This window comes from Balaenoptera physalus (assembly GCF_965194825.1).
Source record: "Balaenoptera physalus genome assembly, chromosome: 15".
NCBI classification, from domain to species: domain Eukaryota; kingdom Metazoa; phylum Chordata; class Mammalia; order Artiodactyla; family Balaenopteridae; genus Balaenoptera; species Balaenoptera physalus.
Window position 1 is genome coordinate 38,318,387 of NC_138894.1, and position 141,440 is coordinate 38,459,826.

At 41.8% G+C, this 141,440-nt stretch overlaps 4 protein-coding genes, 1 long non-coding RNA gene and 1 pseudogene across 9 annotated transcripts; 1 reads left to right on the forward strand and 5 right to left on the reverse strand.

Annotated features, from left to right (window-relative positions):
- Nucleotides 1-14,745: 14,745 nt before the first annotated feature.
- Nucleotides 14,746-23,110, forward strand: ASPRV1 (aspartic peptidase retroviral like 1). Its single transcript, XM_082427218.1, has one exon. It carries the CDS (start codon nucleotides 16,028-16,030, stop codon nucleotides 16,805-16,807), a length of 780 nt encoding a protein of 259 aa, XP_082283344.1. The 5' UTR covers nucleotides 14,746-16,027; the 3' UTR covers nucleotides 16,808-23,110.
- Nucleotides 23,111-25,776: 2,666 nt separating this feature from the next.
- On the reverse strand, nucleotides 25,777-28,414 carry LOC309643360 (STARD3 N-terminal-like protein pseudogene; annotated as a pseudogene). Its single transcript, XR_014268623.1, has 2 exons — nucleotides 27,580-28,414; nucleotides 25,777-27,037 (listed from the first exon to the last, which is right to left on the reverse strand). The product of XR_014268623.1 is annotated as an STARD3 N-terminal-like protein pseudogene (transcript).
- Nucleotides 28,415-33,658: 5,244 nt separating this feature from the next.
- MXD1 (MAX dimerization protein 1) lies at nucleotides 33,659-61,167 on the reverse strand. Its single transcript, XM_082426110.1, has 6 exons — nucleotides 60,124-61,167; nucleotides 59,277-59,376; nucleotides 54,380-54,409; nucleotides 40,831-40,945; nucleotides 38,913-39,072; nucleotides 33,659-38,671 (listed from the first exon to the last, which is right to left on the reverse strand). The coding sequence occupies exons 1-6, from the start codon at nucleotides 60,194-60,196 to the stop codon at nucleotides 38,484-38,486; spliced, it is 666 nt and encodes a 221-aa protein (XP_082282236.1). The 5' UTR covers nucleotides 60,197-61,167; the 3' UTR covers nucleotides 33,659-38,483.
- Nucleotides 61,168-61,711: 544 nt separating this feature from the next.
- SNRNP27 (small nuclear ribonucleoprotein U4/U6.U5 subunit 27) lies at nucleotides 61,712-78,630 on the reverse strand. 3 transcript variants are annotated; one of them, XM_082426118.1, is made up of 6 exons: nucleotides 78,472-78,630; nucleotides 77,352-77,472; nucleotides 76,263-76,375; nucleotides 75,073-75,152; nucleotides 71,611-71,675; nucleotides 70,244-70,643 (listed from the first exon to the last, which is right to left on the reverse strand). In XM_082426118.1, the coding sequence occupies exons 1-6, from the start codon at nucleotides 78,503-78,505 to the stop codon at nucleotides 70,589-70,591; spliced, it is 468 nt and encodes a 155-aa protein (XP_082282244.1). In that variant the 5' UTR covers nucleotides 78,506-78,630; the 3' UTR covers nucleotides 70,244-70,588. The 3 variants fall into 3 exon arrangements, with proteins under 3 accessions (XP_082282245.1, XP_082282244.1, XP_082282243.1); XM_082426117.1 differs by lacking the exon at nucleotides 70,244-70,643 and adding an exon at nucleotides 70,663-71,184; XM_082426119.1 differs by lacking the exons at nucleotides 70,244-70,643; nucleotides 71,611-71,675 and adding an exon at nucleotides 61,712-62,047.
- On the reverse strand, nucleotides 62,082-62,874 carry LOC309643408. The gene is made up of 2 exons (XR_014253722.1): nucleotides 62,544-62,874; nucleotides 62,082-62,443 (listed from the first exon to the last, which is right to left on the reverse strand). It is a non-coding gene; the product is annotated as an uncharacterized lncRNA (long non-coding RNA).
- Nucleotides 78,631-82,453: 3,823 nt separating the features above from the next.
- Nucleotides 82,454-140,663, reverse strand: GMCL1 (germ cell-less 1, spermatogenesis associated). 2 transcript variants are annotated; one of them, XM_082426041.1, is made up of 14 exons: nucleotides 140,146-140,663; nucleotides 134,541-134,664; nucleotides 132,642-132,738; nucleotides 131,450-131,547; nucleotides 128,985-129,097; nucleotides 127,953-128,018; nucleotides 125,938-126,022; nucleotides 117,634-117,724; nucleotides 114,687-114,824; nucleotides 103,325-103,394; nucleotides 97,964-98,039; nucleotides 92,669-92,814; nucleotides 90,496-90,583; nucleotides 82,454-84,556 (listed from the first exon to the last, which is right to left on the reverse strand). In XM_082426041.1, exons 1-14 carry the CDS (start codon nucleotides 140,403-140,405, stop codon nucleotides 84,431-84,433), a joined length of 1,578 nt encoding a protein of 525 aa, XP_082282167.1. In that variant the 5' UTR covers nucleotides 140,406-140,663; the 3' UTR covers nucleotides 82,454-84,430. The 2 variants fall into 2 exon arrangements, with proteins under 2 accessions (XP_082282167.1, XP_082282168.1); XM_082426042.1 differs by lacking the exon at nucleotides 90,496-90,583.
- Between the last annotated feature and the right edge of the window lie 777 nt (nucleotides 140,664-141,440).

Genomic DNA, 141,440 nt, shown 5'->3' on the forward strand with positions numbered 1-141,440 from the left:
TGGTCACAGCTTTCTCCCTTACAGAGTTTTCATCTGCGACTCCCATCACTCCCATCCTCAACCTCACAGAGTTCCCCAGCACCTGCCCCAGCCCATCCTCACCTCCCGCTCCCGAAGGCCCAGACCCTTTCCATCATGTCACACCCCTCTTCCCCAAACCCGCCACGCCCTGCTCGTCGGTCCTTCCGCTGCCCATGGCTGGGCTAGACATCCTGGCTCTGGGTCAGATCAGCCTCCTGCTGCCCTCATCTCCTCCATGGGGGGACTGGAGCCACTACAAACTCGAGGCCTCCAGCGTTAGTCTTCTTCTCCCCAGGATGGTTCCAAGCCTCCCCCGCAGCCCTCCACCCATCACCTCCCCACCCCACTGCTGGGGAACAGCCCCAATCCCACGTCTCTGAGAGATCTGAGGTCACCGGGTGGGGAGCCCCTGCTGTCGCGGAGGCATGCTGCTCAGTCCTCGGGGGGAAGCCGGGGGGTTGGGGGGAGCGGCCCCCGCAGCAGCCAGTGCTGAGTGCCGCAGGGCTGCGAGGGCCTCGCCACCGCTGCCCCGAGTGTGTGGCTCTGCCGGCCCGTCGTCCCGCCGGCTCTCAGCCTCCTCCCCGCCCCCCTCCTGCTCCCTCTCTCTCACAGGCATTACTCCCCACTGAATCTCTTCGCTCCTAATGCCACTTTGCACCTGCTTCCCAGGGAATCTGGACGGACACATCACCTGCCTGGCTCGCCATCTGCGTGTTTACCTGCCTTGGCTCCACCCTGCACACCTCCTGAGACGCAGCTCCTTGCCTGCCCAAGGCTAACCCTGCCAGCGGGGCGGTGGGCCCCCTCCCTCGTTTGTCCCTCTCAGGCCCCACGTTCCTGGGAGCCAGCATCCCCTCTTCCCAGCCTTCTCCTTCCCTCTACTGCCCTGCACTTGTCCTCGCCAGCTGGCCTTCCTTCCCTCAAAGCCACCAGGGCCACCAAGTTGCTAAAATCCTCAGCTACATCTCCATCTTTCCCACCCTTGGCCTGTGCTAAGCCCTCTCTCTTCCCTGAGCCACCTCAGCTCTTGTCTCCCGGGACCCCACTCTACTCTCGGCCTTCTGACTCTCTCACCTCGTCTCCTGGCCCGTGGCTGACCCTTCAGTGCCTGTGTCCCCAGGCCTGGGGTGGGATCCTCTTCTCAGTCAGCTCCCTCCCTCCATGGGGAGCTGGTACCCAAATGCTGATTTGCTGACCACTCCCAAATTCCATCTTTCAATCAGGACTTCTTCCTGAAGTCCAGATTCCACCATCCAGCTGACAAGGGGATTTTTCCACTTGGTTGTACCATGTGTACCTCAAACCCAGCACGTCGCAGGATGAATTCATAGTCACCCCATAAAGCCATTCCTTTGGGATCTCCAGAGAGTGCCACCACCATCCTCCAAGTCACCCAGGCCACGAATCGGGGCAGCCCCCTCAGTCCTCCCTTCCAGGTTGTCACTAGACACTACCAGTTCTACTCCTACACTCCCTCCCAACCTGTCCTCTCCTCTCCTCAGCGCTGCCACCGAACGCGGCCTTCATCATTTCCAATTGCACTGCCATTGCCATCACTTAACCCTATACTCTGTATCTCTCCATTAGATTTCTCGAAATGATCCTTCTGAAAGGCCTGTAATTCTGGATGGGGAAGACTTCCATGGCTCCCCATTGCTTCATCACCATTTATCAGCATCATCATTTATCAAACTTCCTCCATGTGTCGATTAAAATCTCTCTGGATCTGGTCTTGCCCTCCTCTGTGGGCTTCTCTTGACCCTCGAGGGTAGCCAAACTGAATCACAAATAGCTCCCAACACATCCTGCATTCTCATGCCTCAGGGCCTTTGTACCTGCCCCCTTTTTTCTGGAGCGCTTTCCCCCGTTCCTCACCTAACTCCTACCCATCAAAGCTCAGATCAAGGGCTATAATCCCCAGGAGGCTTAGCAATGGCGTTCCTCTTCTGCTTTTCCCCAGCACCCTCTGCAGAGCCCTGTCTACCAGCGAGCTGATTGCCCTAGTCCTGTTTCCCCTATAAGACTGAGTGCTTTCGGAGAGTCTGGCTCATTTTTGCGTCCCCAGCACCTAGCATAGAACTGGCACATAGCACTAAAGAAACATTAGTAATGACGGAATGCGTGAGTGAACAAACGAATGAATTCTGCTTGGAGTAGGGGATGCTCATTACGGAGAAAATATTTGAGGTGTGTCCAAAAGAAGGACTAAGATTTTGTCAAACGGGAATCTGATTGGAGGAAGGCATTCCGGGGACAGGGAATGCATGCGAGAGGCATGGAGGTTTGGGGGGGGTGGGATACCTTAGGGGAACTGCGGCTACTTCTGCAGCTGGAGGCAGCTGGAGCAGAGGTTGAGTGCGCAGGACATGCCAGAGACGGATCTGGAGCGACAGGATGAGGGACAATGAATAGTGTGCTCTGGGAAGCCTGACTTTGCCCAGTACAGAGCAGGGCAGGACATAATGAGTGGTCTGATGCCATGAGGAAGGTGGGCAGTGCCAGGCCACTGGGGGGTCCGGGGAGGAGGTGACGGCACTGTGGTCCCGCGCAAGCCGGAGAACAGAGAGCAGGGCCAGACTTGAGAGGGGTTTAGATGGCAGTGACCTGGTGCCAGAGGAGGTGTGAGGGCTGTGGGATGGTGATAAGGTGGTTTCTGGCTTGGGTTCTTGGGTGGGTGGAGAAGCCCTTCACCAAGATGGTAGCCCTGGAGACAAGCAGGTTTGAGAGCAAGAAAATGAGTTCAGTTTTGCTTATAAGATAGGGCCTGAAATGTATACATTGGAAGGGGCCATCGGGCTGGGAGAACTTTTTGAAGGTCCCATTCAAGGCAGAGCTGGGGGGAGGGGGTCATATCCAGGTGTGTTCAGATCAGACCAGCTCCAAAGAGCTGATTGTTAAATTTTCAGGAATTATGTGAGACAAAAAAACCTAGCTACTATTAAACCTAGCTATTATTTAAAAATTAAACCTAGCTATTATTAAAAAATTAAACTATAATAAAATTACAATTAAATAAACTATATTAGGGCTTCCCTGGTGGTGCAGTGGTTGAGAATCTGCCTGCCAATGCAGGGGACACGGGTTCGAGCCCTGGTCTGGGAAGATCCCACATGCCGTGGAGCAACTGGGCCCGTGAGCCACAACTACTGAGCCTGCGCGTCTGTAGCCTGTGCTCCGCAACAAGAGAGGCCGCGATAGTGAGAGGCCCGCGCACCGCAATGAAGAGTGGCCCCCGCTCGCCGCAACTAGAGAAAGCCCTCTCACAGAAACGAAGACCCAACACAGCCAAAAATAAAAAATTAATTAATTTAAAAAAATTTTAAAATTAAAAAATAAATTATATTAAAAACAAAGATAAATACTCAAAACTCATCACTTCCTAAGAATTTTACAATGTTTTACTATTTATGCCTTTAAGATTCTTTACATCTCTTATGTCTGTGGAAATACTATATAATGTTGTGTTGCTGTGCTTTTCTTCCCAGCTCTGCATACAGTGACATCACATCGGTAGCTTGAAATCGGCCATGGTGGGAATATGTATACCATGGAAATTGGCAAACACCACAAATCAGGGCTTGATTTATTGTTTTGTTGACTATCTAGACTTAAGAAATTTATAGAGGAAATGTTAACAAGGCACATTAAATTAAATCTAAATGTACGTTGTGCCAGTGGCCAGTACATTGTGAATGGCACAGAAAAATCGAGCACATGTTCTTCCAGTATTCAAAAACCATTATCTGATTCAGTAAGGAAGTTGCTTACGCCACAGACAAATGAGTGAAATTCCAACATATATCTTTATTGTTTCACTTTTTCCTTGCTAGTTGGCACAAAAATATGTACCACCATTCATGTTGGAACTACACTCATTTTTCAATTATAATTATAGGTTGGTTATGGAATCAGTGGGTTGGTAAAAAACAATGAAAGCATTCTGTAAGACTCGAGTTGCTATACGCAATTGACAATAAAGAGTACTGTATATATATATATATATTTTTTTTAATTAATTAATTAATTTATTTTTGGCTGTGTTGGGTCTTCGTTGCTGTGCGCAGGCTTTCTCTAGTTGCGACGCACGGCCTTCTCATTGCTGTGGCTTCTCTTGTTGCGGAGCACGGCCTCTAGGCTCGTGGGCTTCAATAGTTGCGGCGCAGGAGCTTCAGTGGTTGTGGCTCGCGGGCTCTAGAGCGCAGGCTCAGTAGTTGTGGCGCACAGGCTTAGTTGCTCCGCAGCATGTGGGATCTTCCCGGATCAGGGCTTGAACCTGTGTCCCCTGCATTGGCAGGCGTATTCTTAACCACTGCGGCACCAGGGGAGTCCCAAGAGTACTGTATATTTTATTATTATTTGTAAATTGCTAAACATCCTTTATGTCAATAACATTTATAATAAACTCACATATGTGTATGTATGCATACATTTTTTTCTCCAGCGGGTCTGTTGTTTAACATTTGCATACCACAGGGCTGATTTCCTTAGGCTGAGGAGTGACCAGAGACTTGACTCTTTGAAAGGATGCCCAGAAGAGGGAGGGAATCATCGGTGGAAAGAAGCTTCCATCAATGCAGAGAGGAGTGGTGGGTAAGTGAGACTCAGGTGGAGGGATTAGCCTGGATGAGTGAAGAAGAGTCCCCGAGAAAGGAGTGGAAGTGGACAGAACCTGGGGCTCACTATTTTCTCTGCCGTGTAGGATGCGACCCATCTTCTGGGAGCGTGAGGCAGAGACGAAGTGAGGAACTGAGGCGGTTTGATCACGCTGGTCGGTGAGGGGCAGAGGAGGGACCTGTGAGGATGAGGCTGACTCAGAAAGACAGGAGACCAGGACAGCAAAATCCTAACCGTGAGCACCAGAAGGTGGGGTGTCAACCAGGTTCCCCTCCTGGGCCCCACCCTGCAGGATGGATTGTTTTATTAATCTCCCAGGATGATCCTAAGAGGAAATGGAAGCTGGGAGAGGTCAAGTCCTTTGTCCACGGCACACAGCTGTTTACTGGCTGAGTCAGGATTCGAACACGGGCAGGGCGGCTCCGTCGATAAGGAGCTTGCACAGCACTGCCTTTCTCCTTAGCAAAGCACCTCAGACTGTACAAACTGGAACTCCTCCAGGACAGAGGTTGGCAGTGCAGGTGTTGCACGTGTCAAGGGCTTGAAGGCATCAAAAGGCCTGGCAAAGCCACCTCACGCCTCTGGCCCCAGTCTGGCGTCCGTCTCCCAGCGTGCTCGTGACACCACTCCACAGTGTCTACGGAGGCTCATAATAACAAATACGGGCTTGCATTATTTTCTATATCTTTGTTATTTTCTTTTCTAATAATTCATCTTTATTGCATTTTTAAAAATAAAGTACATGACAGATTGGAAATGTACAAAATTAGGCCTTCACCTTCAAACACTTGAGAAGCACTGTCTTAACCCACCCTTCTTCTTCTTTTTTTTTTTTTTAATATTTATTTATTTAGGCTGCATCTGGTCTTAGTTGTGGCAAGTGGGATCTTCGTTGGGGCATGCAGGATCTTTTAGTTGCAGCACGCAGACTCTTAGTTGCCGCATGCAAACTCTTAGTTGCGGCATGCGTGTGGGATCTAGTTCCCTGACCAGGGATCGAACCCAGGCCCCTTGCATTGGGAGTGCTGGACCACCAAGGAAGTCTCCTAACCCACCTTCCTAATCACATTGCTCCCCTGCTGGAAGCCCTTAGTGATTCCCACTGGCTACAGCAGAGGTTTCAAATGGTGGGTGGGGACCAATTCATGGGTTGGGAGCTTAATTAACTGTGTCATTACCAGCATTAAAAAAAGAAAAAAGCGGAGTAAAATAGAAAATACGAAGGTTTCACATGTGGTAAATGCACTTTGCTTTATACACACACACACACACACACACACACACACACATGCGTATATACATATATAGAGTATACACACATATGTATATATATATTTCATATAATGCATATGTGTGCTGGAGTATGATGAAAAATGTCTTTCTACCTATGATCACTGTAAAAAAAATTTGAATACAGTGGTCTACCAGATAAAGACAGCACTGCCAGCCTGACGTGCAAAGCCACAGAGGAGAGGCAATTGCTGAGGGAGAGCAGGCAGTGCTTCCTGGGAAAAGGGTGAAGGTGAGCAGGGTTTAGAGGATAGATGAGCAGAGGGAATGACATGAGCGAAGACCCCAAAAGACCACGACCTTCATGCCTAGATTGTGCTGGTGCTCCAACTAGGAATGGGTCTGGATCTGGCCTCCAGGAGCTTGCAGGTGGCATGAGGACTGCAGTCCCTGTGATGGGAGCTTAGAGGAGGGAACCCTTAAGTCTGTCAGGGAAATCAAGGGAGACTTCCTGGAGGTGGCAATACCGTAGCTGACTTCTGAGGAAAGAGCTGGAGTTCACCAGGGGAACAGGCGTGTGGGGAAGGCTTGCCTGACCAAGTGAGTGACTTGTGAAAAGGCATGAACAACTCCTCATGCTTGGGGATACAAGTCATCTGATGTAAGTGGAGCGTGAGCTAGGGAGGGGCCTCATGTACCATGTTGAGAGTCAGGATTTTGTTTTGGCGTGAGGAGCTATGGAGGAATTTTGGGCAGAAGAGTGACTTGAGTATACTTCCATCTCAGGACTCTGGCAGCCCTAGGAGAGTGGATTACCGGGGAGGGGACAGCAGGGTGGGGACCTGTGGGCCTGAGGTAGGGCAGTCGGGGTGCAGAGGGTGGGCAGGATGGGGGGACTCAGGAGGAGCCAGCAGAACAAGGCCACCCATCAGCTGACTGAATGGGCAGCGAGACGAGGGGGGAGGCGAGGATGACTCCAGCGTGGCTGACTCGGGAAACTGGCTGGATGGTGGTGCCTTTTGCTCAGATAACACATGAGGCAGAGCAGGTCTAGGCAGGAGACAGTGCATTTAGTGTTGAAAGTGGCACTTGTAGGTGGGTGTGGCATGTAGCAAGGGGGCTAGGTTAGGCCAGGGGTACAGGCTGGGGAGAGTGAGAGAGAAAGGGCCGTAGAGCGAGCCTCAGGGAGAAAGGCGCCATGGAAGACTGAGGGGAATGGTCTTTGAGGCACAAGGTCAAAAAACTTGGGTCCTGGGGCTTCCCTGGTGGTGCAGTGGTTGAGAATCTGCCTGCCAATGCAGGGGACACGGGTTCGAGCCCTGGTCTGGGAAGATCCCACATGCCGCGGAGCAACTAGGCCCGTGAGCCACAAATACTGAGCCTGCACGTCTGGAGCCTGTGCTCTGCAACAAGAGAGGCCGCGATAGTGAGAGGCCCGCGCACCGCGATGAGGAGTGGCCCCCGCTTGCCACAACTACAGAAAGCCCTCGCACAGAGACAAAGACCCAGCACAGCCATAAATAAATAAATAAAAATTTAAACAAACAAACAAACAAACAAAAAAACTTGGGTCCCAGGAGCCAATGGGGCAGAAAAGACCTAGGAAGAAAAGCAGCAAGGCAAACGCTTAGGAAAATCAGATCTCCCCAGGGGCTCCTGCGATGCGGCCATTGGGAAGCCACTGACACCCTTGGCAAGGGCGTAGCTCAGGGTGGAGGGGCAGAAGCCAGCGGCTTGGGAAGTGAGTGGAGCGGACACGGAGGGGCAGAGGGAAGCGGGGCTGCTCTAGACCACATGGAGCCTTTGTGCGAGTTGGAAGGGGCCCCTCCTTCCTCCAGGCAGATCTGGAGCACACGGGCTTGGCGGGGGAGGGACGTGGGTGGCCTTCAGCCCCATGTGCCCCGCAGTGGGGAATCTGCATGCCGGGGCCCTGCGAGTGTGGACCAGCCCTGCTAGAAACTGACTGGGCAGGAAGGAGAAAGATAGTCATTGACCAAGGGGGATGCCGGATCACGTGAGGGAGTATTTTTTAGGATGTGAGAGCCTAGTGCACGCTGGCTGGCTCGGATGAGGGAGGGGAGCCCGTGAAGAAACAGAGTACAGGACCGGGGCCTGCAACAGGAAGCTAGGTGGGAGCCTGGGCAGGAGGAGGCAAGCCTGGCGTCCCTGCCGGGGGTCTGGGGAGCCGGTCGCTGAAGGGGAGCAGGGCTGTGCGCCTGGGGCGCGGTGTGCCGGCGGGTGCTGCAGGCAACACTGAGCTGAGAACCTCGGCTCTGGGGCTTGGGAGGGGACGCCCAGCAGGGACACTGAACTTACCTGTCCTGAGTGACCAGCGGCTCTGGGCACCGAGACCGGGCGACATGCAGACTGCCGGACAGCGGGCCTAGAACGGGCCAGGCTGTGGAGGGTCTTGGCACAGAGCTTTTGTATACTTAGTATTTTACTTTCTATTATGGAACATTTTCGAACACACCCAAAAGTTGTGGGAAACTCAGATGAACCCTCTTACACCTACCATTTAGTTTCAACAGTTATTACTGTTGTCAGTGTTATTTTATGACCCCTCCTTTAAGTACCTTTTTAAAAATTTAAAAAAAAAATTTATTAGACTTTATTTTTTAGAGCAGTTTTAGGTTCACAGCCAAATTGATCTGAAGGTACAGCGATTTCCCATCTATCCCCGGTTAAAATCTTTTGTACTTGAAAATAATTTTAAACTTACAGAACTTGCAAGAAGTTGTTTCTTTATTTTTAAATAGTGTTTTTCTTATTAGAGAATATATTATCAGAATGGATATAGAAGAAAACTGAGGGCTTCCCTGGTGGCGCAGTGGTTGAGAATCTGCCTGCCAATGCAGGGGATGCGGGTTCGAGCCCTGGTCTGGGAAGCTCCCACATGCCGCGGAGCAACAATTACTGGCCCGTGAGCCACAATTACTGAGCCTGCGCGTCTGGAGCCTGTGCTCTGCAACAAGAGAGGCCGCGATAGTGAGAGGCCCGTGCACCGCGATGAAGAGTGGCCCCCGCTTGCCACAACTAGAGAAAGCCCTCGCACAGAAATGAAGACCCAACACAGCCATAAATAAATTAATTAATTAAAAAAAAAAAAGAAGAAAACTGAGATCGTCATGATCCTACCACCCAGAAAAAAGTACTGTCATTATTTTGTTGTCTTTCCTTCCAGTCTTTTTTCTATGCTTATATTTGTATTTTCAGTTGGACTGTTGTATCCAGAGACTAACTGGCTTCCTGTCTGGTGTGTCCAAATGAGCTGGCTCAGTCCCAGGGCCTTCCCCCCCAAATCCCTCCAGAGAGCCTGCTGAGAGCAACAACAAATCAATCTGAGTTTGTGATCTGTGGCTGCCCTCATTCCCCGGGCTCCTCTCTAGCACTCCTTTAATTTTGGTTTTTCTTGGGTAATATTGGCTGGTTTCTGGTGGGATGAGGTACCCAATGTTCCTTGGACCACCCTCTTGCCCACCTCCCACGCTCATCTCTCTGGAATTGGGACATCTGTGTCTGAGTCTTCTCCCCCGCTCACCTGAGAACTCTGTGAGTGGAGGGCTCAGATCTGATTCATCGCTCAATGTGAAGCAGAGTTGGCCTCAAGAAATAAGTCTAGAATTGAATCAACCTGTCCTTTGGCATTGCCCAAAGAACTGCAGACTCAGAGTGCCTTACACTAATTTACAGCCACAGCACGGTGTCTGGCACAGAGTAGGTGCTCAATAAATGTGTTACTGCTGCTACCAATAACCTAGAGATTTCCATCCGTGTCAGGGTTCCGCTGGCTTTTCCTCCTTCCCTTTCCCACCTTCCCCTGCTTCCCCCGGATGGTAGAGAGACCACTTTGACATGCCAGAGGGAAGGTGCCACCCTTGGTCCCCCCATTGTCTGTAAGTTAGGAGCAAAGCTGAGTTGGCAATGGATCCAAAAGAAACAGCTCCTGTGCTGTGGCTATTTTATATGTTTGCATGGCTCAAGATACCAGTTATCATTAGCAGCAGTTAAAACTATTTCAGGATCAGTTCAAAGCTGCCTTTGAGGTATTTTAAGTTGGACAAAAGTCCTCCATGTGTCTAGCTTTGAGCCAAGTTTCCTGGTGTCATTAGAAGCCCCCTTGTATTTGGAGACTGCAGTCTGTATGTTTTGATTGCCTGAATATTTCATAAATTTCAAGGGTGTTTGTCAAAAGTGGGTTAACATCTCCAAAGCGGTTTGGACTACATTATGAGTCCCACTCCCAGCCTCAGTTAAATGGAGGGAACCGTGGAGATGGGAGAGGAGGGGGATCTGCCTGGGGTCTTTCCTTAGAGCCAGTCCCTCTGGTCAGGCAGAACCCCTGGGCTTCTGTGGCCCAGAGAGAGGGTGGCAGAAGTCAGAGCAGGAAGGGATGAGGGCTTGATCTTCTAGGGCTGGGGCATCAGGAATTGGGAAGAAGGCGGGAACCCAGTTTGGAGGGCTGGGCTGTGAGGAGGGGTGTGGAGAGGCCTTCCGAACACCTTAAGAAGTCTTCATATTTGACTGAAAGCTAAGAACAGGGAAAGAACCGGTTTTGGCATGTTGAACTTCTAGGGAGTTAGTCAGCAACTTGTTCTGACCAACTGTTGGTTGGCCCTGGTCTTGACCCTGGGCCTGGAGGACTGCAAGTGGCACTGGGGCCTGGGATCACTGTTCCCTAAACATCTCCGGGGCCCTCCAGGGTGACGATGGGCACCAGGCATCTTGCTGCCTGCTGACAGAGTGGGTTCAGCTGGTGGGCTGAGTGGGGCGGCTTCTGGCTGGAAGGCTTTCAAACCAGGTGGTAAAGGAGTTGAAGGGCGACCCAAGTGGGAGGAAGAGGTTCTGGAACAGTGGAGAACTGGAGCAGGGAACGCTGGGCAGGCATTCTTTGTCCCTGAGCTGTGCCCAGGACCCAGGAGGGGGACCAGGAAAGGAAAAGCTGTCCTGCGCCGTAACCTCTGGCTACAGTTGTTGTGAGTGCTGGGCAGTTCCCACTCAGCAACAGCGGGGCTGGGAGTTGAGGGTTTGTGGTTTGGAAATAAGGAACCCGCTGGTGCCTTGGGTTTCCCCACAGGCTTTGCTTTGGTCAGAGCCCACCCAGACTCCCTTGGGCTCTGCTCCAAATCCCTAACTGGATTTTTATGCAGAATTCACCTCTTTGCCCCTCTTTGCTGCTTGAGGACCTGATGCCACGACCCACTGAAGGGGAACACTGGAAGCATCTGGGGCCCCGCTTCCGGGAGCTGTGCCATCACCCCTCCCCAGCCCCGCAGTCACACCAACCTTGAGATGGGGCCTCGGGAGGGACGAGCCAGGGCGGGAGCTACGTGGAGTGGGGCAGGCCGAGGGGAGCTTGCTCGTGGTGGCAGAGCCGAGAGGTAGGAAGGATGGAGGGCGTCGTGTCCTGGGCTCCGCACAGTGGAGGAAGGGCAGAAGGCGGGGTGACCCACGCTCAAAGCGGCATGGCCGGGACTGGGTTTGCTTCAGGGGGTCAGCCTGCATACACACGTCGGCCTTAAACTCTTCGAAACTGGGCTGTTAAACATCTGCATCCTGGTTTCATTCGCTTGTCAGCCATGGTGATGGGACCTGCCTAGTTTTCTGGGCCAGTAAGTGTGCCCAGGGGCTCATAAACGTCAGGTGCCTCCAGTAAATGTGATATTAATACTCAGTGTAAATGTGTATGCAAAGAAATCTGTGAAATGAAAGGTGGGAGCTGAATTCTGTAGGCATGCTATGCAATTTCTTAGTGGTTTTGAACCGAGAACGGTAGTGTGACTGTGTGTTTGGGGTGGGTTTTACGTGTGCAGGATGTGTGCACAGCGTGTGTGGGGAGTGCATTTCTGTGGACATGTATGTGTGTGTGAGGTGGGGTAAGGAGGGCGTGTGTGTGTGTGTGTGTGTGTGTGTGTGTGTGTGTGTGTGTGAAGAGAAGTCCCAACAGATTGGATGGAGACAACACCAGCTACATAATTTACGGGGCCTGGTGCAAAATGAGCATTTGGCCTCTTGTTCCAAACTATTGGGAATTTCAAGACAGTGACAGCAGAGCCTCCGAACAAGCTCGGGCCTTGCTGAATGCAGAGCCCCTGTGACTCCCCAGATCGAATGCCCATGAAGCGGCCCCGGTTAGAGAAAGTACACCTTCTGTCTCCCCTCAGCCTTCTTTCGCTGCCTTGAACAATCCTTAAACCCCTGTCTGCTCTCTCCCCATCCAGCTCCCAGGGTGACCTTGACCTTGGGAGTGTGAGGCGCCCACCAGAGGCCACGGGGCGAGGAGCTGCAGAGCCCGCGTGCCCAGCAAGGGCTAGTGGTACCTTTCCTGCCCTCCTGGTGTTGCAGTTTGGGCCTCACAGGGGGCCCCAGACTCCATAAAGTGTCTCCAGGCTCTTTGCTCAAAATGATCTCCTGAGAATGTGCGGGTGCCTTCCCAGGCCCCCCTCGCCCCCCCTGCACCCCGGGGCCCTGCCCACCACCCTGGGGACTTGAGGGCTCAGCCTCCTTCCCGGGCCCCCAGTGTGGCCCCAGCACTTGTCAGGCAGAGGAAACAGGGAAGAGAAGGAGGCACACAGTTTCTGGGGTGTCCCCAGTGCCCACCAAGCACGTCAATTCTCAGGGGGCCCCGACGGGCCCTGCCATGGGCTTGCGCCGCTTCACACGACTGTCCTGGGGTTGGGGGCAGACACGGCAATGGGGGCCAGGGAGCTGGGCCAGCAGAGCTCACAGCCCCGAAATCTCAGTGAGGGGCTGTAGAGGGTGGGGACACCCTAAGTCCTTCCCGTTTATTATCCTGATTCGCCTCTTCTCGGGTTAAATGCGGTGTGCCTGCTTCAGAGCACGCTCGGGAGATGCCAACGGGTAATAATGAGGGTGTTCCCACCCCAATACCTATATTTGTCAATAACTAACCACGATTTCCTAGGTCCTGGGAAGAGGCAGTGGCACCTGACCTGCCCCAGCTGGGTTAGCGCGTCACTGCACCATTAACATAGCAGTTCCAAGGTTCCTGAGTGGCTTCTGGGGTGTTCCAGGGGTGGGCATCTCCCAAGGCTTAAGGGAGCTGGAGAACTTGTGTCACCATTTTCCTGATCTTCACCAGAGACCCGTCCCTAAACTCAACCCTTTCCAGCTCTCCTAGTAACCATGAGACCCCCTGTGTGCTTCTGTCTTGGGGACCCCAAATGGGACTGTGTGGAGAGCCAGCCTGGAGGGCCTCCCTGAAGAGGGCCACCTGCCTCAAGTCCAAGAACCCAGAAGTATAAGGGTTGTGGGGAAGCATGGGGCCAGGTGGGCTAGAGAGGGAATGTGGGTGCAAGTGGTTGGGCAGGAGTGGGGATGCTATAAACTTGTTAATCACTGGCTGTGGGGCTTTGCCTGCCCCAGAGCGAGAGTGACCGAGGCCCTCAGGTGGGGGCTTTCTTCTGGCTTTTCAGAAAAAAAAAAAAAGGTGGCTTGATTTAGAATTTGCCAATTTCTGTGGGGTAAGTGCTCCCACCAAGTCTGATTTCAAGCTACCAGTTGGTTTAAGACTGGCTCACAAAATTCTCAAGTATTTAGCAATCAGCTCTCACCCACTGCCCATTGGATCACTGTCTCCATCAGAGGCCGTCAACAGAACAAGCCCCAGGACCTAGCCGTACACCTCTCTGAGCCCAGCACCCCTGCCCCCTGCCTTTATTTGCAAAATGCCCCTACATGCACTGGACAGCTTGGGCCTGAGACAAGACATTTAGCCCTTCAAGCTCCTTGTGTTTTAGAGTCCCGGAGCATGGCGGCTGGTCTGCCCTGCAGGTCGTCACGACGCTCTCTGAGGGGATGGATGTGAAATGACTTGGCCAAAGTGAACACCAAACCCAATCAAGTGAGCACCACGACCCGAGTCCCAGGGACCTCCTATCTCTAGTCCAGGGCAACGGGGAGACCTGACCTCACCGTCCACCATGTTGGTCTGAAAAGCCACAGCAGGGACATGTAGCAGTCCTAGTTAGCTAGCTGGCAAGCCACCTTGCCTCTTACTTCCCTCGGTCACATGCCAGCCTCCTCACTCCTTCCCACTTCCAGGGGACCAGGTGTTCGGGGTGACGAATAGCAGGGAGCCACAGAGCCGCTAGGTCAGTTCCCTGGGCCACAGAACAACACCCATCCCAGGGACCGGGAGTCTGTCCACTTGCAGAAGGGGCTTCCTGGTCTTGTGGGCGCAGGGCCATTCCTCTGGGTGCAGGTTTTGCGTTATGCAATCTTCTCGGAGACCCACCTGCCCTTGACACCTTCCCACTGACTCCACTTCCCCCTCCTCTGGGCTGCTGGAATGGCATGATGGCCCCACCTCAGCCAGGCAGCTGTGACGAGAGGTGTTGACCCAGCTGCCTCTGTGCTGGCTCACTGTGTCAGGTGGAAGAGACTGACACAGCCGCAGGGACGAAGGGTCTTTCGGCATGGTCAGGGACCCTGGGACCGTCCATAGGCAGGACTGGAGCCAGGGTCCTCTGGAATTGAGCCAGGCACTGGGTGATCGATGGTACAGGCGGCTGGTGAGAAACAGGCTCTGGGCAAGGAAAAACAGCCCAGAGCCACAGGTGTGCCGCTGGTTCTCGCTCCTCTCCTGTGTTCATCTCTCCTGTTTGGTGACGGCACTCAGCCAGGCCTGGAGCCCAGCAAAGAGCACCTGCTGGCCCCGGAGTAAGTTTCTACGAGGCCTGGAGACAGACGGGCACGCGCAGGAGACAGACTTGTGAATGAACCAGCACAGCCACGCTTGCTCAACTGGGAGCGGACACACCAGTGAGGGCCAGAGTAGAGAGCTCCATGGAGGGGCGACATTTGAACGGGGTCATAAATGTGGGCCCCCCAACAGCTCCGGTCACCCTGCACAGGTCCGAGTCAGGCTCCAGCCCTAGGACTCCCAGATCTGCCTTCTGGGCATCCATGGGGTGGCCCGGGGTGGCCCTCCACCCTCCCACCCCCTCCCCCAGCAAGAGGTCCCACGGCCAGCCTCCTCCATCCAAGCCTTCCAGACTCTCACCACTGGCTTTGCCAACATGGCGGACGTTTCCCCCTCTTGGAACACAAAGGAGTGGAATTTCCCAGCTGCTCTTTCCATGAATGACTGGATGAGGGGATGGACTACAGCACCTGGGGAAGGGGCTTTTGGAAGGTTCCTGGAAGGTGAGAGAGGAGGAGCCGTTGGTGGGGCCCACCCAGAGCTAGAGCAGGAGCCCGATTCCGGATTCTGGCACCCACTCCCATAAGTGCAAGATCCGCACCAGCCCACTTCAGGGCCCTAATGTGGGTGCACGGGCCAAGGCTTAGCCCACAAACATGCTGACTCTGAATTAGGTGTGATCAACGAGGGAAAATTACTCTAACAATGGCGTTCATGGAAAATGTGTGTGTCCCCTCATTTGTAAATCTATTTATTTCTGGACATTCTTGATTCTGAGACTCTCTTCCATCTCCCTCTCCAGAGAATCTTACGGGATTCTCTACTTGGTTCAGAACGCATGAGAAACACCTAGCCCTCGCCACACGGAGCAGAAGCGCATAAATGTAAGCTCCTTTCCCTTAACCACTCAGAGGGGTCACTCGAGGTTGATGCAAAGGGGGCTTCTCCAGTCTAGAAGCTGATGCGCCTCTGGTCCCTGCCTCCCCCTTCCTTCTCCAGCTGATGACAAACACCTGGATATCGTAACCTCCTCCTTGTCCTCATCTGTTATTCTGGGACGTAGGCTGGGGAGGGTACCTGAGTAGGCCCCCTCTGACCCAGGCTGGCCTTTCTTGCAATGTGGGTGGCAGGTGCCCGTCCCGATGATGAATGCAGGAGGGTGAGGTACTGATTCTGCTCGATGGACAGGATGCTGGCAGGAGGGTAGGAGGAGCTGGGCGGAGCTTCCAGAACAAAGGCAAATGGGGAGCCCTGGGGGCCCAGGCTAGGCATCAAAAAGGCTCTGCAGAGTGAGCACGCTACAGCAGCTGTCCGTCTCTGCGCCCAGCGGTCGGTCAGACAACCCTCATCTGGTCCCTTCTGCCTGCCCATGGCAAATACCGAGCAACACTTTGCTTAAAGAGGCCTTAGTTCTCCAGCGTGATTGCACCAACGCTGCTCTGTGGCTTTCTCTACCTGGTGTGGGTTGCTGCTGCAGTTCCAGAGGAAAGCAGAGGGATGGCCGGGAGTGGAGCCAGGAGCCGGGAGGGCCGCCGGGAGCATGCCTTTGTCCTGGAGCCTTTTGATGGAGCCGATGTGGCCCCGCACCTCTGGCTATACCGCTTTGAGGTCATCAGTGACCTCAACCATTGGGACCACGCCACCAAGCTGAGGTTCCTGAAAGAGTCCCTCAGGGGAGACGCCCTGGAGGTCTACAGTGGACTCAATACTGAGGACCAGGGGGAATACGGGGCTGTGAAAGAGACCCTCCTGAAGACCTTTGGGGGACCCGGGGCGGCCCACAGCTACCAGCCCAAGGAGATCCTCTTTGCCAACAGCATGGGTAAGGGCTACTACCTCAAGGGGAAAATTGGCGAAGTGCCCGTGAGTTTCCTGGTGGACTCTGGGGCCCAGGTCTCCGTGGTCCACCCGAGCTTGTGGGAGGAGGTCACCGATGGCGACCTGGATACCCTGCGACCCTTTGAGAATGTGGTGAAAGTGGCCAACGGGGCTGAATTGAAGATCCTGGGTGTCTGGGATACAGTGGTGTCCCTGGGCAAGCTGAAGCTGAAGGCAGCTTTCCTAGTGGCCAACGCAAGTGCGGAAGATGCCATCATTGGGACTGACATGCTCCAGGACCACAATGCCATCCTGGACTTCGAGCATCACACGTGCACACTGAAAGGGAAGAAGTTCCGCCTTCTGCCTGTAGGAGGGTCCCTGGAAGACGAGTTCGACCTGGAGCTCATAGAGGAGGAGCCCTACTCAGAGGAGGGGCGGCAGCAGCTCTCCTATTGAGAAGCCCCCTTTGCCTCACCCCCCCAGATATTGGCGGGAGGACCCACCACGGTGGAGGGGAAGGGCACATATCCTCAGGGGGTCACTCGGCTTGGCCAGCCCTCTTAAACCAACCCTCGCCCTCCTGCTCCTCCTCCCTCTGCAGGGGCCTTAATCTGCCCCTGATGGGGGAGGCTTCCATTGGAAAAGGAACAGGTGAGGGAGAGCAGGCTGGCTTTCTTGGGGAGGGGGGTGGGTCCTTGTGGTTGTCAAGCTGCTGTTGGTGGCAAAGACTCAGAGGCTAGAAGAAGGTTCCAAGAAGGCTAGAAATGATTATCTTTGGGAGAGGACTGGGGGACGCCTTCAGGTTCCCTGAGATGTGGCTCAATCACCTTTGGGCCCAGGTAGCCTGTCTCGGCTGGGTTGGGTCCTGGCTGCAGGGTCCTTACAAGCAAGACCCAGCCCTCATGGTGTGGGTCACAGCTGCCCTGGGATTCTTCACTGTTGGGTCTTCCCACCTGCACAATGTGTGTTTCCTTCTGTTATTTGCTTCGAAACCCATTGAGCCTTGTGCCAATAATTCATTACTTCAAAAACGAATAAAGGTTGACTCATGGGAAAACCATGTAATGTGCTGATTGGGGATGAATGGAATGGATGTGAGAGGGTGGGGAAAACAGGGAGTGAATGGAGAAGAGAAGGAAGGTTCAAGTATTTACAGAGGGTCTCGCTTGGAGATATAAGAGAATACATACACAGTGACGATATATCTTGGATTTTCCAAGACAGCCTCAATTTCAAATATCTTGACTTATTCCCTCCATAATTCTTGTCATTTCTAATCTAATCATGATTCCTCTAATCATTACAAACTACAATATTTTAGTATCCAAATCGCCTCTTATAGCCAAGAGTGACCCTATAGTTGTGGTCTTGATTGGGGGTTGGAAAATTATGGTTATTGTAAACAACTGAGAAAGTATCTGCCTGCGAAATAGGTTCTTACAGCCACCTGGGATCCGGGACTTGGAGGCAGAAAGCAAGGCTGGGGGCCAGGTGTTAATCTGCATGGGGTGCCCAAGGGCATCTGGAGGGTAGAGGGGGCGGGGCAGCGGGAGGACATTCCAGATCCAGAAAATGGGGTCATCCCTCTTAAGGGCCTACCTCATATTTGCTTCCAAGTTCCTGCCCCTCTCTCTAGAACTCAGCAAGGCTGGGAATCTGAAGACTCCCTGGTCCGAAGGGAGACGAAGGGTGCAAAGCTTCAAGACCTTTTGATGGGAGGCAGGAAGGGCACCTTCCCTTCATGAGGGTGGAATGAGCTTCTCCTGGGAGTTTCCACCTGGACATCCCTGAGGGAGAGAGAAACAGCCTGAGTGGGAACCAGAGGTGGGGACGAACCTTCTTCTAAGAAGCCTCTGGGGACTTGACCTTGAACCTATCTGAGCCGAGAGTGGCTGCTTGTCCCTCGGATTCCAGCTATGATTCTCCTGGGAACGGAGGCAACGCTCAGCCCCTAATCCCTTTGATTACTGAAGCCCCTTCCCTGGGCAGCCCAACATCTTAACGGGAATTAGCTCCATCAGCCCCAGGGCACGTGGGGCCACAGGCATTCCTGGATCAGGAGGAAGTCTTTCCCCAGGAACTCGAGGACTGGAGAAGGGGCAGCCCAGCCAGAGGCCTCGGCTTGCAGGGGAGAAGGAGAAGTGGAGAAGGGGGTGGTCTCGTGGCATCCAGGTCCCCCATGCCCCTTCTCAAATTTGGTTTTCAACCCCTAACAAATGCAGCTTCTCTCCTAGGCCAAACTCTCCCCCCAGGGGACAACGTAGGTGGCACCTCCCTGTGACCTGGCTAGGTCCTTCAGATCCTAGCCTCCTGCTGGGCTGAAGGAGGGAGGGGAAAGAGTGGGTGGGAGGTGGACAGGGGAACGGGGTGCCAGGCCAGAATTTCAGGGCAACACCCAAGTTGTCCCCTCCCTGCAATTCCCCACGCAGACAGGGTGCCGAGCCCTGTCCTGGGTGAACAGGATCAGGGTGACCTGTGTCCCAGCCACAGAGACCCTCCCTGCCCTGCTCTGAGTGAAGAGAGTGTCTGACCACCAGGCTCTCAGCCAGCTCTCTCTCCTGGAGTTAAGTGAGCGCCTGGTGTGAGCCCAGCCAGACTGACACATCATGGCACAGGCCCCCGGGGAAGAAGGTACTAAAGTGGCGGTTCTTACCTGGAGACCAGAGTGAGACAAGACAGGTGCTGCGTGTGTGTGTCGGGGGGCGGTTCCCAACGCAACTGTGTGCAGGGAACCCGAGGTGCAGGATGGGGACGCTGCTCTCCTGGGAGCAGAGTGTCAAGGGGGAGGGGGAGGCTGGCGAGCAGCCAGGTAAAGCGGGCTTTGGCCACAAGTCACAGAGGGCTGGACCCCTGGGTGGGGAGTTCGCACCTGACTCGCACACAAGTGTTTGAACAGTAAAGGAGCGGGAAGATTCACCTGGCTTCTGGGTATAGGATAGAGTAAGGCAGCAGCAAAGAAGGCAGCTTGGAAGCCATGGCAGTATTCAGACTGAGGGTCTGAATTTGAGATGACAGATAGGAGGAGACAGATGGCTAGCAATGATGTGAAGGTCTAATCCCGCTGCCCATTCGAATCACCTGGGAAGATCAATTAGAGATGCCTCTTCTGGTGGTCCTGAAGTGCAGCCAGGCTCGAGAACACCTGGTCTTAATCCCAGCTGTATCCACCCCCTTGTGACCCAAAGTGTGATCCCTGGACCAGCAGAGAGGCAGCGACAGCATGACCTGGGAGCTTGTTAGAAATGCAGGATCTCATCCCCACCCAGACATGCAGCAGGACCTGTACTGAACAAAATCTCCAGGTGATTCTTACTCACACAAATGTTTGAAAATCCCTGGCCTAGAACATTCTGATACCTCTAGTTAAGGGGCAACTCATGGTCCCCACCAGACATACTCTTTAATAATGACCACCTTACACTAAATGACTACTAATTCCGCCAACTGTGCTAGATAATTCTTCATGCTTTTATCCAGCAAACATTTATTTATTTTTAAGCTTTTGTTTTGCTGTAACTCCAGACTTACTGAAAAACTGCAAGAGTAGTACGAAGAATTTCCATATATGGTTCACCTACTTTCTCCAAATATTAACATTTTACCAATTAACTTTATCATTCTCTCTCACATTCTCCATATCTAGATGTATATGAACTGTTTGAAAATTGCAAATATGATATACCTGTACCTCTAAATACTTTAGTGTTTATTGCCTAATAAACAAGGAATTCTCTTATATAACCACAACACAAGGATCAAAATCAGGAAATTAACATTGACATAATATTACTATTATCTAATCTACAGACCTTATTACGTCTTCCCGATTATACCAATAATGAGCTTTATAGTGAAAGAAAACAATTGTTTTCTGATCCAGGATCCCATTCAGCCACGTAGCATTTAGTGGTCATGTCTCTTTAGCAACCTCTAATCTGAACAAGTCCTCAGTCTGTCTGTGTCTTTCATAACCTTGACATTTATGAAGAGGCCTGGTCAGTTATTTTGTAGAATGAGAATCTACATTTGGGTGACTCTGATATTTTCTCAGGATTAGATTCAGGTTATGTGTTTTGGGCAGGAATACCCAAAAGTGATATTGTGTCCTTCTCAGTGGATCATATCAGGAGGCATGGGATACCTATTTGTTCCATTACTGGTGGTGTTAACTTTAATTAGTTGGTCAAAGTGGTGCCTGCCAGGTTTCCCCCTGTAAACTGCATGTATTTTCCTGGTATAATTTTTTTATTAATTAATTAATTTATTTATTTTTGGCTGTGTTGGGTCTTCGTTGCCAAGCACTGGCTTCTTCTAGTTGCGGCGAGCGGGGGCTGCTCTTCGTTGCGGTACACGGGCTTCTCACTGCAGTGGCTTCTCTTGTTGCGGAGCTTGGGATCTAGGTGTGCGGGCGTCAGTAGTTGTGGTGCGCAGGCTTCAGTAGTTGTGGCGTGCGGGCTTCAGTTATCTGTGGCATGTGGGCTCAGTAGTTGTGGCTTGCGGGCTCTAGAGCGCAGGCTCAGTAGTTGTGGCGCACGGGCTTAGTTGCTCCGCGGCATGTGAGACCTTCCTGGACCAGGGCTCGAACCCGTGTCCCTTGCATTGGCAGGCAGATTCTTAACTAGTGCGCCACCAGGGAAGTCCCCTTCCCTGTGTAATTAATGAGTATCTTCTGGGTTGATGCTCTGAAACTATATAAGTAGCCTTTCTCATCAGTCACCCACTAGATCTGTTGATGATCCTTGCCTGCCCATGGTGATTTTGTAATTCTACCCTTCTACATTTGTTAGCTGGCACTCAACTCTAAAGAAGAGTTTTCCCTTCCTGTTTGTTTATTATTTATTTATATAATTGTAGACTCACAGACTCTTGTTTTATTCACTGAGTTATACTCTGTTACTATCATTATTTATTTTGATGCTCAAATTGTTTTAAATTTGGCCTTGGGAAACCCTTCAAACTAGTTTCTGTCTTCTTGGGACATGTCCCCACCATCATCTGAACCCTTCTTTATTTTCTGTCACAAGATGTTCTAGGTTCATCTTGTACCTTCCCTGTACCACCCCTGAAATTGGCCATTTCTCCAAGGAGCCCTGGTTCCTTTTGGTGGAGTCTGGTATTTAGAAACTGGGATCTGGGGGTTGGGTGTGCTTATTACTACTAGGGTGTCATTACTCCTAGATCCTCTCAGTGGTCAGAAAAAAATATAGTACATCTATGTATGTTTCTGTATCTATCTGTATACATACTCTCTCCATATATTTGTATTTCTATATATTTAACATATGAGTTCATACTGAATCTCCAATTCCAACGCAGCATCACAGGGTTTATTCTAATCTTCCCCCTTTCCGTATTTGCAACTTCTTTCTCCAGTGAGAAACCTGACTCCAGGTTACTTATTTGCTCTACCCTCAATACCCAGAAAGTCGTTTCAGCATTGCTAACTCATAGCCTATGAAAAACCAACCCAGAAGCAACCAGTTATTAATCACCTACCCAGTGCCAGGTGTGGGTGGGCCTTGGCAGCAAATGAACTTTCATAAACTATGAAATCAGACTGAAGTTATCATAAGGAGAGCTAAGGCTCCCAGGTATGCTTAGGTGCCAGTCTATTGTTATTACTTTACCTTGAGGACACAGTGTGTCCATCAGGAGGGCAGCTGGAGTCAGAGACCAAAGGCCACAAGTCCGTCTCTTGTGGCATGCTGAGGGAGTGGCCAGCCTCAACGTCCCAGACAGGTGACCTGGCCTGCCCACCTGATCCTCAGTCCCCGAGGAGACACTGAGGCAGCTGTCAGAGCTGATGCCGCCACAAGTTCCAGTCCCGTCCGGCACTGTCCTGGCCAGAGCCCACTGTTGCCAAGCAACCCTGCGTAATGAATGTGGCTTCCTTGGCTGGGCCACAAAGAGGGTGAACCCTGGTCTGGCCACTCTAGCCACCCACTCCACCCAGCTGTTGTTTCTCACTGTGGGCTCATAAATCGGTTCTCAAGTTCTGACTGCTCAGATTCTGTGGGCCAGCCTCCCCCAAGCCTGGATGGGGGTGAATTCTCCACCTGTCGCCTGTGGGGCTCGCCTGGGGCTGGCCTTGCCCTGCCCCTTCTCTCTGAGCTCCCGTTAGAGCGTCTTCCAGTCCTGGGAAGTGTGTGAAGTGAGCCTTGCCTCTAGGGGTTTACAGTCTGAAGAGGGAGGCCGCCAGGCAAAGGAACCCTGGATCTTACAGTGGCCCGGTGTCACGTCCCCTCCTCACTCCCATCTGTGCAGGGGCAGAGGGAGGGTCACGTGGTGGGGCTGAGGGCCAGGAAGGGTTCCACAGAGGAGGTCTTTAAGCTGAGTCTCAAAAGACAAATGGTTGCTTCCCAAGAGGATGCAGTGCAGAGGGAGAAATGTGAAGGGAGGGAGGGAGGCAAGCCGGGCTGGTGCCGGCTAACGGGGTGACTGGGGCAGGGGAGACGGAGGGCCAGGTGGGAGGGGCCTGCACGGCCTTGGAGGAAACTCCAGAAGGCCAGGGATAGCCAACGCCGGATTTCTTCACCTCTAAGAGGCAATCAGTTCAAAAGTGCATTATAAATGTAATACTTTTTGGAGAAAGAAAAAAATCAACCCTGTTAGCATTAATGTATGCACCAACGGTATATCCTGACTTAAAAAGCAGTAAAACGTGTTTGTGGCGGATTGGGGGGGGGGGAGGGGTGGCTGTGGGTCCTTAAGTAGAGAAAACACGTGACTTCATCTCAAGTACCAACTCAGACCCATGCAGCTGCCTGATGGGACGTGCTGCACAGTATCCTGGGACTGTGTTCAGACACGGCCAGGGAGGTGCTGTGATCGATTAGTGCTGTCTGCCCTGGGAGCAAGTGTGGAGAATAAGCACCTGCCTCCTCTGCTGTGTGCAACCAGGGGCTCTTCAACCTTAGGTAATGGGAAGGCAGGGAGGTGACACGATGACATCTGTATTTGTAACACACCTGAGCCTCTCCACAAACTCAGAGATGTGCGAGAAATGTCATTAAAAAAATTTTTTTTTCCAAAATTAAAGCTAATTATGTCTAACTCTGAGCTCCCATTCAGCCAGGCTCTTAAGACAGTCACTCTCAGTCATTTTGGGGGCATTTCCTGCTCTGGATTGGGGAAAGGTCCCAGGACCTTATGTGGCACTGAAGCATGGAGGGGAGGGAGGCTGCGGGTCATAGATGCCCATGTCTCCGTCCACAGGATCCCTCTAGGCCACGTGACTGTACTGCTGGTCACGCAGTGACCGTCACGCAGTGTACGGTCGTACAAGGGGCCTGGGGTCCTGCCTTCCTAGGGACACCAGGCAGCCGCTCCCTGTGATGTCTTATCACTTCTCAGGATGAGGCTGCTGAGTGGTGTGTGGTGTCTCTCCTCTCCAGGACTGGCTACTGTCTGGCCCCTGTCCAGTGAGATCTGTCCTCTTCATCTCCTCTCACTCACCCTGAGGCCACCCCACACCTCCCATCCTGGGCCCTCCAACGAACATATCATCCTCGTGGGTTTGGGCAGGTACAGAAGACGGGAGGGGAAAGTATCTTCCGTCTTACAGGCAACACTGGCTTTTGGCCCAGGGACGTAAGAGAGCCCTAAAAGCCCCGGCTACTTGACTGAGACGGAAGAATCAGGAGCAAAAGCACACGTTGGTATTTTCCTGTTCCACAGCCCACAGGTAGGGCGCAGGGAATAAGACAGGGTCAAGGGAGGTTGTGTGGTGGGGATTTCGTGCTGCTCGGGTGCTGGCTGACGAGGCTAAGCAGGCTCAGGAGGGAAGGGGGCCGATTCCCAAGGTAACAAGGAGGAGGAACCAGCAGGACTTGGGGACCTCAGTTATGGGGTGTGAGAGAGGGACAAGTCTAAGGCAGCAGTTCTCAGCTGGGCCCAGTTTTGCCACCAGGGCACATTTGGCAATGTCTGAAGACCAGTTCGGCTGTTACAACTTTGGGGGGTGGGGAGGTTGCTAATGGCATCCTCCAGTGCACGTGACACCTCTCACCCCACTCCCAGCACAGAATTCCCCAGCCCCAAATGTCAGCAGTGCCGAGACTGAGGGACTGGGCCTGACGTGACTCATCGGTGCTGATGTGGCCATTTCTTTCTAAATTTCACGAAACCCCTGCAATGTAGGTTTTATCCCCATTTAACCGATGGGGAAGTTGAAATTGGGAAAAATTAGTCTGCCCAGCGTTGCTCTAATGGTAAGTGATTGAACTGAGGTTGGTGTTGAAGCCTGCCTGACTTTAGAGTGTTCAATTCAGTCCACCGGAGCGGTTTGGACAAAGATTTGGCTAAAATGAGTTTAGGTTGTTTGCATTTATTATAAATAGAGCAAGGCAAAGTGGGTGAAAATGAATTTGAATAGCTGAAATGACCAACAAAGAGGTCTTCATTAACTAAACAAGTGTATAAGGTATTTGCAAAACTCATGAACATGTTAACTGTGGTTGGAAACATTCATTGTTTTTATCACATTTTTTTATGAAAAGAAATTCACAAAAATCATCAAACAAGTAGAGGAGAAATATTGGCTGAAAAAAAATTAGGAGGGGAAAAAAAACCCTAAAACCTTACCAAAATTCCATAACCATTTTTTGATTGTTGCTTATTATTGCTTGATGATTTTTTCATTGTTTAAATTCCTTTTAGTGTTTTTTTTTCTTTCCTTTACAAAAGCAGTAGTGCTCATTATAGGAAAACCAGAAAATTAGGTCAATCCAAAAAAATATAAAGAAACATCATGAAGAACCCTGCACCCACTCACCCTCCCTAGGTCAAATGTGGCATATTTTTCCAGACCTTTCTCTATAGACATTCATATGGATGTATTTTCCTTCATTCTTTCTCTTTCACTCTCTTTTCCTTTTCAAAAAGGAAATCCTCGTTTTTCCTTTTTAGCAAAAATAGGATTATGTGGTAATTTCTGTTTTGTAAATTCCCATACTGTATTTGGCCAATTCCCTATTTTTGGAGACTCAGATTATTTCCAACATTTTGCTGCTACAAACTGCACAATACAGTAATGAAAAGGAACGTACTGCGACCACACGACACACACAAACCTCACAGCCATACTGTTGAGTGAAAGAAGCCAGACCCAGACATGTACGGTGTGATTCCATTTATAAAATATTCTAAAACCAACAAGTAAAACTAAACTACAGTGGGTACAGATGTCTCCTCAGGAGGCAAAATTATAAAGACAAGAAAGAATGTGATTAGGGCAGAAGCGGGGTTGTCCTGTCCCTTTGGGTTATGAGAGTTCTGTGTCAGGAAGGGCATTTAGGGGTGCCTGGGGGCTAGCAGCGTCCTGGTTCTTGACTGGGTGGTGTTTATAATAATTTACTATGCAGCACATTTATGTTTTATGTACTTCTATCTGTATGAGTGACATTTCACAATAAATTTTTTTTCCATTTTGATATGTTGGATTTTATTACCTTTTAAAATTGTACAAATAGTGCATGTGCATGAGTTAAAAAAACACAAGGGAAATGTAAGGAGTTAAAAAAGAAAGACAAAAGGAATCCGAGACATGAAACAAAAAATTCCATTCTGCAAGTCAAAATAAAAAGATATTTTGCATACTAAAAAAGTCTTATTCCAATATATTAAGAAGTCCTTTGATCAGGAACACAGCACAAGACTTTCTGCAACTATTCATTGACAGATCAGACTCAGTCTCACTGAATACAGGATGGATCATGACATTATCTTACCAGCCACAGGCAGGTGACTAAAATGTATGTGGAGATGGTACCATGTCTGTGAGGTATTACAATCAATAAATTCTTTATTAGCCGTTCAGTAACGTCAGCAGTGGATGTCACCATTTCAACCTTCAATAGGGAGACCCCCAGTTCCGGTCCTTTTTTTCCCTCTGGTGACTTTCAGTGAAGGTTTTTCACATTTAACAGAAGTCTCACTCATAGTTCTAAAAGTGGTTTTTCACTGTCCTGCTTTTCCTCAGCTTCGTTTTCAGATCCTGCTTTGGATCCAGGAGGAGAATAAAACTGACCATCAGAAAGACCACCAGGTATCAGTGCTGCCCTCTCCGGGGCATCCTGAACTCTCAGGAGTCTGTTTTCTTCTTCTGCCTCTTGAGGTAACACCTTGAAATCCAGGAACCACGTCTCGATCCAGGCAAGGATGAAGGAAATGATGGGCAGCACGTAGCCAAAGCCCCTTGACAGAAAAGCTTTGAGAGGATCACTTTTGCTAGTAAAAGGGCACTGGTCACTGCTGTCGTCAACGCTATGGCCCACCAACGGTGCAGTCTGCACACAGCATATGCAAGTATTAACACTTTAGATCGAAAAACTGCCAAAAAAAATATATCAAAATAAGAAGAGTAGTAGTCATACTGCACCACCTCTTTCTCTAACGTGTTCTCAATACCTCCATTCACATTTAACTCTATGACCCACAGTAACGTTACAAATAAGAGGTCAAAGGTGACAAACAAACAGAAAGTCCTCCTGACGTCAGATATGCCTTTCTTTTCCCTTCCTTCATAGGACTCAATCCTGGCCATGAGTTGAGTGGGGTTGATGGAATGGACGTCTGCGCAGGGAAGCGTGCGAGCTCTGACCCCCCATGAGAGCGTTCTCCATGTCTTCTGGCAGGGGGTTCATCCTGCAGGAGGGTTAAAGGAGTCTCTCTCCAGCTCCACCATCCCTAGAGAGAAGAGATCTCATCAGGTGGTTCCGGGCCGGCTGCCCTAGGCTGCACAATAACTTTTTTTAAATGAACAGAATTAAAAGAAATAGCTAAAATATTAACTAGAAATTTAAAGCAGAGAGTAAAACTATTCTGAAATTTAAGCAAAATACTTGAAAAGGCACAAAAGGATGCACTCCACTTGCGTGCTACATCAAAATTCCAATGTTTGAAAAGTAAGGTGGAGTATATTTTTTTAGACCAAATTGTCCTTCGGGCTGAATTGTTTTCCTCTCACCTTGTTCTCAACCAAATTGTTTTCTTTCAGATTGGCTTTTGTTTTTGACCAAGTCATCTGGATTATTCTAAAGCTCAGGCATTTTCCGTGACCCTCATTATGCTGCCTTCACACAACTCTGATGGTGATGAAGTTCTTAATGTGCAGTAGAAGCCTCACTCCCTGTGTCTCACCATCTGTCCTTGGGGCATATGACATTGGAGACTACTGTCTGCCTCAGCTCTGAGCCAGAAGTTCGCCTCTTATTCATTTACTCACTCACCCATCCATCTATCCATCCGTGCTTCTATCCTTCCATCCATCAATGTGGGTCACTGAGTGCCCACTGCATGCCAGACACTGGCCTTGGTGTTGGGGCAGAGCCGCAATGGAGAGTTCAGCCTCTGCTCTTGCACAGCTGCATTTGAATACCAAACAGACAAAAAGACGATTTGTCCTGTGGTGATAAAGAGAAATGAAACAGCGTGAGGGGGATAGTGGATTGAAGTGATGGGGGATGTGCAATTTTATGCTGAGGGGGTCAGGGAGGCCTCACGGATAAGGTGATGTTTGCGCAGAGACCTGAGTGAAGGGAGGTGGCCGGGAGAGCATTCCAGGCAGGAGTAGCGAGTGCAGAGGCCCAGCCCATAGGCCAGGGCGGGTGGAGCAGAGTGAGCGAGGGGTAGGGCGGTAGGACCTGAGCTCGGGCAGGGTGGCCAGGGCCAGATCAGGTGGAGACCCGCCACTGACGAGACATAGACGTGCTGCTGAGCTGGATGGAGAGCCACAGGAGGGTTTGGGCCAGCGAGGAAGGCTGAGATCTGATGTCTCTTTTAAAAGAGTCATGGATGCGGGTTTGGGGAGAGCCTGGGGTGGGGTGAGGGCAGCAGAGCCAGGGAGGAAGCTTTGCTGGGCCCAGTGCTGTCTGGAGCCCTGAGACCCCATCCCGGGGCCCCTCCTTGCTCTGCTTTGCCCTACGGGCCTCTTCATGTAACCTAGGGCCTTTGCTCTGGGGTGGCCCCTTCACTCTGGAGACTTGGCATCGAACCTGCCTGGCGACAGCCCCTCTGTGACAGGTGCATTCATGGCCGAGTACAGGAGTCTGTACTATCTCTTAAAATGCATCTGTCCAAGGCGCCCCTCACTTCAGCCCGTCAAGAACATTTGGATCCTCATTCTGTCAGGCAGTCTGGGTGCCAGCTTGCTACCTGGGGGTCATCCCAGATGCGGAGAACATGCCAGCCACACCTGACTCCAAGTTCCCGGGGTCCTGTTGAATGGGTCAGGGCTAAGGATAGTGTTCTGTTCATGCCACCTGTCGCTGTCTTGCTGGTCGACCCACGTCCACTCATTTAACCTTGCTGTGGCCACGAGTAATTTGTTAATAAAATCCTGAAATTTGCAGGTGATTTACTTTTTAAAAATATGCACTAGAGCAGATTCCACGCTAGTCCTGTAAGAACGTTATTCTCATTTACTTTCAATCCAAGGAACTTTCTTGAGTTGGGAAGAAAGGGCGGTGTTCCTTCTGCTTCTGACAGGTGACTCAGACCCATGTCGACTCTGCCGCTGCCTCTGTGGAAACCCCCGGAAGAGGAGCCCCAGTTCCTCTAGACAAGGTGCGGTTACCTTCTGCCCTGAGGCAGCTCCCTTCTATACTTTGGCAAGTTTATTTCCGCTACTTAAAGGAAAACACACTCACCTTCCCTCTCCTCACTCTTGACCCTCATAACCTCACCCTTGCTTAGTCAACCTCACTTCCCCCCGCTTGCAAAAGAAAAGACCGGAACGTTTGTCATTATACACAGGCAGTGCTCTTATATGTCCATCCTCCTTGTTCTCTACAAGAGTGGACCTGAAATGACTTCCAAAATTACATACATTGAAATAGGATTTTTTTTTTTTTGGCCGTGTGGCTTGCAGGATCTCAGTTCCCCGACCAGGGATTGAACCTGGGCCACAGCAACGAAAGCCCGGAATCCTTACCACTAGGCCACCGGGGAGCTCCCTAAATAGGAAATTTTAAAAATAAAAATCAAGGTCAGAGAAAAGACTAGGGGGAATTTAGGACACCAATCTACAAATCACAGGGTCTCACATAATTTCTAAAGGTGAGGTGTGCATTTGGCTCTGAGCTTCCTGGCAGCCAGAGCAAGAAGAAAGATGATGTTTCATGATTCACCGTTTCCCTGAGGAAACACACACCCTTTCTTCAGGGAAAGCAATGAGATTCTTGCACTGAGTTCTGAAAGTTTGTTTTGCCCAACATTAAAGGATCTAAGTACGGTGAAGAGAGAGCAGTGTCACCCAAGTCCTGCCCTGATCATCTGTTTCCATTGATGCCTCTTCTAGGCCCCATGCTGTTCCATGCCCTGTGCTAGTCTGCACCTGACCGGCAACTACTTTGACCCAAGCTTTTAACTCCAAAGTTGCAGAGAATGTCACCATCTCTGTAGTTGCTCAGAGTTCACACTTGAAGTGTGGTGTCTTCCTTGATTGTCTGGCTAGAGCGCTAGCTACCTTTGGTCTGAATTGGCTGTTAGAAAGATACATGCAAATGCTGGGACTTGAGGATCCTGCACTCTTTTGATGAGTTCCTTGAAGGTGTAGGCATTTTAGCAAGGCCCTCTCTCAGAGCCACCCCTGCACTGCCTGCTTTCTCTTTGAGAGCTACCCTGCAGGGCTGAGGGGCTTAGGGCTAGCTTTGCCCTTCTGAGTAGCAGCAAGGTGAGGGACCACCAGGAAAACGGCCCCTCCTCCACCCTGTCACCTTCAGTCCCTGAGTCATCCTTTCTCTGCTCCTCCTTTCAGTTTAACCGCTTCCTGACCACAATGTGTTGTCTAAATAGCACAGTCAGAATGACATATCTGAACACTTCCCTACCCTCTCATGTAATTTTCCCTTCCAGGCTGATTTCTTTCTGAAGTCAGAATTTTGTTTCCTGAAAATCTAAGTTACGTTCCCAACACTCCTGCAGCTTCTCTCCTTGCTAGTGAAATAACCATAATTGCTCACAGGCATTAAATGTTTCCTGGCCGTCAGGCACTGGGCTTTCCATACTTCATCTCCCTTAATTCTCCCAAAGAGACTCAGGAAGTAAATACTCTTATTATCCTCACTTTACAGACCTGGGAAAATAGAGCCCATGACACTTGCCCCAGGTCACCCAGAGAGGAAAGGCTGGAGTTGGCTTTGGCCTGTGGCTCCATCCCACCAGAGTGTGTGTGCTTGACTGTCACCCAGGACACCCTTCTGGGGTATCTAAGGGACACAGCGCTCCCCCTAAGGATCTCTCCTTCCACTTGGCCAGCCCACTCGTCTTTGTTGATCAGAATTAGCTCCAGCGCTTCATGAAAACATCATCTCCTACCTTCTGTGCGCTGCGAATATCAGCAAGGCCAGGCAGGAGTCGGTCAGACGTTCTGTTTGTAACTAAATGAACTTTCCAGCAGACGGATGTTGGGTCTCTCATCCCACTGGCCCCTGTGCAGGGCTGGGGACTGCCTCCAGGTGTGACCCAGCCTGGCATCTGGGTGGCCAACAGGGTTGGCTGGGCTGGTGTGTTTCTCCCTTTTCTCTGTCCCCTCGGCCCTCCAGGTGTCTTCTCTCCCGGGTCACGGTTTCCCTGAAGGTAGACAGATCCCCGACACAGAGCTCCCTGCCTTGACTGTCCTCGATCATCTCTGCCCCCGGGTGAGACCAAGGGCATCCTATAAAAGGCGCCCCCTCCTCCCCCAGAGCCTCAGTGAACCTCTCCAGCCCCCGAGTCCCTCGGCCACCAGCTCTGTCATGGTTTTGGGGCCGTACCCTTTGCTCCTGCGCTGGCTCTTGCCTCAGCTGCCCACTAAATCCTGAGCCTGTCTTCACCAGAGACACTGCCTTCACTCACAAGGAGGGAGGCTCCCAGAAGCTCCAGCCAGGCGGAGCCTGCCCTCCTGTTTGCCTGAAAGGGGCTCCCCCTCTCTCTCCCAACCTGCGGCTTCCTTTGCCTCTGGGCAACCTATTCACTCCTAATCAGCAGCCCCCATCCACCTCATGTGGGCTCCACATGGACGCCCCAAGAGTCCCACATGGGACAGAGGGGGAGCAGAGATGACTTGACACCCAGCCAGTGCCAAGCCCTGAACAGTGCTTCCCATGGGGCCCTTGACCCCTGAAGGCTGAGGGTCCCAAACTGATGGGAAGGAAGGCCTAGTGGGCAATGGGAACAGGGGCTGCTATTCCAGAGTCTCTGGGCAGGGAGCCTCGGTGTGTACCTCCTTGTCTAGGTCACAGTGACATCTAAGCGGTGGACAAAGCGGCACTCGGTGACAGGGACTTGGAGGCTAAGTAGGAGGTGTATTTAGTAAATACCGGTTGAATCAACAGAGTGATGTCACGGGGTCTTCAGCCCAAAAAACGTGGTAGCGGAAGAACGCCTTCAACTCCTCTACAGGTCGCGCTCCCCCAGGAGCAGTCTGGGTTGCTGCCACAGGGCCTGCGTCAGGGTCAGGAGTGGCTGGGTCACGGCAGGCTCAGAGGGGAGTTGGGATCCGGCGGTGGGTGGGAGGTGGGAGGGAAATGACTTAGCAGTGACACTCCACAATTGTCTTGTGCCTTCCGCGTTTCTGCCCCACTAACTGGAACCGAAGGCCCCTCCGTGGAAAATAAGTAGCTGCACTCAAAGCCTTAAAAAAGGTGCTCTGCATGGAAAATAGATTAGAATCGGACACAGTTGCAATTTGCAAAAATGGAGGCAAGGGAGTGTGGGGCTCTGGAGTCAGAGCTCACCGGCTTCGTGGACTTGAGGCAAGATGCCTCAGCTCTCTCCCTGCTTCCTCACCTGTGACATGGGCACGATGAGGACCTCAACCCCAGGGCCGTGAGAGTTCCCCAGGGCACGGAGCAGAGCACTCAGCGCTCAGCACGTGCGAGCTGACCGTGATTAAGACGTGGGTCCGAACAGCATTACAAAGGGCACTTTTCATCAGGCTACTGTGAACCAACCAAGTCAGGAAACCTTGGAAATAAGATTTGTCCTCTTGCAGGGGAGGCTATCTTTATGTGAGAGCTGTCTTCATAGTTACCTGTGGTTCAGAGTCTCCTCTCCTCGGCCACAGTAAACGGGGATCCTGAGGCTGGGGCAGGACGTAGCTTTCTTCCATGTTGCTGGCAATTTAGTCTTTGGTGGGTTCAATTTGGAGCCTGACCACAGAGATGGGTTCTAGAATCACATGTCCTAGGAGGGTCCAGATGCGTCCCTCCTTTTTGGAGAAAGCAGAAGAGCTAGGCTACTTTCCCCAAGCAGAAATACCAGAAGGATCCTTTTTATCGTAAGACCCTCAGGCCATCATAGTTTACGTCTAGGGCATCATAAAGACCCTTCAAAAATTTCAGGTGGTTTTTACAATAAGAAGTCACTGGTCAAGAAAGAGAAAGATACCTCTTTCCTTCCTCTTAACTCTGAACGAGCACTCGGCTGAGGGAATGCGCTTCAGGATGGTGCGCTCGGCTCAGAAAACTCGCCTGGCCGAGGACTTGAACGCCAGTCAGCTGCACTAGAAAGGCAGCTCCAGAGGGCAGGGTTTTGTGTGTTTTGTTCATTGGTTTGTCTTCAGCTCTAAGATAGAGAGACTAGGCACTCAATCCCTATTTGTCAAATGAATGAATAAATGTGAATTAACCAAGGGGGTAATATGTAAAAACACGAATCTCTGAAATCAGGTGACTCTTCTCCTCTCAGTAACTTGTGCAACACAGGAGGTCCTTCCCCGTGTGGTGTCTCCACACCACCCATCACACACCACGGGCTCCCAGCCACGCCCCAGTCCCAGGAGCTCTCCCTTCCCCATCACCTGCCTCGTTGCACTGGCTGTTCTCTTTCCCTGCAAGGCTTCTTAACATCCAACACCCACTCTTTCTCCAGGGCCCAACTCGAATGCCACCACCTCTGATTTCTCACTGCCCGTCCCTGTAAGACTTTATTCCACCACCGACTATATTGCGTCAAACTGTGAGTGCATCTCCCTCTTTTCCACCAGACCACGGGCTGCCGGAAAGACGGGGCAGTCTCGTTTGCTGTGCGGCCCCGAACGCAGCCTGCGTGGTCAGACCGGTCGCAGGGAAGCCTATGGAAAGCTAGGTTTTCTGGGATGTTAAGAGAGCGAGCGCATGAGCAGGAGAAATGGGAGGAGAGCAGCTGGGAAGCACTTCAACCAGAGCCACACAATCAAAGCTCCCATCACAGAATCCAAGGGCTGAAAACTTTTGGCCAGCAAATTTTCCATGAAATTAAAAGGAAAAAGAAACCTGATTAACTCAGTTCTGTAAGTAAAAACCATGAAAGGCTAAACTGGGATACAAAACATCCGGAAGACCAAAATTTCTTTAATAATGAAATAATTTATTATTTGTTAACAGTTGAACAATACAGAAGTTTACATATACACAGCAAAGATTCTCTGAAACATGAGTAGTTCTCAAAATGCACGTACTAACTGTAGTAAAAAGCACCATTCTCTATGTCTTGACACAGGATTTACATTGGCATCGTATTTACATAAAGAAATAAACATCTGGAAACAGAATTTCATACTCTCTCATCTGCTGCTCCCTGTTTAGGCTGTGTTCACCGTTAGGAAGATGGCCCCCAACGCTGATGGTTCACAGCAACATTCCCAGAGCACCAATTCTAAGGACAAGGGGTCAAGGCAAGCTTGGTTCTCTGGTAAAAGCTAAAATGAAGAAAGCCCTCTCAATCCTCCACACGCCCCAGACAGAATAAGAAATCAAAATTTTAAATCTGGGTAAATCTTTGAATCTAGTGCTTTACTAATTCTCATTTTATGATTTTGAGAGAAGACAAAGATATTCAACTTCTTCAGCCATTCGATAGCTGACTCTAACAGTGCCAGGCAGTTATTTCTTCTTTCAGAAGAACACAGGGTAAGAAAATCATCCATGTAATAAATATTAATGAAAAAATCATGATAAATCACATATCGTACCCCCCAGCCCCGGCCTCATCCCCAGGTATTTTTGAAAACAAAACATCCCACAGTCTACAGAGATCTGATAGTGTAGAATGAGAAAATCCACCTCACCTAAAGGGGTCTTTGGGTTGTCTTCTGCCAGGAAGGATTTTTAAAATCAGGAGTAGCCAGCAACCTAAACATACTGCATCCAAGAGTTAAACATAGAAAAATAATAGATTGACATGTAGGAAATCGCCTTGCAGCCTTTGACTTTCTGGTGTTCAACACACAGGGCCGGTAAAGGGGAAAGACAAAGAAACTTGGGGAAACAAGTAAAGAAGAAAGAAAGGAGTGAGATTCGGGGGAATAAAGCACAATGAAAGTGGTATCCTTGCCAATACAGTATGATATAAAAACCTGAATCATGTGTATGTGTATACTTTTCAAAAATAAGTTTTTTCTTTAAAGGATGGGGGAGAGGCAAGAAGAAAGCCCACGAAATCCATTTTCAAGCCCCAATATGTTGTTAGTTATTTTGAGCATCACAATTTTACCTAGTTTACACACCCCAGGATTTGCTTTTGGCCACTTCAGGGACGGAGAAGAGAGGCCCCTAGGAAACCCCAGGTAAGGGCCCTTTGTTTCTTTTGAAAAAAGTAGAGGTTAAAGGAGAATGCCCACTTTTAAAAAAAAAAACCCTCAAAGCACTCAAGTGGCCGATTGCAGGGTCAGGGCCTTCTTAGTGCTCAATTGTGAATCGACACTGAAATTATTTTCGTTTTGGGTTGACAGGAAGAAAAATGTAGGTCCTGCTCAAAAAGGTGACACTGAATCACTAGCATTAGATCTGTGACTAGAGAAAGGAGCCACGGTCGCTATCAGCACCTTGAATTCCAGATCTCTGCTTAGCAAAAGAAAACAAATACACCCTGGGTGCCTGCCCGCCATTCTAAGACAACAGGCATGGAAAGCTAGGTTTTCTGGGATGTTAACAGAAGCACACATATATTTCCTCACTGCATGAAATTAAACTGCACTACATACTCTTTACTTTCCCATTTGCATTGCAATGGTATCAATAAGAGTGTAGACTTGTTTTTAGTTTCTTAAAACCAGTTTTCACATAAAAATATGCATGTGCTTATATTTACACACATCTATATTTACGTACAATAGTCAAAGTCTTAAAGGCTGGGGCTTGTATCTTTGCCCGTCCCCTCCCCCCAACAACCCTAATAGAAAGGTTTTTCATTTTGCTTAAAAAAACAAAACAACAACAACAACGAAACAGAACCAAAAAGACTGTATAGCTCTTAACAGTTATGCTGGTGGATCAGTGAATGACACGACAGATTGGCGCATCAGGGCGGCTGATCAGCCACGTAGGGAAGGGGGTTAGCTGCCTGGGGCTGAGTTTGCTGGTCCTGAAGGTTACAGTTTTGGTTAGAGAGAGGCCTGTCTAGTATTCGGTCTACCTCAAGATTTGAAAGTCGTGTCTAACCCTGGTGTCAGTTTATCACAAGTGCATTAAAAATATAGAGATCTATTAAGTTCCACATTTATATGGCATCAAATTGAAAAGGACCAGACAAACAGTGCAAAGGTCAAATAATTACTATTTTATATTGGGACAGTACATTTCATATTTCAACCAAAAGACAAAAATGCAGTTTAACTCAAAGGCACAACAATTAAAACACAGAAAATAATGGCATCTCTCAGATGCCTTATTTCTAAATTAAACAAACAAATACACAAGTTTTGTTCCCTTCCCTCCCCCAACGCAAGCCCACAAGCTTTTGCCAAAGTCTTGAGTTTTCGATGCCGTACAGGATCTAGCATTGTGGACTTGTGAGGCGCTTAAATGTAGCAATTAAAATGCTTGCGAGGTCTAGCGAATGGCATTCGAAAGGGACCTCAAAGTGCAGGTATATCTTTTTCAAACATGTTACAGGCTGAGCTGGCTCTTTGAACACTATCACTCTGCTTAAATTCAGGAAGCAGGCTTTAAAAATGCAAAAGGCATACAAGTTGTATTTCAGTGCAAATCTTCAGCTGGTAATTGGAAAAGATTCCAACAATAAAAAAAAAAAAAATCCTTTGTGTCACCTGCCCCTGCCCCCACCCAAAGCTGAAATGGAGAGAAAAACAGAACAAAACGAAAACAGAAGAATTACAGATGACTTTGGAATCACTTAGGAATCACTACTTCCAATTAAAAAAATTTAATACATTAAGAAATCAATAAAAAGAAAAAAATAAACACAAAAGTAATCTTTGTTTCGACTGCTCTTCACGTCTAGAATGAGCTTCCGTGGGGAGCGCGCTTGAACTTTTAGTCGTGGGCAAGGAAGAGGCGCTGAGGGCGTGAGGCTAGGGCCAGGGAGACCACAGGCCAGTGGCGGGCACAGGCGCTGCCGCTACTGGTTCAGCCAGGGAGCCCTTAAGTTGCAGTGCGGCTGTGGATTTTAGGAATGTTCTCATCACTTTGTGACACACGCTCTGTTTCAGCGTCACAGGTTTTACAAATGGTTCGAATTCAATGAAAAAGATTCACCAGAGGCTGAAAACATCGAGACCTCAAAACTATGAATGCAAAAGTATTAAGGGGAAATGAACCAATTCTGTAGATACCTACATACAAAGTTTCTAGAACATCTATAAAAGCACAGTCATAAGAATTTTTTTTCTATTACATTAGTTTATATAAAATGAATAAATAGTATTTATAGATTTAATGTGTCTTATGTACATATACATGTGCTCTGTTTTAGCTTAAATAAAAATGCTACAAAGTGGGAGACCACTTAAGGGAGAAATCATAACCAAAAAGAAAAATCAGCCTTTTAAAACTATTAACCCAAAAGCCTCCATAAAGAAGTTTCTGGGTGTGTCCAAAAATAATCAATAAGGAGAGGAATTGTAGTCACACTGTACCATCCCCTCCCGTTCACCTGCAACAGAGAGCAGAAATGTGGACTTTTCCTTTCACTGATGATGGACACTAGCTCAGCTAGTGCCAAAGCTCAGTTATTGCTGAAAGTTAAACAGGAAAATAGATTAGAATTGGACCAAATGTCACTTATTTGGGGAAAAAACAAAAACAAAAACAAAAAAAAAGAGGCATAATCAGTTTGTGTTAAGTGGGAAATGGAGATCTCATTTATCTCTGAGGTAGGAAAAAAAAATGTTCCAGAGACAAGGAGCATAGCCAACTTGGAGGGGAAATGTGCCTTGGGAGAGCAGGACACGGCACGGTCCCAAGGACAGCGCACAAAAATAGACTGTACCGTTTTGTTCGTGAGAACAAACGATGCTGGAACTTTTATAAGCTGTGCCACCCCAAAGACATGCTCGCAAGGTGTCCGTTTGAGAGTGAGAGATACTGCGGCCGTCCACACGCGGGTCAGGGGCGTTGGCGCGGGACGTGTGTGAAGGGTGTGTTTTCTGGAGGTATTCCTGCCTGCTCACGGGCGGTGAGGGCGGTTAAGCGCTCTTAAATCCCACTTTCAAAGCTTACTTTGGAGTTCTGAGATCAGGATCTCAACTTTAAAAGTTTGTTTCCTTCAGTTTCCCAAGCACAAGACACATTCGGACATTTCTGCTAGGCAAGTCACAGAGGAAGCCAGAAAACTTCAAGGAAGGTCTGGTAGACTACACGGGGACAGTAAATAAGAGGGGGAAATTGCCGAGATGTGAGTAAGTGCTTATCCCATCTAAGAATTCTTGGGTGCTTCAAAGTGATTGGAATGTACAGTCTGTCAGAGACGAATTTTTATGGAGAGAAAGAGAGAAGCCAGAGGATGCAATCAGAAACCCTCAATCCTGGTCGGCGTCCCCCAACTTCTTAGAGGGACGAGTGGCAGTCAGCCACCCCAGACTGCGCAATAAGGGGTCTGTGATGACCTCAGGTATGCAGGCTGCACTGACTCGCTCAGCGTGTGCCTACCCTACGCCAGCAGGCGCGGGGGCCCGCTCAACCCCATGCAAGATGGGGATCGGGGATCAAAAAAAAAAAAAAAGAAAAGAACAGAAAAAGAAAAAGGAAAAAAAAAAAAGAAAAAGAAACCCACACTCCTAAGCACTTCCTTGACAACTTTTGCACAGCTGCTTTTGGTGACGGTGGAACACGGAAGCTGACGTGCGAGGGAATTGTGGGCAGGTCCGACACGCTACCTAATCGGAGCCGACGGGCAGGACCATCCGGGCGGCAGCTGAGGCGACCACGCTCTCCTAGAGACCGAGATGCGTCTTGGGACTGTCCTGGAGCTTCCTCCTCTTGATGCTGGAGCTGGAGTAGCCCTCATCGCTGCCCAGGCTCTGCGTGCTTCCCCGCTCGTCCGAGTCGCTCACGCTGCTGCTGCTCCAGTCCAGGTCGCCCGTGAGATCGTCTGTGCTTTCCACGTCCACGTCGATCTCTTCTGTGGGGAGGACGAGACAGAGCGTGGTGAAGGCCTGCTTCGGAAGAGCCAAGTGACTGGGCGGCCGCGCCGCTCCTGGGCCGCGGGGCCTAACCGCTGCAGGAGGGGGCGCCTGTCCCCGCAGGCCGCGCCCCTCGACTTCTCCGAGTCACGGGGGCTCTCAGCTTCCCCTCGGCTCCGCCTCTGGCAGGCGGCAGGGGGCTGGGGAGGGGCCTGAGGATGCGGGGTCGGGGGGGCTCACCCCTGTCGGAGTCGGAGCGCTCCGAGGAGACGGAGGAGCCGGTGCTGTCCGTCCGTATCCTCTCGATGCCCAGCTGCTCCAGCTGCCTCTTCAGGTGTCGCTGCTCTCGCTGAAGCTGGTCTATTTGGTGAATGGCTTTTCTGTCACAGTCTTCAAGTTTCTGCAGGTCAAAGGGGTAGTTGTTGAAGGGCACAGGCGGATTTCAAAATTGGTAATGACCCTGCACCTCCCTGCCTTGCGGGGAAATACGGCAGTTTTCCTCAGAAGCCATTGGCTGTGTCCCTTGTCAAGCTTCTCGCAGGGACAGGGAGCTGCCTGGCCGGTGACTCCTGTCTACATCTAACTTTTTCAGCATCGACAACACTTTGGAACCTGCACTGCCGCGTGGCTTCCGGGGTGAGCTGACACTCTAGGGTCCAGCACCCCTCAACTGTGATAGTGGAAAGACTGTGGCAGGAACCCCCAACCTGGTCTCCCTTGTCTGTGGTGACGCCCCAAACACCTACTCCCTGAGCTAGAGCACTGCGTGTGACGGGCGCTTAAGAAACACGCTTTCCTTTAGAAGTATGTTTATTCAAGTACGTGTCCCAATTACATAGGCGCTTTTTTTTGCGTCATGCCAAATCTCTTTTAACTTCTGTCTGTTGGCAGGAATAATATTCCCTTTTGAAGTCCTGATTCTAAATTGTCCAAATAAGAGCTTAGAGAACACATTTCCATAGATCATTTTGTTTTTACAAATCTGTTCTCTAGCGTCTCAGATAATTCTTCAGATAATTATGAAGACTGTGTAACTGTGGTTGTTTTGCTCTAAACAGAGGTTCTTTTCCCTCCTACAATTGCCATGTATGCAGGCTATTAACCATAATTCAAGTGACACGTGTCCAATTGTGACTCTGACTATAGAAACATGCTAAACAGTGATTTTGGCTGTGGCTCTCAGGAGTTACCCTTTGCTATTCAAGCCATGTACTGAGTGCTGACTCTGTTTCAGACCCTCCGGGAGGTGCTAGAAATACAAGGTGAATACAAAGATCTGGTCCCCTCCCTTGTCCATACTCTAACAGCGTGGACAGAGACAACCAAATAGTCACACAAACCATGGTCAGGTGTCAACTGTGATAAGTGCTAAGAGAGAGAGAGAGATCCAGTAATAATAAGGACCATCTGTTGCAGGAAGGAGGTGACCTAGTCAGGGAAGGTTTCCCCACACGGTGATACCTGTGCTGAGGTCTGAAGGATGACAAGAAGTTAACTAGGTGAAGAAGGGAGGGGAAAGCGTACCAAGCAGAGGGAACAGCATGTGCAAAGGCCCTGTGGTGAGAGAGCCTGACAAGTGCAAGGGACTGAAAGAAGGGCTGAGGCAGAGAGGGGAGCCTCTGGCACAAGCTGCTGCTGCACAGGCAGGGGAGGGCTGGGTTGGGCAGGCCTGGTCATACAGTGAGTGTGTCCTGAGCCACGGAAGACTTTTAAATGTGGTGACATGTTGATTTGAGCTTTGGCAGGATTGCTCTTGGGAAGCCTGGAGATTAGCTTGCAGGAGGCCTCTGAGGAGTGTACTACAGTACGTGATGGAGTTTATGGAACGACAGCGGGCTGTGACATATGTAAGTCTTGTTGACACGTGGCTAAGGAGCAAGATGATCATCAGGAGCAAGGATGACCCTGAGTTTCTGGCTTGTACGTGAGAGGGACAGCTGGATGGACAATTTAACTTCTGGCGCACAGGGGTGAGAACTACTCAGTTGGGTTCTGGACATGTTGAGTCTGTGAGTCATCCAAGACGCTGACTTGGATGGAGTTGGAGGAGTTCAGAGGAGAGAACTGTCCTGGAGACGGACATCTGCTGTCCCTCATAACAACAAACAAACCCTCACTGGGCAGGTAAAGACAAAAAGGCATCCCAGGATGCACTTACCTTTATGTGCAATTTGGCTTTTGTTAATAAACTCAATGTAGTGTGTCGATTTGATTCTGGACCAAGTGGCACCAGCCCCTTCAACTTTTCCAGGCACAAGCGAAGGTGGGCCCGTCTACAAAAACAAGATCACAGTAGCATTTGAGACTTTCAGAGCCAGCCGGAAGGCACCCGGGAGAACAAGCTCAAACAGAGTATGCAGTCGCCCAGCCCAGTGATGGCAAATGCCACCAGTGACTTCCAGCCAAGTGGACATCTTTTGAAATTACACAACTCTGGTAAAAAACCAAGGAAAAGCAAAATCCATGGTTTTCTAAAGTTAAGTCTATAATATGCATGAAGGGGTAGAGACTAATATCTACTATTATTAAGCACATGAATCAGGTTATCTCCAGGTTTCTGGGTTATGATGTGACCTACAGAACATCCAAGTTCAGAAAGTAATGACATGCCAGTGAGAGAATCCTTTGAACCTATACTGTTCTTTCCCCTTTCAGGACCACTAAATCACTACAACTATATCTTGCTGTATATAATATTTATCCATGTGAATGACGAATGTGTATGGTTATTCATTACAACTTTATTTGTAATAGCAAAGATTAAAACAACCCAACTCATCATCAATAGGGAACTGATCAAATAAACTATGGTATAATCCATACAGTGGAGTACTATGCAGCTATGAAAGAGAATGAAAATGTACTCTATGTACTATGAGGAAAGAACGTTCAGATATACTGTTAAGTAAAGAAAAGCCAGATACCAAACTGTGCATATAACATGCTATATCTTTGGGTAAAAATGGAGGAAAAATAATTATCTAAAGGCATGTTTTCTTGTATGACATAAAGAAAGCTTGGAATGATACATAAGAAACTAGTAACAGTGGCTGGGCAGAAAGGAGTCAAGGGCTAGTCGAACAGGGACAAGGAAAGGGGGGGAGTTTTTTACTGAATAATTTGTTATACTTTTTCATCCTTCAACCATTCAAAAAGTTAGATGCATTTTTTAGAAACAAGGAAAATGCCCATCAGTGGTATTGCTATACTAACAAGCATGCTGACAGCTGGAGAGAACCACCAACAGGTCTTGCCGTGTGGCAGAATGGCCCAACGGGGCAGAGCGGGAAGACGGCGGCATGAGGCAGAAGCCGCGGAGACCCACCGGGGAGAACGCATTTAGTACAGACTGACCAGAAGCACAAGAGTCCCTAAAATTTTGGAAATTAATACTGCACTGAAACCTTGGTTTAGGCTTTATCCTAGAGGCTAGCAGATTCCATGAATGTGAGAAACAGCCAAGATTCAGAGTTTTTGCTTCAGCCCACCACCTCCTTCAAGTCTTCACAGGCCATTCCAGTCCACAGTGCTTCCTCCATTTTCTGAGTACGTATTTGTTTATCCTATTCATTGGGAAATTCACTGTTCTGCCTGAATATTTTGGTATCTGTGACTTAATCATTCATTGCCAACTCCTTAGAAAGATGGGGCCGCAACTTAACCATTGCTGGGTTGCCTTGGTGCCTTCCCCTCCCATAGGCTTAATGCACGCTTGCCGCGTGGATGGTGTCGTCTATTCCACTAGACTTCAAGCTTCTCGGGGCAGAGTCCATCTCTGCTATGTCTCTGCGCCTTCAGTAGTGCTCAGGGTCCTGGGGTTTTAGGTACCTGTCCACTGCCCGTCCCCACGGCAACCTGGAGACGAGCTCCTGGGAGCCTGGGAGGCTATCCTCCAGCTGAACTGGGAGACAACCGGAAAGCTCAGTTCGCCCTTTTTTCCCTCCTAAAAATTTCACCGTATTAGCAAAGGTTGGGATCGAAAGAAGAAAACTGCTTCAGAAAGCTCGAATACAGGTCAATATGCCTGATATTGACCAAGGCAGTCAATTCACACCCTTCACATCAAGACTTCAGGAGGTTCCCCCAAGGCAGATCCAACAAGTGGTTCTAAGCCCTCACTTCACCTGCTTCTGAGCCTCCTTTGTCTTCTGGCTCTTGAGGTTGTCCTAGACTCTCCAAGGTCCCCTAAGCCCTGGCGAGCTAGAGAAGTCCAGCATTCACTCCTGAGCTAGGAAGAGGTAGCGGTACAAGAGCCTTACTATTTTACAAGACTTCCGCTTGCTCTGAAAACCTGCCCACATGGAATGGCCACCAGCAAAGAGTCACATTAGAGGTTTGTTCCTCCAACTACTACATGAGGAGAAAAAAACAAAAACAGAATTTGTGTATAACAGGTACTTGTTCACCTTGGATAATATTCTTCACAAAGAGCCATGAAAATAGATCATGTTATTAGAAACACCATGAGAACGTATGATTAGTCACATACAGTTATTCTCACTAGAAAGTTTACAGGCTGTCAAGTTTTTAAAAAAGTTCAAAAATTAAAATTAGATTTAGACATTTTTCAGCCTGCTCATTGCAAAGACTACATGATTCAGAACAGTGTCATATTAGTCCTTTTATGATGTGGTTTATCTACAGATATATGAGTATGTAAATTTTTAAGGAAGTTTGTCTACTGATAAAAATAATAAAGTCATCTTTCCATGCATCGTCATTTCTAGTTACTCAGGGAGTCTAGCCCAGAAAGTACAATTTTCACTACCCAAATGTGGGTTTCTGAAGAACATTCCCAGTTGTGAAACTTGAAATAAGCCATTTGACTACTTCAAGTTTAGGCTTAAACATGTTCATTCAGTGTTTTCTGACCTAGTTTTATGGAAATAGGAGCACAGTGCTTTCTGGATTTTTGTAGAGATCCAAAGCCAACTTGTATCTTTGGCAGTACCTGCCTCGGCCCGCTCCAGCCCGATGCCTGCCCTGCCCGCCTGCCGCCCACCTGCAGACACACCCCCGGGCTGGTGCCTGGGCCACCCTCAGGGGAGGGATGAGGTACGTGAAGCAGGCTCAGTTCCATCATATGATAGTGAAATTCAATTCCTGAACCAGACAAAAAAGCAAACAGACCCCCCCCTCTGTAGCAGCTCCCACTGAGGGGCCTCAAGCCTGAGACACACCCCGCCCCCCTCTACCCCACGCCGGGATCCGGAACCCTTCAGCCAGCCGTGAGCACCCACGGAGTGCCCAGGTCCCAAACAAGTAGAACAAGCTCCTGTCTCAGCTCTCTGTCCTCAGTCCCGACCACGCCTGTGCCCAGGGCTCTGGCCTTCTAGAAGGAGCCTGCTGTCCCACGGTGAACCAGGCCTAACCCCTCTTTCAGGAACTAGCAGGGGTTTTTGCTACATTTCCTCAACAGGAAGCTACCTGGTACCCGCATCTGACCCCTACTTGGATCCCCTCTCATCACATATTCAGACAGAGCTCCCCCTGTTGTCAAGAGCTGCCTCCCAGCTCCCCACCGGCAGCAGAGAAGGGTAGTCAAGTCCTGGCTCCCTCCTGCCCCAACTGCCTCGTCTCTCCACGCTGATCCAATGGACTTTGACAAACCTCACCTGCTGACTCTTCAGAAATATCACTCTCCTTACTCTGAATGCGCTGATATACCTTTGGTCTCCGGTAGCACACAGAAACCAATCTTTGAGCTACAGTCAGTGATTGCTCAGAATCAAGTGTGGCCTATGATAATTAAACTAGATACAAACTAGAGCTTCTCTTCAGTAAGCTTTTTTTTGTTTTTTCTTTTTAGTATCTCAAATTTTATTTATTTTTAATTATTTTTATATTCTGAATCTGTCAGTCACTATACAACCAAATATTAGTGTAGTGATTAAGGGTAAAGGTTTGGGGTCCTGGCCCTGCCACTTATTTCCTGTGTAGCCTTGAGCAAATTACTTAACTCCATGTAGCATCCGCTTCCTTGGCAGTAGAGGGACGATGACAATGCCTCCCTGCCAGGGCTGTCGTGAGTATTAACTGAGACAGGGTATGGAAGCCCCTGACCAGGGTCTGACATGAAGTGCTCTGTATGTGGCAGCAGTCATTCTTTCAATTCTAGCTTCCTTTGAGGAAGGATAATTGCTGGGAGCAAACACAGATAATTATAACCCTATCATATTCCTTTCAAAATCAATAGGGAACTCAAGAGTATCTCACTGGGTAAATAGAGGCTATCTGGTAAAATCCAAATTCACTAAACTCTCCCTTAAAGAAAACTGACATCTTTTGTCATTAAAAGATTTAATGGAAAATCTAACCCATTTTCTATGGAAATAAAGATCTTGCTTATGCTAAAGGTATTATTTTTTTACGTTTAAAAATCAGCAAGGACTTTATAATGCTAACCCATGCTAAAGGAAAGACTCCTTTGGAGCCACCCCCATCATGTAGAGGCAGGGCTAGAAGGGACTCCAAGGTTGGGAGGGAAGCATCTGAAGCACACCGAGACCCCTGCCTACATCTCTACTGTGATGGCCAAAAGAAAACAAAAATTGGGGCAAATATGTATTGACCTTGGAAATCCAAGCACATCTCTGGATGTGTTATCCATACCCAGAGAACCTAAAACATCTCATGTACAATAGCAAGAAGAAAGGAGAGCATGTCTAAGAACAAACTTAAAAGAGTTTGGGAAGGATCTCTGGGAAGAAAACTATAAAACTTTGCAGAGAGACATAAGAAAATCTGAATAAATGGAAAAAACAGCACTTTCCTAGATATGAACCCTCAAAGTAAAAATGTCAATGTTACCCAAGTTTGTCTACAAATTTAACATAATACCAAGAGAAAAAAATCCCAACCGTAATCTTTTTAATGCTGGGAAATTAGTCTAAACCTCACCTAGAAGAATAAGTGTGTGAGAGACCTCCAAAATTTTTGAAAAAGAAGAATGAAGAGGATTGTGCGGTACCAGTTATTAAATTGTATTATAAAGCTGCAGTAATTAAAAACAGAATATACTAATACAGGAAAAGCTGGACAAGTCAAAGGAAGAGAAGAAAAAATTCCCAGGAACAGACTTTAGGAATAGATATGAATTTAGCATATAATGGAGCTAACACTGCAAATCCTTGGAGAGAGACCAGATTATTCAGAAAATGGCAGGGGAGTGGGGAGATTAACATTAAAATAAATTCCAAATATATTAAAGATTTAAATATAAAGTATATTTGGATACCTCACAGTTCTGTTGTTAGTTTTCCTTCACTCTTGTCAGCCATGAAGTACGGAAAATTAATATGCAAGTGAAGGCGGTCATCAGTGAAGTGGGCTCTGGGCTGTTGGAGGCGCCACCCCGACCCGAGCTTTGGCACTGACGGACAGCACCGGGGCTCACCAGTGCGCTCTCAGACAGTTCTGAAGGCTGCTCTTTATATCTCTGCCTCCAGACTCAAGATTTTTTTTTTTTTGCCGCGCCACCTGGCATGCGGGATCTTAGTTCTCCGACCAGGGATCAAACCCGCACCCCCTGCAGTGGAAGCATGAAGTCTTAACCACTAGACCGCCAGGGAAGTCCCCAGACTCAAGCTTCTTTGATTTTATCCATGCCTCTCTCTCAGGCCAGCAGATTTGTAAAATTGGGAGAAAGATGCAACAAAAAGAGTAAGATTACAGGTAGAGATTATGCTACCTGCAGACAGTGCTCCTGAATTTACTCTGTCGTCCCTAAAGTTCTTCCTGACTTGGATGCAGTCAAGACCAGGAATGGTATGAAATCAGGTGTGTGTCTGTCTGTCTGTCTTTGTCTGTATTGTGAGGGAGGCACTGTTATCCGATATTACTCTTCTTTATTGAAGATGTAACTGAACTCTCTCCGTCAGATTTTCACAGTGAAGCGTATGACAAAAAAGAATCAGGTTGGGGCAGAGCAAACAGTATGGCAGCCAGTTAAGAGGGTAGATAAGTAATTAGGTTTGTAGGTGGAAATCTTGAAATATACGCTTGGCTCTTTCATTCATTTATTCCTCTAGCATTTCTCAAACGATTACTACATACTGCCACCTTCCTAGGTGCTGGGGATACGATGTTGAGTAAGACCAAGTCCCTGCCTTGAAGGTACTTAAAGTTTAGCTGGAGTGATCAAACATGGAAACAAATTATTGCAGAATTATTTATATGAGCTACCTTCAGACCATGACAAATATCAGCTCCCACTGAAAGTTCTACAATGGGCTCCCCTTTGCCCTCTACCAAACATATTCTTTCTTTTCCCTCATCCACATCTTGTTTGACTTAACTTCTCCATAAAGGTTTCCAAGCTTTCATAGCCTATCAGAAGCTTTTTTTCCTTTCCAAATAGATCACATTCATTCATTCGTTCATTCACGTGCTGCAGACCTGCTATGTATTTAAATGTTCTGCTTCTTTCATTACCAAATAATAGAAATGACCAAGTCTTCTATTTCGTGTTAACCCACTGGAGCCTAGAAATAATAACGCACCTGCAGATGCTGACCTAAGAGTAGAATCTGATCTCTTTGGTAATTCATGTCCCTTCTCTTTGAGGAAAGCCCTACTTAATGAACATGATACACTGGACCTCACTGAGTACTAGTTTTCATTAAAATTGGGCCTAAGATTATTTCCAAAGAAGAAAAAAAGAGTTGCATAAACAATATCTATTTCCTCTCCTACCTTTGTGTGGACACAGATTTAGCCAATTAAATAGCTTTGTAAATCCTATAGGATAATTGGAGGTTGAATAAAAATAATTTCAGATATGGGTATGTATGAGCTGTATAGTGATTTAAAAAAAAAGATATTTAGTATAGACTAAGAAGAAACAAATCTTAAGGGGTCAAAAAATTACTCCCTAAAAGTGATTATAGGTCACAGAGATCATAACCTTCTCCAGATTTTGGGTTGAGAACAAAGCCTTACTGGGTTAAACAAAAAATCCAGGGGAAGACTACAAGTCACTCTCTGAGGAAGAAAAGTACTCTCCTTTTTCTAAAATGGACCCTTTATAAATAATTGCCAAAAGCATCATTATTACTGACTTAAGTGGAACCTTGGAAGGTTTCAAGATTTCTCATAACTGTGATCGTAATCTTTGTAAAATATACAAAGATAGTCATATGCTTACTGTATGGGAACACGGCACTCAGTGAGCAATGCGGAAACAGCAATTCATCGTGGCTACATTTTAAAGTAATAAAGTCACTTCTCTATTAAAGTATTAAATACATAAGTATATATTTAATATTTCCTTTCTACAGCCCAATTAAAAAAAACCAAAATATAGATTATAATTAGTACTTGCTAGCTCTGTCTCACCCTTTGACTATTAATGTCTATGACAAAAAGTCAGGGAGTGCCTCCAATGTTCCCTGTAGGGGATTGGAAATTGGTTGAATAACCAGCATGTCTCTTCTTCATGTTCTTCCAAGAGGTACCGTCCAGGAAAGATGGATTCTAGTAGTACAAATCAGTGTGCGCCTCCACACCGCCACCATAGACCACACTAATACCTATACTCTTCCTTCGTAATAACCAGGCCATGCCCTTAGCCCCATGTGGCAACAATGTGGATTTATTGCAACATCCTAGAGTGAAATCTGAATGTGGTCAAGGGCGTTCAGAAGCGGTAAGAGTGGTGCAATGCAGACCACAACTCAGGATCCTACCCCTTCCGATATAAGGAGTTTGGCCATTCTCTTGGGCCAAGCAAGACCCAAGAGAAACCACTCTAGGGAACTGCAATCAATTAGAATATCTTGCCAGAAGAGACCTGACTGGAATGGTTTCTCATGACAGACCAGATGCCACTGAAATACCGTTTGACCAGCTGAAAACAACAGCTTAGATCAGGCTGCTGAATCCTCCTCACAGAGCACACAAAAAAATCTTTTGTCATAGGGTCATAAGACTCTGGCAGAGGTAATCTCTCTAGACCAGCTGCCTAATTCCAGAAAGGCCTGCATATGTACCATTCCAGAAAAACGAGTGTCTATAATTAAAGGAGATACTAGAACCTTCTTTTGAAAAGGAGCCCATTCCAGCACCTGACTCCTGACCCACTGGCTGCAGTGTATATGTGTTCACTCAGCCTCCATTTGCTGAGTGGCTTATTGAAAGGCATTCAAACAAGAGGAGTTCCCAGCTAAGGAAAGGAAAGAGCAGAATTATCATCAATAAAGGGCATATAACAACAACCAAAGACTGAAAGGTTTCCCACATCCCAACAATAATTAATCAGTAATTACAATGGGAAACGAATAGCAATTTTAAAATATATACAAATAAACCCAGGAATACCTTTTACAAGAAACGTGAAAGATCTATACGGAAACACCAAAAAACTTTACTTAGAGACAGAAAAGAGATCTGAATAAATGAACACACACACCAAATCCTGGACGGAAAGCTCTAAGATGTCAACATGAACTTTTAAAGGTTAATTTATATTGGAATTATTTAATTTGGATTTTGAAAATCCCCAAAAGAATTTGGGGTACGGAGAATTGAAGGACTGACTACAGAATTCATCAGGAAAAATAAACTGGTGTTTTCACCAAAAATAAACTGGCTAAGAACATAGTAAAATAAAAAAAGGAGGAGGAGGGAAGAATAGAGATTTGCTTTACCAGATCCTGAAGTGCATAAAACCACAATTATTAAAACAGTGTACGCTGGCACAGGAAGAGCAGGTGGACGAGTGGAACAGAAGAACAAGTCTAGAAGCAGACTTAGCCATAAGCAAGAATTCAGTACACAACAGAGGCGGCAATTTCAGATAGTGAGAGAAGACTTATTCCGTAAACGTAAATGACAAACTGAACAATTATACGATACACGAAGAGGCAATCTCTTTCATATATATCCTTCATATAGTAGAATTTTTTCAAAATAAAGAAAAATATAAACTCCTCAGTAGAAAATTGGGCAAAGGTTATTTAACAGGCAATTCACATGTACACAAACTGTCAAAGATATGAAAATTGTTAAACTGTGCTAGTAGTACAAGAAATGCAAATTAAAACAAGTTTGTGTGTTTCTGTTTGCTTTTTACTTATTAAATTCATAAAAGTCTTAAGGTAAAATATAAACTTGTGAAGGTACAAGGAAAATATGACCTATAACCCACCTGGTGGGCAATCCAGCAGTCAACATCAAAAACCGTAACAATGCAGATACCATTAATTCCACAACTATACATTTACCCTAAGGAAAGAATTATGATGTTGGACAGAGAATTACCCATAAGGTAGTTTAAGCAAGCATCATTTATATTAGCAAAATACTGGGAAAGGGCTTCCCTGGTGGCGCAGTGGTTGAGAGTCCGCCTGCCAATTCAGGGGACACGGGTTTGAGCCCTGGTCCGGGAAGATCCCACATGCCGCGGAACAACTAAGCCCGTGCACCACAACTACTGAGCCTGCGCTCTAGAGCCACAAGCCACACGTGCTGCAACTTCTGAAACCCACGCGCCTAGAGCCAGTGCTCTGCAACAAGAGAGGCCACCGCAGTGAGAAGCCCGCGCACCACAAGGAAGGGTAGCCCCCACTCGCCGCAACTACAGAAAAGCCTGTGCACAGCAACAGACCCAACACAGCCAAAAATAAAAATAAATAAAACAAATAAATAAATTAAAAAAATTACTGGGAAGAACCTAAAATAGGGGATTGGTTATATGAGTTATGGCACATCCATATGATGTAATACTGGGCATTCACTAAAAGTAATGTTAGAAAAGGAGATTTAACGATATTGGAAAATGTTCATAACATAGCTTGAAAAGAAGCAAATTATTTACTATATAATCCCATATTGATTTTTAAAAAGTATGCACAAAAGTCTAGGCGGATATAGAACTTAGCGGTTGCTACTGCTGCAAGGCCTGTTACATGTAATGTTTATTTATTTTCTTTGTGCTTTTCTGAACTTTCCAATTTTCTACACTAAACTATTTTAAGTTACTTTCCAAAAAACAATTGCAAAGATACATTTCAAAGTTCCATCGGTTTCCTTGGGCTGCTAGAATTACGGATGATTTAATTTTTAGTATGACTTTCTATATTTCTCAAAATTTTCTACAAGATTAGTTTTTAAAAAAAGAAAGAATGACCACACACTCACCAAGGGTGTTTCCTTAGGAGGCTAGACCCACAAAATTACTTACAATGCAGAGAAGCACAGGTCAAGTGACAGACATATCTACAGTGAGACTAAACGGAGCCCTCCGCCCTGGGAGCTTGGTCTCTGTGGGCTCTGGATCCCCAGCCCCTAGCACCCAGCATCTTTGGTGCTCCACGAATGCCTAGTCTATTGAATGAAAAATACCGCTGCTGCCACCAACACCACCTCCCGCCTCCACCATTCTAGAAGTCTTTTCTTTTATCTTCCCACCAATGCCAAGATTATTAAATGGGTGGTGTTGAATATAGTATTCTCATATTAGAGTCCTGATGCACACCAACTCTCCAGAATCTCTAACGTGCCTCAGAAAAGGTTTCTGTGTGGGAAAACTAACACAGGTATAATTAACTTCGCAATATTAAAGAGAAAAAAAATCCAATTACTGGAAGTTCTTTTCCTCAGTTGCTTTTTTGTTTTTTGTTTTTTTGAGAGCCATGCCAATCTTTTTAAAAAATGTGATGTTAAGGTAAAAAAATGGCAAGGGTATATTAGCCTTTAGCAAAGTGGTATTGTTTTATAGGATTCAGCTACTGAAACCAAGGGGACTACAAGTGCAGCTGTTCAGCGGACCACCAAACCCTAAAATCTTAAGCAGCTACACTATACGGGAGAAGAGCCCAACAACTTTACCCTCCCTCCCCCCACCCCGGATTGCAGCAACCAGTGCTTGGTTAAATTAAGTAAATTTGAGTCCTGACTTCCTTCTCTTCGGTTCACATGCTCTAGACTAGAGAAAAAATGCTCAAGACCTTAGAAGACCAAATTCCAAAAAAGAAAGGACAATAAGGAAACTAGATAACTAACCTTTCAATAAGCAAAAGTAGACTGGTCACATGGAAGCAATCTGAATTATAAGCAGCTTGCTCAGTGATGACTTCAAATCCAATTTTCTAGAAACTTTGCCTCCACAGCCTCCTGTGCAGACTGTTTCTGTGTCTTTCTCGTTAGACGAACTACATTTCTCTAGGATAGAGACCATGCTGATTTAATACCCCAGTATGAACTTACTTAGTACCCAGTACTGAGCACAAGCTCTTAAGACACTGTAGGCAGAAAATAAACATTCTTGAACTGCTAAAATAAATGACAGGGACTAAGAGTCCACATGCTGCACCTAAGACCTGGCACAGCCAAAATAAATAAATAAATAAATAAATAAATATTAAAAAAAATAATAATAAATGATAAAATTGACATCCTGTGGTATTCCTGCAGAGGTAAAAGGCACAAAGCTGTAGTAAGCCTAAGAGCCCTTACCTGAAGGGATGAAATTTTAATAATAAAAATAAATGCCTAAAAAAAAAAAATGCCTAGGGGGAGGAGAACTAGAAGACTTTTCAGCAGAAATAGTCCCAGTTTACCCAGTTCACCCCAAAGGCAGGAAGATGGGAGAGAATTTAAAGATGAGAAAGAGAAGCCACATCTGACTACCTTTCTGTCTTCAGAAGAGATACTTCGGAGTTTCCAGTTCGTGATACGTAAATCCCTAATGCATAAAGACGCTCTGATTTCAAACATGGTCAGTCACAGTCACAGAGAAATTGAAAGGGGCGAAGAAGGATGGGGAGAAGCACATGTGCGAGGCACACTCACCTTGCATCCATCTCTCTCACACATGCTCGCGTGCACGCGTGCATGCATGCGCGCGCGCGCGCGCACACACACACACACACACACACACACACACAGTGGAGTAATGCTAGATCTTTGCCCTGTTCCAAGATTCTCCTTCCTAGTCAGGGCCTGCTCTGCCCTTTCACTGACGAAACATGTCATTCAGATCCTGACTATCAGAGTCAGGCTCCCTCTTCAAAGAGGGTTTGCATGAAATAACCACATATATTTACAGAACCATCATTACATATCATCTTCTTCACGCAGGCCACCAAGACAGCCACTCAATCTGGATGGGTAGCCTGTACTTCAAATTGATGCGAGCTCAGAGACCAGAATGAGGCTTGTTAAATGGTTTGGAGCCCTGGCTGCACATGAGAATCACCTGGGGAGTTTTTATTAAAAAATACTAGTGCAGACTCTCAACCCAAGCCAATTAAATCAGAATTGCTAGGGGTGAGGTCTGAGCATTGGTGTTTTTTGGGGTTTTTTTCCCCTAAAGCTCCACGAAGAATTATTAATTTTTTTTCAGCATGGTAAAAGCAAGTGGTTATGTCTTTTTTTTTTTAAAGATCTTTACCAGAGATAGAAGAAAATGTGCTTTAAAACACTCCACAGAGAGGGGTGGTTTTGACTAAAGAAGACTGGAAAAATATTGATAATTGTGGAAGCTGGGTGATGGATACATAAGAGTTGATTACGTTATTCACTCTACTTTTGTATATTTGAAAAGTTCTATAACAAAAAGTTATTTTATAAAATCAGCAGAGGGACTTCCCTGGTGGCGCAGTAGTTAAGAATCCGCCTGCCAATTCAGGGGACGCGGGTTCAATCCCTGGTCTGGGAAGATCCCACATGCCGCGGAGCAACTAAGCCCATGTGCCACAACTACTGAGCCTGCGCGCCACAACTACTGAGCCCACGTGCCACAACTACTGAAGCCCGCGCACCTAGAGCCCGTGCTCCACAACAAGAGAAGCCACCGCAATGAGAAGCCCGTGCACCACAACGAAGAGTAACCCCCGCTCACTGCAACTAGAGAAAGCCTGCGCACAGCAATGAAGACGCAACGCAGCCAAAAAAAAAAAAAAAAAGGCATCCGCAAGAGACAAAAAATAAATAAATAAAATAAATCAGTAGAAATAAAAATTTGTTCTCTTACCCCCAAGTATATGAGTGTATGTGTATAATGTATTTCATATAAAAAATATATTTTAAAAACATTAAAATAAAAGCTTTGCAAGTGATTCTAATGTGCAACCAGAGTTGAGAATGACTAGGCTACGTCATTTGAAAAATAAAGATTTAATTAAGCAGCAAGAGGGAATCTAGGTGAGAGACAAACTCCAGCTTGTGGCAAGATGGAGCCCGGTGAGGGTGGCCGGCCTCGTCTGAGTGCCTCACCATCTCCAATTTCTGCTATGCATACATTTGACTAACTTTTGAGAATCTTTATTCACAAGTGAACTGTGAATACACATATACACATATGTATTTGTATGTGTATCTATATATATATATAGATCTATATCTATACCTATATATCTGTGTGTGCATGATTTAAGACAGCGCTACCAATTATATTCAGTAGCATGTAATTTTTAAAAAACACTACGTGTAGAAACACTGCCTCTGACCTAAAATGCTTTGGCCTTAGAATAGTCACACAGAAACGCATTGCTCGGGAAGAGCAGGCTGCGGGGGCTGAGGATTGGGGGTGTTGTCTTTGGGTCTATCTAAGTGATTTACGGGCAGTGCTGATTAGAGGGCCCTGAGTAAACTCTTGTATCAGGTGCTAAGTGTGGGAAGTCAAGAGCCGCAACTAAGTCTCAACTTAATGAAAAAAGAATACATCAAAACTCCCCCCATCCCACCCCCAGAACCCGGCAACTCACCTATTCTTCTCCATTTCATTGTGAGTGGATCTGAAAGAGGGAACAATAAAAGTAAGATTATTCTTGTCTTAAAGGACTACTCCAACACCAACACAATTATTTTAACTGCTTTCTCTCCCAAGTTGGTAGGAGAGAAGACAGAGAAAGGGCTCTACTAAAGAAATTAGTCCCTTTGGGGAATTAGATAAATGTAAAGATCTAAAACAGAGTTCAAGGAGAAGTGACAAACTAAGAGGCATGCATTCCCTAGTGGAAAAGTAGTCCATTTTAAGAAAGGAAATAAGAGGGTTCTATTTACACAAAGAGGAGAACAGCCGCACACTGCTATGTGAATTTGGGCTGTATAACACGGCAAAGCTCTCTTCAGGCCGAGTGTGCAGCAGTGGAGATGGGGCACCCCACCCCAGCCCTGCCTCCTCTAGGTGTGCTGTACACCAAAATTGTATGCTAAGTTGTTTGACTATAGGATACAGTTTAAAATGGATAAAAATAACCCTTCTTCGCTCAATCCTTCTACTCCCTGAAGTTGTTTTATCATGTACAACCTCCTGAAAGATGCTACTGTTGAAAAGCTACCAAATTATTTCAGGAAGAGGCTTCCAAGACTCAGCTCAGCGTAAAGACGATAGGCTAGTTAAGGCAGCACTTGGGGTGGAATCTCAAGTCCAGCTTTGCCACCGACTGGTACTGTGAAAGAAATAAAATTCCTTACCATCCCGTCCTCGGTTAACCCCTCTGTAAAATGGAAATAAAAATGACTGCCAGTTGTCTACCGAACAAGCGTGGATCAATGAGGTAGCAACTGTAAAAGTGATTAGAGAGTCTTGGATGAAAGCAGAGGTGTATGTGAAATCATACTCTTAGTGTGTTTATAGCTGACCCTGAATATAAGGTCTGGTCTAAGGATTTATGGACAGGTTTCCACAGAAGTCATAAGAAATCAGTCAATGTGTCTATTGTCCTTCTCATACAACTCATGTCTAACTAGTTATAAATAAACTTGAGGAACCTCCCAGCATTACAAAGGAGCTGAATCTTGACTTTACTTATGGAAATTCTCTGGACTCTCATCAGTTCAAGAGAGATGACACCCTGCCTCAGGTCGAGAATTCTGTGGGGCCATAACTGGAACCTTACTGGGCCTAGGAGATAAATTCTCACAGTAATCATGGAGGAACACTACCTCTGTGAGCGCTGAGCCACTCATTTACATCAAGAGGCACCACCACCAAGTTCATTCACACCAGAGGCTGGGGGCGGGGTGTGTGCGGGGTAGTCTTGAATGGGAAATTTCCAACCCAGCACTAAACTTCTCTTCCACAAGGCTTCTGGGGTGCCAATTTTTATTCACGAGGAAAAACAAATAGGATAATGACAGTATTTTCAATTTTAGAATATTTGTTTTCTAGATAAAGGACATGGGAACCTTAAAACTGGTTGACTTAAAAGCTTTAAATTGATTCACTTGGTTATCCTTCAGTGTTCTTCAGTTATATTTTTCTGATGGTATACTTCCTGCAATGGCCATCAGGATATCACAGTTAACAAGAGTCTGGCCTGCAACTGCAACTGTTTGGCTTTAAAGCACGTGGCATTCTGGTTTTAACAGGGAATAACAAGTTCAAAGCCTGACAGATTTTTTAAATGGATGAAAGTATATGATGAAAGCTGGTCAAGATTTCCCTGTTTAACTGTAGACAAGGACCATTCTGGGAAGGTGGTGGAGGAGAGAAGGGTGGATATTTGAAAAGAGCATGGTCTCTGATTACAGAAAAATCGCAGCACACAGGGCACTCTTACCCAAAATTTCTGGATTCTTTGAAGATACGTATAAAAATATTCAGAATCCCCAAGATAATCTTTTTAACAAATTCCATAAGCAGCATAACTCCTTCCGAACTTTGAACAGAGCTTTGGAAACTATAGACCTTATCTGATTACTTAAGAGTGTTGAACATATGGTGATTTTTACAAGCGGACTTATACCTAATGGCTAGGGCATTACTGAAGTACATTTGGTTTAGTGAAACTGAATTTGTCTTTAATAAAAAGCAGGCCGTTCAAAAAATGACCAGTTCAGAGACTGCCTGCCAACTCTGTTGATGGGAAAACATTTATATTTTAAATTAAAGCATTATAAGAATATACAGATACTTTGTGTCAAAATCATCTTCCTTGTGTCAAAATCATTTTCCATGTGATTACTGAAAAGATTTGATAACTCTGAAATCACTGATAAAGGTCAAATGTCACCATTTAAAAATATATTCTAACAAAAAGATAACTAAGCCAAACCAGTCCTTGGTTTAAAAAAGACGCACCCTGTCAAGTCAGCTATATGGCCACTGTCTCATAAAAGAACTGGGTGGCAAGTGCTGAACTTCCTCTTTCACATTAGTGCCAATGCCTGCTTTACCAATTTAACAAAACATACTTTTAAAAACTCTGGATTGCAGTTCTAAATATTTAGTAACTGATTTCAAAAATCAGTAGGAAAGAAAAAAAAAAAAAAGATTCCATCTCCCTGTAGTTCTCTGGATGATTCTAAGACAATCAATATTCACAATTTCATTTGTTTTTGTTCTTTAAACAAGCAACTAGAGAAACTTAAGATCTGCATTTTCATTTCCCAAGAAGTTTGATATGTAGCTAAATCTTATTTTTTATTGTCCAAGGAAAAGTACCCCCCTAGACACTACAAGCAAAGAGCCCAGCATTTCAACCTGAATTAACAAGAATAAACTGTTACCAATGGTTATGTAAACCAGCAGTAATCTTTCTATAGCCCTTACCTCAGTTCAAAATCCTGACCATATATGGCCTTGGATATAAGTCTAATTCAAATCAAGGGGTCAAACTGCATTCTCTGGGGAGATGTCTCACTGCTCAGGTAAGGGTCATTCTGAACAGGTCATGAAGGAAGTGAGTACATTTAAACAAAACAACCTGCTCTTGCTTCATATGTTTGCTTGGTGCCATCTTCAGGTTTAATCATGGTCTCTCAGAAATCCTTGCACCACTTAAGTTATTGCACAAATTCATTATTAGTCAAGAGTATGGACAACGGTGATAGCCTCCGGTCTCTAACCATGGAAAGCAAACCAAACCCATTGACAGAAATAACAGAGTTTTTCCCCAAATCCGGAGTTGCAGCCATTTCCCCAGGAATAAAGCTGGATATTAAAGAGAAGAGAAAGAATCTATTTCTTGAATTGAAATTCTCAACTATCATTATTTTTCTTTCCTAATCAACTTTGGGGCCAAGCTACTTCTCTTCAACAACATCCCCTTCTTTTCCTCACCACTGAACATCCCCTCAACAACTTTCCTGTGAAACTTATAAAAAAATGAAACTCAGAAAAAAACAGAGTGCTAAGGATTAAGCTTAGAAAAAAAACAGAGTGAAAACTTTGAAAAAAAGTAGAGTGAAACTTAGAAAAAAATAGAATGCTAAGGATTAAGCCTTGACTATTAATGTGAGCAATTCCTCTCAAATCATGAGTGGACAAGGATAAAAGTAACAAATGAGCTACACTTATCCAGAAAACTAAACCAAAAGGCTTCAACCTTCTTCCAAAAAAGTTTTTAAAAATACTGTAACAAAAAGCAACACAGATAAATTGCTGTATACCATTGCGTAATACAAGTCAGCATTAACCTTCTTCTTAAAGGCTGTCAGTACTCATGCACAGTTTTACTTGTTACCACCTTCAGATAATGTTAAAGGTGGGAGGGAAATTTACAAATTTCAAGAACTACCAGGCAACTAATTAACAGATTCATCCTTCATGTGCCTTCCTATTCAAGAGCTCGGCACATACGTGCTGTTCACTCATATCCTGTGGTTCTTCCAGTGCTAAGGACAATGGGGTGAACCAAGGACAGAAGAGGCAGCAAGGACAAGGGAGTTTAAGGTTTAAGTGGGAAACCTCGGGCTTTTAGTAGTCTGTATTATGCCACAGAGGCTAACCAAATACAGTTACTCGCAGGGAATTTTCATGAGAATGGGAGACGGATAAGGATTCTAAATCAGTGTTGAATATGTCAATGTTTTTAATTCACTGGAATAAAAGGTATAATTGAATGAGTCTAATAAAAACAGATTTCCTAGCTAACTTATATATTAAGGGCAAAGAGGGGAAAAAAAGGGTGCAATAGCATGAATGGAGTACTCAACATGTACTAAGAAGTACATTCAGGGTTTTAGTATGTGATTTCATTGACCATTGACCAGTATTTACTTCCCAGTGAAATTTACAAATTTCAAGAACTACAAGGCTAACATAAAAGGGTTGTGGCATATTAATATTTTAATATTATATGTCCCTGCATCATCAAAAAGGCAGGTTTTAGCCTCAGTCGTTCCTCTTTGCCGTTATAAATAGAGTGACAAATTAGATTATCAGACACATAACTGTATTTAATTTACATGTCAAATATGAAATCCTATCACCTATGCCAAGTCAAATACTTTAACACGTTTATAAAATCTTTACTATGAAAAGTAAAAAGTGGATAATGTCCAGTATTTTCAATTATAGAAAACTTGCCCTGAATCTGCAACTTCTGAAGGCAAAATATTGTCACTGTTGCTAATCTCACTTGAAGTTTCCACAGATTTTTGTTCCAAAAGTGAAGAAAAGCAAAATTAAGTTTTAAAAAAAGTTCATAAAGAAATAGAAAACATTTCCATTTCTCTCTTCTTTTCAGTCCCCTCAACCCAAATAGAAGGGCTTCCTCCAACGCCTTAAGACCATGTGTACATTACTGAATCATGATCGCCACTTCATTTACGTGATTATAACCCTGTTATAATCACAACAGGCAACGTCCATTCTGCAGTTTGTGTCATCTACAGTATAACCTAAAAGAGAAAGGGAAATATTTACCAAATTACCTGCTACTGCTGTTATTCTTCTTGGATTTGCTCCTCCGTTTTAAGGCATCTCTGTCCTTGTTATTGTATGGTAACATGGAGGCATAACCATGTTCAGCTTCTAGAAAACCGGAGGATCCAGTTAGTGAATGAGCCCCGAACATTCAACACTCTCCCCTCCACAGTACTTCCTTTTTAAGATTGATTTATTTTTCGTTAAAAGAAGATTGTGGAAATAATTAAACGGAGCAAGGTGGAATTCTTAGAACAATGATTGGTTTTTTTTTTAATTGAGTGAATACCCTCAGTAAGGAGCAGGTGTAAGGAGCATTCCAGCTGCTCATTGTTGAGAAAGACACAGCAAGTCTCATGGAGCCTCGGTTTCCCACTGGCAACGTCCAGCAGGTTGGTGTGTATTAAGTGGGACCGGCCTCAGACGAAGGTGCGGGGCAAACACCGGGAGCCGGAGCCCGGGAGGGAGGGTGCGGGGCAGGGGAGGCGCTGCTTCTCCGTCTTCGAGACCCGGCACCAGGCCCACTTGGGGGCCGGCTGGGACGAGCCCCAGTGAGGTAAACCAAGGGCCTGGCTGAGGGGGCCCCGGGCCCCCCACTCGCGACGGGGTGCGGAGGGGGCGGCGCTCCGGACCCCGGGGCAGCGGTCCCTTTTCCACTCCCATTCATTGCCTTTGGGGCAGCGGCGGCCTCCCTTCGGACCGCGCGTGGGGAGAGCTGGAGGGGTTGGGAGCGCTCGCGGTCGCGCTCTCAGCTCCTCCAACTACCCCCGGAGCAGCTGGGCACCCGGACCTGCGGCTGGGCCCCTCAGAGCCCCCAGTCCCCGCTCGGGCCGGACTCCTCCCGTCCCCGTGCACCTCTCTCCCGCCGCTCCAGGTAGTCGGCCGCCTCCAGCAGCATCTGGATGTTCATCCGAACCGCCGCCGCCATTCTGCACCGGGGGCCGGAGGCACGGGACCAACCCCCACTGGCCACGGGCTCGCCGCCGCTGCCGCCGGACACCCACGCCCCGCTGTGGACCCCGCAGAGCAGGGCTGAGACAAGCTCTCTGGCGACCACGCTCGCTGGAAGGGGGAGGGGACCGGTGAGCCGGGCACCACCGACACCGTGACAGAACCCAAAGAAGAGCAGCAGCCGCCACCGCCGCGGAGTGTTTATCTCCGATTCACCGTCCCCCCGCCCCCAGCCCCTTCTCTTGACAGACCCGCTTCGGCTGCGTTCCTCATTGGGCACCCCAAAGAATGCCCCACCTCTGGCCCTGTCCGATTGGGGAAAGGCATTACGGCTCCGCCCTTCAGGGTCCGCTCCTCTCACTGGTTGGTCACGCTTGACAAGGCCCGGGCTCCACCCTCTCTTTCCAATTGGTGACAGGATTCGCAACTCCGCCTCGTGCTCCTTCCCTGTTTTCCATTGGTTCTATACCGACAACCGGGCCCCCTTTTGCTTTGTTAGTATTGGCCAAGAGCTACAGAAAGCAAGCCACTCTGCCTGTCTCCCATTGGTGGAGCCTTCCTACACCTCCCAGCTACGATGACGTCACCTTTCCCCAGGCCAGCGAGCCCTGAATGCCTGGTGGTCAGCGGCCCGGCTACTCCTCACGGGATCTTGCATGGGCCGTCAGGGCTGACCCGGGCGCCGAGCGGCGCTGATTCACCAGCCGCTGCCGGGCTCGGCTCCACCCGACCCCACCTCGGACCTGTTGCCGGGACCTGTCTCCGGGGAAAAGTTCCGGGGACCTGCTGGGCGTCCCTCGAGTGGAAGCTGGCACCGCGCGTCACCTGGGCGCTCTGCCCCGCTCGGGTTCGGGGCTGGATCCCTGGGCCTGCCGGCCGAGACCCGGAGGTTACAGGCTTCCCGAGGTCGAGAGCCCAGCCGCGAAATCTCTCCGAAGGGAGAGCGGCAGACAGCCCGACGGTAGGGCGGTGGGCCTGGGGCTCCGGCGAGCGCCACGTGGCTGAGGGGCTCGGGGAAAAGCCTGTCTCCTGTCCAGTGTTCGCCGCCCAGCGTTTTTTTTCTCTCCTCAGAAAGCGCTGGAACAGGGAGGCTGTATACAGCGCTGAGCTCTCCAAAGGCACTACCCCCGCCCCAAGTGCTGGCTAATTACTCCCTCATGCGACTGGGTTTTAAAAGCTCAGAAACTTCCTGTACCTACAGATTGGCGTTGAATTCTGAGATTCTTTGACATAAATCTCTTTCGGCGTCTTTCCTTCCCTTTTAATTCTAGAGGAGAACACTCAAAAAGAATCCTTCCTTTTCAAGACGGCTATGAATGGTGTTTGTGTGGTACCAATATAAATGTACATAGACAGAACTAAAAACTTCATTTAGGAATGGTTCCCTAAGCTATCGCAAGACCCAAGTTACACTGTTAATATACTGACATCTCCATTTTAAGAAACGGAAATAAAACTCTTGGTAAATTGAGAATCCTGAATATAGAAATGAGTAAAGCATGAACATATTTAACAAAGCTTTTTAGAAAAGTTTATTGTTGCCAATATGTGAAAACAATAGCCTGTCAGGTAACTTACCTACATTATTGCTAATCCTCAATATAACCCCATTAGATAGGTTAATTATCTACATTTTGCACATGAGGAAACTGATGCCCAAGAAGCTAAATGACTTTCCTAGACATCCATTCAGCCAGAAATGGAAACTGAACCTAGATCTGTTTCACTCAGAGCCCATGGTGTCAATGCTCCAGTTGGTAGCTGTTCTAAAAACATGACAACTAAGAGACGGATTTCCATATGAGTCACAAACACTGACACTCAAACACTGGGGAAAAAGAAAGAAAAACATTACGATGGTAAGTTTTAAAATGTGTCCTTTTTAATGGTTGACAAATCCATTAAAATGAAATAAACTCAACAGAATTAATACGTAGAATAAATGCAGTAAACCAGGCCTGACATACAGAACACATATTTTCTGGTTTTAATGGTTAATTGGATCTAAAAGGCGATTCTTTATGAAAACTAATAAATATTCACCTTTACCACTGAAGATAAAGGTTTTCAAGAAAGCACAAAAAAGCTAGAAGAATGGGGATATAAGTTTTAAAGAGTATGTTTTAACTGCAAGTTATCTGTAAAACAAATTTGAAAATCATAGTGAAATGAATACAATTCTAAAGTGCCCAAACTGACAGTAAAAACACTTTGATTTCATTACCTTAATTTTGGATTTTGTATACTACTATATTTTCTCTTTGATTTTATTACCTTAATTTTGGATTTTGTATACTACTATATTTTCTCTTTGATTTTATTACCTTAATTTTGGATTTTGTATACTACTATATTTTCTCTTTGATTTTATTACGAACACTCAGAATCTCTTTATTCTTTCCCTTACCCTCAACTCTTTTTTTTTAAACCCAGTCTTATTTCAAAGTCATGATCCTTCCCCTAGAATTGCCCTGATTGAAAATCACACTTATAAAAAATTTAAAAAGGAAAAAAGTTTGAAATCTGAGATATAGCAAGGAACCATTTAAACACCAACAGGTCTATCTTAAACTCCAAACAAAAATACTAAGTTATATAACAATCAGAGAATTAGACTAAAGAATGGACCCCTTTCTGTTCCTTGGCAGTGGTGGAAGACATGATCAGTAAGCCAGCAATACCAACCAGGAATTAGTATCATGAAGAACTCCAAAGGGCATTTGGTGCCATCTACTGGACATCAAGCAGTAAGTATAAAACAAAAGGTTTTTTCTTGTTTTTCTGGAAATTATTTTACACAAATACATTACAATGACCAGTTAAATAAGATAATCTGAAAGTACAGATTTTGAAAAAAGAAATGTAATCCTAAAACAAAGTAGAAGCGGTGACTCCCAGCATCTAGCACTTCAAAGGCATTGCATAAGCACTGACAGATTGATAGGCACAACCCCCAAAATAAGAATTCAAAATTCCAGAATGTTTGAACCTGAATTTTATGACCAGAATTTTTAATAAAAAGCTATCTGTAATAAGATAAACATAGGCTGACAATGGTTTATATCTTTGATCAGGCATCAAGCTAAACTAATAGAACTGGGGAGTAAAAGAAAATATTGAAAATGGGAACCACAAAAGATTATACTTGTCAGATAATCTTTACTACATATTTTAGAAAGCCCCAGTTTCCTTCCTCTGAGGGGTTTATACTCCAGGTGGGTATAGGACAGTATGTAAACGCCGGTGCTGAGGGGAAGGTTCATTAAATGCAACGGGAGCTCTGCCAGAGAGGTGCCTTTCAGTGAGTACCTCAGCGTGGCAGGGAAGACAACTGTTGGTATTATAATCCTTAACTGTCTAAAAACTTGCAAAACTGCTGAATTAAAAAACACTATTTATAACTGAGTTTGACATAGTTAACCACTATGACATTAAAATGAATTCTGTTTTATAAGTTTTTGAGGAATTGATTTTATTCTTCTAAGTGTAAAAATCAGAACTGTAATTTTCTGCTTTAATATCAGTCCCTTTCTTTGTGGCTACTTTGGACACTCCAATATCATGATACCCAATATCACAAAATTAAAATTTAAAAACCTTTAAAAACACTGCTTTGCAAAAGTTAGTTATTCCACAAATATTTGCTACTTTAAAAATAGAGCAATGGCTAGACAGGGGTACATACATTACACTGAACACTATGTAGCAGTTAAAAAAAGGTAGAGGTACATATGTTGGCATGGAAACATCCCCAAGGCAGTGCTGAGTAAATAAGTTGTAAAATGATCCCTAAAGCATATTATTTGTGTTAAAAAAAAAGAGGCCGAACTGTGTATTTTCCTCATTTCCAACACTAACTCTGTTACATACATACATGCATAAGATCTGGAAGGAAACACCACAAAGGATTCACAGTGAACCAGGGCTGTGCAAAACAGACTTAGCTGTCAATGTTTTAAAATTTTTATAGGAAAAATGTGTTCATTTATGAGTTGGGTAACTAAAGGTTAACTTAGAAACCAAGGGAAGTGGAGTGAAGTAAGTCAGACAGAGAAAGACAAATATCATATGGTATCGCTTATGTGTGGAATCAAATGAACCTATTTATAAAACAGAAATAGAGTCACAGATGTAGAAAACTAACTTATGGTTACCAAGGGGGAAAGGGGGGAGGGATAAACTGGGAGATGGGGATTGACATATACACACTACTACATATAAAACAGATAACTAATAAGAACCTACTGTATAGCCCAGGGAACTCTACTCAGTACTCTGTAATGACCTATATGGGAATAGAATCTAAAAAAGAGTGGATATATGTATATGTATAACTGATTCACTTTGCTGTACAGCAGAAACTAACACAACATTGTAAATCAACAATACTCCAATAAAAATTAATTAAAAAAAAACACCAAGGGGAGTGGTTAAGTGAAAAAAGTTTACTGAACTACATTCATGAATTCAACAGATACTTATTGAGTGCTTTACTGCGTGCCAGGCACTGTGTGGTGCTGGGGCTACAGCAGCAAACAAGACAGAAGCCCTGCTTCTGAAAGTTCAAAGTCTAGAGGAAGAACCAGACAGTAATAGATGAATATAGAGTGGGTCAGGCTGTGATAAGCTATAAGGAAAAGGAAACTTTGCAGAGCATGTGGAGAAACTGGAACCCTCATACATTGCTGGTGGGAATGTAAAATAAGGCCGTTGCTTTGGAAAACAGTTTTGACAGTGCCTCAAAAAGTTAAACATAGAGTTACTGTATGACCCAGTAGTGTCTCTCCTAGTTATATACCCAAGAGAGTTGAAAACATATGTTCATACAAAAACTTGTATATGAATGTTCATAGCAGCATTATTTGTAATAGCCAAGAAGTGGAACAACCCAAATACCCATCAACTGATGACTTATAAATAAAAATGTGGGGACTTCCCTGTGGCGCAGTGGTTAAGAATCCGCCCGCCAATGTAGGGGACACGGGTTCGAGCCCTGGTCCAGGAAGATCCCATATGCCGCGGAGCAACTAAGCCCATGTGCCACAACTACTGAGCCGGAGCGCCTAGAGCCCATGCTCCGCAACAAGAGAAGCCACCGCAACGAGAAGCCGGCGCACCACAACAAAGAGTAGCCCCCGCTCGCCACAACTAGGGAAAGCCCGCGCGCAGCAATGAAGACCCAACGCAGCCAAAATAAATAAAATAATTTTTAAAAAAGTGGTATATCCCCAGAACAGAATATTATAAGCCATAAAAAGGGATGAAGTACTGATATATGCTACAACATAAATGAACCTTGAAAACATTATGCTATCTAAAAGCAGCACAATAGGTGCTAGACACAAAAGGTCACGTATTGTGTGACTCCATCCATTTGAAATATCCATTTAAATGAAAACGTCCAGAATAGGCACACCTTTAGAGACAGAAGGTACATTTAGTGGTTTCTGGGGTGGAAGGTAGAGGTGGATGGGGAGGGATGAGGAGTGACTTTAATGAGTATGGGGTTTCTTTTGGGGATGATAAAAATATTTTAGAATTAGATAGTGGTAATAAATACTTAACTCTGTAAATATACTAAAACCACTGAAATGGTATACTTTATTTATTTATTTATTTATTTATTTTTGCCCATGCCACACGCAGCTTGCAGGATCTTAGTTCCTTGACCAGGGACTGAACCTGTGCCCCCTGCAGTGGAAGCACGGAGTCCTAATCACTGGACTGCCGGGGTATTCCCTGAAATGATATACTTCTAAAGGGTGAATTTTATCTCAAGTTTTAAAATGCTAAATAAAAAGAGTAAAACAGGGTCAAGGGATAGAGAGGGAAGGGGAAGCTACTATGTTGGACAAGGTGGTTAGGAATGAACTTATTTTGAGCAGTGACCTGAACAACATAACCATGCAAATCTACTAACCATGTAAATCCGAGAGGTAGGGGGAGGGGGAGGAGGAACATTCCGGGAAGAAAAGCAAGTTGGAAGACTCTTCAGGTAGATGCATACCTGTTCTCAAGGAACAGCAAGGAGGCTAGCAGCGTGGCTGAGTGCAATAGCAAGGGTGAGGCTGCAGGAAGCCAGGTTCCAAACTATACAGACGTGTAGACCACAGTAAGGATTGGTCTTCACTCTAAATGACAGAAAACCACCAGAGCCAGGAGCAATGTGACCAGATGTACATTTTAAAAGGTTCACTCTGCTGCTAGGTGGAGAATAAACTGAGGCAGAAGGGAAGGAAGGAAACCTATTAGGGGGTTACTGTAGTAGTCCAAGCAAGAGAGATGGCTTCTGTTAGTATAGATGGTGAAAAGTAGTCAGATTCAGTGTACATCAAATCACAACATACACTTTCAATATCTTAAAATTGTGTGTCAATTATATCACAATATATCTGGGGAAAATAGTGGTTGGATTCAAAATATACTCTGATGTTAGAGCCAAAAGGATTTCTAATGAATCAAATGTGGGGCACAGGAGAAAGAGAGGAGTCAAGGATGACCCCCTAAGGATTTTGCTCTGAGCAAAGGTGTAAATGGAGAGGCCACTTGCTGAGATGGGGAAGCCTCTGAGAAGAAGACTGGGGAGGGAAATGAGAATTCAATTCATCTTAAATTTGAGCTGCCTAATAATCCAAGTGCATATACAAGCCTGGAATTCAGTAAAATGGTCAGGCTAGAAGTATAAATTTGAGAGCCATGGCGGAAGACGTTTGAAGCTATGTGGATGGATGACTTAACAGAGGGAGATTGGAGAGTCCATGGATTGGGCTCTGGAACACTCTTAGCATTTAGATACTTAGAAGATTTGGCAAAACTTATGTCTTCTGAGAGGCAGTAGCCTGTTAGAGGAAGACAAGGATGCTCCTTTTTTCTTATTCTTACAGAATCAGATGATCTGATGGATAAAAGTTCCGTCAAACCAAGACTTCTATTAAGATCAGAGGTGTCTTATCTCTGGATCTTTAAAAATTTCCTCCTGTTCCATTTCTTTGGTGTTAGCTCACGGAGAGTGAACCTATTGACCTACCAGGTATTCTCAGATTATTTCTTTACAAAGTATGCTGCCTTGAGGATCTCAAGTCAAATCTCTACTAAAACCACACTAACATGACAATCCAAAAACCCATCATCTGATTTTGGGCATATTATTTCATCCAGAAGTTTTAGCTTCCCAGTAAGACAACAATTGGGTCTCATTTCTTTAGATGTGCAAAAATGTGGTCAGAAAGTCCTTGGGATTCTATTTAGCTTACCTGGCAAAAAGTCTAAGCAAAATAATCCACCTGCTCGGGGTAGTGACACTTGTGCAATGGGTACTACAAGTTGTGCAGCTGATGCAGCACATTTAAATATTTAAGTACTGAAGGCAGTATAAACATTAATCATTTCTGCCTCTAGGTCTGAATAGCCTCAGGTTTCTCATCTGGGAATGGAGATAATAGTACCTGCTCTATCTGAAAAGGATTAAATGAACCAAGGTGCTCTGTACACTGTATTATGCAATGCAGTCATACTACTATTATTTTCTTTACAGGGAACTAATTTGCCAGGAAAGCTTTTAGAGACCTACAATAGGTGGTCACATTTCAGATGCAGTATGGATTTAAAATCCAGCTAGACACTTGTAAAATCATGTACATATAAGAATAGTAATTACATCATTTTAAAAAAATAAATTTATTTATTCGTTTATTTTTGTCTGCATTGGGTCTTTGTTGCGGTGCACGGGCTTCTCATTGCGGTGGCTTCTCTTGGAGTGAAGCACAGGCTCTAGGCACACGGGTTTCAGTAGCTGTGGCATGCAGGCTCAGTAGTTGTGGCTTGTGGGCTCTAGAGCACAGGCGCAGTAGTTGTGGCACACGGGCTTAGTTGTTCCGCAGCATGTGGGATCCTCCAGGACCAGGGCTCGAACCCGTGTCCCCTGCACTGGCAGGCGGATTCTTAACCACTGCGCCACCAGGGAAGTCCCCACATCATTTTTTTTTTAATACCAAAAGATAAGAAACAACTTGAACATCCAATTATAGTCCATCCTACAACGAACTATAATTGCTGCCATTAAAAAAAAAAGGGGCAATATAAGAAACAATCTTAAGATGTAGTAGTAAATGAAAAAACAATAGGTGCAAAATAGTGTGTAGAGTTTGCTTAAATTTGAGTAATAAGATACATATACATATATTATATGCTTGTGTATACATGGAGTATCTCTGAAACGATACACAATTAACTCATCACTATATACCCTTTGTGCTGTCTAAATTGTGTTCCATGTGTTTATATTACTCAAAAAAAATACAACACAAAATTTAAAATCTAGCCACAAAGCCTCAAATATCACTGAGATATGAAACAGAATAGGCAATAGTCATTATCTTCAATATAAAAAGAGCTTCCTTCAAATAAGAAAAAGAAAAGCTTGTCAAAAGACAAATGGAGCCAAGGTCTGGAATTAGTATTACACAAAAGAAATATACATGGCTAACACATTCTTAAAATGTTCACCTTCCTTAGAAATTAAACAAAACCAAATGCCATTATTTTAACCTTCAGAGTGGAAACTTAAGAAAAAAATACACTCAATACTGGTACATGTATATGAAATGGAAATGCTCATACTTCACTGGTGAGGGCCACGGGGCAACTAAGCCCGTGTGCCACAACCACAGAGCCCACATGCTCTGGAGCCGGTGAGCCACAACTAGAGAGAAGCCCACGCACCACGACTAGAGAGCAGCCTGTGCACTGCAACAAAAGATCCTGCGTGCCACAACTAAGGCCAGATGCAGCCAAAAAATAAAAATAAATATTAAAAAAAAAAAGCCTTGAAACATGCACACAAAGGGTAAAACATGCACCCTTTATCTCACCCAGCAATGCCACCTCCAAGAATGAAACATGAGGAAATAAGGCAACAAGTACAGAAAGATACGTGTAACAGGGATACTACTCACAGGTGTTGTGTTTTGTTTTGGTTTGGTTTTTTTTTTGGCCGCACTGCATGGCATGGGCATGTGGGATCTTAGTTCCCCAACCAGGGATGCAACCTGCGCCCCCTGCATTGGAAGGCAGAGTCTTAACCACTGGACTGCTGGAGATGTCCTGGTGTTGTATTTTGTTTTTTTTTAACCCCTAAATAATCTACTCACAGCTTTAATTATAACAAATCATGGGAGGGAAGGCAATGTTCACCAATAAAGGATTAATTAATAAATTATGGTATCAATATAACCAAGTAGCTACTAAAAGCTAAGTTTCCAAAGAATTTATAAGAGCATTTAAAAAAATGTTCACAGTATGGGCTTCCCTGGTGGCGCAGTGGTTAAGAACCTGCCTGCCAATGCAGGGGACACGGGTTCGAGCCCTGGTCTGGGAAGATCCCACATGCCGCGGAGCAGCCAAGCCCATGCGCCACAACTACTGAGCCTGCGCTCTAGAGCCCGTGAGCCACGACTACTGAATCCCGCGTGCCTAGAGCCCATGCTCTGCAACAAGAGAAGCCACTGCAATAAGAAGCCCGCGCACTGCAACAAAGAGTAGCCCCAGCTCGCCGCAACTGGAGATAGCCCACGTGCAGCAACAAAAACCCAACACAGCCAAAAAAAATTCACAGTACATGGGAGTATGAGGATCAGTAAAAGAGAGCAGCATAAACATTCTGATCTCTTTGGGTAGGGGCAAGAAATACATACCCATAGGAGCCTGGAAACACATATACCAAAATATTAATATTCTGGTGGTAGATTATTGGCTGATTTTTGGCTATTTTCCCCTACTTTCTGATTTCTCCCAAGTTTTTTTTTTTTTTAATTTTTAAAATAATAAGCATGTATTGCTTTTCTGTTGGGGAAAAAATGGTATTTGGGGGGCAAAAAACACAGAAGATACAAAAATCCAGTTATACTTTTTCATTCTTCTAATTTTTAAACTATAAAGAATCATGATATCTAAATCTATGTATGAAAAAAGAAAATGTGTAGGGAGATTCTTTTACCTAGTAATAAAAGTATCAAATACAAAAGGGTAGAAGTATTGCTTTATTTGAGAAACTTACTTCCAAATTACTCTTATGTGTTTTAAAAAGTCATAAAGAACATCCAAGAAGACATACACAGTTTCCATAGGAATAAGGACAAAAAAATGGGGTTGATGATTGCCCCAAATGAAATTTCCTAAAGGAAAAAAATGTAATATTTAACCTTTTTTTGAGGCAGGGTAAGTGAACTACACACATCATAAATAAAACTTTCTTACTTTACAAGGAGGAGGGGCTGTGATCCTATTTTTGATGCATATTAAATACAAAATACAAAATCCACTGTTCTGATCAAGATGAGGGGAAAAAAATCATTCTTCAATATTTCAGTTCTCATGCAATAAAATCCAAAGGTCTGTTGAATCCACCTTTTCGATTCATGTACTGCCTATGATGAGAAAATTTATTGTTATTAAAAAAAATTCTGGATTCGTCTTATAAAAGAAGTAATCACTTGCTTCAGAAATTAAACCTATAAACCATTTTTAAAATGGCAAAGTCTGGGGCAAGAAGTATTCAAAGTTAAAATCCAAATAGAGGTACAGAAATATACTTTCAATATTATTTGGGAAGATTCTACAGACTTTAAAAAAATCAACTGAAAATCCATAGTTATTTTAAGTAACACTAAACACCTAGCTAGTTTAAGGAAATAGAGAAGAGTTTCAAAATACATACCCATCAAGCATATCTGATTTCACACTGTACTAGTTCTCCCCATAAGACCTTAATTGAAGGTAATTTTACAATGGACTGTTGATGATTCTGGTACTTTAACTCACAGCAGTCTCAAATCACACTATTCATATTCTAAATTAATTGGAATATTAGTCTTTTATCAGTGATAAATGTAGAGAGAAAGGCAATGTTTGAAGATGTCTTGACTTTTCCATTCATTCAGTGAGATTTCAAGTATGGATTGGTTTGTTCTGTGGTATTAATAAAATATACCTACATTTAACAGAAGGATATTTACAGTTGAAATCCTTATACAATCAATTTAGGTAAATAATTCAGGAGGAATCTATTTTAAAACCTATAATTATAATGAAATTAAAGCCTAAAGACTTGAGACTATGTTATTTTGAAGAAAGAACTACTTAGAGCCCTAAAATATTTAAGCCAACTACCCTTCTTTATAATAGTTACTAGTTCACATGTAAATGTGAAACTATTTTAACATACAAGAATACAAACAAGGAAGATTAAAACAAGGGACAATATGGAAACTATTAAAGTAAGGGACTGTTTGGAAAACTGCTACATTTCCTACAAACATCATTATCCCATAAAAAATTCTTTCCCAAGCATATAATTTATATTAGTTCAAACATAATAATGGCAGCTATGCATACCTATACTTCCTCTTCTGAGACACATTTATGGCATAGGCATTTACAGAGCCATCCACCTTTTTCCCCTGGAGAAAAGCAAGAAACAAAAACCAAAAAACAAAACACACACACAAACAAACGAGCAAACAACACACCAGAGAAAGAACATATTATACGCCTTGATCAAAGAGCTGCATCCCACAGACCCTCTTTAATGGCAAGATTCATTTAAGCATGAGGTAGTCCAATGAGTGAAAGAATTTTCAGATCCTGATGATATCCCATGATCTCCCAAGCATTATAACTCTGTTCACATTTTTTATAGTCACACATAAGCAAATAAACCAATATTCAAACCAACAAACACTCATGGTATATGTATTATGTGCAAGACATACAGGGAAATTGGGTAGCAGAGCCTCACCTTTTCTGGTCAAAGAATTCTTAAAAACCAAATACAAGTTATGGATATTTTCTCTAGAAAAATCCACTCACAAAAATTTAACTTATGACCTTAACTGATGGCATTCTCAAATCAGTCACCATTCCTATCTAAATCCCATTCCTTACATAGGCCTTGAAATTTTGATTTTTAAATCAACAATCAGAATAACAGATGCTAATGTTGTATCACTTGTATCTCGGACTTTTTTTTTTTTCAGTAATTCCTTTATGGGTCTTTTGATTCAACCTGTTCCACTTTCTGTTCCTCATGCCTGAATTGCCTTCCCAACCCCCATCCAATCTTCAACCATCAGGTTCTTATGCATCCTTCAAGGCCCAATTCAAATGATCCAGCTGCCAGCAAGCACCCTCTTCTCTAACTCCCATAGAATGTTAACTGTGCTTTCATCACAATACCCTGCATTTTCTACTCTGCATTATCATGATGTATAACATCATATACATGATGTTATTTCCCATCAGACTGCAAGCTCATATGGAGCTTGATGGAGGGATATGGGTGTGAGTGACCTTTGCAACTGTCACATCCTAGGCTACTGCACTTGCAGGTACTCAGAAAATGACTGTTAAATGTATGAACACTGCCAGTTAATGCCACCATGAGTGCATGTGCAGGCACACACACATAACCTCCCTCCCCTATTATTACTCACGGGCGTGTACCCGGTTTAGCATACTTATTAGATATCTGTGTTAGGCCAAAAAAAAGGATTCTTATCCACTGGTATGCGCAGGTGAGGTATATATTTGAAGTTGAGCTAAAACAAGTATATTTGGTCTTCCTTTTCTATTCCTGTTTTCACTGCATTTTGGGGGCTGGGGGAATACTGAGTAAATTACTGAAGGTGTATTATTTTAACCTCCCAAGAACAGGAGGTAGGCATGACTTGGAAAAAAAGTAAATGATGTTATTAACCTTTTTACTAAGTTCAATTACTAAAGGCTTTCTGATTTTTGAAAACTATTTGCACAGTTGTATATTATTAGCCCTCTTCTCATTTACATGCTGGAATAGAAATTTATCCATTAATAAGCATAACCAAACTTTGAAACTTTCTAGAATGCTAAAATGGAAGGGAAAATAAGTGACTACATTGGCATATGAAGAGGTTCCACCATAGATTAATGATGAAATATCACAAGATACACATTACTGAAAAATACAAATGAGCTGAGAGACTTTGTAACTGATAGTCATGAAGCCAACTGCATACGAATTAAATTAACATCCTTGTAGATGTCATTAAAAAAACAACTGACATCGTTTGTTCTTGTGGTACTCCATAATTTTTATGGGATCTATAAATTCTCACCTAATTTCTCCTTTATACACAAACATTTAAAAGACTACATTTAAAAGTAGTGGCTCCATCTTTACATCTGATTCTCAGGAATTTCAAACATAACGTCCGGCAACAGTAAAATCAAAAGAAAAGAATTCTAACAGTGAAGGTCCTTCACTATTCTAAAAACAATAAAATTTAGTTGTCTCATTTTGGAGATATTTTTATTCACCCAATATATGTATTAATAAACCAGTTCACTTATAAAATGCTCTTTTGAATAACAAATAAGGGTTTGGTATATTCAAGAAAAAAACCTGAGACATAAACTGCATTAAATTCTAAAATGGGGTTCACATAACCATTTGTGAGAACAAGAGTGCATTCTTAATTTTCTCACCTCAAAACAGTCATGCCTCTGGTACTCCTCTTATGTCATACACTATCATTTAAAAAAATACATGGGAACCCCACATAATCACATCAGTTAGAAGGAAACTCTTATAGCACCTGAGATTACCCCACTCCATTCACAACTCAATGGAACACAAGATTAGGGGAAGTGGATTATTTTTGACAACTCTCCTCAAAAATTCCAACTTCAATTTGCAAAATTAAAAGGACTTAAAATTCTATAAAAGAAAGTTTTAAAAATGTATTTTCTCTCTCTCCACACACACTCTCCCTGCCTATCCTTACTAGTTTCCTCTCTCTATCCTCCCTTCTCTCTTCATTCAATTTCCTCTCTCCATCTCCCCTTTGCCGTACTTCCCTATCTCTCTCCCACCTCCCTCTCTTCATCTCCCTCTCCACAATCCCTCCCGCTTTTGCCTCCCCTACTTCCTTATTCTCTCCAGTATTATGATCAGGGCTAGAGAGCATTCAAACTCCTGTCAACCCCTCTTCTGAGCTATGAGATATGCATGCAACTACGCAATGCCATCTTTATCTGGCAGCTGCGCTTCGTTCTGTTTCACAGCATTTCCCCTTCCTATAATCCTTTCTTTGGTTAACCCTATCAGCCTGACACTTCAGAGTCATCACTGACTACTCACCTCCATCCCACCACCACTAACTCTGGTTCCTGAATGGTTCTCAATATTCCAGCCCCTCTTCTCAGTTCAGGCCTTCATCATCTTTCACTGCACAACGGCAGTTCTCTCAGCCTCCCATTTGTCCTCCATGAAGCCCCAGGCCATCATTCTAAAACACACATATAATCTGTTACTCCCTTGCTTAAAAACCACTGCTTCCTCTCATCACCTGAAGAATCAACTCTAAGTTCCTCAGCATGGCTAAGGATATCACAAGCCTTCTGCGATTTGCCTCCCACCTCTATTTCTAGCCTCATTCGTAGCCACCAGCCCACCAGCATGCTTTCACTAGTCACTGAATTTGAAATTCCCACAATACTCTATGCTCTTTAATGCCTACATGGCATTGTCATGAGCTTTTCCCTCTGCTTCAAATGATCTTCCTCCTCTTCTTTGTCTGATCACCTCTACTGGCCCTTTAAGATCTAACTCAAATATCCCAGGCAAATACTCCCTGAATTCCAATGGCAGCTCACCACTTCCTTCTCTTTGCTTTCAAATCCCTTCACACAGATAGTTCCTGTCTTCTAACAAAAAACTTGTATCAGTGGAAGAAATTACAAGTGATAGTAAAAGAATATGGAAAAATGGGACAGATCAATTCAAATAAGAATACTTAACTGGCTACATGTTTTACTTACTTTTGTGGAGTCAAAGGAGGCAAATCCCATTAACTTCATCATTTCTATTTCTTCCTCTGTTTTGCCCTCCAAGTCTTCCTCTACAAAAATTAGTGATAAAATTTTAAACTCTGTATCATTCTATACATATAAAAAGAGAGGTGGGGCTTCCCTGGTGGCGCAGTGGTTGAGAGTCTGCCTGCCAGTGCAGGGGACACGGGTTCAAGCCCTGGTCTGGGAGGATCCCACATGCCGCAGAGCAGCTGGGCCCGTGAGCCACAGTTACTGAGCCTGCGCGTCTGGAGCCTGTGCTCCGCAACAAGTGAAGCCGCGGCCCGCACACTGCGATGAAGAGTGGCCCCCGCTTGCCACAACTAGAGAAAGCCCTCACACAGAGACGAGGACCCAACACAGCCATACATAAATAAATAAAATAAATTAAAAAAAAAAAAGAGAGGTGGCTTACCAGCAGAGAATATAGTAAACAATTAGCTAAAGACTTGAGTCTAATGAAAGAAACTCCTCAATTTGGATAGCATATAACTTAAGGGGCAAGGAAGGACTGCGCTCTCCATCCTCCATCGTAAGAGACTGCTTAAAAGTACATGCTTGGGGGCTTCCCTGGTGGCACAGGGGATAGGAATCTGCCTGCCAGTGCAGGGGACACAGGTTCGATCCCTGGTCCAGGAGGATCCCACATGCCGCGGAGCAACTAAGCCTGTGCACCACAACTGCTGAGCCGGTGCTCTAGAGCCCGCGAGCCACAACTACTGAAGCCCATGTGCCTGGAGCCTGTGCTCCGCAACAAGAGAGGCCACTGCAATGAGAAGCCCACACACTGCAATGAAGGGTGGCCCACACTCGGCAGTGAAGACCCAACGCAGCCAAAAATAAATAAATAAATATTTAAAAAAGGACATGCTTGGAGCCTTTAGGAAGGACCACCTTTAATATCAGACAGAACACTAGTTTTGACGATATTTCCAAAATATAATATTCTCTTGTTTTTAACTGTCCTTCTTGTATCTAGAGCACCAGATAACCAGCAACTAAGGTACAATTAAAACAACATCTCAAAACTACATGCAATGAACACTATAAAAAACTTAATAGTTAAATGTTCAAAAATTATACTTTTACAATTTTGTCATAACTGAAGTTATCTAAACATGGCTGTACTTTTCCTACAGTTATTTATCTAATAACATTACCAGTTATCTGACGTTCTTTGCTCTTTGTTTCTTTTGTTTCTTTCTTCTCCTCATCTCTTCTTTCTTTTAGTCGAGAAGGGGAAGGAGATGTGGATCTATGTCGTCTTGGGGACCTAAAATTTAATAAGTTAAGATGTCAGAAACAGAGACATACCCTGGCAACTTGTGTTGATGAGCACAGATATACATAAGTGCCTGCAAGGTAAAGGCTGAACAAAAGCCAGAAAAGCCAGGAAAGCACCAGGAATTTGTTCTCCAAAGCAGAATGAGGAAGAAGGTTCTGCCTTAGGCCCTGACTGTTAGCAAAAAATTATTTATTGTTTAATCATCAGTTACACTCAGTATAGCTAGGGCAAAAAATTTTTCTGTAAGGCAGAAAAAAGCAACGAAACAAACAAATGTGTCTGATGCTTATTAAGAATCAGAGTCCAAGGACTGCCCTGGCGGCGCAGTGGTTAAGAATCCGCCTGCCAATGCAGGGGACACGGGATCGATCCCTGGGCCAGGAAGATCCCACGTGCCATGGAGCAACTGAGCCCGTGCGCCACAACTACTGAGCCTGCACTCTAGAGGCCGTGAGCCACAACTACTGACGCCTGCGTGCCTAGAGCCGGGGCTCCGCAACAAGAGAAGCCATCACAATAAGAAGCCTGCATGCAGCAACAAAGACCAAACACGGCCAAAAATAAATAAATTAATATATAAATTTACTAAAAAAAAAAAAAAAAAAAATCAGAGTCTACTTCTAACATTCTTCCAAGATCTCGCATTCTTGATTATATACTTGAATAAATTATTATCACCAAAAGTTAATAAAAAAAAAAGACAAAAATACAAAACACTTATTTCTTACTCTTGCTAAGCTAAGTGCTTTTCATGTATTATTTCTCATTTACTCCTCATGGCAACTCTACTATGTGGAATGTTATCAACCCCATTTTATCAGTGGGAATGTTAGGTTTAGAATAAAGTGGGATAAAGTTCCCCTCATTTCATGAAATTATAAGTCCCTTTGTAAGTGATAACAACAGAGTCAAGCGCAGCGACTACGAAGCTGTGGTAAAACTTCTGGTTATTTTCTGCACTTACCTGGAACGTCTTCTGTGCGGGGATCGAGAGCGGCTTCTTCTCCGATCTCGCTCTCGGGACCGGGACCTTTCTCGGCGCCTGCGTTCTCTCTCTCGGGAGGTGGACCGGGACCGCCTACGCTCTAATATAAACACAAAATTGTAGAGCCGAAAATTACCTCCAGCATCTACTGGATGCTGCGCCGACCAATAGTAATATAACGCGTGCCATTTCTAGATGTCACATTAAAAAAGTAAAAAAGACGCATGAAATTAATTTTAACAGTATAGATTTAACCCAATATATCCAAACTATTAGCATTTCAACATGTGCTCATTATAAAAAAATGGACACTTTATTCTTTCTTTTTTCCGCATTAAATCAAGGAAATCCGGTGTGTATTCGACACTTAAACAGCAGTTCTCAATTCGGATTGAGAACATGTTAAGTGCTCAATAGCCCAATGTGGCTCGAGGGCTCATTTAACTTTTAAGATCAACCCTGATTAGCTGAAGGTGATAAGAACTAACGAGGGGGCAGAATCGAGGGACTACGTGACATCTCCCGATCCAAGTCCTGGCTTGTCTACCTCTCACTACCCCCTTCATGGGGCTGGGGCCAGAAGACATTACGAGGTAAGCTCCCTGCACGCAAACTCCTAACCATCGATTTCCCTACTATAAACTGGGACGGAAACCCTGAGCATTTAAGAACCTGGCGGTATCACATGCTGAGTGTTACGCAGTGTGGCATCAATTCTCACTTCAGTTTTTAAAGGTAAGCAATATTACCCTCAATGTCTAATTACTGGAATTCGGACGCAGGAAGGCTGAATGACTTGCAATCGGTAACCCAGAAATTAAGGGAACCGTGGCCTGACTCTACATTCCCCAGCCACACGAACAACAAAAGTTACTGTATGAGGATGACAAAGAGTCGGCGAAACCCCAACTTGGGAAAAAAAACTGCCTTCAAATCCGAGGGCTGAAGCGTGTAGGGCCCAGGTCTTCGTTCCCCATCCACCCCCTCTCTTCTCCTCCTGTGAAAAGGTCCCCCCTCTCCGCGGCCCTTGGACTGGGAACAAAAGGGGGGACGGGTCTTCGACAGAGCTCCAGACCCTCAGAACTGCTTCTGGACTCACCCCTCCGCGGGGACCGGCTGCGGCTGCGACCCATTCGGAGTCCTCCCCAACCTCGCACCACCCCGGAAACGACTGTGCAACAACTTCCGGGAGGGCGGGGAACTGAGCTTTCCCTGCAGCCTGGGAAGCGTCGAAACGAGTCGCCAGAGTTCCGGCTTCTAAGGAAGGCGGGCGGTGCTGCGCTTGCGCAGAATCACGCGGCCGCGGCCCGATGCCGCCTCTTCCGAGCTCTGAGTTTTCGTTGAGAGCAGAGTTGTCCTGTCTGCTCTTTCAACCCCCGTTTCGAGGTGGCTTCCCCATCTTCTTTGTCCACGGTGGGCGTTAAAATGTGTTGCCTGATGTTATTATAGAAAAGTCTGGAAAAAGCCATATATAAACCACCCTAACACAGTTCTCATTCCTCCACCCCCCGTTTTTCTTTCCGACTGTCTTGTCCACATGCATAAAATATTTCATACCAAACCAATTGTAAACATAGCATACGCAAATAGTTTTAAGTCCACCCGGGGAAGAACTAGGGTGGGTCAGGAGGCAGAGGGGTAAAGGGGAAAGAAAGCATGGTTGAGAGCTTTTACTGAGTTTTGTGGGAGGGAATAGCAGAGGCTGGGAAGCAGGCTAAGTAGGTTTAGCACTGACTAGTTTGAATAATTGCAGCGGGCCTTGGGATTTAGGGGCTGTCCAGAGCTGTTACCTGGCCCTGGGGTCATTATAGCAGAGGAAAAATGCCTTGGCTTGTGAGCTTGATAAAGGAGGTGGTAGGAAAGTACGGGCTTTTTCCCCTGGCTGGTTTGCATATGAAAGGCACACTCAGAAGGGGAGTCTTTTGCTATCTCTAGAAATTAGCTAGCCCTGGGAAGGGCAGTCTCAGCAAGGCCCCAGATGTCAAAACAGCAGAAAATGAAAGAAATAAAAATGGCATGATTAATACAATTATTCACACAAATGTTTATTGCACACCTATGTGCCAGAGAATTAATCAATGAATAAAACAACTCTGCTCTTGAGTAGCTTGCAGTCCAGTGAGGGATACAAACAAGTAGTGTCAAGATGCATTGAGAGGGGCAGAACAAGATATTATGAATGCACATAAAGTGGCTACCTAACTGGTTTGAGGGGAAAGCTTCTCAAGAAAAGTTTCCAGGAGGAAATGATGTCCAAACGAGACCTTAGGGATGAGTAGAAATTAACCAGGTCAAATGGGGTGACTTTTGTGGTGTGGACAGGTGGAAGAGATTGTCTGGGCAGAGGAGACTGCATATGCCAGGGCAAGAGGCAAGGGAGCAGACAGGCTAAAAGTAGAGAACTAAAGAAATGTTCTAGGCAGCAAGGAGTGAAATGTAAAGACAAGACTAGAAGCCTTGTAAGCTATGGTAGAGTTATCCTGAGGCAAAAGCAATAGCCTTTGAAGGGCTTTGAGGACCGGAGGGAATCACATTTGAGTTTATTCAGAGAACACTTTGGGTAACTGGAGACTTGACTACAGGGGGAGAACACCTAGGGAGGATGGTACAATAATCTAGATTGGAAACTCCAGTGGCCTGTACTAGAGTGGTATCAGTAGGTAAGGTGAAAAGTGGCTGAATTTGAGAAGTAATTGATAAAACTGGAAAAACTTGATTTTTGGATGCAGAGAATGAGAGAATTATAAGATTCAACAATGACATCCAGGTTTCTGGTTTGTGAAACTGGGTAGATGCTAGCATCATTTGCTAAGGCACATAATGTTAAGTTTTGGGTAAAGACCATATGTTCAGATCTTGGACATACTAATCTGAAGTGCCATTCTGAACACCCAAAAGGAGATGCCAACTAGATGTGCATCTGGAGCTTGGAAAAGAGATCTAGGCTGATTTTTTGATTCCAAAAAAAGGAATCGTCAGAACATAGATGTTCATTTGCAGCCATGAGAGTGCATGAAACCACCCTGGGGAGGCTGAGAGAAAAGGGCTTGGAGACAGCTAGAGGAAGAACCCCAAAAGGAGACTAAGGGGGAGCCAGAGAAAGAGAAGGAAAACCCATTGAGTGTGAGGTCAGAGAAGTTTTAAGAGAAGGCTGCTGTTTTTAAGGAAAACAAAGCGGTTAATTTTAAATGTTAAAAGGAATGAAAAAAAAAACCAACCCACATCTAACCTAAAGGATTTAGCAACAAAGTCTTTGCTGACTCAGTTTTAGTGGAGTTGGGTTGTGAATGGCTTTTGCAGTAGAGAGAGAACTTGCATAACCTTTTTTTTTTGGCTGCCCCACACGACTTGTGGGATCTTGGTTCTGCCACAAGGGATCGAACCCAGGTCCATGGCAGTGAAAGGCAGTGAAAGTGCAGAGTCTTAACCACTGGACCACCAGGGAATTCCCTGCATAACTCTCTTGAGAAGTTTGGCTTATGCAGGCCAAAATATGGCAGTGGGTGGAGGTAAATGTAGAAGGTTTTTCAAAGATGGGAGAAACTTAAGCATGTTTAAAATATTGGTGTGAGTATAGAGGAAAAAAAAGTAAAGTACAGAAGAGAAAGAAAAAAACCAAAGGAGTAAGTTTCCTAAAGGGACAGCCCTGAGATTAACCATAGGCAGGAAAAGAAGTGGTATATCTCTAAGTGGCTCCTCCCCCTTTAAGATGTGGGATAGAAACTGTATTCTGCTAGGGCTTCCTTATTTACTGATCAAGTTGCCTTCTCAGAATGCAGATTATCCAGCACTGTATCTGGAAGAAAAATCCTGTTTTCAATACCTGAGTTTCTCTCATTCTAATGGCCATTTTAATGGGTTTTGAGTGGAGTAGGGCTGGGGTACTGTCAACACTTGTGATCACACTTGCTTGTAAGTTCCCTCCCCAACCAGACAGCAATTTTTCAGTAAAGGCAAGCTGCAATGTATGTACTTTACATAAGAATCAACATTAACCATCTGTGATTCCGGCAAATGTACTATTTTTAGCCTTGGTTAAACTTTGTTTTACCTCTTCTAGTCCTATTTTATGTAAAATCACCAGCCTTTACAAAACAGTCCTACTTTATCATTACAAATGGATGCATGTTGTTGAGTCAGTAATTTCCCCCCTAATTAGATGCAGTCTGACCACTAGTTAACAGTGATTGATGATGTTTGAGGTTTTTTTGCTTTTGTATCCCTGTACCGTGTTTGGGAAGAACTGCAAACTCTGTGGTTGGGGTGAAACTGTACTATGACTTTTGTTTTTTAATGTAGTCAAGTGATTTAGGTCCACATTGCTTGAAATTATGATTCAACACATCATTCTAGGTGATTGACAAGTTATCTACCATTTGCACCCCTGGCTCTATTATCCTTTCTATTCTTTACATGGGTTCATCTTTAAGGGAATATAACTCCTGACATAGTTTCAGCGTTAACAGTCCAATATTCTAGATCACCTTTGTTGGACAGAACTTTCTGCAATGATGGAAATATTCTATATCTGCACTGTCCAATACAGTAGACACTAGTTACATGTGGTTAACTAAGCACTTACAATGGGTCTAGTGTGACTGAGGAAGTAAATTTTAATAAATTTTATTTAATTTTAATTAACTTAAATTTAGATAGCCACGTGACTCTTGGTAACCCTAATTTTGCATTTGATGTTGAAATCTGCTCATTAATGATGGCAATAAATCCTATTTAAAGACCTGAAATGCGATAAAATGTTGGCTGCTAAACACTTGGTTAAAAAGCTAATAATGACTACAACATTCATTTAATTTTGCCTACCTTGCTAAGTTTCAAGCCAAATTTATTTAAGAAAAAAAAAAAAAAAGGAAAGGTACACTCATATCTCTCTTTAAAAATTTAGCATGGAACTCTAGAACATTTTCTCTTAAGGACCTCTTCTTTACTGATAGCCAAGTAAAAATAATTACTAGTGGGTAAATATTGTTTTCTAGCCCTTGCAGCTTAAAAAAAGACTTGGCAAAGGTTATAAGGCAAAAGCTGACAAACACCTTCATATATAATAGTTTATATTCAGCTGACACTTTTAATACTTTATTGAAAATATTCCAATTATAAAGAATGCAAAGTATGCAAACATTAAAGTATTTGGTAAGGAAACAAAAGCAGATCTTTACTATCAATGTGAAGTACTAGCTGACAATTACCAGTTTCTCCAATGAGAACACAACCTACTTATGACTGAACAAATAATTATTTTATCTGTGAATGACATAAGCAATTTGGCCAGGAAACAAAGAACGGACAGGAACCATATGTAATTCCAATTTGATTAATTCATATAAGTGAAATGAAATAATCTTACTCACTAATATACTCAAATTTTAAGTATCTTTACTCCCAAGATTTGGAAAAATTCAATTATTCAAAGAATTCAATTTGTTTGGCATTTATATTTTTTAATATGTAAGGGTGAGGAACCTCTGATGTTACCATAAGATAGGAAAAAAACAAAAGCATCTCATGAAAGAGATATAGTTATAGCCAAATACAAAAACAAGAAATGAAGCCTCAATACAGCCAAATTATTGGATTTTTTACTACAGTTCTAGGGGTGGAGATAGGGAAGGCATTTAAAAGCTTCCTTTAAATTTACCACGAGGATGAATTTTGAAAAGACAAAAGTGATTTATGAATCTATGGACATATCACTAGGGAAGAAAAACTAGCAATAAATTCTAAAAGTTAAATCTAATTGGAAAAAATCTAACTTGGAAAAAAAATTCTGGTTTCACCTAATTTTTTGTTTTTGGTCATTTTATATAATGGCTGATTCTTTTTTCCAAATGGGTATTTATTTGTACAGATACACAAAAGTAGTTCCCATTTTTCTTAAAACATACTAAAAATATACATTAACCACAAAAAGTACTCACTCTGGCTGGAAAGACGATGAGCATGGCTATTTTCAAAATAGCAGTAAACACAAGAAACCAACATCTATAAATCATGACAAATGTACATCTCATTTTTGACAAAAATAAGTTCTATTTGTACATTAATGTTTTATTATCAGCTTCTATATGATATCCTCCGACCTTATTTACATTTACTATGAAATTTCTAATAGCATGTGTAACTCAAAGGCACTCAATTCAGAGGTTATAAAATCCTGAGCTTAAGTAGGAAATAGGATTCCCAACTAAAATTTGAACATAAATAAAAAGATCACAGAATATGAGAATGTTTAAAGTGTAATATTTGGTACATAAATAATCTGTGACCTAATAATAGACTTGTACAGAATGTCAAAGAAAAGACCATGTAAGGCAAAGGAATATTCTCAGAATCCAACTGATTTTCTCCCCCATCCAAGTTCATTTGAAAGTCTGAACCTGATTTTTTTGTTGTTAAAATCCTAGGAAAGCTAAATATCAATAAAAAGCAAAATAAAATAGCACGAAAATGCTTAAGTTAAATAAAAAGTTCCTCAGTCTTCAAAACCATGAAAAAAAATTTAATGATTAAAAACATATATAGATTGGAAGAATATTTGACTAGGAGGAGGAATCATAAAGAGCAGTTGAAAAAATTAAAGGACAGCTTTAAACACACCAACTGAAACAGCATTTATAATTGGCCATTCAAATTATTCCTTTAGCATTCTTTTAGCCAAATAAAAATAAAACTTACAGATGGATAATTGAGGTTCACTAACATTAGGTAGGATCAAAGTTCAAGCTAAAAATTAACTCTATATTTGGTTGCAGAGAAATGTGAAATTTACCTACGGCAATTTTCTACTGATGCCAAATTAAAAAGCATGAGTTGACATCTTTATAACAAACGGTTTGACAGATATTTTCTTGGCTTTAAAATGTTTTTTTATATATGCATAGAAATGTAATGAGGATAAGAATAGTCTTCTGTATTATCTGAACAGTTCATAAGGCCTTTGTCACTGTTAGTCACCTTAGATGTGAATATCTGCAGGGCCATTAAATTAAAGCTGGCCAAAAAAGTTTACGAAGTGCTACTGTTTCCAACTGATGAGATCCTCAGTTTTCTGGATTTTCTGGATGATTATTTTCAGTTCTTTTTTCTGGCGATATATACAGGAAGTTACAGCAGATATATAAAGGGAAGATCAGAAGCCTGCTGTCCAAGTTCATCACTACTTGTTCCTATAAAACAAATTTGTTGCTTTAATAATAATAGTAATATTATAAAAATAAAAAAGAGAACCAAACTGTTGACCTGAGTAAACTGAAAGTTAGTATGGTGGTTAAAAGTATGCATCTGGAGTCTGAGAGTCACTGCTCAAATCTCAAAACTCCCACCCACTAGCTGTGTGACCTTGGGCAAGTCACTGACCTTATCAACTACAGCTTCCTCACTGTAAAAGGGGACAATAAGAGTACCTACCTCATATGATTACACTAAGGATTAAATGAGACAATGCATACAGAGGGCTCACAAAGCCAGCTATATATTAAGTAATAAATAATGGTAGTAATTTTCATTACTGAAAAATTTCTATCAAGTAACTACATATTTTATGAACAGATACAGTGCACAAATACACACTTCTCATTTGGCTTCAACATCTGATGGTCTATATGTATAGCAAATACTTGGGATAAAGGTGGGGAGTCATTATTATCACCAATAAGCATGGTTCCCACTCTTGTCTAAGATTTCCCACTGTCTCTAATGCAAACATGTTATTTGTCTCTTGGAACCTAAAATACATTATCATGTAAAATCAATTTCAGGTTCAGTTACATCAATACACATGAGAATGACCTGAAATTCCACAGAGACAGGAGTTGATACTACACCTGAGAGCGACGAATGGAACCCTCACTCACTCATGCTACAGATCTCTGGAACCCTTTACCAGCAGTATTTGGTGAACACAATAAATCCTCAGAATATAAGCAGTAGCACTGACACGAGAACTCCTACTTTCTAAATACTTGGATACTGAAATAATATGCATTAGTTTCACCTTTATACATTTTGGAGAATATACTATTAAAATACTGTTTAAATCTAGAATTTAAAATTTTTTACTGCAGCATGTGCTCCTGCAATGAAGAGGGACTAAAACTGGAACATTTGAGTGACTGACAAAGGCTCAACTGGACACAGCTTCTGTGTTGGGGGAGCAGCAAGATAAATTTGGATAAATAAGGTAGGGAATAGAAATGTGACACACACACAAACACACACAATCTCTATGTTCTCCAAAATGGGCAAAGTGGTGTTTTGTTTTGTTTTTTAAAGTTAGTGAACAAAATGGATACGATGATAGGTCAGGTGAGGCAATCACCTGGGCTGATGGTGCTAACAGGGTTAAGCAGAGAGCAATCATGTCAAAGCATAGTTGATCTTTAGATGCTTGAGTCACCCTGGACTAGACAATATTTGTAGCGATAACCTGAGTGAAGGCACATTTACTAAGTTTGTTGAAGACATATGCTTTGACGATATGTGTATCTGATGACAAAAGCAAGATTCTCTACCACGACCAAACAAAGACTCCAAGGAAGATTAGTATTCTGGTATCTGAATATAGTTAAGGTTGGTGGGGGAGAGTAGATCAAAGGGCCAACTCTGGGAAAAGAAGGGATCCATGCGGACATCACTTGGGGGCTGAATGGACATACCAATTTCTGAATATTGAACTGTATTAATCCCCATTTCCCCTCCCCAAACTAGACAGATCTAATTCTAGCTTCACCAGACCTTTAACTCCACCTGAGGGCTCAATTTACACCTACATTTGCATTGAAGCACCTTTATAGAAAAGCTCCATTTTCCTTCTTCCACTATGCAAAGGAAGCAGTGAAGTCTACACATCAGAGCATCAGACAGAGTGGTGGTATCTTCCTGGGTTTTCATCTCTGTTTCCAGACCGTTATTTCTATCTTCTCTGCTTCTCTGAGGCTCATGCTACTTACCTGTACTACAGCTCTATTACTGCCCTACATTCTATTTATAGGTCTAAATTCCAGGATCCATACATCCAATTCCCTACTAGAAATCTTCACTTAGACATAAAGCAGCTCAAATTCAAATCATCAGCTATTGAATACTACCTATTCTTTCCTTTCTTTCTGTGCCATCTATACTTTCACCCTTGCAATTGGCTTTGATTCCCCATCCCAGCTCTTAAATGTCTCACCAGGTTACTTTTTTTGCCCACCCCTTAAAGACCAGTGTTCCCTAGGTTTCCCTCCTGTCATATTCTTGACATATTTTCCTGTCGCTTATCTCATCCAATCATTATTTCTAGCTCAGGCATTGCTTATAAACTCCAGACCCATTTATCCACTGGTCTATCAAATTCTCACCTCAATGCCTTCAAATTAAATATGCTTTAAACTGAATTCATCATCTCTTCACCCTCACTTTAAGTCACGTTCATTTTCCTTCCTATAATTCAAATATCAGGAATTATAGGAAGGATTATTATTACCACTATAATTAAGTTGCCCAAGTCACAAAACCAGGTACTATCTTTGACTTCTTTTTCCTCACCCTCACACATACTTAACCACCAAATTCTATCAATTGCACCCCTTTATTTCTAGAACCCATCAACATTTCTTCATCTTCATTGCTACCTTCCATAAGGTTCTCATCATTTCTGATATGGATTATAGCAATAGCTTCTAAATTGTCTTCTGCCACTATCATGTTTCTAATCCTTCTTACACATTTCTGAGAGATCCTTCTATAATGCAAATCTAGTTAGCATAGTCCTGTAGGAGGGATAGTTTTAAAATAAATATATAAAAATCACTAGCTTTCCTATAGTCATCAAAAACTATTTATAAAAGATTCATTTCATGTTAGTAATTAAAATATAAAATACCTAGCATTATACTTCCAGGAAACATATAAGAATAAATACGGGGGAAAACTAAATTTTAGAGACATAAGGGAAGACCTGATTAAATGTAGAAAATACCATATTCCAGAAGGGAAGATACCAATTTCTCACAAATTACTTTATATTTAACAGTATACAGCAAAACCCTCATAGGATTTTTTGAGAGGAAACCGGACAAAATGATTCTATACCCCATACAGAAGAATAATCACGCACAAAGAACCCAGGGATTTTTGAAAAGAGAAGGGTGAAGGTGAATTTGCATTACTGGTAATAAAATTCTTTTTAAAGTGAGTCTGATTAAAACAAAGCATTATTGTCTCCACAATAAAATCAGTAAAACAGAAATCTCAGAAATGAAACCAAGTATATAAGGACTTATAGCATATGATAAAAACGGCATTTCAAATACATTGACACATCTGATACACTTTAGATGTATCAAAATACTCCAATGAAAAAATAAAAGGAATAGGAAAAAAAACCCAGATGACTATATAATCCCAGTTAGAAGGCCTAAATAGCACATCAAAAGAAGAACTCATTAAAGGAAGAGACTGATAGATTGTTTCATGAAGGCTGAAAGATAAACTACAAAAATGGAAAAAGTATAGCATATCACAAATGTTATTATTCTTAATATATAAAAGGTGTTAAAATTAACAAGAAAACAAACACCTTAATTAAAAAAACAATATACACTGTCAATTTACACAATATGTTCAATAAGTATATAAAAAAACCAACTATATCAGAAACCAAACAAATGAAAACTAAAATAAATGATGTTTCCACTTATTATATTGGGAGAAGGACTAGAAAGAATGATACACTTTGTTGCGTATGCTCTCCTGTACTATTGGAGGGAGTGTAAGTTGACAGTATTTTTTGAGGGCAATTTGGCCATTAGAAAATATATACACCATTTATTTGACAAGAATTCCACTTTGTGGAATTCATCTTTTAAAAAATCAAAAAAACATATAAAGATACACGTACAGTTTTTATAATAGTGAAAAAACAAACAAAAAAACAAACAAAAAAATCAACTTTATCCAAAAAAGCATTATTTAAATTATGGTATATCTAAAATAACTCTTATGCAGTAATAAAAATGATGTTGTGGATATATATTTATTGACAAGAAAAGCTATCTATATACAACAAAGTGGAAAAAGAGCAGGCTACAAAATAGTTAACAGTAAGATAAAATTTTGGAAAAAAGATATAGGTGATGAAAAAATTGTCAGCGGTGTCATCTCTCAGTGGACTATGTATGATTTTTTTTTCTGTTTATTTTTATTTTCTATTTTTCTATAACAAACGTCTATAAGCTACATAAAACATATGCAACCCCCCCAACTAAAATCCTTCCATAGCTCTCTAACAGAGCTCAGGAAAGTCCAAACTCCATCCATAGCCCATCATGCCCTGGCTCTACGCCTACTGAACCCTTCCTCTTCCAAACCTCTCCATTCCTTGAATGACCCATGTGCTCCCTTGCCTCTATCTTTTAAAATTTATTTATTTATTTATTTTTGGCTGCGTTGGGTCTTTGTTGCTGCGCGCGGGCTTTCTCTAGTTGCAGTGAGTGGGAGCTAATCTTCATTGAGGTGCACGGGCTTCTCATTGCAGTGGCTTCTCTTGTTGCGGAGCACAGGCTCTAGGCGCACGGGCTTCAGTAGTTGTGGCACATGGGCTCAGTAGTTGTGGCTCGCGGGCTCTAGAGTGCAGCCTCAGTAGTTGTGGCGCGCGGGCTTAGCGGCTCCGCGGCATGTGGGATCTTCCTGGACCAGGGCTTGAACCTGTGTCCCCTGCATTGGCAGGCGGATTCTTAACCACTGCGCCACTAGGGAAGCCCCCTTGCCTCTATCTTACTCATCATCTGAGGCTTGGTTCAGGTATCCATTCACTTTTCAACTTGTCCAGAAGAGGTTTCCCCTGAACTGTGTCTCTGCCCCTCCCCCAATAACCACACCTGTCCCCAACCCCACGGTAAAGGTTAGAGATGTCTCCCTCAATGTTACACACTCTTTGAGCCCATCCCTCTCCTTCTACTTAGCTATATAAGCTCCTCTTTATTTCCTCCACTCCTAGCATAGAACCTAGCATGAAGTAGGGACACAAATGTTTGCTGAATGCACAAATCAAGGAACACTAGGAATACAACTACTATCTTGGCCTGGTGCTTTTTAATTAAGTCTCTGGCTGCTTTGAGCCATGACAGTGTTTTTTAATGAAGTTCCAGGTTGAAGGTAAAGATAGATATTGTCCATGCAGCTCCAGAGGGTGTGAGAGGGACCAACAGAGAATTCCAGTGGAGGCAGATTTGAATCTTCTTCTGTACCTACCTTCTCACTTACACCTACCACACGACAGAGTCAGCTCCCTCTCACTAAGAGTTCCAACAATGGTTGAGGAGCCTCGTAAGACTGCTGTTAAAGGAGTTCTCATACAGGGTAGGTGAGGTCAGAACTACCACTTCAAGGTTCCTCGCAGTGCTAAATTTTGACGTTTTATGAGAGTCTCTTCAGTCTGAGGAAAATTGCTAACTTCTAATAATTTATGTGAACCATAGGCTCCAAACCCTTTATTAAAACAGTATGTCCTTTGGAATGGTGGTTAGCTTTACTAGAAATAAACATCCTTGATTTTTAACAGCTCTCGTTTTACTTTTTGAAACTGGTTTACTTTTTCATCATGACATTTTGAAACTTCTACATGCATGTGATTTATGAAGAAACAAATGGCTTTAGAGATAATTTGGGGAACATTACAGATGTCTGTCATTTTAGAAACCTACTGTGCTAGAGGATAATGTTCGCTTAATATCTAGGAGCTATGGAGATATACTGGATTGTCTTTAAGATATGTTATTAATGTATAAATAAATGCACTAATGAACACAATGGAGAAAACAATTAAGATTCATAACTTTGTGAAGATCATGTTCAGGATGAATAATTATTTCCTTATTGTCAGCTCTGTCCCTCAAATCAAATTGTGTTTTCTTTTTATTATTATTGTTTTTGGTCTTAGTTACACTTCTGGTAGAATGGAGTAAATTATGCAAAAGTGAACATGGTACTTCCATCCTTACCTTCAAAAAATTCTCAAACCAATCTTTAAATCAAACATTAAATCTACTTAAGAATTTTCAAAAGAGGAGTCAAAAGACAAATACTATAATGAAAAAATTAACAGAAAAGTAATCAAACATACCTGGTCCTTTTCAAGTGTAAGTATTTGATAGCCAGTTGTTCTACTACATATTAGTTTTCCACTGCTATCAAAAGAAGCCAAACGTAATCTAGAATAAAAACACACACACACAAAAACTAATGATTTTTTAAAGCACAGATCAATTTAAATAAGCCCTACCTTACTTTAATATTTACTTTTTTCTTCCATATTCTATGTCTTTTACTTTAATTTTTTTTATTCTCTATAAGTCTTTTACTTGTTAAGAATTTAAAGTCTTTTCAAACTATAAACTGATTCCATTTAGATTTACAAGCTTGTGCTATTATACATATCTGAGATATAAAAATAATTTATAAGTATGCCTTTAAAAATTAATAAATAAATTAATTAGGTTACAGCGGGTCTCAGTTGCAGCACGTGGGCTCCTTAGTTGTGGCATGAGAACTCTCAGTTGCAGCATGCATGTGGATCTAGTTCCCTGACCAGGGATTGAACCCGAGCCCCCTGCATTGGGAGCACAGAGTCTCAGCCACTGCGCCGCCAGGGAAGTCCCCAAGTATGCCTTTTTTATTGTGATAAAATATATATAAAATTTACCATTTTAACCATTTTTAAGTGTATAGTTCTTGGCATTCAACACATTTCACACTGTTCTGTAGTCATCACCACCATCCATCTCTAGAACCTTTTCTTCTTCCCCAGCTGATACTCCGTACCCATGAATTCCCCATTTCCCCTTACCTCAGCCCCTGACAATCACCATCCTACTTTCTGTCTCTATAAACCTGTCTACTCTATGTACCTCATGTAAGTGGAATCATACAGTATTTTTGTTCTTTTGTAACTGGCTTATTTCACTTAGTGTAATGTCTTCAAGCTTCATGTTATAGCACATGTCAGAATTTCCCCCCATTTTAAGGCTGAATAATATTCCATTGTAGGTATACATCATTTTGTTTTTCAGTTCATCTGTCAATACCTGGGTTGCTTCCACCTTTTAACTGTTGTGAATAATGTTGCTATGTGTACAAATATGTTTGAGTCCTTGCTTTCAATTCTCTTGGGTAAATAACCAGAAGAGGAATTCCTAGATCATATGGTAATTCTATTTAATTTTTTGAAGAACTGCCATACCATTTTCCACAAAGTAAGCACCATTTTACATTCCTACTAGCAATGCACAAGGGTCTAATTTCTCCTCATCTGCACCAACACTTTTGTTTTGTTTTTGATATTAGCCATCCTAACGGGTGTGAGGTGGTATCTCACTGTGCTTTTGATTTGCATTTCCCTTATGATTAGTAATGTTGAGCATCTTTTCATGTGCTTATTGGTCATTTGTATATTTTCTTTGGAGAAATGTTTATTTAAGTTCTTTGCCCATTTTTGAATCAGGTTGTTTTTTTGTTGGGGAATTTTAGGAGTTCTCTATGTATTCTCATCAGATATACGGTTAGCAAATATTTTTTCCCATTCCATGGGTTGTTTTTTCACTTTATTAAGTGTCCTTTGACACACGATTTAATTTTGATGAAGTTCAACTTTTTTTGTGGTTGTTGCTGCCTGTGCTTTGGTATCATACTGAAGAAATCATTGTCAAATTCAATGTCATAAAGCTTTTCCCCTGTTTTCTTCCAAGACTTATTTTATGGTTTTAGCTCTTATGTTTAGGTCTTTGGTCCATTTTGAGTTAATTTTTGTGTATGGTGTAAGGTAAATATAAATATATGACTTTTAAATAATCCGTTCATTAAGCTATTTTCCAATTTGTCAGCATCCTCTCCAGAAAAATATTGCCAACTCAACTATTAGGCAAAGTTGGACATCTGAAACCCTACAGAAAGTTAAGGATAATATCAGACATGTTTTCCTGTAAGAATACCTTGTTGTATTTCCAGTTTGGACCTTTTATTTTCTAGGAATAGCAGAAAGGCAACAGCTTCAAGCCCAGTATCAATCCTACACCATTCATATTCCAGCCCATTCTTTCTCCCTGACATATTAGATCTGGGTCTTATAATTTTGATTATTAATACATTTTGTAGGAATGGAGCCTTATCATTTCCTTGCAGTTTCATATATATTGTATCTTACCAAAGTTCTACTATTGTTGGTGTAAATTATGGTTTTATTTCATTTCTTATAGTTCTTCTAGAGTGAAGAAGAGTGGGGTGGGAAAATCTCATCCTACCTAAATGCTATGCTCCTTCGAGGTTGTAAACTGACAGATCCACTACATGGCTGATTCAATGTATTGCGTTTGAAAATGATGTATCGATTGGTGTAAGTTACAAGCAGGTCAAAGCCGAAGTTAAAACCTGTCCACCGCCAGCAGTACTAAAATACAAAGGAGAAAGATTTACTTCAGTTTATCATATTAGTAAGTCAAAAATAAAAAGTTCAAACTGTCTTTTCTTTTTCTAATTCATTTCAAGTATTTCTGTCTTATGGGTCCCTACTTTTTGTCAGTGCCTGAAGGCTTAGCACACAGAATATATCTGTGATATATATACAAGGTTTACCACATACACATAGTATATATCAAAGCTAGCAAAAGCAGCCTTTATGATCATTATTCCTTAAGGTACTTTCCTAATATCGTCTCTTCATGATCTGTTTCATCAACTCTCCACACTGTAATTTTATCATAACTAATATGGCTTAGTTTATAGGTATAAACTATACCAACTCTAAGTAGGTATAGTTTAGGGGACTAGGAGTCTAGATAGAGGTAATAAGAATCCACTAAAATTTTTCCTGCTTTAAAAATACTCTGAAATACCTTGTGATACCTTGTGTGATCTCTCTTATATGTAAAATCTAAAAAAAATATGTATTAAAAAAAAAAACCCTAAGCTTACAGATACAGAGAACAGCTTGGTGGGTGCCAGAGGCGAGGGGTGGGGAGTGGGAGAAATGAGTGAACTGTTTTTTTTAGTTTAAATAAATTTTAAAAATACCCTAAAATACCTTAAGTAACTAACCAACAGATACACAACTGAGTTATTTTAAATACCATCATGAGGTTCACAAGTTTGTTTATTCTATCACCTAATAGTTAATGAGAGACTTAAGTAAAGTGGCGTGGTATAATGAAGTTACGACTTCAAGTGTTTGGTTGACCCTCTGAATTACAACATTAAATCAATAGTTCACTGATATTTATTGAGCACATATTTTGTGCCAGGTACTGCTCTAGGCATTCAAGAAATGGCAGTAAAGAAGTTTCTGTCCTAGTAAATGTATATTTTAATACGTGTGTGTTTGTGTGGAGGAGGAGATGAACAACAAACATGAAATGGGATGGAAGAGGACAGAACAGAATGCCAGGAGAGAGTGACAGGGTAGGGGAGGTGCGCTGGCAGCTGGGGAGCCTGCTGGTTCAGGCAGGTGGTCAGGGAACGTCTCTCTAAGGAGATGCTACGAGACTAGAGTCCTGAGTCAACTAAGGAGCGGACTGGGTAGCTATCTGGGGAAAAGTGACTTAGACAAAGAGAACAAGTACAAAGTTCTGGAGGTAAAAACATGCTTGGCATATCTGAGGAACAGCCAAAAGGCTATGTGGCTAGGGCAATAGCTGAGGGGGACGGAAGCTGGAGATGAGTTCAGAGAGTCAGTCAGGGGCCAGAAAACATATGGCCTAGAGTCCATAGTAGGAAAGAGTTTGGATTTCTTCTGTGGTAAGAGGCTAACGGAAAACTTTAGGGAAGGATGTAACATGATCTAACTTGCATTTTAAAAAGATGATTTTGGCTGCTGTGTGGAAAACAGAATGTGTAAGAACAAGAGTAAAAATAGGGAGAGCAGTTATGAAGCTACAACAGTCCAGGCAAGAGATAATGGTGGCTTGGACTTGGGTTGTAGTGGTAGACATGGTAAGAATACATTTGGGGGACTTCCCTGGTGGCACAGTGGTTAAGAATCCGCCTGCCAATGCAGGGGACATGGGTTTGATTCCTGGTCCGGGAAGATCCCACATGCCGCGGAGCAACTAAGCCCGAGCGCCATAACTACTGAGCCTGTGCTCTAGAGCCTGTGCGCCACAACTACTGAAGCCCATGCACCTATAGCCTGTGCTCCACAACAAGAGAAGCTACCGCAATGAGAAGCCCATGCACCGCAAGGAAGAGTAGCCCCCGCTCGCCGCAACTAGAGAAAGCCCATGCACGGCAATGAAGACCCAACGCAGCCAAAAAAAATAAAATAAAATAAAAAATAAAAAAGAATATATTTGGAAGATATATATTCAAAGGAACTTCTTATGGACAACAGATATGGAACAAAAGAAGAATCTGAAGTGTGGAGCTTATACAGTGGATGAACAGAGGGGTTATCTATGGGTTGGAGAATACTTGGGAAGGAGGAGTTTGGGAATGAAAATCAAAGAGTTCAGCTGGGACCATTATATTTGAGAGGCTATTAGAATTCTAAGAAAGATGTCAAGTGAGTAGCTGGATACAGGAGTTAGGAATTGGTGTAAAGTCATGGGACTATATGAGATCACTTAGGAGTCAGCATAGAGAGCACAGATATGGAAGAAGTCCAAGTACTGAGCCTCCAGTCACACCAACATTTGTTGAGAAAGAGAAGGATCTAGCAAAGACTTAGAGGGAGCAGCCAACGAAGCAGGAAGAAAACCAGTGCAGTATGCTGTCCTGGAAGTCAAATGGAGAAAATCTCCATGGAGTGAGTGAACAGATGGGTCATGTTGCCAACAACTTTCGGAAGACTAAAAACTACTCGACTTGGTAATGTAGGAATCACTGGTGACAATGGCACAGCGTTTCACTTGACTTTATCGGAGTAAATGAATTGGAGTGGATACAGGCAACTTTTTTCAATGAGTTTTGCTTAAAAAGGGTACAGAGAAATGGAGTGGAAGCTAGAGGGGAATGTGGGTCAGGGAATGGTTTAAGATGGGTGATGCTGTAGCATGTTAATATGCTAAATGAGAATGATACAGAAGAGAAAAACTGATGATGCAGGAGAGTGAGGTGATGACTGTAGGAGCAAACCTTTTGAACAAGTGAGAAGGGATGGGGTTCATTACAAGAGGAGGTGGACTAGGATAGAAGCAGACAGTTCATCCATTCTAGTAAAAGGAAAAGCACAGCACACGGCTGCAGATGCAGGGAGACTGGTAGTATTGTTGGTAGGAGGAGGCACAGATTCTCTTCCTACTGCTTTTATTTTCTGAATGAAGAAAGAAGCAAGGCCAATGGATAAGAATAAGGGTGGTAGCACTGCCCTTTTGAGAAGGTATGAGAGTTACTCCAGGAGCAGGAGGATAAATTCACTAGGGAAATGTAGGAGGATCACCATTTAGCAATAAAAACCTGCTTGAAGTTTACAGTTACAACATTCAAGTGAAACCTGCTGGGGTTTGTATGGTGTTTTTCTTTAGTCACATTCATTTGTATGGAAGCACGCATGGAATGCATGGAAAGGTGGGATTTAACAAGAACTGGGGTTTTGCCTGGTGAATTTGACTGAGTGAAAAAGGGAAAAAGGAAGTTAAGAGTATAAGCCAGGGACCAATTTTTTTTTCACCTTGTGTATTGTTTTTAATTAATTGTTATCTACAAAAGTTCCCAGCCTTAATTTTGCTCAATAACTTTTAAAAAATAAATTTATTTATGCATTTATTTATTTGTTTGTTTATGTATTTATGTATTTATTTATTTATGGCTGCATTGGGTCTTCGTTGCTGTGCACCAGCTTTCTCTAGTTGCGGCGAGCAGGGACTACTCTTCCCTGCAGTGCGTGGGCTTCTCACTGCAGTGGCTTCTCTTGTTGTGGAGCACGGGCTCTAGGTGCATGGGCTTCAGTAGTTGTGGCGCACAGGCTCTAGAGCACAGGCTCAGTAGCTGTGGCGCACGGGCTTAGTTGCATTGTGGCATGTGGGATCTTCCCGGACCAGGGCTCGAACCCATGTCCCCTGCATTGGTAGGCGGATTCTTAACCACTGTGCCATCAGGGAAGCCCTGGTCAATAACTTTTTAAAATTAATTTTTATTGGAGTATAGTTGCTTTATAGTGTTGTGTTGGTTTCTACTGCACAGCAAAGTGAGTCAGCTATACGTATATATATATCCCCTCTTTTTTGGATTTCCCTCCCATTTAGGTCAGCAAAGAGCATTCAATAGAGTTCCCTGAGCTATACAGTAGGTTCTCATTATTTATCTATTTTATACATAGTATCAATAGTGTATATATGTCAATCCCAATCTCCCAATTCATCCCACCCCAGCCAGGGACCAATTTTAAGATGGAACATAAAATATAAGTCAAGTAAAGAAAGAAGTAGGGATGTGGTGAGAGGGTAATGGGGAAAAGATAGTAAGAACAATGTACTGTACATTCTAGTGGGGTTAAAAAGTTGTTGGGAGTCCAGGTACTAGAGGGAGAGTGCTAGAAAGATAACACGAGGTGGAGTCTGCAAGTGGTATGCTTAAAATGGAGATTTTGAAGAGGGTACATGAATTAGTGATACAAAAATTGAGGATATGCTTATAGGAAATTGGTTCCTGAGGTAGGGTAGAGCACTAGATCACGGAGGGAAGGAAGGTCAGGGAACAGATGCTAAAATCACCAAGACTGATAAGAAGAGTAGGGAGAAAGAAAGCCAGCAAGCCGAGCGAGTGATGGCCACAGTCAGAGTAGTGAGTGGTGTAGAAGTATTCGCTTCAAAGGAGCTGTGATTCAATGATGATGAGGGTGGAACAATGTCTGGAAGCAACAATAAGGAGGACTAAGGAATAAATAAGATGCTATTCCTCTTTCATATTCTGCAATTATTAATGCAAACATAAAATAATGAAACTTTCAAAATTAAAGTTAAAATGAGGGAAAATCTGGGAGAAAAACAACCAAATGGTTATCTAAATTAGGCTGAATTTTTTTCAAAGATGAAAATTACAATTAGGGTAGAGTTTTTAAAAAAATGTAGTTGTCTCTTTAGTGGCTGTAAAATCAATTTAATGAGTCACAATCAGCTTTTTTAAAAAAATTAAGTAGAAATACATCTATAGGACACAAAAGCTGTAAGCATTGTTTTGTAATACTTTTGTTTCACTTATATGCATTTGTATTGGGTGCTAATGAAATACATAATTTTTAATGTGGGTAGCAATCAAAAGCGTTTGAATGTCTTTGATCTAGGGTAACTGTAACAGAAAGAACTACTTTTAAGACTATGTAACAGCTCCCATTTAACGTCTTATTTATCCTTATTTCTGGTTTGCTGAGGGATCTTCTTATATCTCGTATCTAGACCCAGAAAGTTCAACAGTCTCAGGGAAGGCTGAATAATCAATCACCACTGAGTATATATAACTCCTTGCCCAGGAGATCATGCTACAGAAACTAGTCCACAAAAAAGCTCTTCTGAGGTATAACATGTATCATGATTGTTATTGAAAGTATAGTTTGCACTAACAGTACAACAATTTGTATAAGACTATTAAGAGTCACAACCCATACTTACTTCACCATCGTTGGCAAGCTTTCTACCACACCTCATGCTATTTCCCTCTAGTTCTTCTTTATTGATTTCTTGAGGCCTAGAAATATATATAAAACATGAAATCTCATGGAAAATAAGCGACTAATATTTGAAAAATAACTGAGTTAAAACAAGAGAAAAACTTTCTACTAGATTTAAAAATAAAATTTTGTAGTACAGATAAAAATCAAAATGCAATGATTAAATCTAGCCCATTACCTTTGCTAAATAAAAAATTTTTTAAATCTTTAGTGTTTCATTTATTGCCTTGACTTCTAGAATACTTTTACTAGGGCACAGTGAAACCAGAGAAGAGGGGAAAAAAATCTATGAGAAATTCTGCTTACTGAGAAAATAAAACACTTAAAAGTCTAACTACTAAGTAAAATTAAATTAAAATCTATTATTTAAGATGTGACTTGGTATCACCTACCATTTGATATTATTGTTTCACACACAAGCCATTTTTTCAAGTAGTACAACTATACAAACTCAGTATTTAATAGAAAACAGCTGTAGAATTTTATCAATTAATCTTTATTTGGCCCTCTTACTTTAAAAACCTTGATCAACTAAGAGAAACACTGTTATTTCAAGATGTAATAATAAAATGACATTATTATTAGCTTAGAATTCCAAATGATAAAATACATTCATTCATATACAGCATTTATTAAGTACCTAGATACTGGGGCCATCATCATCATCATTATCTAATAAATATATTGAAACAAATACAATACATAAAAAATAATGAAATGTAAATAAAACTAATAAAACATATCCTTGACATCCAAGAGCTCAGTCTAGTAGGGAACTAGACATAAGTAATAATATAATAAGGTGGAGAGAACTGATGTTAAGAGCATGAAGAAGGCACAGATTTATTGCCTGGGATTAAGAGTGGGGATCATCACAGAGGAAGTATTATTTGTGCCTGAGAGGGAGTTTGTTGGGGTAGACGTCAGGGGTGAACTCTATGCAGAGGAAGGGCATTCCAGGTAGAAGGACTAGCAAAAAAGGACCGGAGCATGAAAGGGTACTAAATGTATGAAGAACTTAGTGCAGCTGGAGCCTAAAATGAGCATGAGAGGAGATAAAGCGAAAGGCATTTGGGACAGACTGTTGAAGGGCCCCACAGGCTACGTTCACAGGAGTTTCAAATTTTCCTGTAGATAAGAGCGAGTTCCCATGTATTTGTTCTGTTACTTTAAAATTTTTTCTTACGAAAACTTTCAAACATATAAAAGTAAATAGGGACTTCCTCGGTGGCACAGTGTTTAAGAATCCACCTGCCAATGCAGGGGACACAGGTTCGAGCTCTGGTCCGGGAAGATCCCACATGCTGTGGAGCAACTAATCCCGTGAGCCATAACTACTGAGCCTGCACTCTAGAGCCCGTGAGCCACAACCACTGAGCCTACGCACCACAACTACTGAAGCCCACGCACCTAAAGCCTGTGCTCCGCAACAAGAGAAGCTACCGCAGTGAGAAGCCTTTGCACCACAAGGAAGAGCAGCCCCCGCTCGCCGCAACTAGAGAAAGCCCATGCACGGCAATGAAGACCCAATGCAGCCAAAAATAAATAAATAAATAAATTTTAAAAATAATAAATAAATAAAAGCTTTGCTTAAAAAAAAAAAAAGTAAATAGTACAATGAGCCATATTTTCTCACCATCTAGGTTCAATAATCCTGTTTTAGTTTTACTCCCAACCCACTTCTCCCCACATCCCTCCCAACTGATTATTATCGAGACTGACCCTCCAGACATCATATCCTTTAATCTGTAAATATGTATCACACATAAAGCAATAATCCCTAACTATCATCAAATGTCCCTGGTCTTATTTAAGCAGGGAAGTGAAATTATATTTCTACTTAGGAGGCTAATCCTGTTGGCAATGTGGAAAAGCGTTTGGAAGAGAATAACCCTGGAGGGAGACTTTCCTATATTATAACCTAGAGTCCAGGGAGTACACTGTGTTTCTCACTTTAGCAGCCCTACAGTAGCGAGCAGATGCTCAGTACGTGTGGAAGAGAGTGCTTCATTAGGGGCAATACAGTCATATACTTGTAAAGGCAAGAAAGCCACTTATTCTAACTCAGTCTCTTAGGTGAGACTCTATATTAAACTCAAAAAGGATACAGATAAGAAAAATCTTGAAAAATAGAGAACATCCAACATTTAAAAACTGAATATACAAAAGAAGTAGGTAGGATGGTTTATAAAACATTTCATACATTACAAAATGCTTCAAATCTGAATTCCAGTAAATAATTAACTCTCATTTTTTGGAGGGGTCTCTTATTTCTATTTCAACAATCTTACTGTATTTGTGCAAGATAAGTATGCTATGAATATATTTGGGAAAAGATGGGATATAAGTTTCAAGTAAAGTAGAAACTAAGAACCCTGGATAATAATCTTGCAATCATTATTTTAAGTTTACAGAACCCTTTCACACACTCACTGTTTAGCTATAAACACAACTAGGCTATTATTTTAGTAAGTTCTTTAGTGTATAAAAATAAATTAAAAGGGGCTTCCCTGGTGGTGCAGTGGTTAAGAATCCGCCTGCCAATGGAGGGGACACGGGTTTGAGCCCTGGTCCGGGAAGATCCCACATGCCGCGGAGCAACTAAGCCCGTGCGCTACAACTACTGAGCCTGTGCTCTCGAGTCCACGAGCCACAACTACTGAGCCTGTGTGCCACAACTACTGAAGCCCACGCACCAGAGCCTGTGTTCCGCGACAAGAGAAGCCACCGCAATGAGAAGCCTGCGCACCGCAAAGAAGAGTAGCCCCCGCTCGCCACAACTAGAGAAAGCCCGCGCGCAACAGCGAAGACTCAATGCAGCCAAAAAAAATAAATAAATAACATAAATAAATTAAAAAATAAATAAATAAATTAATTAAAAGATATTGGGCAGAAAAAAATTTAAATGTAAAACCTTTTTATATACTCACAGGTGGACTGTCTCTTCACACTGCCTATACCAAGGAGCTAGTATAAAGATCAAACAATAAATGTGGAAGTAATTCTCTGAACTGCAAAGCACTACACATTGAAAGAACAGATAATATGCTTTCTCTTAAAATGAAGACAGTACATAAATATTTTCTAGAGGGGTCATATGCTTTTGATGAAGGCACCTGTGTAACCAGATGGGTTACTTCACCTTACACTCAAGTCTTCAAAAAACCTATTACAGGGGACTTCCCTGGTGGTCCAGTGTCTAAGACTCCACGCTCCCAATGCAGGGGGACTGGGTTCGATCCCTGGTCAGGAAACTAGAGCCCGCATGCCACAACTAAAAGATCCCACGTGCTGCAACTAAAAGATCCCGTGTGCTGCACCTAAAGATCCCACGTGCTGCAACTAAGATCTGGTGCAGTCAAATAAATAAATAAATAAATAAATAAATATTTTTAAAAAAGAACTTAAAAAAACAAAACAAAAAAACCCCTATTACATTGGTGAGAATTTGACAATACTGCCACAAATAGGAAAATTGGCTTTACCTATACATATACATGAAGATCATGCTTTATGAAAGCATTATTCCAGGTAATATTTCAATAGCTTAAAAGAATATCATAACACTAAGTGAAACAAAGCTTAAAAGAATATCATAACACTAAGTGAAACAAAGTATATGAATTATTCAGTTTTATTAATATAGCAAGTGACAATGCAAACATTCTGTTATACTAACTGACCAAAAAGATAAATATTTATAATATTGATAGTTATAGAAATATAAGAATAAAAGTTGATTACATGATCTTTTCTCTAACAGCTCTTGATTTTAACAGTTACTGGTTTTTCAACATAATGAATACATTTAAAAATTCATAGCGAAATCCATACACCTGTGGTCAATTAATCAACAACAACGGAGGCAATAATATATTAATACAATGGAGAAAAGACAGTCTCTTCAACAAGTGGTGGTGGGAAAGCTGGACAGCTACATGTAAATCAATATGAACACTCCCTCACACTATATACAAAAAAACTTCAAAATACTTTAAATACCTAAGTATAAGACATGACACCATAAAACTCCGAGAAAAGAACATAGGCAAAACATTCTCAGATATAAACTGTAGCAATATTTTCTTAGATTAGTCTCCCAAGGCAAAAGAAATATAAGCAAAAATGAACAAATGGGACCTGACCTAATCAAACTTAAAAGCTTTTGCACAGCAAAGGAAACCATAAACAAAATGAAAAGACAACCTAGGGAATGGGAGAAAATATTTGTAAATCATGTGACCTACAAGGGGTTAATATCCAAAATATACAAACATCTCATACAACTCAAAAAAACAAACCACCCAATCAAAAAATGGGCAGAAGACCTAAAGAGACATTTCTCCAAAGATGACATACAGATGGCCAACAGGCACATGGAAAGATGCTCAACATCAATAATTATTAGAGAAATGCAAATCAAAACTACAATGAGATATCACCTCATACCAGTCAAAATGGGTATCATCAAAAAGTCTACAAATAATAAATCTGGAGAGGGTGTGGGGAAAAGGGACCCTTCCTACACTGTTGGTGGGAATGTAAATTGGTGCGGCCCCTATGGAAAACAGTGTGGAGATTCCTTAAAAAACTAAAATTAGAGCTACCATACCCAGCAATTCCACTCCTTGGCATATATCCCGAAAAGATGAAAACTCTAATTCAAAAAGATACATGCACCCCAATGTTCATAGCAGCACTATGTACAAGAGCCAAGACATCGAAGCAGCCCAAGGGCCCATCAATGGATGATTGGCTTAGGAAGATGTGGTATATTTATATACAATGGAATATGTATTACTCAGTCATAAAAAAGAATGAAATATTACCATTTGCAGCAACATGGATGGACCTAGAGAATATCATACTAAGTGAAGTAAGTCAAACAGAGAAAGACAATTATAAGATATCACTTATATGTGGAATCTAAAAAAATAATACAAATGAATCTATATAAAAAACAGAAAAACTCACAGACAAAGAAAACAAACTTATGGTTACCAAAGGGGAAAGGGAGGGGTGGCGGGATAAATTAGGAGTATGAGATTAACAGATACAAACTACTATACATAAAACAGATAAGCAACAAGGATTTACTGTATAGCAAAGGGAACTATATTCAGTATCTTATAGTAACCTATAATTGAAAATAATCTGAAAAATATATATATATACAACTGAATCTCTTAGCTGTACACCTGAAACTAACACAGTATTGTAAATTAACTATATTTCAGTAAAAAAAAAAAAGTTTTTTTGTTTTTTTGTTTTTTTTTAATGAACAATGCTGTACCATACTTACCCCACCTCACTGTCTTGTTCTGCCCGGAGCATAGCAAGCCACTGCTGTTTATACACAGAAGATAGCCATTCTAAAATGTAAAAATACATATAAGAATAATAAGAAATATGGAAAAACATAAAGGATTTAAAACTTTTAAGAAGTTGATAAAATTTTTACCATTTTTTTTTTTTTTTTTAAATTTTATTTATTTATTTATTTCTGGCTGTGTTGGGTCTTCGTTTCTGTGCGAGGGCTTTCTCCAGTTGCGGCAAGTGGGGGCCACTCTTCATCGCGATGCGCGGGCCTCTCACTATTGCGGCCTCTCTTGTTGTGGAGCACAGGCTCCAGACGCGCTGGCTCAGTAATTGTGGCACACGGGCCTAGTCGCTCCACAGCATGTGGGATCTTCCCAGACCAGGACTCGAACCTGTGTCCCCTGCATTGGCAGGCAGATTCTCAACCACTGTGCCACCAGGGAAGCCCAATTTTTACCATTTTAAAATTCAAGTTTAAAACAGCAATAAGTAAAGCTGATAATTTATATTTTATAAACATGCTATAACAATACGGCTTAATGATTTTTAAAGTGGTAAATGTTATCTTCCTTTGCTTTAGGACAGACTCTACTTAGATCACATACATTTAAAACTTTAGTTAAAAGTATATTCTTGTATTTAATAATTTCGTTTTCATAGCTCATACTATTTTTCATTTGTGAGAAACATACCGAAATATTTTCAGTTTTTACAAAAACTTTAATAGAAAACTGAATGGATTGTTCCTATATTAAATTATCTAAAAACAATCAGAAATATACCATCTCTAAATTAGATGAATTATGTAACTCAAGAAATAATTTTGACACGATTTAGATAACTATTATAATTTAAATTATTGTAAATGGAATAATTATAGATATTCTTCCCTTTAATAATAAGCATATAATTTTTCCACAAAATGAGACTGTGGAAGCTGAAATTTTAATTATTTTACATAAAAACATGGATTTATTAAAAATATAAGCAGAACTGGCTTAGCACCATATTTATTTTTCTGCTCTTATTTATTCCCAACTAAAAGGGTAGTTTTTCTAATTTTTAAGTTAAATGATTTCTCTACCTCTACAGAAAGGCAGGGGAAAAACCTTAGTGCAATTAAAATCCGGGTTTTCACTTCATAATTCTCTACCTAATAAAAGGTATCCAGATGACTTGCACTGATTTATTGGTGTCCTTCCTTAAAATTCTCTATAAATACACTTATGAGTGCTTCTTTCCCTAAAATAATATTGTTGCTATTATAAGGAATAACTGCTGAATATCTAGGCCACAAACAATTCATTTTCAGTAGGTAAAGACTAGCAGCAAAGTTTATGTGACTCAGTATACCTACACACATATTGTCCATCTTATTTGCAAGGTATCTGGATTTTAAAATTCTGTTTTACTGTATTTTATTTTTAAAAAAAGCTGATCCCTTCCCATTAAAATGATCTCTCAACTCACTACTGGTTATGCCTGTAGTTTGAAACTCACTGATCTAGAGATAGAATATGGCTTTTCATGATTCATTTATAAAAATGGAATGAAAGGGTTACACATTCATATTCTCAAATATCATATAAGCTATATCCCATGAAAATGTTTTAAAATTTAGTTTTAGCAACTTTGAATAAACTCCTTTAAAACTAAAAGCATTTTTTTTTTGGCTGCGCCGCCTGGCTTGCAGGATCTTAGTTTCCTGACCAGAGATTGAACCTAGGCCTCGGCAGTGAAAGCACCGAATCCTAACCACTGGACTACCAGGGAATTCCCTGAAAGCATTTTTAACAAGTTAAAAACGTGGGTACACATTTTTGTCCCTCCTTTCTTGCCTTAATCTAAAAGAGTAAAAAGTCAAACTAGAAATCTTTTTGGTCACTGGTAGTTCATCCAGTAGCAGCAGCCCCAAAGTAAGTCACTAGAACCACTCGTTCAAATGCAATGTTGACAGTTGATACACAGGGGGAAATCTCTGATAAAATGAGATTGAAAAACATGGGATAAAAATAAGTGAGGGCTTCCCTGGTGGCGCAGTGGTTGAGAATCTGCCTGCCAATGCAGGGGACACGGGTTCGAGCCCTGCTCTGGGAAGATCCCACATGCCGCGGGGTGACTAGGCCTGTGAGCCACAATTGCTGAGCCTGCGCGTCTGGAGCCTGTGCTCCGCAACGAGAGGCCACGACAGTGAGAGGCCCGCGCACCGCGATGAAGAGTGGCCCCCGCTTGCCGCAACTAGAGAAAGCCCTCGCACAGAAACGAAGACGCAACACAGCCATAAATAAATAAATAAATAAAAATTGTTAAAAAAAGAGTAAAACCTTTAAAAAAAAAGTAAGTGAAACAATTTGCCTTATACAGAGTTTTTAATATGATTATATGCAGACATATCTCCCAAAACACAGATACACTAGGCAGAGTTTGCCAGAATCCTTTTTGGCAGAGTTAGTGTTCAGTGAAAAGATTCTGAAAAAGTGCCTTCAAGAAACTTCCACTCAGTAAAAACAAATTTAAGCACTTTTAAACTTTATCAGACCAAAATACAAAACAAAAACTCAGAACGGGCACATCAAAGTAGCATTTGACAGTGCTATAAATCAGCAGCTGCAGATCTAATCGACAGCAGTTTTGAATGTAAACACAGTACTTTTCTAATAGAATAAATGAGATAAGTCAGAATGAATTTATTTAGATCATGTCTCTTGTCTTATACAAAGGATATGGGGAAGGGGGTCTCCAAAAGTATACTATTTGAAAATCTAAATGTCTTAGATTTACAAAACTTTAAAACACAAACAGGAAGATAAGATATGCCCCGAATTTGCCTAGTTTTACTGTTTAAATGAAAGAAACAGTGTATATTCAGGTATATACACATACAAAAATCTACTCACAACCAGTAAAGCATATAGCAAAAAACAGCCTACAGGTTGAATGTTATATGAAACACGTTAAGTCAGAATTAGATCATGAAGGTGAAGGACAGTCTACATAATAAAAAGTTCCTATCTGGATAAAAGAATATTTTGTACAGGGCATCTAGGTATATTAGTATAAAATTATGGAGAAGCTCGTCTCAAAGATCTTCATGTATAATAACCTAAAAATCTAGTTCCAAAAGATGACAAATTTACTCTACTGAGTACAGTATTTCTCAATAAAACTAATTACATGAATTTATATACCTTTTCATTTTAAGCAACTTATTTTCATAAAATTCATACTACTTTAACAATTATCATCTCTATTGAATTTACAAAACTATTAAGCATTGTTTCCCCATTATTCCCACAACAGTAATTCCTGATATAAAAAGTTACAAGAATACCCATTTTCTTGCCCACAATACAAAGTAAGGGAATAAATCTATTTCATTACTTTGTTATCAAAAGCCAAAAAATTAAACATATTCAAAAGAATGGTGATTCAAAGTTACTGCTTAAGTTTCTGCAATTGGATATGCAAACTTGAAGAGATTAAACATAGTGGATTTCTTTTAAGTAAGATGTAGCCAAAAAAATAAGGGCTTTAGAACAGGAAAGACTTGGGGTTGCATTTGAGCTCTGCTTCTCACTAGCTGTATGACAGGATAGTAATACTTCACTTCAACTATAAAATGGGAACAACTGCCTTGATAATTTCAAAGATTATGTTACATAATAGGTGTTAAATGTATAATCTGGCATATTACCTGGGACACTGTGAAGAATCTACACATATTTGTTTACTTTTCCTCCTCCCCTTTAAGGTTCTTAGGTTAGGAGCTACAACCTAAACTTATCTGATAGAGTAAATACAGTAATAGGCCATATGTAAGTTAGTATGTTTCAGAAAATGATTTTAGTTCTCACAAACTGAGTGCCTACTACCTGTCAAGCACTGTACTATGTACCTGAGAGGAAAAGATGAAAAACATACAGTCCAACCAGGACACAGATATATTCTGTACTACAGTAATCTAGAAAGAGATGATGATGTCTTAACAAGGAAGTGGTAGCAGGCAAAAAAATGAGGTGAGTTTGAGAATTATCTAGGGAAAAAATCTATAGGACATGGTGAATGGATGTGGAGGAAAAGAGTTTGAGGAGGACAGGATGACTTGCAGGATTCTGCCATTTTTGTGAGGCTGGGTGGGTTATTAATGTTGATGACTGATAAGCGAACATGGAAAGAAAAAAGAACGCAGGGACTAGAGCTGGAGGGGAAAGATATAAGTACTGTTTTGTTTTTTTTTTAAAGAATTTATGTATTTATTTATTATTTATTTTTGGCTGTGTTGGGTCTTCATTGCTGCGTGCGTGCTTTCTCTAGTTGCGGCGAGCGGGGGCTACTCTTTGTTGCGGTGCGCAGGCTTCTCATCGCGGTGGCTTCTCTTGTTGCGGAGCACGGGCTCTAGGTGCACAGGCTTCAGTAGTTGTGGCACACGGGACTCAGCAGTTGTGGCTCGGGGGTTGTACAGCGCAGGCTCAGTAGTTGTGGCGCACGGGCTTAGTTGCTCCGCGGCATGCAGGGTCTTCCCCGACCAGGGCTCGATCCCGTGTCCCCTGCATTGGCAGGCGGCTTCTTAACCACTACGCCACCAGGGAGGCCCATAAGTACTGTTTTGAATAGATGAACTGAAGCAATTTACAGATGGCTAGTAACAGCTGGATATTCAAGTATGAAACCCAGGGGAGAGGTCAGAACTAGAATCTTTCAGTAAGTCATATGAATGAAGGAAATCACTCTGGGACACTATGTAGAATGAAAAGATCAATGATGCGCTAAGGGCACCCTCAGGAAGTTAAGAGGTGGGCAGAGTAAGAGAAGCTTACAAAAGAAAAAGAGAAGGAATAGTCAGAGAGACAGGAAAAGAATCAGGAGAGTACAGTATTTCTAAACTAAGGTAGTACTGTAAGAATTTCAAGAAAAAAACTAACAAACCATGATATAAAATGCTAGAGAAGTTAAAATAAGACTAACATAAGGCCACTAGATTTTACAAACAGGACAAACCTAACTTTTGCTAGAAAGTTTCAGTGAAATAGTGGGGCCAAAGACAGACTGAAGTGGGTTGAGGAATGACTGAAAGGTAAGGAGATGGAGACAGCAACTCTGAAGAAGGTGATTATAAGGGACAGGAGCAGTTACCATGAAGGGGACTGAGGGTCAAGACCGGGGGCCGAGGCGCAGGGGGAGGGAGGGATTTGTTTTGTTTTTTAATAAGAGATTTGACCACACTTACAAGCTGAGGGAGAACAGGAGGGGGTTGAAGATACAGATTATTAAATGACAGTGCAAAATTCCATAATAAACAGGAAGCGATAGGATTATGAACACAGTAGAAGGTTGGCTTGAACAGGGAGGGAGCACCTCAACCTCTGGGACAGGACAGGAAGGACAGGTGAAGAAGCCCAGGAATCTAAACAAATTTTTGCCTGATTACCTTGGAAAAATTTATAAATTTTTTTTTTTTTAAGAAGGGAATTTTTTTTTTAATATTTATTTATTTATTTATGGCTGTGTTGGGTCTTCGTTTCTGTACAAGGGCTTTCTCTAGTTGTGGCAAGCGGGGGCCACTCTTCATCGCGGTGCGCAGGCCTCTCACTATCGCGGCCTCTCTTGTTGTGGAGCACGGGTTCCAGTCGCGCAGGCTCAGTAATTGTGGCTCACGGGCCCAGTCGCTCCGCAGCATGTGGGATCTTCCCAGACCAGGGCTCGAACCCGTGTCCCCTGCATTGGCAGGCAGACTCTCAACCACTGCGCCACCAGGGAAGCCCTTATAAATTTATATAAAATTTATATAAAAATTTAAAGGAGAATTTATATAAAAAAATAGAAGGAGAGTTCCCATACTGACAGCGAGGTTATTGGAGAGGAAGCTTGAACAGAGTGGCAGAGGTTTGATATATAATTCCTGAAGCAAATGAAAAAGAGGAATGACCAAGTAAAAGTAGTATATAAGGAGTCCCAAGGTCCAGGCTTAGCATTGAAATATGAGTTTGCAGTGGCACCAATACAAAAGTTATAGAATGCTCTGGAGCAGTACTCAGCACAGAGTAGAGGGTATAGAAACAAAGAAGGTTTAATTTAGTTTTAGAATTTTGTAAAGTAGAAGGACAAAGAGTTGAAAACAACTGTGAAAGAGAGTGGTCCAGATGATCTAACATGAAATCCAGGCCTGAAAGGAAGAAAAGGCAGGAGGTTTGGAAGACTGGCAGAAAATGGAGGGCTTAAAACGGACTGGAGGGCTTCCCTGGTAGTGCAGTGGTTAAGAATCCGCCTGCCAATGCAGGGGACACGGCTTTAAGCCCTGGTCGGGGAAGATCCCACATGCAGCGGAGCAACTAAGCCTGTGCGCCACAACTACTGAGCCTGCACTCTAGAGCCTGCACGACACAACTACTGAAGACCGCACGCCTAGAGCCTGTGCTCTACAAGAGAAGCCACCACAATGAGAAGCCCCTGTACTGCAATGAAGAGTAGCCCCTGCTTACCGCAACTAGAGAAAGCCCACGCGCAGCAACAAAGACCCAACTCAGCCAAAAATAAATAAATTTATTTATTTATTTATTTTTTAAACATCTTTATTGGAGTATAATTGCTTTACAATGGTGTGTTAGTTTCTGCTTTATAACAAAGTGAATCAGTTATACATATACATATGTTCCCATATCTCTTCCCTCTTGCATTTCCCTCCCTCCCGCCCTCCCTATCCCACACCTCTAGGTGGTCACAAAGCACAGAGCTGATCTCCCTGTGCTATGCGGTTGCTTCCCACTAGCTATCTATTTTACGTTTGGTAATGTATATATGTCCATGCCACTCTCTCTCTTTGTCACATCTTACCCTTCCCCCTCCCCATATCCTGAAGTCCATTCTCTAGTAGGTCTGTGGCTTTATTCCCGTCTTGCCACTAGGTTCTTCATGACATTTTTTTTTCCCTTAGATTCCATATATATGTGTTAGCATACTGTATTTGTTTTTTTCTTTCTGACTTACTTCACTCTGTCTGACAGACTCTAGGTCCATCCACCTCACTACAAATAACTCAATTTCGTTTCTTTTCATGGCTGAGTAATATTCCATTGTATATATGTGCCACGTCTTCTTTATCCATTCATCCGATGATGGACACTTAGGTTGCTTCCATGTCCTGGCTATTGTAAATAGAGCTGCAATGAACATTGTGGTACATGACTCTTTTTGAATTATGGTTTTCTCAGGGTGTATGCCCAGTAGTGGGATTGCTGGATCGTATGATAGTTCTATTTTTAGTTTTTTAAGGAACCTCCATACTGTTCTCCATTGTGGCAGTATCAATTTACATTCCCTCCAACAGTGCAAGAGTGTTCCCTTTTCTCCACACCCTCTCCAGCATTTACTGTTTCTAGATTTTTTGATGATGGCCATTCTGACTGGTGTGAGATGATATCTCATTGTAGTTTGGATGTGCATTTCTCTAATGATTAATGATGTTGAGCATTCTTCCATGTGTTTGTTGGCAATCTGTATATCTTCTTTGGAGAAATGTCTGTTTAGGTCTTCTGCCCATTTTTGGATTGGGTTGTTTGTTTTTTTGTTATTGAGCTGCATGAGCTGCTTGTAAATCTTGGAGATTAATCCTTTGTCAGTTGCTTCATTTGCAAATATTTTCTCCCATTCTGAGGGTTGTCTTTTGGTCTTGTTTATGGTTTCCTTTGCTGTGCAAAAGCTTTTAAGTTTCATTAGGTCCCATTTGTTTATTTTTGTTTTTATTTCCATTTCTCCAGGAGCTGGGTCAAAAAGGATCTTGCTGTGATTTATGTCATACAGTGTTCTGCCTATGTTTTCCTCTAAGAGTTTGATAGTGTCTGGCCCTACATTTAGGTCTTTAATCCATTTTGAGTTTATTTTTGTGTATGGTGTTAGGGAGTATTCTAATTTCATACTTTTACATGTACCTGTCCAGTTTTCCCAGCACCACTTATCGAAGAGGCTGTCTTTTCTCCACTTTATATGCTTGCCTCCTTTATCAAAGATAAGGTGATCATATGTGCGTGGGTTTATCTCTGGGCTTTCTATCCTGTTCCATTGATCTATGTTTCTGTTTTTGTGCCAGTACCAAACTGTCTTGATTACTGTAGCTTTGTAGTATAGTCTGAAGTCAGGGAGCCTGATTCCTCCAGCTCCATTTTTCGTTCTCAAGCTTGCTTTGGCTATTCGGGGTCTTTTGTGTTTCCATACATATTGTGAAATTTTTTGTTCTAGTTCTGTGAAAAATGCCAGTGGTAGTTTGATAGGGATTGCACTGAATCTGTAGATTGCTTTGGGTAGTAGAGTCATTTTCACAATGTTGATTCTTCCAATCCAAGAACATGGTATATCTCTCCATCTATTTGTATCATCTCTAATTTCTTTCATCAGTGTCTTATAATTTTCTGCATACAGGTCTTTTGTCTCCTTAGGTAGGTTTATTCCTAGATATTTTATTCTTTTTGTTGCAATGGTAAATGGGAGTGTATGAGAAGCCCACGTACCACAATGAAGAGTAGCCCCCGCTTACCGCAACTAGAGAAAGCCCACACGCAGCAACAAAGACCCAACTCAGCCAAAAAATAAATAAATAAATAAACAAATAAATTTATTTATTTAAAAAAAACGGACTGGAAAGCAAACAACAGTGTAAAAGGAATGAGACTATGAACATGCTAGAAGGTTATAGCTTGCAAACTACTGGATTTCTCATGCTGAGAAATTCTGGGTTACAACAAGGTTCATAGGTGGCAAGTGCTTAATGATCAGCAAAGATAAATGTTACAGGAGTTGAGATCAAATTACTAGGAGGCTAGGGTACTTAATGGAATGATAATATGGACACATTATGTTACTGAACAGAGGTAGAGAGGCAGACAGAAATTAAGTGCCCAAGTCTTAATGAATGTGGAAGAATGACTAGGGATCAGAAGAGAAAGAATAGAGGGTGAGTTGGATCATATGCAACAATGATTTGGAAAGGGCACTGAGGGGGCTGGGCCCATTACTATCTGGCCTCCTAACCCTTTATTAGCAGGGTGTCTTAAGAGACAGAAAGTCCTCTACAGAGGGAAAATAGTCTCTTCTGGGAGAGCGAAATAAATGGAGAGAAGAGATGGAAGACATGAGAGGACATAAGAGAAAGGTCAGGGAGGAATGGCAACAAGAGAGGTCAGAGGTATCAAAGGGAAGGGAAGTATGACAATGAAAGCATGGAATGAAACACACATAATGATCTGACCTAATGTAAATCTAATTCCATGATATAATGGAATCAACTGTGCTTGACAGAGTTAAATCCTAAAATACAATGCTTCTATACAAAATCCTGATTTAATTTGGAATTAAACATATTTCTATTAAAATTTTAATTTTAATTTAATTTTTTCTATTTTAATTTCTATTTGAATTTAATCCTGACCTAAAGATGATCAAAATGTATGCATTAAAATTCCCCAGATTACTGAATGCATAACTTTGCATAATGTTAACACGTGTTCGGCACTATTTCTGAAAAATGATCAGTCAATTTTAGCTAAGTGATTGAAATTATTTTCATTTATTTCAAATCTAGGATACATTCCTATTGAGAGCATTTACCAATGTACCTTAAAAATGTGAGCTATGTGGCCACTTTCTGCCCTCTCACAAACAGCATGGGATATAATTTTAATTTATACTCTGCTTTTGAAATGATAACTTTAATTTGGATATATAGGAAAAACTATTTGTCCATTTATATTCTAAAAGGAAAAAAAAATGCCCTCTACTGTAATTTTAGGTCAGGAAAAAAAATGGCTGAAATCTGGTCAGAAATTTAGGATATAAATTCTTTTTAATTTTATACTAAATAAAATATTTCAGACTAGAAATACTTGTACCCATTTGCATTCCAAAAATATAAAGCTTATCCACTTGCGTCACAAAAAACACCTAAACTACTTTAGAACAGACTTTATTTTTTAACCTCTTTCAAAATTCATTTCTAGAGAGCCTTAAAAGCAAGTATGATTAGAGTGGGAGTATGTAATAGGCCTTGGCATCTAATATTACACCATTGCTAGGGTCTGGTGTATAACACATACTAAAACTATTACAGAACTGCTATACTATAAGGGAACATAACCTTCAAGAGAAACTGTGACTTAAAAAACAAACAAACAAACAAACAACAAAAAACCCCCAGACCCACGACCCACACAAACGTAATACAAATGATTTATACAAAATTAACCAAAAAACCACTGTCTATAAACCTGCCTAGAGTGATTTTATAAAAACTGCATTATTTTAAAACTACCAGAAATGTTAACTCTGGGTTTGTTTTCCATTCAATACTTTTGTAAATAAATTACAGATTTCAGTAACAATTTAAATCTATAAACACACAGCTATATTAAAAACTGAGGTGTCAAAAAAATTACAACTTTCAGACAAATCTATACAAATTTACAAGTCAATCTTCAAACAAATTCTATTTTGTTTCTTAAATGCAAATATAGTACTAAACTTAATCCTACACAAGCACTAGATACTTAACTTAAAAAATTAAATCAGGGCTTCCCTGGTGGCGCAGTGGTTGAGAATCTGCCTGCCAATGCAGGGGACACGGGTTCGAGACCTGGTCTGGGAAGATCCCACATGCCGCGGAGCGACTAGACCCGTGAGCCGCAATTACTGAGCCTGCGCGTCTGGAGCCTGTGCTCCGCAACAAGAGAGGCCGCGATAGTGAGAGGCCCGCACACCGCGATGAAGAGTGGCCCCCACTTGCCGCAACTAGAGAAAGCCCTCGCACAGAAACGAAGACCCAACACAGCCATAAATAAAAAAAAAAAAAAAAAAATTAAATCAGTAATTGTTTCAAAATTTTAAAATTTTAATTGGCAAAGATATTACATTTGCTTTGACACAAAGTCTTAAGTAGGATAAGAAAAAAAACAGAAAATAGCAAATTTAAGGAGTATTAATAGAAAAAGCAGTTGACCTCTAAATAGTACTTCAAAAGTCTTTTTTATTTTATTTAATTAATTTATTTTTTTTTCAAAAGTCTTTTGAAAGTCTAGTCCAAAATAGTGTACTGGTTAAGCAGATTAAAGAACACACACATTATAGAATACTATATAGCCATTTAAATGTTCTGAAGAGTATTTAATGATATAGGAAAATACTCACAATATATAATGTGAACACAGAAAATTATCTATATGGTATGATTCTGCTTTGGTATAAAAATGTATACCTTATTGGAATTAAGGATAATTTCTATTTTCCTCATTATTTTTTTCTATGATATTACTATTATAATCAGAAAGATATTACTTAAAATCATAATTTCATCATGTTCTTACCTGAAGGTACTAGAGAATCTTGTTCGATAATTCTCGCAGAGGCCAAATCACTGATAATATACTGTAACCTTAAATGTCTGAATACTGACACAAATGGTTTTCCTTGCTCAGTTTCAAGGAAGGTCATACCTTCAAAATCTGTAAAAGAAAACAAAAAGACAGCTTAAATTAAATACCCATTCTTTTCAAATCAATTTATTTATTCCTACATGTTTTTATGGGCAGGGACACACACACACACACACACACACACACACACGTCTATTAGAATACAAATAAGCTAGTTTCAAAGTTTTCAAGGATTTTATAAACTTTGGGTGTGTGGATAAAAAACTTGGGGAGATTTAGAAAAAAGCCCCAGGAAATTAACTTTGGTCCTAATTAGACCCTTGGGCTGGGAATTCAATTGACACCTTTCTGGAGTTTGGAGCTTACAGCGCAGCAAGGTGGGAAAAGAAGGCTTGAGAATGGTTGTTAGGGTTCAGGTATCTTTCCAGAATCCCACCACTTCAGTGGAACTCTAGAGCCCAGATGCCTCACTCAAGGGTCTTCACAAGATACACAGGACATGGAACATTTCTTGGGATCTTCCTAATTTATGCTTTAGTTACATGTGATGAACACTAGTTAATACATTAATTCTCTATTAAAATACAAAATAAGATACAAAGACATTGTAGCCATGGATTTGCAACACAAGGGTAGTATTTATTGTTAAAATAATTCAAGTTTATCAATCTTTTCTTTTAGGGAGAATTTAAGGTTATTTCTAAAAATACTCTCAGTTGCATTCTAATATGCTTTCATGAGTGGGAAGGAAAGATCTGGAGTTACTGCTATCAAGCAGAGACTTGTACATAATCCCTAGCCTGTTCGCTATTACAAGGTATACCCATGGCAGTGGACTCAGCCTTGTTGCTATTAAGGATAGTAAATAAAAGAAGCAATCCCTACATATAATTGTGCAGAAAAATTCCTAAATTTCTATTGTTCTGATGGCCCTGACCCATATATATCTGAAAAGTCAAATAATTAAGAAAACCTAAGAGAAATATACTAAAATACAGTGGGTGAGGGGACCACGAGTGATTTTTTGGTCTTATTTCCTGAGTATTCATCACTTTTATAATTTAAAAACTGTATGAAATAAACCTATAAAGTCCTCACTGAAAAACAACTTATAAAGTCCTCACTGAAAAACAAGAGCATCAGACATACATTTTGCCTTATGCAATAAATGTTTCCCTGAAAAGTTATCTTAAAATGTATACTTTTACACTATTGAGGCTGGGATGGAGAGCCTGGAGTGGGAAAACCAGAAGGGGACCACAGCTTCTTATTCTAGTTTTTGCCACTTAGGCTACAGAATAATTTCTCTCTTGATGGACTGCTGCAGTTAATCCAACTGGAGCTCAAATGAGCATAAATTTATGTCAACATTTACCTAACATCTATTGTTTCCATTGAGTCCCTTTGTCCACCCCCCCCCAAAATAGTTATTTATTTATTTTGGCTTTGCTGGGTCTTAGTTGCGGCATGTGGGATCTTCACTGTGGCATGCATGCGGGATCTAGTTCCCCGACCAGGGATCTAACCCAGGCCCCCCCTGCACTGGGAGCATGGAGTCTTACCCACTAGACCACCATGGAATACCCCCTTTGCCTTTTTAGCTTCTCCACCGTCCTTATCTTTTTCAGCTTTTATCTCTGTTTTTTAAGTTAAATTTTTTCCTCTACTTTTTTCCTTTATAATTTCTCAAATCCCTCTTTAAATGCCATAATGTAGCTCTAAAGTATAATTTAACATAGAAGTTTAGCATTTTGTTCTTCAAGCAAATCAAGTTATAGATTTTACTGATATAGTCATTTACACATTTTTGGTTCATGAGCTTGAAGGAAAAATAATTAGCTAGTAAATCTCACTACATAAAATAATTCTCAAAATTTATTTAAACAAGAGAAAAAGAGCACTAAATTTTAATATAAGAACCTCTATTCATCAAAAGATACGTTCAGAAAAGTAAAAAAAAACTACAAACTGAAAGATAAATGCAACACACACTTATGACAAAGAATCAAGAATATATAAAGAATGCCGACAAATCAGTAAGAAAAGACAAATACAATATTAAAATAGGAAAATAACCTGAACAGACATTTCACAGAAGAAACATATGGCCGATAAACACACAAACAGGTGTTCAATCTCTTTAGTTTTCAAGGAAATGAAAATCAATACCACAATATGAAATACTTCAGTAACAAAAAAACAGGATGATATATTGTCCAGTGGTGTGCTGGATCTGGCTTGTGCCGGCTCACAGGAGCTGATGGTATGCATTTCTTCCCAACTCCACATTCAGTGGTGTCACGTTAGTAGCCTGAAATTAGTCATGCTGGGAGAATTTGTATCATGAAAATTTTAAAAAATGCTACAAATAAGTGATTATTTTTTCAGAGAGGCAGCTTACCAGCACATCAATATGTCACGCCTTCATGTTAAGACGTGCAAAATGCCATAACATTAAACATTTAACATTTTTTAAAAGCAAAGTCAGAGGGACACAATAGGAAAGAAGCACATGAGCAGACTGAAGTTACTAATGTTCTAGTACTTGAAGATTAGTTCACTGAGGTTCAATACATAATTTAAAAAAATGAAAAAGGTGGCCATGCGTGGACCAAAAATGACAGTGAACTACGAAAATCGTGAACTAAGGATTATGATTTTTATCCACTTCCTTGCATCTGAGGGCCATTAAAATTTTGTTTTTTCTATATCTGTTTTATCCAGTCTCAATTTTCTCAGTGTAAATGAGGAGTTGAATTAGATCACTGCTAAGGTCCTCTCCAGCTCTAAAATCCCCTAGGTTTATCAGGGCCTGATTTTGATTAAATTTCAATTTAAAACAAAAAAGACAAGTTCTCAATAAAAATTTCAGGCATACCTGTTCTCCTCTTAGAAAACCAGACATCTGTTTCAGTCAAAAGCTGTTTTAAAGATCCATTCCAAGAAGGCACAAGTTGAAGGAACATCCACTAGGTTAAAAAAATAAATTAAAAAAATTACAAGACTTCATTTAGTTTATGACTTTACATTTTCAAACTGCCTATTTATTTATTTATTTATTTATTTATTATTTTTTTGTTTACCAGGTATTTATTGAGCACCTCTTATATGCATTCCACTGCAGAGTCCCTAGAGGAATTTTTTTTTTTTAACATCTTTATTGACGTATAATTGCTTTACAATGGTGTGTTAGTTTCTGCTTTAAAACAAAGTGACTCAGTTATACATATACATATGTTCCCATATCTCTTCCCTCTTGAATCTCCCTCCCTTTTTTTATTATACTTGTAATCTTCATCTCCAGCAAAATGGTTTACAGTTGACCCCAGGGAACCTTATATTTTCCCAATACCTCAGCATTGCTTAAGTAACCTTCTTACCTTGGTTTTCTGTTTTCCTGCTCTTTCATCTTTAATTCCATAAACCACTTTTATGCCCCTTCTATGTCCTCTCTTTCTCATATATTTCCTATGGCATTTGAATCTCTTTTTAGTCACATGTTATACAGCATAGGTTGGTTTTCAGTTACTTTTTAAGGGTGTGCTTGTCTATTATTTAAGGCAAGCTTATGAAATATAGAATGACAGGAACTGTGTTTCACACTTTTATTTTCTTCTCAGTACCCACTGCTTTGTACATAATATATGCTTAATAAAATTTGTCCATTGATCTTTATTATATATTTTAAATTGTATCTGGTGGCCATCAATTTCCTTGAAAGAGCTTGGTACATTCTTATCCTGGTGATCTAATATGCATAATAGCTCCTAGGAGATACGCTCGAGTAGAACAAATTTTTCCTTTCTCTTTCCTCCTTTCTTTCTTTGCTTTCATTCCCTCCCTCCCTTCCTTCTTCCTTTTTTCCTTTCTTCCTTCTTCTCTCTGTCTTTCTCTCTCTCTTTTTTTAAATGTATAATTTTTATTTACTATTTTTTTCATTTTCCAGTTTCACTTTATTGTATTCAATTTTGATGCTCAACTGATAATCCTTCTCTACCAAAAAATATATAGCACCAAAATTATCATATCACTCTATGTACATATCTAGATATAGCTATATATCTATATAGATGTTTAGATATTCTAAATTTTAGGAATTTTGTTTTCTGATTTAATTAATTTTAGTGTAACTAGTACTTTTTTATTTTTATTTTTTAATATATTTAAAAAATTTAATTAAATATTTTTATTGAGGTATAGTTGGTTTATAATACTATATAAATTTCAGGTGTACAATGTAGTAATTCACAATTTTTAAAGGTTATACTCCATTTACAGTTATTATAAAATATTGGCTATATCCCCCATATTGTATGATGTATCCTTGTAGCTTATTTTATACCTAATAGTTTATACCTCTTTTTTTTTTTTAAGATTTTTAGAAATTTCATGTAATGTCTGAAACATTTATATTAACATATTTCCATACAAATAACCCAATGAAAGTTTAGTATTAGTAGTTTTGTTTGTTTTTTTATACCGCAGGTTCTTATTAGGCATCAATTTTATACACATCAGTGTATACATGTCAATCCCAATCGCCCAATTCAGTACACCACCATCCCTACCCCACCGCAGTTTTCCCCCCTTGGTGTCCATATGTCCGTTCTCTACATCTGTGTCTCAACTTTTGCCCTGCAAACTGGCTCATCTGTACCATTTTTCTAGGTTCCACATACATGCGTTAATATACGATATTTGTTTTTCTCTTTCTGACTTACTTCGCTCTGTATGACAGTCTCTAGATCCATCCACGTCTCAACAAATGACTCAATTTCGTTCCATTTTATGGCTGAGTAATATTCCACTGTATATATGTACCACGACTTCTTTATCCATTCGTCTGTTGATGGGCATTTAGGTTGCTTCCATGACCTGGCTATTGTAAATAGTGCTGCAATGAACATTCGGGTGCATGTGTCTTTTTGAATTATGGTTTTCTCTGGGTATATACCCAGTAGTGGGATTGCTGGGTCATATGGTAATTCTATTTTTAGTTTTTTAAGGAACCTCCATACTGTTCTCCATAGTGGCTGTATCAATTTACATTCCCACCAACAGTGCAAGAGGGTTCCCTTTTCTCCACACCCTCTCCAGCATTTCTTGTTTGTAGATTTTCTGATGATGCCCATTCTAACTGGTGTGAGGTGATACCTCATTGTAGTTTTGATTTGCATTTCTCTAATAATTAGTGATGTTGAGCATCTTTTCATGTGCTTCGTGGCCATCTGTATGTCTTCTTTGGAGAAATGTCTATTTAGGTCTTTTGCCCATTTTTGGATTGGGGTGTTTGTTTCTTTAATATTGAGCTGAATGAGCTGTTTATATATTTTGGAGATTAATCCTTTGTCCGTTGATTCGTTTGCAAATATTTTCTCCCATTCTGAGGGTTGTCTTTTCGTCTTATGGTTTCCTTTGCTGTGCAAAAGCTTTGAAGTTTCATTTGGTCCCATTTGTTTATTTTTGCTTTTATTTCCATTACTCTAGGAGGTGGATCAAAAAAGATCTTGCTGTGATTTATATCAAAGAGTGTTCTTCCTATGTTTTCCTCTAAGAGTTTTATAGTGTCCAGTCTTACATTTAGGTCTCTAATCCATGTTGAGTTTATTTTTGTGTATGGTGTTAGGGAGTATTCTAATTTCATTCTTTTACATGTAGCTGTCCAGTTTTCCCAGCACCACTTATTGAAGAGACTGTCTTTTCTCCATTGTATAACTTTGCCTCCTTTGTCATAGATTAGTTGACCATAGGTGCGTGGGTTTATCTTTGGGCTTTCTATCTTGTCCCATTGATCTATGTTTCTGTTTTTGTGCCAGTACCATATTGTCTTGATTACTGTAGCTTTGTAGTATAGTCTGAAGTCAGGGAGTCTGATTCCTCCAGCTCCGTTTTTTTCCCTCAAGACTGCTTTGGCTATTCGGGGTCTTTTGTGTCTCCATACAAATTTTAAGATGATTTGTTCTAGCTCTGTGAAAAATGCCATTGGTAATTTGATAGGGATTGCATTGAATCTGTAGATTGCTTTGGGTAGTATAGTCATTTTCACAATGTTGATTCTTCCAATCCAAGAACATGGTATAGCTCTCCATGTGATGGTATCATCTTTAATTTCTTTCATCAGTGTCTTATAGTTTTGTGCATACAGGTCTTTTGTCTCCCTAGGTAGGTTTATTCCTAGATATTTTATTCTTTTTGCTGCAATGGTAAATGGGAGTGTTTCCATAATTTCTCTTTCAGATTTTTCATCATTAGTGTATAGGAATGCAAAAGATTTCTGTGCATTAATTTTGTATCCTGCAACTTTACCATATTCATTAATTAGCTCTAGCAGTTTTCTGGTGGCAGTTTTAGGATTCTCTCTATATAGTATCATGGCATCCGCAAACAGTGACAGCTTTACCTCCTCTCCTCCAATTTGTATTCCCTTTATTTCTTTTTCTTCTCTGATTGCCGTGGCTAGGACTTCCAGAACCATGTTGAATAATAGTGGTGAGAGTGGACATCCTTGTCTCGCTCCTGATCTTAGAGGAAATGCTTTCAGTTTTTTACCATTGAGAATGATGTTCGCTGTGGGTTTGTCATATATGGCCTTTATTATGTTGAGGTAGGTTCCCTCTATGCCCACTTTCTGGAGAGTTTTTATCATAAATGGGTGTTGAATTTTGTCAAAAGCTTTTTCTGCATCTATTGAGATGATCATATGGTTTTTATTCTTCAATTTGTTAATATGGTGTATCACATTGATTGATTTGCGTATATTGAAGAATCCTTGCATCCCTGGGATAAATCCCACTTGATCGTGGTGTATGACTCTTTTAATGTGTTGTTGGATTCTGTTTGCTAGTATTTTGTTGAGGGGTTTTGCATCTATATTCATCAGTGATATTGGTCTGTAATTTTCTTTTTTTGTAGTGTCTTTGTCTGGTTTTGGTATCAGGGTGATGGTGGCCTCATAGAATGAGTTTGGGAGTGTTCCTTCCTCTGCAATTTTTTGGAAGAGTTTGAGAAGGATAGGTGTTAGGTCTTCTCTAAATGTTTGATAGAATTCACCTGTGAAGCCATCTGGTCCTGGACTTTTGTTTGTTGGAAGATTTTTAATCAAAGTTTCAATTTCATTACTTGTGATTGGTCTGTTCATATTTTCTGTTTCTTCCTGGTTCAGTCTTGGAAGGTTATACCTTTCTAAGAATTTGTCCATGTCTTCCAGGTTGTCCATTTTATTGGCATAAAGTTGCTTGTAGTAGTCTCTTAGGATGCTTTGTATTTCTGCGGTGTGTTGTAACTTCTCCTTTTTCATTTCTGATTTTACTGATTTGAGTCCTCTCCCTCTTTTTCTTGATGAGTCTGGCTAATGGCTTATCAATTTTGTTTACCTTCTCAAAGAACCAGCTTTTAGTTTTATTGATCTTTGCTATTGTTTTCTTTGTTTCTATTTCATTTATTTCCGCTCTGATCTTTATGATTTCTTTCCTTCTGCTAACTTTGGGTTTTGTTTGTTCTTCTTTCTGTAGTTCCTTTAGGTGTAAAGTTAGATTGTTTGAGATTTTTCTTGTTTCTTGAGGTAGGCTTGTATAGCTATAAACTTCCCTCTTAGAACTGCTTTTGCTGCATCCCATAGGTTTTGGATCGTCATGTTTTCATGGTCATTTGTCTCTAGGTATTTTTTGATTTCCTCTTTGATTTCTTCAGTGATCTCTTGGTTATTTAGTAACGTATTGTTTAGGCTCCATGTGTTTGTGTTTTTTATGTTTTTTTCTGTGTAATTGATTTCTAATCTCATAGCGTTGTGGTCAGAAAAGATGCTTGATATGATTTCAATTTTCTTAAATTTACTGAGGCTTGATTTGTGACCCAAGATGTGATCTATCCTGGAGAATGTTCCATGCGCACGTGAGAAGAACGTGTAATCTGCTGTTTTTGGATGGAATGTCCTATAAATATCAATTAAAACTATCTGGTCTATTGTGTCATTTAAAGCTTCTGTTTCCTTATTTATTTTCATTTTGGATGATCTGTCCATTGGTATAAGTGAGGTGTTAAAGTCCCCCACTATTATTGTGTTACTGTCAAGTTCCTCTTTTATAGCTGTTAGCAGTTGCCTTATGTATTGAGGTGCTCCTATGTTGGGTGCATATATATTTATAATTGTTACATCTTCTTCTTGGATTGATCCCTTGATCATTATGTAGTGTCCTTCCTTGTCTCTTGTAACATTCTTTATTTTAAAGTCTATTTTATCTGATATGAGTATAGCTACTCCAGCTTTCTTTTGATTTCCATTTGCATGGAATATCTTTTTCCATCCCCTCACTTTCCGTCTGTATGTGTCCCTAGGTCTAAAGTGGGTCTCTTGTAGACAGCATATAGATGGGTCCTGTTTTTGTATCCATTCAGCAAGCCTGTGTCTTTTGGTTGGAGCATTTAATCCAGTCACGTTTAAGGTAATTATCGATATGTATGTTCCTATGACCATGTTCTTAATTGTTTTGGGTTTGTTTTTGTAGGTCCTTTTCTTCTCTTGTGTTTCCCACTTAGAGAAGTTCCTTTAGCATTTGTTGTAGAGCTGGTTTGGTGGTGCTGAATTCTCTTAGCTTTTGCTTGTCTGTAAAGCTTTTGATTTCTCCATCAAATCTAAATGAGATCCTTGCCAGGTAGAGTAATCTTGGTGTAGGTTCTTCCCTTTCCTCACTTTAAGTATATCATGCCACTCCCTTCTGGCTTGTAGAGTTTCTGCTGAGAAATCAGCTGTTAACCTAATGGGAGTTCCCTTGTATGTTATTTTTCATTTTTCCCTTGCTGCTTTCAATAATTTTTCTTTGCCTTTAATTTTTGCCACTTTGATTACTATCTGTCTCGGCGTGTTTCTCCTTGGGTTTATCCTGTATGGGACTCTCTGCGCTTCCTGGACTTGGGTGGCTAATTCCTTTCCCATGTTAGGGAAGTTTTCAACTATAATCTCTTCAAATATTTTCTCTGGTCCTTTCTCTCTCTCTTCTCCTTCTGGGACCCCTATAATGTGAATGTTGTTGTGTTTAATGTTGTCCCAGAGGTCTCTTAGGCTGTCTTCATTTCTTTTCATTCTTTTTTCTTTATTCTGTTCTGCAGCAGTGAATTCCACCATTCTGTCTTCCAGGTCACTTATCTGTTCTTCTGCCTCAGTTATTCTGCTATTGATTCCTTCTAGTGTAGTTTTCATTTCAGTTATTGTATTGGTCATCTCTCTTTGTTCGTTCTTTAATTCTTCTAGGTCTTTGTTAATCATTTCTTGCATCTTCTCAATCTTTGCCTCCATTCTTATTCCGAGGTCCTGGATCATCTTCACTATCAGTATTCTGAATTCTTTTTCTGGAAGGTTGCCTATCTTCACTTCATTTAGTTGTTTTTCTGGGGTTTTATCTTGTTCCTTCATCTGGTATATAGCCCTCTGCCTTTTCATCTTGTCTATCTTTCTGTAACTGTGGTTTTTGGTCCACAGGCTGCAGGATTGTAGTTTTTCTTACTTCTGCTGTCTGCCCTCTGGTGGATGAGGCTATCTAAGAGGCTTGATGGGAGGCTCTGGTGGTGGGTAGAGCTGACTGTTGCTGTGGCGGTCAGAGTGCCGTAAAACCAAACTGCTTCTTTAAAACATAATATCTAAAAAATTTAATTTTCATTTTACAAGCAATTGAAAGAAGGAGAACTATCACATGGTATGCTCAGAAGTCTTAAATTCATCATGGCATTAATCATGGTCCAAAGATAAAAACTAGATGAGTATATGATAAGGAATAAGCTAATCCCTGAAAAGTACTTATGGTCTCAAACACATGGTAGTTATAGTATTAAAAAGGTAAATGTTCTATGTGTGTGTGTGTATATATATATATATATATATATATATATACACATATATATATATAATATAAACACACTATTATATTACATATATACTACATATATATATAATATACTAATTTATTCTACTCACCAATTAATTCAGTTTCACTACATACTACGTGAGATTATAAAAGAAAGAAATTAAATATGGGAAAAAGGAGTTTCTTATTGGCTTAATGTTTCTTATTGCTGTTGAGACAGTATACAGAGTAATGAAGAGCATTACTGTTTTTTAAATCCTAGCCCTGTCATTTAATAGCTAGGGAAATTACATCACTATGTAATCTGGGCCTTAATTTCTTCATTTGTAAGATGAGCATGATAATATGTCAATGTCACAGGACATTAAAAGAATTAATATGTGTAACATACTTAGAGCAGTGCCTGGCACATCATAAGCATTCATCGATAATTACAGGAAAGAATGAATACTACCAGTGGCTCAGAGATAGAAATGGACTGTCTACCCTCCTTTAACGACTGGTTAACACAGTTACTAAACTTCCCTGAGGAAAAACAGTAATAGATTCTCATCTCTATCATAAGATAAACAATCCCAATGATATAACCTAGAAGGTGACTATTCCCAGATTTCACGACCACGTTAGTATAGACTCAACTACACTGTGAGTGTAGACTCAACTACATTTTTGTCCCATGTTAGCTAGGGACAAAAGGCTAAAGGCAAAATTATGCAGTGGGAAAAGCAATTGACTAGAATTCACAGACCTGGGTTCTGCCTCAAGCCTGCCACTTAACAATTGTAAGAATTCTAAGTTTTACCATCTACAGATCAAGAGTAATAGCCAATTTGTCTCTTCAGAGAGTTATGAAAACAAAATTATATTAAAAATGTTGAAACCTTTCAAAAGGATGAAGTGAAATATATGCCTGAAGTACAAAAGACCTTTAAAAGAATTTCAACATTCTCTAGAAAAACGTGTGAAAACGTCATCATAAAGTTATTAATTCAACTAAAGTTCAATTTTGCAAACATTTCTGAAAAACATATAAAACATTTAACATTTCTGATTATGTAAATAACAACATGTTAACTGTTGAAAAAAAATCTGGGAAAAAACAGAAATGTATTCTTAGGAGAGGAAAGTATAAAGAATACCACTGAAATCAATCATGATATCAACTCCCTAAACATAAAGACTTCTTAACATTTTGGCATATTTCCTTTTACTTTTCTCACATTTATAATCGTTCCCTTACCACTGGACACTAGCTGTTTCCAGCTTTCCACTATTATAAGCAATGCAGTGGGGATATCTTTACACACATCATAGTATGGCAATACCTTTTTAAGGGCTGTGTATACATCCATCTCCACTTGCATCACAAATAAGTTAGATGAACCAATGAGTTGTTTCATGACATTTATACTAGAAAAGATAAAATAGAAGTAGTGAGCCTCCCTTCATGCACAAGCTAAAAGACCCTGGTGGAACTGAAAACTTTAAGTCTTTTTTATCAAAAGAAAATGTGGAATTAAAAATTACATCAGTCTTTTTGCCCAAGACAAAGAATCTATCTGAACATAAGGATACTTTTAATTCAGACAGTATGCTGTGAAAGGTCTTTTCTTGCACTGACAGGGAAACAAGAGCTTTGCTGTGCTAATTAATCAAGTTAAAGCAAGGTCCCAGTAAGATAAGTTTTAGTATGCTCTGATAAAGTGGCAGCCTTCCTCTTTTTTCTTTCCCCCTCATTCAATTAAAAAAAAAAAAAAAAAGACACTTGTCAAAATTCACTGAAAGAGATATATCTTCAAAGTCTATCTTTCACCTCTAGGCTTAAAAGAATTGCTTAGTCATAAAACATGTTTTTATTACTGTTAAGGATATTAAAATCAAGAAATATATATTAGTTTAAATTTAGAATGGAAATAATATCACTAGCTGTTTTTTCTTTTTTCCTTTTTCTTTCCTTCCTTTAAGCCACAAAAAGCCAGAAGAGCATCTGGGGCTTTGAGATATATCTTCAAAGTCTATCTTTCACCTCTAGGCTTAAGAGAATTGCTTAGTCATAAAACATGTTTTTATTACTGTTAAGGAGATTAAAATCAAGAAATATATATTAGTTTAAATTTAGAATGGAAATAATATCACTAGCTGTTTTTTCTTTTTTCCTTTTTCTTTCCTTCCTTTAAGCCACAAAAAGCCAGAAGAGCATCTGGGGCTTTAAGATGACCACTATGATTTATCTTCCTTTTGAAAAAGCTCAATGAGAAATTATAAAAGAGAAAAAGTGTTTCTAATGACTTTTAAACCAAACATACTGCAGAGCTTTGTTTATGCCTTGATATCATTAGGTGATGATTTTTTGGTAGAATAATGCTTCTCAAACTTTTGTACCACAGTACCTCTTAAGGGCAGAGGAAAGGAAAGGACCCAGGAATCCAGGAGTAGGCTAGCCATAAGAATAACATTTCTATTAATTTTTGTATTTCATCTTGTAAATCCAAAGAAACTTAATTCTCTCTATTCCACAATGTATTTAAACATAAAAATGTTTACTTCTCTCCTACTCCCCACACCTCCCCCCAAAAATCATTAAAATTGACATCCCAGTAAGCTATGCAGTGTTAAGGCTTTGGTTTTGCACATTTCCATCAGAATGCCACACATTCCTAGGGACATTTGTACCCTTGTCTCAGACGCACCACTGTCAAGGAACTGCAAGCCTGAAAGTGACTACATAGTCTACTGGCCTTTAAAAGTTCATTCCCACTCTGAATTTCTCAGACCCAGGGCAGATAAGTTAGCTCCATTATTACAAATAAGCTCCTAGCGGGCAGAGACCATGACATAATCACCTCTGCCTCCTTCACAGCCCTTAACAGAGTACCTTTACACACAGTAGACATTCAGAAATTATTTGTTGAAAGAAGGAAGGATTAATAAGCAAACTTAATTCAAAAGACCAACTTAATTGTGAATTTAATTTCACTAAACTTAGCAAAAAGTTTAAAGCAATTTCCTCAAATGTAATTTCTCAATGGGAAAAGATGGTTTTTAAAATAAACTTTTAGATTCTCTAAGAGCCCAGCAAAAGTGAGGTAACCCTTTTTCTATAGTTTTATAGCAGCAATGAATTTTTCCATTAAAATTGGTTAAAGGAGTAGTCATAATATACATTGTATCATTTACAACAAAGAAAAGAAATTTGTGTAGCATTTTTTCAATTCATGATGTAGTCAAGATACCTTTCATTAAATTGTTCACTTTTTCATAAGCAATATATTTTTACTTTATACAAAAATGTCTTGCATACTTTAACAAATGATAATAAAGTTATTTAAAATTCAAGTACCTGAGTTCTTTAAAAAGTTCAACATTCTGGTGAGTCATCAGATTGTTTAGAAGCCATTCAAGGCACCTGAAATTAAAACATGGAATTATTACATTATATAGCATGTATCTATGATTTATTAAGTAGTACTTACAGTTAAAATAAAAAAAGAATATTAATCTTGCTAGGACATGCGCAAATTTTTAAATTTAACAATTAGAAAGTTAGTATTGTTTTTGTCAGCAGTTAGTAAGGGAATAGTCCCTTTATATTAAAAAGAGCATTTCTAATTAAGAAAACCTCATTTTCAAGTTTGTGTTAAATGGTTTATGAAGGGGTTTACATACTTCTATTACCTTCTTTATAATTTGAAAATGGGTACTGCAATTCTCAAGAATTAAAAACATTGCCAGTAGTTGCACTGATATACAGTCAGCCCTCGGTATCCGCGGGTTCTGTATCCATGGATTCAACCAACCGAGAATTGGAAATATTGGAGAAAAAAAAAAATAATTCCAGAATGTTCCAAAAAGCAAAACTTAAATTTGCCGCAAGCCAGCAACTATCTACATAGCATTTACATTGTACTTGTAACTATTTACATAGCATTCACATTGTATTAGGTATTTATAAGTAATCCAGAGATGATTTAAAGTATACAGGAGGATGGTTATTTGCAAATACTACACCATTAAATAAGGGACTTGAGCATCCGCAGATTTTGGTATCCACCCAGGTCCTGGAACCAATCCCCTGCGGATAGTGAGGGACGACTGTAATGGCTATTATGCCTACTGCTTAAAAAAATTTAATAGAGATGTGCTGTAAAGAGTGGCCATAGTTTTTATAAGCATGTATAACCCACCCACAATCACAAAGACCACACTTCTGAGGAATTTACTGATTAGTCCAAATGTAAAAACAGACCTTTTATAACAAATTCTATCCTCCCTTTTTTTTCATTCTTTTTTATAGCTATACATTCTCTTAAGAAACCAAAGCAGCCAAATTCCCTAAAGCAGGATAAAAGGAAAAACAAGAAAGGTAACTCACTTTTTCTTTACAGAATCCAGTCCATAGGTCCCTGCTGATGTGTAATAGCCACATACGGTTTTCACATTAATTGTTTCCTTCATTGTCTCACCACACTGCTGTATTAAACCATCCTGTAAATATAAATAAGCACTGGAAAGGCCCATTTCACATGGGAAAAATAAGCTCTGAATATGTGCTTTTACATATTAAAAAGTAAAAAAAAAAAAAAAAAAAGGAAGAAAGAAAGAAAAGAAAGAAAACTCATTAAGTGCAGCAAACCTAAGTCTTTTTATAAGTCCAGTAAAAATACCTAAAAAAATCCAGCAAGTATTAAACTAAATACTTGGAAGTGAAAATGGAAGGGAGGAAGTAAAAGCAGTAAGACAGAGGTGAATATTGCTATTCTCTTTCTTTTCTGTCCTTCCCCTATCTGGGACCTTTGCAAATTTAAGCAGCATTCTGTCTGTTTTGCCTGTTCTTTTAAAACTAAGACCTCTTTATATAGTCAGATGACCATGTGATGGGCTAGGTAAGTAAACAATATGAATCATCAGAAAGTTTTTATTAAAGTTTAAAACACCTATCAATACCTAAGAAATACACCTAAAACAAATATATTATTGTTTAAAACTTGCATTGAATTTTTAATCTAAAATGTTTATATGGAAGATTTCAAATAGCTAACTTTATTTAATATATGGAAAGGATCCGGTCATTTTTTACTCAAATTTCTGAGATATATTCATCATGCAAGTGTATTATTGTTAAATAGTTAAATCATAAAGATAATGCAGAAAGTGAATTAAGAACAAAACCAAAAAAGGATTAAAAGTTAAAAAATAAAGTATAATTATTGGAAATAAGTATCGAAAGGATCAAAACATTTATAAAAATCAAATTACCTCAGCCAAGGATATTTAGCAAGCTATTAACTAATACTTAAAATAAATCAGTATACAAAAGTCACATAAAAAGAAACTTAACTTTTTAAAATGATCAAAATAAAATGTTGACTCCACTGGGATTTTACACTTACCTGGAAGCCATTCTAGACTCCTTCCCTTTCCTTTTAATATCTCATCTGTCACCAAGTCCAGTGGATTATCCCTGCTTAACCTCTCCAATAACCAGTTTTCCTCTCCATGCTTTTTGCTACTACCCTCATTTAGACCCTCCCGTGGATTACTGCAATAGGTTTTTTTTCACTTTCTTCATATTTAATGGAATGTACAGTAATTTTAATATATCTAGTATAATTCTCCTAGATGTGGCAACAAATTTTTAAGTTTGAGTTTGAGTTTTTTCCTCATCATTTCTCTAATTTATTTATTTTATAATTTTTATTGGAGTATAGTTGATTTACAATGTTGTGTTAGTTTCAAGTGTACAGCAAAGTGAATCAGCTGTTGGTGGGAATGTAATAGGTTTTATACTCATCTTTCCTTCAGTTCACCCTTCACACTGTTCCCAAAGCATTCTGAAATATAACTTTGTCTTTCCCCTGATTAAAACTTTCCAAAAGTACTTATATGTAAAGTCTCGACTTCTTAAAAGGTATTGATTAAGGGGCTTTCATGATCTGGTCTCTGCCTCCCTCTCTCCAACCCTTCTTATATTCTGTGCTAGATCTATGTTCCACTCAGATTCTCTAATCCTCCATTGTTTCATATTTCTAGGTCTTAGTTTTCTGTCTGAAATGTTCTTCCTTCCCCTTTCTTCTTACTTCACAAGATAAATACATTTTCAGTTTTTAAGGCTCAACCTCAAACACAACTTTCTTTGACACCAACAGGTTAAACCAACCACTTTGTGCATCCACTAAATCCTACAGAAAGTTTATCATCACATCTATAATATTGGACAGCTCTTACTTTACCTTTGAGTCTGTATATCAACCCTCCCTCCCCCACTCTACACACTCATTATATTGTGAGCTTCTTAAAGGTGGGGATTATATCTTTATTTACCTTTGTATCTCTATGCCTAGCTTGACACACTGCTCAATACACTTCCGATGAATGAACAAATCTGTCATTCTACCAATAGATTATATACATTTAGGTGGTTTACACACAATTATTTCATAATTAAGAAAACATTTACATAGTAAGCACTCAATGTTTTCCAAACCCATGAACTATATGAATTAGTAATAAGCCACCTGCTTAAAACAGTCAAGATAAGTCATTAACGAATAGAAATCTGTAAATGGATTTAAGACAAGTACCTTCCTTCCACATTATAGTCATTCTAAGATATCCACACAGAAATAGCTTGCATTCATTTTACATAGGCATCGAGACCGTCTCATTTGTAATAAACTGCTTTTCATTAAACATTTTAAATGACTTATCATGAATGGACTATTTATACATTTCATTTAAAAGTTATAAAAAAGCTAAGTTTTACTATTGTTTTTGGAACAGATACCTTGAAACAAAGATACAAGTGTGATCCTTTTTTTCAGTACTATGCATACTTACCAACTGCAGCATACAAGCTGCTGCCAAAATGGCAATAACTCGACTGGGCTTTATTAAGACATCATCTCGATACAATGACCCAAATGCCACCTGCAGTGCTTAAAGCAAAAGTACACAGGTAGAATGAAATAACAATTATAGCTGTAAGAGTATTACAAAAATAACAATGACAGTCTTCATACACTAAGACATATGTCTAAATCTAGTATGTACAGAAAAGGATAAGATTAGTATCATTAATTAAACTATTAGTAATGGTTATGGATTGATGGTGCTAATTTAATAACAATGTTATATATTTCCATCTGTTCTACCAAATCATGCTGGATTCTTCTACATCTAATCTTGACATTAGTTAGTGGTCAGAATTAAGACACCCTTGGAAAAAGTTTTATAAAGATATCCCTGAGTAAACCAATCATTAAGTACAACCACACAGACCCAATGATAATCTTAACCCTGGTGCTTTCAGTGCTTTACCACTGGGGAGTGTGGAACAGCTCCTGGTCCTATGCATGCCACACTCTCACCCAGCTGCCACAGCTATTTAAGTCTGTCCATCCTTTTCTCTACTGCCATTCTCATGCATGTCCTACATGGTTTGCTTTATAAATATTCTTTTCTGTTTGCCTATGAGGTGAGTACTGGGTACTTCCACTTCAGCTATCCAAGACAGGAGCAGGAGCACGAGAACAGGAGTCAGGAGACCTACAGTCTGATCTAGGCTCACTAAACTGCTCTGAGACCTAAAATAAGTCTCTTAAATCCTCTGGACCTCAGCCTCCTCATCTAAGGAGCTTATAGCTCTAAAACAATACTGACCACATGATTCATATACTTATTCCCAGAAAAGGTCTTCATATACAGGGAATAATCAATGAATAATGTTTATTGGCTTATTGTTTATTGGTCATACTCCTCCTTCCTTCACTCTACATCCTCTATGTTCCAGGCAGATATATTTACAAACATGAAGTAAACAGATTGATAAGGCTGACATGACTAAATAAAGATACGTAGAACAGAACTGATAAACTATGGAGTAAATTAATATAAAGTTGTCACCTTAGGGTGTTAAATGGAGCTTTTCTCTAGCCAACAAAGTTAGAAGAAAATATTTATTTTCTGTCAAAAGAATAAAAAGTTTATGTTTTTATGATTTTTGCATAATAGTAATCATGGTGGCGGTTACCTTCTATATCAATATTCTGGTCTGGAATCTCCAGTTCAATAATATTCATGCTGGACTCCTTCCATGAACCACTGAACATACTAGAAAAGTAGCCAGACTTAAAAACAAAAACAAAACACACACTTATGCAGTACTTTCTGTGTCTTCCAAATTATTTTCCCATTTCTAACTCTAAGCAACTATTCTATCAAAACTAATGCATCATATTATTTCAAGAGAAAAAAAACTGCCAGATAGGAGAAAAGAAATTAAGATAAGGACACTATTAGGCTTATCAAAATACTTTAATTATTGAAAACCAAACCAAATTCTCATATTACTATCTGAACTGACTTCCCATGTTCCTATTTGAACCAACTAAGCTTTTTACTTAGTTGAAACAATTTCTGAGTATATTACATGAATATGTTTTCCTTTTCTATAGCATTCTAAATTCAAGCTTAGAAATTATATCATATATTTAAGTATCTCTCATAAACATATAACAACACACAATGTGGATACAAAATAATGTAGTGAGGAAGAGAGAAGAGAAAACTAAAAGCTGTTGAGTCCTTACTCTATCTCAGTGCCTATAAAGGGTCCAGACCAGTCCCAAGTCAACACTAATAGGCTGATCCCCAAGGAATTACGGAAAATCCAAAGTTTAGTTTTATCTTATAAAAAAATTCCAGAATGAATCTGAATTATTGGAAAGACACCAGAATGGATGAAGTCTTTAGTTACCTTCTAGATAGCACCTCCCATAACTAGAATTACTTTGGAAAGGATCAAATACTAACCACTGATTTTTAAAAATTTACTGAGTATGTAGTTTAAGGCACTGTGAATAAAGCAGAAAACAAAACAGACGTTTCTGTCCTCAGGGGACTTATAATTTAGCATGTGTCTTGCACTATGGTCAATCCAGTTTCTCTTGAGAGGGAAAGCCTTAACAGAGGCATTTTCACCCCTGAATTCACAAAACTGCTTTCAAAGATCAAAAAGAAAGATACGGACCATGTCCTCAAGTTAAGACCAGTATTCTGATATAGTCTCTGGGGTATATACTGCAAGCCAAAGTAAACGTGTTCAAAAAAATTAAATAAAAAACATGATTAAAGTGTAAGAGAAAAAATCCCTTTCAAATGCTTCTACTGAAAAATCTTATACTATACCGTCTTACCAGTAATTACTGTCATATCGTGAAGAGGAGAGGGAAAATATAAGCTCCATAGGATAGAAAGTGAATTGTTCACTGTTCTATTCCCACTGCCTAGACCAATGACTTGAAAACAGATTTGATGAAAGAATAAATGATTAAAATATTTGAGCCATTAGAACAACATTTTCTTTTATTTTGAAAGTCTTGAATCTTTAAAATGGGGTGGCTGATAATAATATTTTCACAGAAATCAAACAGGTATATCAGCTAAATGACTTAGTCCATATACTTTTTTGGTTTTGGTTTTGGCATTTTCCAGGAGAGAGGGAAAAGTGCCAAGAACTTTCCATTTACATTCAATCTTAACTACAAAGCAACATTTCAGCTGAATTTATCCAACTGAAATAATCATATACAAAATAAACAAATTCAGCAATCCTAACTTAAATGTTGAATGGTTTTTTCCCTTTTTGTCAACAGAAGGCACCAAAATAAGTACCTTATTGGATGACAAAAAGGCTGGTATGACAATGAAAACTCAAAATCTGTTTTCTAGACCAAACTAAGTTTTCACTGACAATGTTCACCATATCTCTTACAAAACAAGACTTTTCATCAGATAGGACTTAAACAACAAATGTTCATGCAAAAGATTACTGTGAAATGCAATGAGAAAGAACAAGACTTATAAGAGTGTGAGTTGTTTTAAGTGACTACCTTGGTTACTCAAATATATAGAAAAATAAAATACTTACTTGACATAAATATATTTTGTGTAAGCTCCACTCTTCTCCTAGAGCACAAATCTTAATGTCACTGTTTTCACCATTTAAAAATAATGTTTGATAAATATATTTGGATGTACTCTTCAATTTTTTCCTGTTAAATGAAATGCAAACGTTACATATATGTAAAACTGAATGTTCTACTGATTTTGCATGTAACTCAAAATACTCCTTTTGCTCAATTTCTATTAAATAGAACCAATTTGTCCACTGTATAAAAAGAGAGAGGGATATTATATATTCAAACGTGCTCATGTATGGAAGGGTACATAAGAAACTAATAATAGTGGTTATCTGTGGGGTACTCTATTCCCAAGAGGGGGAATAGTGGATAGATGGGGGCAGCGTGGAAGGGAGACCTTTCACTATACAGCTTTTTGCAATTTCTGATTTTTGAACTAAGAGAATTACCTATTCAATAAAGAAAAGTCAGCATGGTGATTTTTGCGTATTTCCTTATTTAGTAACCAGCACTATGGATGATGTAATACAGTTGCAATAATACTGCTATGCAACTACAAAATGAAGAACAAGAATAAAAATTTCACCTACACAAGTAATTTTAAAAATAATTTACATTTAATCTTATTTTAGTATCGAACTATTCTTAAACTCCTTAAAATGTCTTTTTCCCCACATTGGACAAATGGTTTGCAACCTTAGACCAAAGGTTTTCAAAATTATGCTCAATGGAGAAGTGTCTTCGGGGCCACCAGGGAGAGCCGAGGTGTGAACTCTGGGCATCCCATCTAACTTCAACCAGAGCAGCATCATATATTATATTTGTAAACATCTTGGATTTGTGCATAAGATTTAATTTAAAGGAAGAATTGTTATTTTTGTTTTAAGTTTGACAATCATTGCTCAAGATGGTTCAGTAAATAAGCAAAGCCCTAGGCAGAGACTGATCAATATCTTTTATATTCCTGGCCAATCCTGATAGCTTTCCTAGTAAAATTTTTAAATCTTTTTAAAGAAATGAAGTAATTGTTTCAGATGGTGTCTTAAATCAGTGTATTGAACACCCCTTCCCAACAGACAGTAAAAAATGCACATGCTTCAGTGCAGACAGACTTGGGTTTGAGTCCCAGCTCTACTACCACAGCTCAGTTACCTTAGATGTGAAAAGAGGATATTACTATCCACTTCACTGGGTTACTGTAAGAAGTAAATGAGACAATGCAGTTTCCAGTTCCTGACAGCATTCTCCCCAAATTATATGAAAAGATTAAAAGTACAGAAAGGAATAAACCCACAACAGGAAAAAGGTGAGGGTGGGCTTATCACATGATGAGAGAATTCCATGGATCTGGAAGTTAGAAAATAAACTGGAATGGAAAAGAGCAGTGACAACCACAGCCCAAAAGATATCACGGTCTAGGATGGGGGTTGAAGCCCATCTGCTCTTCAGAACCATGGGCGTAGGGATGGGGCTGGGAGGATGAGGTCTCAAGAGAAACAGAAGGCAGAAGTGAGGAATGAGGCAAAAAATGGGGAAACTTGTTCCCTTAATGGCCTCCCCCACTCTCTATGAACACAGAGTACAGATAACTTATACAAACAGATTCCAAGGTTTTTCTAGAAAGAAACAGAACAAACCTATCAGGAAGATCTAAGACTTTGGTGTAGGTGTAGGTGTTGGTGCCCCAGACAAAGGAATCCTCATTCTGGCATTTGAGGAATCTGTAGCCTGTTAGCTCCCAACCTATTCACCCTAAATCATGGTTCCCAAACTGTGTGCCAAAGCACCTGGAGCACCACAGCAAACTCAGGGATGCATGTGGAATATTCCAAAATTAAAGGAAATCACAGCAACATCTTTCAGATACCATGCAATCTACACTATTAAGTTGTTTGGACCTAACTATGAGATATTTCTTTAGGACCAGAGGTGCCATGAAAAAACTTACTGAGACACTAAGGGCACTGTGAACCAATAAGGCTTGGGAATCTCTGCTCTAAAACAAAGCATGCCCCACCCATATCCAACTTAGTAGTCAGTCTTCCTACTCAAAGGGAAGGCCCAGCAGAAACAGATCTATTTACCCAAAACACACACACACACACACACACACACACACACACACACCAGTGACTCATTCTGAAGCAGACAACCAAGGATCTCTCAACATGAGGAAAATTAACAGCATTAAAGACTATTTTAAAAAAGAGAAAAACTGGCATCAGAGGAAACATATAATTCAGGGAAAATAGAACTTAAAAAAAAAACCCTCTAACACTCTAATTATAACTAGTACATCTAGAGAGTTGAGATTACTACATTTATAAAATAATAGGATGCTAAGCTAAAGTATTACTCAGAACAAGGGGGAAAAAAAAAAAGAGATCTTCGGGACCAAAACCACAGTTGCTGAAATTCAAAAAAAAAAAAAAGGGAAAGTTAAGGAAATTTCCCAGAACACAAAGCAAAAAAGACCTAGAAAGGAAAAAAAGAAAAGAGAAAAGAGGTACAATCCAAGAAATCCAAAATCCAGTTAAGAGGGGTCCAAGAAAGAGAAAACAAAGATAACAGGAGAAAGAGAATTACAGAAAAAAGTTTCCCCAAACTAGTCTCCAGATTGTAAGGATCCACCAACTACCAAGGCCATTAAAAGACCTAGAGTTAAGCACCTTCTAGTTAAATTCCAAAATACCAAAGAAAAAATTCCAAAAGTTCCAGAGAGAAAAAAAGTCACCTAAAAAGAAAAGAGAATTAGACCAGCATCACATTTTCTCATCAGTATGGTAGGCTAGAAGACAATGAATTAATACCATCAAAGATATCAAAAGTTATTTTAGATTTCTGCACCCAGTCAAAAGATGACTAAAGTGAGAGGCTAAATTTACAACTAGGTAAGCACAAATTACCTTCTTTTGCACCTTTCTTAGGAAAATACGTGAGGATGTAGTTCCCTCTAATGAGCTCAGAAACAGAAAGACACAGGCTACAGAAAACAGTGGATCCGATCCTAGAGACAGGGTCAAAGTAAGTCCCAGGATAAGTGTAGACCTAGAGAGCAATGGATGCAGATTGGAACAAGAGCATGGAGGGACCCAGGAGGGAGGTCTTGGGTTTAGAGAAGAAGGACTCCATGCAAGTGTGTTAGGAAAGAGAAAAATCTGAAGATATGATGAAGGAATATTATTATTTTGTCAATGGCGGGGGTGGGAGGGAAGGCAGTCAGAAAGTCTAATAAAATAAAAAAAGCAATACAAAAAAGAGTATTGTTCTAATAAGCTACAAATGAAAATAGGGCCCAACTTGATGGAATGTAAAAAAAAAAATTCCATTTAATTATGAGGTTAGAAAATTTCTCCCAAGAGAAAAACAAGGGGTTGTGACATTGGACCCAAGAAGTATGATTTATAATCCTAGCACACTACTTGACTCTGCAGTGAACAATATTTACATAGCTATAACAACAACTAACTGTTTACTAGATTTCAATTTTTAGAGACAACCTATGGACGAAAAACTAAAGATCTGGTTGCAGAACAGTTGAGTTTTAAGTCTTGTTAACGTAAAAGTAAAACATGCACTTGACAAAAGGTATAAGGTAGAAGATGGGCCTGGAGGCCAAGGCTTTTCATGGAGTAGTTAGTTGAGGTGGAAGTGCACATGAGACAACCTCAGGAAGCATATTAGTGCCAACAAACAAGATTTTCTTACACCCTTCATCCATGCTGAGCTGAATAAACTAGGCATCTTGTACTGATACAACACATACTAGACTCTGACATGCATTTTCTAACAAAAATTTGCTTTAGAGGCTTTCCATTCCACTCCACTCATATAGTTCAGGGGTTGGCAAACTTTTTCTGTAAAGGTCTAGACAGTTAATATTTTCAACTTCGTGGACCAGACAGCCTCCAAGCTAGTTTTGTTGGCACGCCAGCGGGCAGTTTCTCACTTGCCAGTCTCAGACTTCCACATCTTAGCAAACTCCTCTACCATCTAGTGGGGCACAACTCCTCCAACATCTGAATCTCAGCTTGGGAAAGGTGGTCCTAGCCCAAATTTGTTCCTTCCTTAGGTATTCTGTCTCAGGCCTAGAAGTAGTGACAGCTCCCTATGCCCTCTATTCCTGTATTTTTTAGAGATCTCTTTACCTTAGTAACTTACCTTTAGTAGTTAATCGCTTGTTACTTCCTAATAATGGTTATATTAAACTTTCCCTGTTCAAATTACTGTGTGATTTCTTTCAAATGGACCCTGACATATATATTTCTATAGTGACACTGAATGCAAGTGGTCTAAATACTAATTAAAAGACAGAGATTATCCTATTGGATTTTTAAAAAATCAAGACCCCACTAAATGCTGTCTACAAGATACTTAAAGACACAGGTTTAATGGGAAAGAGTGGAAAAAGATTTAACATTTAAACACTTATCAAAAGAAAGTGGCAGTGGCTATAGTATCAGGAATGTAAATGTCTTTACATCTGTAAAGATAAGGGGAGCCAATTCATCAAGGAGGCCTAATATTTACTGAATGCTTCCATACCTGGCACTGTGCATCGCATGCATTCTAATATTTGTCAAGTCCTATAAGGCAAGTATTAGTATCTCCATTTTACATATGAGGAAATAAGGCTATTAAGTGCAAAGTACAGACTAGAACTCAGAATCTGAGCTCTTAAAATACTAATTCTCCAAAAAGGTAACTGAACAGTTTGGAAGTGGGGGTCCACTTTTGTAAATATAAACATTCATACATAAAACTGTATGAAAGGATTTATAAATCAAACTACTAACAGATTGTTTATGATACTCTTATTTGACAATAAATATGTAACACGTGTAGCATAAAATTTTAGAATCTTTCAAAGTTTCGTTTAAAAAATTACATCTATGTGACCCACTGATGGCCTTTAAAAAAAGAGGAGCAACCAGATTTTTTATGTGAAAATTTATTCCACTTATAAACTACATTTTAGTTCACAAGTAAATATTCCGTTTTTCACCTCTTCTAAAAAAGGTTAAGCAAGCTGCCTTACATATCCACGGTCAACGACTTCCAGTACTAGAGACGTTGAAAGACTCTGTTCCTAGTGAGGAACAAATGTACACACTACTGAAAAATTTCACCTGTACAGTGAGAGCTCCTGTTTGTAATCATTCCCCTTCCACTGTGGGACGACAACAGGGGTGCCCCCTTCAGAGCCTAAATTTACGTGTCTTGGACCATAGAAGGCAGAAGGATAAAAAACAACTTATTCTACTGCCACCCACTCAGAGAGGACCAAGGTGTATTACGAAGGGCCAGCCGGCCGGCCCTGTCTAAGGTTTAATGAGGCGCAAGCTCTAGCTTGGCGTTTCTCAGTCTCGTCTTGGGGCTGTAGCACCACCCTGGCGGCGTCTGTGGTTTACAAACCAGAATACCGGGCGTCTCCCCAGGTGCTCCCCATCCGCCCTGCTTCGGACCGGCTCCCAGGTCTACCCCGCCAAGGGCACGTCCGCTCTTCACAGGCTGGGGAGCGCCGCAGCCCCCGAAGCCCCCCGGGCACCGGGCTCATCCCCAGGCCGGGCCGCGGGAGCCGCCCAACAGGTGCGGGCGCGTCCCCCCACGTACCTTCGAGGGGTGTTGAGGAGTCGCTGCTGCTCGTCCCCTTCCTCCTCATCCTCGTCTGTCTCGGAATCGGGGTGACAGTAGCAGAAGGCCCCGCTGCTCCGCTTGCGCTTACGGCTGCCCGGACAGTAACAGAAGCCGTGGGCGGCCGCGTCGCCACCACTCTCCGGCCTCCGGGCCGAGCCCCCAGCCCCAGAACCCGGCTCCTGCTGGGCTCGGGCTCGCCCCGGGTGGCGCAGCACTCGGCTGCTCAGCGAGCCCATGGGTCACGGCTCGCTGAGACTTCAGGGAGCGCACCTCAGGGAGCTCAACGAAAACGGTCTCCCGCCATGGCCCGGCCACCACCGCCGGCCTCCACGTAGCCCGTGTGCCTACACCGCCACCTTCTCACGCGCAGCCCCGACCGCTGCGTTGGACGATACCGCCTCCATCCTCCGCCACGCCCGCCGCGTCTGGCCGCGCCGCGCGCGCGGACCTCAGGACCTCGCCCCCTGACTTTCGCAATAAAGCGCGGACAGTAGGGCGCATGCGCACGGCGAGCCTCCGGAAGGGGCGGGGGAAGGCGCGTGTACGTCACGGGTGGAGCCTGCGCAGAATGGGATGAGGGCGGGAGTGGGGACGTGCATGTGCAGATTGGCGCTTTCCGCCCTGAGGTCCGCTGGGCCCACCTGCAATCCTGAACTGGGGGCCGGGCTAGCTTTTAGAATTACTTTATACACCCCTTTGTGTTAGCAAGACCGGCAATTCCACCTTGTTTGTTCTTTCTGCGAAGGTTCCTTAAGCTCCAGATGTCTACCGGGCCCTGTGTTAGGCAAGGGGCAAAAAAGACATTGCTGTTTGGGGTCATCTTTGGAGGAGTTCACCATGTGCTAGGGTCACGCCCTGCGTAGGCTTTCCAACAGAGGAGGACCTAGAATGTGGAGCTTTGCTAGGCCCTCGGGTTTCTTAAGCAGCACCTCTCCGCTGCCCTTAACTGATTATGGCAACCGTTCCATGGGCTCTGGGATGCCCAGAGCCAGTGGGATGTCTGAATAGGGTCTGAACCGGGACTGGGTTCAGTCAGTGGCAGTGGGATGTCTGAATAGGGTCTGAACCGGGACTGTCAGGTTTTAAAGTGCCTTCTGGAGACCCAAGCAATATTTACAGGTGTCTGAGCAAAAATTATAGGTGTATGCCTGGAGTTTGCAGCCATTGCTATGGACCCTGGACAGTCAGCTTTCATTCCCTGATTCCCTTCGGCTACTTTTTTTTTTTTTTTAGCATTTTTATTGGAGTGTAATTGTTTTACAACGTTGTGT

Excerpts from the sequence above, each read along its gene's own strand:
- ASPRV1 (XM_082427218.1), top strand. The coding sequence starts at position 16,028 with ATGGCCGGGAGTGGAGCCAGGAGCCGGGAGGGCCGCCGGGAGCATGCC.
- SNRNP27 (XM_082426117.1), bottom strand. The coding sequence starts at position 78,505 with ATGGGTCGCAGCCGCAGCCGGTCCCCGCGGAGGG. Across the intron at positions 77,473-78,471 it reads CAGCCGGTCCCCGCGGAGGG|AGCGTAGGCGGTCCCGGTCC; the intron begins GTGAGTCCAGAA and ends TGTTTATATTAG. Across the intron at positions 71,185-71,610 it reads TCTCAGAAGAGGAAGTATAG|AACAAACCAATCCATACTTG; the intron begins GTATGCATAGCT and ends TTAATACCACAG.
- MXD1 (XM_082426110.1), bottom strand. The coding sequence starts at position 60,196 with ATGGCGGCGGCGGTTCGGATGAACATCCAGATGCTGCTGGAGGCGGCC. Across the intron at positions 54,410-59,276 it reads AAGAATAACAGCAGTAGCAG|ATCCACTCACAATGAAATGG; the intron begins GTAATTTGGTAA and ends TCCCTCTTTCAG. Across the intron at positions 40,946-54,379 it reads AATGAAATGGAGAAGAATAG|ACGGGCCCACCTTCGCTTGT; the intron begins GTGAGTTGCCGG and ends TTGTTTTTGTAG.
- GMCL1 (XM_082426041.1), bottom strand. The coding sequence starts at position 140,405 with ATGGGCTCGCTGAGCAGCCGAGTGCTGCGCCACCCGGGGCGAGCCCGA. Across the intron at positions 98,040-103,324 it reads GAACAAGACAGTGAGGTGGG|GCCTCAAGAAATCAATAAAG; the intron begins GTAAGTATGGTA and ends ATATATTTCTAG. Across the intron at positions 84,557-90,495 it reads TTACACTTGAAAAGGACCAG|GAACAAGTAGTGATGAACTT; the intron begins GTATGTTTGATT and ends TTTGTTTTATAG.